The 144,179-nt window shown below is 41.5% G+C and overlaps 2 protein-coding genes and 2 long non-coding RNA genes across 7 annotated transcripts; all 4 read left to right on the top strand.

Annotated features, from left to right (window-relative positions):
• The first annotated feature begins 55,556 nt into the window (after positions 1-55,556).
• On the top strand, positions 55,557-108,036 carry ajap1 (adherens junctions associated protein 1). Of its 3 annotated transcripts, XM_086214315.1 has the most exons (7): positions 55,557-55,880; positions 56,315-56,423; positions 80,396-81,153; positions 98,340-98,427; positions 98,568-98,810; positions 99,968-100,100; positions 101,918-103,824. In XM_086214315.1, exons 2-6 carry the CDS (start codon positions 56,395-56,397, stop codon positions 100,038-100,040), a joined length of 1,191 nt encoding a protein of 396 aa, XP_086070441.1. In that variant the 5' UTR covers positions 55,557-55,880; positions 56,315-56,394; the 3' UTR covers positions 100,041-100,100; positions 101,918-103,824. The 3 variants fall into 3 exon arrangements, with proteins under 3 accessions (XP_086070441.1, XP_086070442.1, XP_086070440.1); XM_086214316.1 differs by lacking the exon at positions 101,918-103,824 and adding an exon at positions 107,073-108,036 and having other exon boundaries at positions 55,557-56,423; XM_086214314.1 differs by having other exon boundaries at positions 55,557-56,423.
• A 2,760-nt stretch (positions 108,037-110,796) lies between these two features.
• On the top strand, positions 110,797-114,789 carry LOC147256381 (uncharacterized). Of its 2 annotated transcripts, none has more exons than XR_015117758.1 (4): positions 110,797-111,696; positions 112,316-113,350; positions 113,581-113,641; positions 113,949-114,789. It is a non-coding gene; the product is annotated as an uncharacterized LOC147256381 (long non-coding RNA). The 2 variants fall into 2 exon arrangements; XR_015117759.1 differs by lacking the exon at positions 110,797-111,696 and adding an exon at positions 111,837-112,112.
• Positions 114,790-120,450: 5,661 nt separating this feature from the next.
• LOC147256380 (general transcription factor II-I repeat domain-containing protein 2) lies at positions 120,451-121,986 on the top strand. Its single transcript, XM_086215009.1, has one exon. The coding sequence runs from the start codon at positions 120,451-120,453 to the stop codon at positions 121,885-121,887; it is 1,437 nt and encodes a 478-aa protein (XP_086071135.1). The 3' UTR covers positions 121,888-121,986.
• A 4,706-nt stretch (positions 121,987-126,692) lies between these two features.
• On the top strand, positions 126,693-133,261 carry LOC147256379 (uncharacterized). Its single transcript, XR_015117757.1, has 4 exons — positions 126,693-126,930; positions 130,586-130,821; positions 131,578-131,694; positions 133,053-133,261. It is a non-coding gene; the product is annotated as an uncharacterized LOC147256379 (long non-coding RNA).
• The last annotated feature ends 10,918 nt before the right edge of the window (positions 133,262-144,179 follow it).

The raw sequence follows: 144,179 nt of genomic DNA, 5'->3' as shown, positions 1-144,179 counted from the left end.
AATCAAATCTTGATGGATTTTTTTTATATTTTCTTCCATATGTAAGCTTCGCAGACCATAAAATCAGAGACTTCATTGCTAGGCAACTAGTCTCTGCACAGAGATGGGGAGGGCGTTCAGTGTTTACTGACAGAGATGTGCTGCTAGTGGGAGTGCAGCTTCTCCAAAATAGAATAGAAATTATTTTCCCTCTGATCAATAAAACAGATACCAGACTTTTTTTTTCTTTTTTAAAACCCTAAATTCTAAAATAATTGTTGCATCCCTCAGGAACGTGTTCATGACTGCTTCACGTTGGAGGTCCATTCTCACCACCACCAAAGGCAGCATCTTTAGTCTCATACCCTGCTGTAAATGTACTGTGCAGAGTACAGAGGGAGAGGAAGCTCTCAGGAGAATGGGAATGATGAGGTAATCATTCACACTGATCTGAATTAATCAGGCCTCATTAGGCAGTCAGAGACACACTGCAGTGCTAAAAAGAACCACAGTACGGACTCATCCCATCATCTCCTCCGGTCAGATTCTGGCTTCAGCAGCCCGCCGGCGCCCACCGTCTTCGTTAGAGAGTTGGTAATTGCACATTAGCCTGGAAGTGCTATGCATGCTGTACATTCATGTTCCATGTTTTGTAACAGCAGCGTGATATTTGAGGTACGCAGAAGATGTGAGACAATGCAGGGCTCGATTAACTCCATATGCATCACAGTTACGAATATATCTGAGCGATTTACCTTGAACCTCTGTATGCATGTGGTGGCGTTCTGGGTCAGTCTGCAACCCCTGAGAAATGCCCGTAAGGCAAATCGTGACTTCTCCCATTCTCTTCAACTGTCAGCAGCCTTTCTGGGTTTGCACCCTTGTGAAATGAACCAAGATGTGCAGACAGACCCTCGCAAAATCAGTGAGAGGACTGATTAAAAATGGCCAAAGAGCAACCTACAATCTAGATTTTATTAGACAGAATAAACGCGTTGCATGAAGGCAGGAGCTCCTGTCTTGCTGCTAGTCTGTTTTGAAATTCAATAGATTGTAGTGGCAGATCTCTGAGGAGTGGCAGAGAGAATTGTTTCATGGAGTGGAAATCTGTGGTTTTGGTTTTATTCCCAGGGAGAGCTTGCCTGAACAGACTGAAGGGCACTTTGGTTCAGAAAGCAGCCCACCTTGCCTCAGCCAAAGTGGATGTGACAGGTAGTCATGGAAAAATAAAAGGAAAAAAAAAAGAAAAGCAACAAAGACACAACAGTGAAATTACTGACATGAAATCCTCTCCCCGTCCCTCTCAGCTGTACACGGAATTGCATTTAGAGCACAACCAACCAGAAAGAGAAGTAATTGAGCAATTTCGGTTTGGTGCATCTGGGTAAAGTGGTGAAATGAAATACTGCCATTCCATCAAACACTCGGGTTGGAAAAAAGTTCCATTTCTCATTAGTATCATCATTTCAAAGAGGTGTGATGAACAAGCAGAGAGAGAAACTTTGGGGTAAATTATTGACGACTTAGTCATTAACCTACTTCTGCTGTTTAGACCAAATTAGCCTCAACTAAGAATAAAGTAAGAAATTAAGGCCAGACACTTGGAGACATGAACGGAAATAAGTGCATTGTGGTAAGACTCACAAGTTTGGTGAGGTGGAGGCCAGGTGGAGGTGGAGGCCAGCGAGCGTCCGCTCAAACAACATCTAAGTTAGGCCACGTCCACACAAAACACCGGCATCTGGATCTCTACGTTCCCACCGGAACAGATCGACTGCTGTGACAAGAAGACAGAATTCCCAGAGGAAAGGTCATTTATAGGACAGAGCCACACTGTCTGTCAGAGCACGGTTCGTGTTGGCCAACACAGATGGAGCGGTTGAAAGGAGAGTCACACACACACACACACACACACACACACACACACACACACACACACACACACACACACACAAGGAGGACAAAAATGAATCACTGTTAGAGCTGCAGAGACGCTAATGGAGCAAAAAAAAAAGTTAAAACCTGTCACAGAAACTGGTGAGCAAACTATGTAGCCACTAGCATCAGTTAATACAGTAAATGAATGCTTCAATGTAAATAATCACATTCTGTATTGATCTATAATATTGGAAGCATTACAAACTCTTTAGCCACTTAACCTTTCGCTTAAATCCATCAATAGCTATTGATAATCTCCCAGAGTCCAGCTCATGTGCAGCACTGAAAATGTAGCAACTGAGGAAAGAAATATGATCGCTCTCTTTTTAGAGCAACTCCAACCAAATGTCTGCCATGATTTACTGCTCCATTCATGGACTCAAGACACACTGTTGATAAAGGAATGGACTGCGGTCATCACCAGGTCGGTTCTCCACTGGCGGGCTTCCCGAGGCGGCTTTCACACTTGGAGCTCGGCAGACTTGGTTTCGCTTTTCCGAGGTCGCCAAATATTGTAAAAAAAAAAAAAAAGGTCACGTGGTGAGAATAGAGAGGCTGAGGCGATTCCACGAGCGCGTCTCTTTGACGACATTGTGAGTGCGACACACAGCTTCAAATCACAGGGGACATTTCAGTCTGTGCTTTTTTTTCCCACTTTTTTGACGAATTTACATGTAAATGATATTATCAGTATCCTGTATCCACTCCTTCAATATCCACTGCCCTTAAAAAAAAAAAAAATATATATATATATATATATATATATATATATATAACAAATTATAATGACCAATGATGTCATATGAAACTTCCTTATTACAATAAAGTGTTTACTCATCTTTTTATTTTATGAGTTTAGAGATATACCTCAGGAAACCAAGCAAACCACCTCCTCCCCCTCCTCTCTCTCCTTGCCAGGCCACTGAAATCTAAATAGCTTAATTTAGCCGAAGAGGAGAGTGGATGCATCGAGTCTCTGGCTTTATTTTAGGTGGAGGGGGGCCTAAAGGTTTGGAAACTCTTGTTGAGAACGTGAATGTTGCCATCCATCAGTCCTGGGTCTGGACCAAAGAGTTGGGCCAGCCGGCTGACGTTGCCATCACGTATAAAAATGACTTTTATCAGTGATGATGCAACAATTACTCAACCTTTAGCCTACTGATAAAAAAAAGCTTCCCTATGATTTGTGTGATTTTGTCTCTCAACCCGGCACCTTGACAAATTATACTTTGCAGCAAAGGTTAAGTCTGGTTTAACTTTTTTTTTTTGCCAGACTATTTCTCACCTTGCCAAATCCCTGTGCATTGGCAGCGCGACTGCATTAACAGATTGGCTTCATTCTGTGAACGAGTGGGCTGCATTTTGTCATGCAGGGATAATGTCAGTCTGAATGCAGCTCTGTACAGGTAAACAAAGCATCGCAGCTGTCAGGTGGTGATATGATATAATCGGGGATGATTCCCTTTTTTTCTCCTAGCTGATCCACTGGATGAAACATGCGATGCAGAGGGATGATATTAAAAACGCCTTTTGCAGGAGATACACATACGACACGGCTCCTCTGAACTCGCGCTGGACGTGCAAGACACCTGTCACGTGTTTATCTCCAGCAGACAGTCTGTCCCTGGTCAAGAGAATGTGTCTGTGAGGGAGCGTTTGATTCGTCCACATAAACCGCTGACTCAGATGGCTGCGTCTATCTGAACGGGGTATAGAAGACTCCCAAACATAAACAAACTGCAAAAGTGAGCCGCACCCAGTCAGGTTCAGCTGGAGGCGATGGGTATGATGAATATTTCCTCCTCAGGGGGAGAGTCCTCCTTAAATAACAGCAGTTAAGTATGCATGGTGCGCCAGCAGCCACGGCACACAGCATTAACACTGAAAGGGCACAGAGACACAAGGCATGTGGATGTGCATCGATATGGAGACATTAGTCCGGCTTCTCTTGAGGATTCTCACTTAAATATAAAGCCGCCTATGAGACAGGCGACCTCAACAGCGTGAACTCCCTCCTTCGCCGCTGATGTGTCTCTTGTGATACACAATGCCCACGTCTCCACAGAGGAATGTGAGGAAGCAGGAGCCCTGTTGGTTCCTGCAATTTGCCCCTAATGGTTTTACATACCTCATTCAGTGAAACAGTCACTTTGATTTACCTGAGTGGTTCAGGCAGCTGGGAGGACATCGAGATTTCAGTGGATGGGTGCCGTGAACAACAGCGATAAATTATCCAGAGGGTGTGTTTAACAGATAAATGGCTTTTTGCTTGAGTGCCGTCCCTCCCGTGTAGTCTGTGTAGGGCCTGGAGGGGCTGCCATCTTACTCTGCACTGTTGATTCTCACCACCCGCAGCCTTAATGCTCAGCTGCTTTGCCTTCCCGTTCCTCTCAAGAGACTGCTCGGGTACATATAGGAAAGTTGAACTTAACATCACAAAATACACACACACACACACACACACACGCTGTTATTACAAGAGGAGTTTATTCGCAAGGACGGATTAAACCATTCTTAACCTGGATAAACAATGGACAAGATTATAATGAGAAATGAAATAAAATACAAAAAAATGCTATAGAATGAATACATGTATTCAGTGTTGTAGTATTTAATCTGTTTGCCCTTTGAAGAGTTTTTTTAATCTGTTTTTGGGCAAATAAACTCTTAATAAAGTTCTGAAGTCTATAATAGTTGCTTCACAGTGTTTTGACACAACTTCCCAAGTGAAAAACTAAACACACAAACATTTCCTGTATTTTTGGGCTACTTATTTAACCCAATAATCAGTTTCTACAATTTTCCAGCACCTCCTGCCCTGGCACTTTGTGCAAAGCTGTATTTTTTATATCCCCTCTTCCTCTTGTACTATTTTTCATTTATGAAGAGCTAATTTCCAACATATCAAAACCCTCAGGAGACTCAAATCTACAGATAACCCCGGTGTTGTGGTATTAAAGGATTTGTTTTATATTCTCAGTTCAATCCAAAAAATAATTTTCCGGATCATTATCTTGCAAAGTTATTAAAGCTGAATGAGTCTGTTCTGAGTTGAGCCTGGTTTTTCAAGGATTTTACAGTTACAACGATGTTTCAACAATACCGGTTGATATCCATTTTTAACATAATGATATAACTCACACAATATGATGATATGATGACATCTAAACTCCTCGGCAAACTCTGTAGTGGAGTTTAATCACTTGTTACCTGTGTTTTCGGGAATTCACGAGTGTGCTGTGGGCTGGTGTAATTTATGCTGTAGAACTAAATGTTTAAGTATCTCAAGCAAGCGTGAACCGCAGAAATCATTTCAGGCTCCGAAATCCCACCGACTTAGAGATGATGGAACCAGACGTTCAACAATACTGAACTTATTTCCAGCTTTCAGGTCTCATTCCTGCTCCTCCCTATGGGGAGAGGAGGAGAGGTGGGGGTGGGTTGATTATCAAAGTGATTACAGTGCACCATCGTGACAACCAATCAGCTGTCAAGACATCTCACTTGTTTTTCTAGACAAGCGCTTTTGTGACGTCTGACTAAAAACAAAAACGTTAGAAAACTTGTACACCTTGTGCCCTCGCGGTTGCGTAACAATAAAAGTCAGGGATCGGCTCATTCAGAGGGATTCATCCTTTGAACTGCAAACTGAAATATCTCGGCAGCCACTGGATAATTGTTGAGATATTTCAGTCTGGACACAAAGTGGTCAAGTGACAGACCGAACCGAGGGCCACGCTGACAGTGCGGCTAAAAATAAAGTGTCTGTATTATTTATGGGGATTTGGGGTTTTGCTAAGCCGGGAAGCAGTTCATCATTTACTGTAAAAATTTCCTTCTGCTTTACTTTTTGTTGTTTCACATAAAAGCCTGACAGTATTTAAACTGCTGCATGTTTGATTTTTGTTCACCTGCACACCACTGTTTCTTTTTATACTGTAACTGACGAACGAGTGTAGGTACAGTACGCCCGTAGTTATTTTGAGAAGAGGCTCGGATCCAAAATTTGGCTTCCCCGAACAAGAGTGGAGAGGAGGCCGAACTGTGTTGCTGCTCTGCTCATAACCAAGCTGGAACATGTGATTCAGCTCCACTGGACAGCTGCTGGAGCTTAGACCTCTGCCTCCAGAGTCCAGCATCGCGAAATGTCTGTCATCTCACGACGGCACTGAGGTGACACACACTGTGTGCGTGTGTGTGTCTTACCCTAGTTTGTTTTACTGAAACAATCTAAGGATTTTGAAGCTGGACTCTTGAACGTGAACTTGTTTGGCATATTTTTTTTTATGTGCTTGAACACAATATCCCAAATATACAAAATAAATGTTGGATGACTCAGTTAACGCCTGCCCTTCTTGCCGTGTGGGACTTCAACTTCACCGGCTCTGATACTTGTTTACAAACTATAAACTGCAAAAATTCTGACATGAAATGATGAGGCTAACACTGTCTTATATTATCCATCCATCCATCCATCGTTGTCTTCCGCTTATTCCTTACTAGTAAGGGTCGCGGGGGGGCTGGAGCCTATCCCAGCATCAACGGGCGAGAGGCGGGGTTCACCCTGGACAGGTCGCAGTCCATCGCAGGGCCAACATACAGAGACGAGCAACCATTCACACTCACAGTCACACCTACGGTCAATTTAGAGTATTCAATCAGCCTCGTCCCCTCTTGATGTCTTTGGACTGTGGGAGGAAGCTGGAGTACCAGAGAGAACCCACACAGGAACAGGGAGAACATGCAGACTCACCCAGAAAGATCCCGCGCCCGAGCTGGGACTCGAACCCGGAACCTTCTTGCTGTGAGGCCACAGTGCTGACCACTGCACCATTGTGCAGCCCTATATTATATTATATTAGTACTAAATCATTCATAAACTTATTTTAGCCAACTTTATTCAAATAATAGTGCAAGATGCTGTGAAGGATTGACTTACAATATTGGCATCAAACACTCTGAATGCCTTCAATAGGCGGTTGATCAGAATCCATTGAGGCGACGTAATCCTGATCGTGTTCTGGATCAGAGTGAACTGTTTTTGATGATCGGGAGGAGAATTTATGAATAGATTTTGATAATAATATGCTCATATTCTGTAGCCTCCTTGTCAGACACGCACACTCTCTGAGTTCTTTCAAGTGAGGAGCATCGATTTCACTCCTCCTCCAGTCAGTAGGCTATTTATTTACGTTCATGTGACAGCTGCATTCTGACCGTCTTAGTAATTACGACCAAAACAAAGGGGGTCATCAGATGACGTCAATATATCGGAGGGAAGTCTTCAATGGGCGTGTGGTGTAGGCTGCGGATGATGAACAGGAGTTTATTACAGGAGATCAGCTTCATTTCCAGCTGTCAGTAACATATAAGAATGAAAGGACTTTCTCCTTTTCATTTTACACGCCAACCAGGCTGAAGACACAAAAAAAAAAATCCAGTGGATGTTCATTCTTAGCTATGAGATTACCAGGCCTCATTTTTTATAATGGAACTGTGTTCAGTGAGTCTGCATATTAAAAGCCTCCCTATCGTTTATTACCACGCACAGAGGATCAACCCCAGCTAGGAACACGAGTATTTTGGCCTCATCCGCCACTTCTTTAGGAGCGCTCTGTGTTTCGTCACAGAGTGTTTGTCATTTTTAAGTGTTCCAGCAGATTGTGAGGATCACGCATTCGTCCGTGCATCATCACGCGCTCATCCACCTGTTTACATCAAAGCTGGACTGTACAACAGCAGCATGGTGTCCCCTGAGCTTTACACACTCTGAACAAAAAATATTGACTCTGTGGATCCGAGAGCTGCATTTAGACAATCACTGAGATGGAATGGAAGCTACCAAATGGATCCTGTTGGCCTGTGACATCCCTTGGCACAACAGAGGCCAGTGGTGCAAGAGTCAATGAATCAATGCAGACGGAAGGCTCATTTATTTACAGCACATTGTTCCTGCATGAGCCCAAAATGCTTTCCAGATCACTAAGATGGAAGAATAAAAGAAGAAGCAGGAACATGCTGATTATCAACGTTTTGTTTTTTTAAAGTACACAGAAGAATACGAAGATAAACCAGGCAAGTAATCAGCAAATAGTAAAAGTAGACATACGAGGTCTTAAGATTGGAATTAAAGGTACTCAGTTCTAGTTCTAGTCTCAAATCTTCTAGACGTCTGCCACAAATGCGGCTGCATGACTCTTTCAAATGTACACAGATATCCTCATCCTGTCATCTGCATACACGTTACGAAACTTCTATTAGCCGCTTGCATGAATTTAATAACAGAATTCGAGGAATTAACTCTTATCAGACTTCACTTCCATCGCAAGGGAATCCATGGATCCTGCAAAATTCCAGGATTTTCAAGAAGGGTTCTGGTGACCGTTTCGTTTGTTCTTTTATTGAATCAATGATTTTCTTGTAAAACAAATGAAGAAATTCGGTTGGAGCAAAAACATCTGACAGTTATTTTTAGTCCGTCTGCTCCCGCCTAACTTAAAATGGCCTCTTGTGATCGGTCCAGACTGAGCGCATGATAGTCGGATTTATTAATGGCTTCTACTTTTTCTGAAAACTATAGATTTTGAGTCTGTAGTTTGTATTCACATGGTCATTTAATGATTAAAAAAAAAAATCGGAATATACAGTATGTGTCCTCCACATCGATAAGAAGAAGCCAAATGCAAAAAAGTGGGACTCGGCCCTCTCGTAACACCACACCGCTTGTATCTTGTGTTCTATATGAACACAAAATAATTTCATAGCTAGTAAATATTCCGCATTCATATGCTGAATCTGTTTATTAGCAAGCAGGGGGATGTGTGATGAAAAACAAATTCTTCAAGAGATGTGAGATTTAAGACCAGATTAGTTCAAGTGGAACGCTGAGGTGTTTTAATTCAACTGAGAGAGCTTTGCTACTTTTCCTAATCTTTCATAAAAAAAAAAAAGACAGAGAAGAAGCCAAGTCATTATCAACTCTGGCCTTCACTTCCTGTGCAGGCACTTAACACGAGAAGTTCCTGCAGCAATGAACAGAAATAAAGAAACAGAGAAAAAGGTGACTTTAAGAACACCAGAGGACGATTTGGAGGAGGGATAATGGGTCTATTTTCTTAGTTGTGTCTATAAAATAAAGCTTATTTTGTATGAAAACAAACACACAATAAAAAAGCTCTATAAACCCCCCACCCTCACCCAAATCAGCCGGTGGAGGAGCTCTAGGTTGCACGCATCACAAGATAAAGCCTTTGTGTGACGCCTAGCTACGGGGTTGCTCGTGTTTGATTGCTGTTCCATTTCATTTTCGCAGCAGTTAACAGCTGATAAGATGAACACTATTTCTCAAGTTTCTCCACTAATCTTTCTGAGCAATAACTAGCTCGGAACAATCTCGGGGAAGGCAAAAAAAAAAAAGAAAAAGAGAGGAAACAATCACCCGATGAAGCCTCGCGACGATGCCAACCGGGTTGATGGAGAAGGCATGTTCCTCTCTCGAGCAGCTTTATTAATATGTAAAGCTCATGTAAATGCAGGATCCATCACTTGTCACTTGAGGGGGAGCAAGGGCATCAGCCGAGTGGCTTTCTGCATCTGCTGGAGCTCCTATCTTTCTGTTAGGGCTTTAGTTGGCAGAACTGAGGCAGATAGACTTTTTTTCTTCCTGTTATCAGCTGGCAGTGATATTATTTATTCCCCTCATTTAATACCCATCCACACACTCGCTGCGAGCAGCATTAGACCCACACGTACTGTATGAGGTACGAGTACACAGTGACTTTCACTGAAATTAAACATTGAGAGGTGATTTTTTTTTTTCACGGGGCCTTAATTCATCATTCAGCAAATTGTTTTCTAATGTGCACCGAGGTGTTTTTTTCCTCCGGCAGATGAGCGCAATCCTCCATCCGAAGCCTCCAGCTGCAGATTATGATTTAGGGAAGCACCATCGGAGCAACACAAGCACCCTTCATAGGGAACACTGACACCCACAACGGCAATTGTTTTGTTTTGGTGTTTTTTTTCCTGCTTTGTTACCCAAACAACACCTGTCATTACATAATTCCCAGCTGGAGAGATATTACCCAAGGTCCAAGGCTGCTCTCCAACTTGATTCAAGGTGGAACGTTAGAATGTAGTCGCCGGATTTGGATGATTATCAGGTGCGGCTGCAAAATCAAGGTCTGTTTAGGTTTTAAGAGAAATGAGGCTCCTACCATAAATGAATGCGCTGATCCAGACGCGGTTTGGATGCGGAGACGTTTGAGGTTCTTTCCGCCTTTAGATCACTTCTACAGTTTTGCTGTCTGCGTTGTTTGGCAGGTTAAAAGAGAAGTTATTTCATCATTGATTATTGACAACAGCTCCTTTAAAGGATAATTATTGTTGGAGCATATTTTTAAAAAAAAAAAGTTTCGGTTCAATAAACAGCAGCGCTTGATTCACGTTGGGAAAGTAGATTACAGTAAACATACATTGCAGGTTCTTCCTGCATTCTGGACTCAAAATGACACAGTGGTGAAAAAACACCTTCCCCAGCCTAAGACACTGAGTTGTTTATAATTGAAAGACAAAATACATTTTTCGGTGAAGTATCACTTTTAAGCTTTGATGTTTGTTTGTAAGACTCATCACTAGTGGTCATCCAGGGACCACGGGCGACTCTGAACCGCAGGTTGATCCCCCCTAATCCCAATCCTGAAGTATCACTGTTGACCAAGAACGGCTGTAGCAGTACTGCTGCTTGTACAGCAAGTATGAGTGAGTACATTTCCAACAGGTGACAGTGGATGAAGGAGCCAATACGCCCCCACATGAGCCGTGCAACAAGGTTAAACTCTTGCACTTATCCCCAGGAAGGCAGACGTACAGTGGGACGATTTATGGTTTGTTACCCTCCCAGTGTGGTGTGTGTCAGAGTCACGGGCGAGCAACAAGGCTGCTGCCTTCCCTGCACACACCTGCTGCTCCAGACACTTCACTACATCTTCACCCCAAGAGACTTGGAATTTGAATACACCCACACTTTAACAAGTCCATGATAATTAAAATAATAGTTCATCACTGCCACACTTAGGCTAAAGTGACTCCAGCACTAAATTAGAGTGATCAATGATGACAATCTAAGTTAAAAAATCTTGCTGTGGAATGTTTTCATTTTTTATTACATTGAGAAACTTTGATTACATCCCATGGTGCAATATTTGAGACTGGATTTAAAACCTGACTATGAATCACTTGATGATTTTTAAAGGTAAAATAAGTCTCAGCAGAAGTCTCGATGCCGTGGACTCACGGCTGGATGGCTTTGCTCTTTCTTAATGTCAAACTTTCATTCTTTCCAGGAACTTTGCGGAGTCATTCTCTGATCGTAACGCCATCGTGGCCAAGGTGAGAGACGGATTGTTAAATACAGATCACGGAGGTAAAAGGGTTGAATCTCGGGCCACAACTCAGGAGGGAAACTTTCACTTCCATGTAACCTGCGCCTAAGTGGGGCGCATTGATTTGCTATTAAAGGGATCACATGCACTCGGATTCTTTGTTCCCTGCTGACCGGATAGCAACATGTGTAAGAGATGCTATTTCCAGGTTCAGTGGACACGTGTGCAGATGTTTGACTGAGTGCTGCTCTCCTTGTGTACGATGCCTTTTATCTCCTTGAGGGACAGACTCAAAATTGATGCTGTCAGTCTGTTCCAGTCATCAGATCAGGCTGGTTTGAGTTGCACTGTACGTGAGGAAAAAACACATTTGGGCTGGTTTCCATCGTGGGGCAGATTTTACTTACTACATCGGCAATTTATATGTTCAGAAAATGTATTTTTTAAATGCTTTTTGTAATGCAACCACATACAATTTTTTAAACTTCTCTATTACGTCTGCAGAGGCGAATGCAATCGCCATCAATCGTATTTAGCAGCACAGAGGTTAGTGAAGCTCAAATGCCTCTCCTACACTAAATGCTGATGACATATTTTGGGAGCTTTTTACACGTTTTTTGGGGGGTTGGAAACTATCTGGCATTACTGGTCTCTCTATTCTCCTAATCAGAGCGAGACATCTGCTGGACAGACTCTCTTCGACTTCGGTGTCAACAGTAATGGCCACCACAGGGTAAATTTAACAAGCTTCTGACCTCCCCTGATGGTGGCCAGCAACAACATCTGGCTCAGATTTTCTCCCTTGCTATCTAAAATTTTTATCTTGGAAACATAAGGTCCTGCTGCGATAATGTTGCTCAGAGGGTGAATCCTGATGTGATGATGCTGTGACCCTCATTCCCCACCTGCAGGTCAAAGCATGTTGTCTAGAAAGAGAGAGAGAGAGAGAAAAAGACCAACGCCTAAGGGGAATATCTCAATTCATTCATTCATTATCCACCAGAGGATGAATCTTTTCCCTCCCTGAGCCCCCTCCTCTTCCGCTATCATGGAGATACGCTGGGTACATTCATGCCTCCCCGAGTACAAATCTCTTCGATTTTAATGGTGTTTCCTCTAGCACCCTTCAGGGGTCAAACCTTACAACAACAGCTTCACCATTATGACTTTATAGACTTGCAGGGAATTACAATTTCATCGCCTGCCAACATAGACGTACTTCATCCATACCTGTTTTTCTTTTCTGGTTAAGTCAATGGAGTGCACAGTAGCGCTGTGAACCCGGTGTGGACGCTGAGTGTTTGTGAAGTTGGTGCAGTAATGTCGGTCCTGCCCAGTGCACCAGAGCACCGGCCAGTGCACGCCTGGCTGCCGCGCTGTGAGCACCTCCAGCCCGCTTAGAATACATCATCATGCTTCAGTCAAGTCAGTAAAAAGGATTTGCTGAGTTGAATTCCATTTGCGAAGTACAAGCCAGAAGTAGTTTTGTTACTGCGACGTACACACGATTGAATTTGTCATTTTAAAAGTAGACAGATTTACATCAGCCTGAACAACCTGGCAGGTGTGCCGCATCTCAACCACGCATCTGTTGATGCTTCATTAGAGAGAGAGCAAAATAATTAGTCGTTATTGCAACAGGTTTGATATGCATGGGAGGTTTTCTTGAGTTATTTAGTCTGTTGCTGGTAGAGGAAAATGTGAGAATCTTGCAGACTGACTGCAGATGTAACACACTGTGTACCGGCTGATGTCCTCAAAGACGACGCTGGCTTGAATGAAAGGTCAGTAGAGCGGTATCAGTGGTAAAAGTACAGATGGTGGTAAGAAATACTCACTAAACTGATACCAGTGAGCACTCTGTGCATAAAAGTGTAGAGGGCGGAAAACTGTTGGTGGTTCTGATTTAAGTCTTTTATTCATCAGGCTCCCAGTCGGGGATGAAGCGACAAATATGCGGCTTTGTATTTTAGATGAGGGATGTATGCTAATATCGGCACGCCATCGGTATCGGTCAGGTGAGCAGCTCAACCTTCTTCCCCTTTAGCATCAGCATCTGATCAGAATCTGTTGTTGAAAGCTGATGATGAGGAGATATCGTGGTAAATATATTTATTGGCTTTTTCCAATTGTTTTTTTGTTTTTATCGAAATAATAATGACAAGAGGCAAATATCAGCTGTTCAGACAAAACAGCTGTAAAATATCGACGTATCAGATATTTTAGCAAACAAATCCAAATCCAGTCATATCCGTTTTTGATTTGGTCTCTGCGTCACATGACTTGGGAGCAATAAAACCAAAAAAAAAAAAGAAGTGAATTTTGGAGTTCTGTTCAGCTAGAAGAGGGGGAAAAAAAGAATGACGCTCCAGACTTTTGGTCTGTATTGAGCAAGCTGGGGGCGAATGACTGCATGCGTGAGAGAACTGTCAGCACAAGACGAACAAAAGGTGATGAAACTGAATTTTAGTAATTTCAGTTCTCAGAAGTCAGGGTTGAGGTTTGGGAATGTTGTTGTTGTTTTCAGAAAGTTGTTTTGATATTCGATAGATCAGAAGCGTCGTGGGTCGAAATATCTAGACAATGCAAGCCGGTGCGGGCGTCATGGTCATAAAAACATTATCCTCGAGATAAATGGTCGCGGCTCTGTTTGCTCTCGAGATGTCCTATAAATGGCGTGCAATCAAATGTAACTATTAATGCAGCTAAACTGGCGCCCACTCCTGTGCCAGCTAACACAAGCCTCCCCTCTGCAGATAAAATGATCTCTTCAATTCTTTATGAGTAATGGGAGAGAAAGCAGGGACTGCTGGAGACTATAGGCTTATGATAAATGAAATCAGCATTTCCATTCGGAGCAGACGGAGATTCAAGCAGACAATTCAATAACTGATCCGCAGAGGGTAGCCTCAGTGAAAATTGAGTCACCATTAATAGAAGAGGTTAACTTTCTTGAGGCAATTATGAGGGAGCACAATTGCAGCGGTCATTCCTAAGCATCATAATGCGATAAGGAGACGTGGAATACGCTGATATGAAAGAAAATACGTTCTCAAGGTTACCAGAGAACATTAGGAAAAATCCTGGGGAGGGAATCAAAGCAGAATGTAGCAGTGGACTTGAAAGGAATCAAATCTTATCAAGGTGAGTCCCTGCGCGGGGAGCGCGGTATAATTGCTTGTCATTAAAATATGCATCACAGTCGAGACAAAAGAAAACAGTGTTAATAACTCAACTCTACTTGTGTGGCCCTTTTTAAAAAAAAAAAAAAAAGGAAAAAAAAAAGAAGAAGAAGCTCTTTGGCACTGATAAAATGTTTGTTGTCCATGAAGGATTAATTACTACTCTCAGCTGAGTCAGCCATGTTTGGGGGGGGGGGGGGGGGGCAACTGAATAACTCTGGCTTTTGTTGTGTCTACAGGGCTTTAAAAGTCACACTCTCAAAAGTGGTTGCCCTTATCAGAGTTTGTCACTTCATTACCAAGCGCTGTCTCCAGATAGGAACAGAGAGGTTCCTCAAGGATGCTTTACTCACGGAAATCATCAACTTTCATTGAGCAGCAATAACGTAAGACATCCGACAATTTGGGTGAAGTACTCTTTTCCTTTTTTCTTTTTTTTTAAGTCCTAAAATTGAATCAAAAATGAAAATCAGTGTTCTGAATGTTAAGTGCTGCTATTTGCACCTGCTTTCACAAATTCGATCTCACTACAACTGAAGATGCCCACTCAGATGTTTTAAGATGTACATTTTGATGCAAAAGATTACGGCAATGCGCACACAAGTGGTGAGGAAATTTATGTTTGATTTGTATATCAACTGAATAATAACTGCTAACCAGACGATGCAACCCTGGCAATTTCACCCAGGGAAATATTTTGAAGTGACAGTACCCTTGACAAAACGCACAGGTTTGTTTTACTGAGAGGCAGCAATGCATGTTTTATTACAAATAATTGGTTAAAATGCAGCAAAAATACCCAGAAAGGAAAGGAAACCCAGTCACCACCACCACCCCTCAGCTCTCAGCAACTGAAGGGAAAGGGATTAAGTTGCGATGCACTCAAAGAAACAAAACAAATATGGAACAAAATATGTCCGAGCAAATGAACTGGGTTTACCTGAGAAAACAATGTTAAAAGAACAAAACCCTTTAACAACACACCTCAAACAATTATGTAAAAATGATATAAATGTAGCAGAAGAACATCAGCTGCAGAGATTAGGCGACAGTGCATGCGGCTGAACCAAAATCAAAGCACGCACATCGGATCAGTTGCAGCTGGTGGCACCTGGGGACGGCGTCCTGCTCATGCAGTGGTGGAGAATGGCGGACACCCTCTTGTGTCAAGTGCAGTGACACACGTCAAACTGAAAGCAAGGAGACAGACTCGTTTGCACGGAGCGGGGATGACCCCAGACATTGGCGGGTGGACATCCTTCATGTCTACTACGAATGCTGTGGAAGAGGTCTCAAGAACACATCATCGCCCAGGTCGCAGTCATCACTTCCTTCAGGTTACATACATTTCATTATCGCAGATGCAGAATTGGCAGTGGAACAAAGTCTGATACTCAAGCCATCTTAGCTCAAGAAGGAACACGACAGAAATGCGGTGTGCTGCTCCACAGTCTGGTGTTGTTCCATAATGGCGGAGGATCCTTAACGGCCTCCTTCGCCCTCGCTCTCCTGCTGACCGGCTCATCAGGAGCGACTGATGGTTTATTGTGACCCGACACGTCTTCAGCGAGCCATACCAGTAACCTTGTGATTACCAGCCAGACACTCTACATCTTGACCCCCTACCGCCCTTCCACCTCTTTCTTGCTGTACATAGACACTATTTCAGTCTTAAACCAGCTTGGCTGCCTGAGCAGAAATACAGCCACTGACCAAGCGTCATAATTGACAAGTTGGGATACAGTTTGCTATAAATAATTCAGACTAACTGTAAGCTATAAAGTTGATTTTTTTACAATGTTGTAATCGAACACTGACGCGAACCATGCTAATGAATGCATAACTTTTATAACCGTGCATGCAGAGGACAACTTTATTAATTTCTAATTATACAGGAGATGGTCTAATGAGGATGAGCCACCTGCTTCCATCTAGCGTTGTTTTTCAGTCCACTGGTGAGCTAATATATTTACATGTGAAAATATACTGAATTTGTCTTTCACTACCAGAGGCAAATTGTAGCTTTAGTCTTAAAAAAACTCATTGGTTTCTTTTGGTCGAGGGAGCTCATGGTGATGCCGCGATGGCCTAACCCCCCCCCCCCCCCCCCCCACGACCCACCCACCCAAAAAACCCCAAACAAACACTATCCCTTTGATATTGCCGGTACACACCTGTCAAACCAGTGAGCTGCTTCTGGTAAAAACAGCAGTGGTGTGAGCTGAATCAGCAAGTCAAACATTATTTCTCGTAGTCATTTTTTTTTTCATCCAACGAAAGCGTCAGATTAGTAATAAATCTGGATTGAATTGTGAAACTCATGCTTTATTAGTGATTGTGCTCTGTATTCAATTCCTGTGGAAATACAAACCTCATCTATTTCACCGTCAGCAAAGCCTGGAACCGTGCTGTGAGAATCTGTTTTTGTTCTTTTGTTGTTGCAATGCCAAAGGTTGTTTTTTTTTCATTTAATTTTTTTTATGTTGCTGCAGTTTACATGCAGTTGAATAGAATGATGATGTATAGAACATTCTGTACACTGTAAATGAATGGAGCAGGAAAAACAGAGGAACTGAAAAACAAGGACACCAGAGCACAGAGGGCGCATTCCTCCACAGTTGGCTGTTCCATGGCTCAGGGCTCAGGCATACATCTGTTGAATGTATTAAGATCTAAAACGGCGCCAATTACCAGAGAGAAACACAGCCCCTGGTCAGTCTGTCCTCGGCCCATTTCTGGTCAGCTGTTGATGACTGCGGCTTGCCTCCATCTTCTTCCCTCCTGCAGGCGTGATTGGCTGAGTCTGGTCCAAGGACGGGGATGTGGAGAGCTACAGCAGTAATAAAAAGCCGACCTGACTGACTCATGTTGTTTATAAATGAATCCATGCTGGAGTGGGTGTGAGGAGGTGGACCTCTTTGTTTGTGTGTGTGTGTGTGTGTGTGTGTGTGTGTGAGTGTTTGAGCATTGGCAGCTATTTATCATCAATACATTCATATTCATATAGCTGTGCGCTTCCAATCGCTGGGGTGTTTTAAGGATCTTTTCTCTGTATAGGTGGCTTGATCTGGAAGGAGGAGGCAATTATTTTTGATTGGACACAGATAAAAGGCTTAGCTAAATGGGTATGTGCTGCTAGGTCTCCTCTGCACCGTAGCTGCTGGTTCAGTGGCGTCAACACTGGATTCAAATGACAGGAGGACTTTATGTAACAGACCGGTTATATACATATGTAGGTATCATATGTGTGAGGGGTTTCAGTCAGGCGACAAACACTGTGGCTGCTCAACAACCACACACACTGCATTAAAGTGAAAGAAGTTTCATTAGTAGTTTTGAGCAACCATATTTCAAAGGGGACAAGAGGTTGTTTCACTTATGGCAATTAAAGCAATATCATTTAAAAAAAATATTTTGTCTTTAAAGTACTCACAAGGTATTGTGAGCTCACAAAAATGTTTTTCTATTCAATACTGCATTACTTCCTTGAAACTCCAGAATGCAGAGAGGGCCAGCCAGATATATTTCGTTTGAAGCTAGCGGCTAATGGCTAACAACAGCAAACTCCCTGAAACAACTGTTTCCAAAAATTCTCAAACCCATCGTCCCGTATTATCTGCATCTTCTTGATCTCGCCATATGCTCAGTAAACCGCAGAACACTTAGATTTGAGCTAAAAATAAACAACTAGTTATATTTAGCTTTTTTGGGGCAGTTTTGCTATTGTTAGCCGTAAGTTACTATTAGCTTCAAGCAAAATATGCATTTCTGGCTCTTTCTGCAGTCTGACGTCAGGAAAGAGTGATGCGGGAGGGACAAAAAATGTGTTTGTGTTCTTGAGTGGCAAAATACATTTTTTTTCGGTTCAGTATCTTTAAGCAGCAATAATTTTAAAACAAAATCCATGAAGTACTCCTTAATAATCTATATATCAATATAGAAATCAATTATTTGAAAATTAAGTACTTTAAAAGTTGGTGTCACAGATGTAAGGTCAGACATACTTGATGTGGTTATGACCCGAACATGACTTTTTGTCATAAAGTGAATCAATTATGAAAACCACATATAAACATACTCCAGTAAAAGCACACCATGTGCTGTTTACACTCTCTCTCACCACAACAAATGCTATTTAAAAGTGTCAAAAATAAGATTGACAATGAAGCCTACATTGGCCACCTGGACAGGGTGTTTGATAAGTGACACATTGTCTTCTGCTCTGAGTGTTGTGATACTGCAACAAGAGTCTTTCTCTTCATACTAGCCCAGCAGACCCCCAGTGGCTTCCCTCGATGCCTCGCTCTATTTCAGTCTCCGCAGGCTGCTCCATTATTCTGACAGCAGAGATCTATGCTAACGCCATTACAGGGACGTATCGCCTCACTTTCACTTTCTGATATGGCAACACGTTCTCAGTCTTGTACTCTCAAGAATTAATTCCGACATGAGCTTTGCTTGCTCACCTTTGTGATCATGAAACAGGCGGATGGAGTCATGACCCGGCACGCGGGGCTCACCGCGCTTTTTCATTTCTTTACGAGCTCTTTTCAAGGCTGCAATATACATCAAGCTCATCTCATGGTGGACTGAAGCTGACCTTCAGAAATCAAGTAGCATTACATGTTAGTAGTTGCAGACCAGGCTTAGTCCAGAGTTGACCTTTGACCTGCAGGTGAGCAGGTTCGTATAACCCTCTACTCTTTCATAAACTAAGAGCACTTTCTCATTAACACATTTTATCCCTCATTTTTATGTTGGAATACAAAACACCCAGCAGGAGTGACTCTGAGATGATGTCTGAGCCTTGAGCATACAATCCCCGGTCAACTGAATACTTATTCAGTACTGTAGGTCAAGCACCTCCGATAATCCAAGGTACAAGCACTCCAGCAGCAAGTCAAACCTGACTAGCGCTCAGCTCAGCGCACGTCCAGCAAAGGTCAATACGTATCCTTTCACTGGTGTTTACTGTACCACCAGGTTTGCCAGCGATTCCTGAAACAGCATCCATGAGTGTTTCTGATTAAACCTGCAGTGTATCCTGACGGCTCTCACTTCGCTGCACATCCTCTTTGTGGAAAATATGTGTTAAACACAGTGCAGTAAGGACAGGAAGTAAAAACAAATGTTCAAATTTACAATGTTTACATGTGTTTTATCCAGAGAAATTTGAATGTCATTTGAACTTGTTTTACACAGCTAACATTTAAATTGGTACATACTGGCCAAATCAGTTGTGCATTATCAGCTTATTGGCTAAATCTACATTCTTTGGTTTCAATAACTATCAGAAATGAATAAGTCTCCATCTTTTCTTAAAAATGTAAGACTTGTGCAAGTGTCAATCATCACAAACATATCAGTTGAATCTTTAATCAAAATTTGTTGACTTCTAATGTGTAACCGTGTCACATCGCAAACAAAATGCAGTCTTCTTTCCCTAAGATCCTAAAACTGTGCTAACTAGAACGCTTAATACATTTGGTACCATATTGGCATGGTAATATCTCTGATATTATTTCCGTTTCATTTCAGGGTGTAGTTCTCTTCCTCCTGGGTGAGGAAGACGCAGGAGGAGAGGAGCCACAGAAGCCTCCTGGCTGCTGAGTTGTTGAACCATTCTTGTGAACCACTGTTTGTAATCCATTTACAGAGCCTGAGCTGTGTATGAACACCATTCTCTTGTTTTTATTCAATACACACACACACACACACACACACACACACACTCTCTTAACAACCATCAGACCATTAGAACACGGGAACTGTTTATGCAGAATTTAATTTAAAAAAAATGGACCCCCCCCCCCACTTTCAATCCAATACATTTTCTTTTTATTGACTCATCTCATGTGGACATGTGACGACAGCTGGACATGCTGTAATCCATAAAAGGTCAACATTTAATTAAATATTTATCCAAATAACACACGATCGGTCACATGAAGCTGTGACCAGGAGCAAAATCCTCATTGCGCCACACACTGGAATCCAGTGACATTTCTTTGTTTACATGCAGCGATAAAACTACACACAACTTTCACGGGGCATCTGTCAACCATGTTAAACTCAATAATTCCCAGTGAAAACAGATACTGTACTTAGGCCTACACCAAAAAAGTAATTTCACACCAATTAAAAGCTGCAACAACAAAATCTGCAATCCGGTATTGGCGGACCCCTTCCATCCCGCCTGCAGCCCTGACAATGTGATACAATGAGGTCAGCTGCAAGCTGAGTACGATGATCATAATTTTCAAAAGTAACATAATGGGAAGGAACAATACCATGACAACTTGCATGTCAGTGGGATGTCTAGGGGGATGCAAACAGAGAGAGGAGTTCAGGAAGAAAGAGAATTCCTTAAAAGTGTGAGGAGAAATAAACCCACGGCATCTGCTGGAGGCTATCGGTGAGATAATTAAAACCTGCACAATACCTGTGTCTACCCCATTGGATTTTATAGCCGATGTTAAACTGCCAGATTATATTTAATGGAAATTGGGTTGTCATTGCAGCCCTGAAGAGGTGAGGAGAAAATTAGCACAGGTTAGCAAATCATTAGCATTCACATTTACGAGGCTGCGTTGAGGTTAAAACCGTCATTATAAAAACAAACATGCATGTGGAGGGAAAAGAGGGCCCAAGATCGGCTCCCGTCGCAGACATGAGCACCTGACGCCGAACCCTCCAGTCTCCACAAATCCTTTTGTCACGTCGAGCCAGAGGGACGTGGCCTCTTATCAAATCTCTCATCCCATTGGTCCTGTTAAGGGGGATTTTCTCTGTGGGAATCTTATTATTGATGGTTTTCTCATTTGAATAATTTTGCAATAACAAGAAAATGAATTTCCTGTGTCCCGAGCCCGATAGCATTCGAGGAGCTAAAAATTGTATCAGCGTTTTAAATAGCTTGCCTGTGGTTGTTGTTGCACCACTTTGAGCCCAGGCGGGAAGCTATTTTGTGTCCTCTTAATCTCCAGCTAATAAGGGTATTTATATTTGTCTGTCACAACGATTTTAGTGTATTTGCTCATTATCAAGTGTGTATTAGCCGTGAACCATCGGTGTTACATGTTTTCATGCAGAAAAAAAAATGCATGCATGCAGGAAAACACACAGCATTGTTTTTATTTACCTCCCGAGCTCTGCTTCCTTTCATTTACATGGTTAGCTTGTCACTTTTTTGTATCTTGATGGCAAAAATAAAACAGATTTTCTGGGGACCATCGTGCCAAGCGAGACTTTCCTTGCTGCACGAAGGCACTATAAGTGTTGACTTCCTTTTCCAATCCATCCATTTTCTACCACTTAGTCCCCTCTTGATGTCTTTGGACTGTGGGTTTAAGCCAGAGAACCCAGAGAGAACCCACGCAGGCACAGGGAGAACACGCAGACTCCACACAGAAAGATCCATGCCGGAGCTTGAACCCGGAACCTTCTTGTTGTGAGGCGACAGTGCTGACCACTGCACCACCGTGGCGCCCGACTTCCTTTTCCCCTCAAAGAAATTGATAAAGTTTTTAACTTTTGCAAACTGACAAACAACATGAAATACAGCCACGTTACAACTGCCAATTATTTGTTACAACAAAATCCCTGTCTGAAGCCTTTCTCTTTTTTCTGGATTACCGTGTCAAGCGATCTTTGTAGTTGAGAATATTTGAACAGAATACACATTTCCTTAATTAACCAGACAAGAAATGTGGGCTTCAGAGCGTGCGGCTGTCTTTGTTTGATCACTCTTGCTCTCCTAGAAGTAGGTAGCACTACAGCGACGCAGAGTTTGAATTGGCTGATTAGATTTTATCTCCCAAAACACTTGGAAGCTGTTGGCACATGTACCTGGGTGTCCCCTCGCCAAAAATTCTTAAACTGATTCTTGCATTTTTTGGGTTGGGTTTCTATTTATGTTACAAAAAAAAAAAAGGAAAATTAACTTAAACTTATCAACCACTAACTTGACAAATGCCATGTCAGGTCCTACCCGAGATGTTGTTGCAAACAACCCACTGGATCAAGTCAGCAGAAAATGAGGGATAAGACTTGAGGTATATTATCATGACCTTCTGTTTCGCCAGTTTTCAGCACTAAGCTGGCAGGGAAACTGAGTGTACACAGAGATTTGTTGTCCCAGTGTTTACATGAACTATTGACAAAACCGCAGATGAAGAAGGTGTCCATTAAAACACCTCAGGCTTTGCTAATGCCATTGTTGAGAAAGTCAAATAATTTATCCGCCTGATGTGAAAAGAGGACAAAAATCAATGCGGACAGAACGACCGACATCGATAAACCGGGGGAAATTACTATTGTGCAAGTCATGTGATATGTGACAAGGGCAGAGTAGAAATTGAACAGAAAAATGTTGTTGCGGGTTCAAGGTGAACTTGAATGTAGTACAAGTACCAGGAAAACTATTTATATACTGCATTAGAAGGCAACAAACTGTATAAAAAGTGGATGAATGTTTTGGGCCTAAAAAGTGAAGCCAAAGTTCAAGTGTCTTAAACCTACATTATTTCAAATGGCCAGCAGGAGGCAGCAGCTGTAGATTCTCTCAGTGTGCTATGGAAGTCTTTGAGAACCTCTCCTCCTTAATTTAATACATTTTCCTAATGGGGTGATGGTCTAAACGGCTAGTGTTAAGTCTTCTTCAATGCAGTTTGATGTTTATCTTGTAAATTATGGTCTCATTTAGAGAAAATGAGACCATAATTCGGGGTATCTTTAGGGCACGTATCAAACTACAAGCCTGATCCATTCCCTGTTAATGTCTCCAAAGAGTTTTAATCCCAGTTGTAGAATACAAGGTATCTTGAGAGGAAACATTACATTTTGGAATGGTGGTGGTACTATTTGCGCAGCCTGTGGTGGACAAAAATCTTTAGGCAGCATTTAAACAAACAGCTAAATGCACAAGCACAAGAAATTTCCTTTCTGCTCATGTGGGCTATTTACTGAGGGGGTTGGTTTAGCTTCCACTGCATTTCAGCACATTAAATAAGTGTTAATATGACATGCCTACACTCAAGAAGGAATTACCTCCGCACTCATGAATATTCCAGCTGGGTTTAAGTTGAGGTTTTGGTGCTGCTACCTTCCCCCAGATTGGCCAATAAAACCTCATGCACAAAATGTTTTTTTTCTCTGAAACAAAGGAGAAAAAGACCGACATATGAAACTCCAGTGTTCTGCCACTGTTAAATGAATGGATCACTTTTCATTGTGGCAACAAGCTGATGACCCTTCAGACAGACTTGGAGAACGGCAGGACTGCGGGGCTTCTTCTGATGTAAATCAGACAAAATTGTGTTGCAGCGCAGTTCTGCTTGACAAGCACTTCGCTCCTACTTCGGAGCAAAAAAAAAAAAAAGTTTTTGAATGTGGAAAATCCGTACACAACAAAAATCTGTTTACAAGCGGTGAGGAAGCCTCGCTGCATATAGGGAGAAACTAATGCCTATAACTAGCTTTGCAACTGCCTCAAGTCAGGAGCTGTCAGTCAGGCTGTGGAGTTAAGCAAGGCGACTAAACCTGACCCGAGATGTCTGGATAAAGTGGACCAAAGTGTCGCATCCGGTTCTGCTTCATCATCCTTTTTTTTTTTTTTTAACCTGATGAGTAGCCATCGTATTAATACGAATAAAAGTCTCCATCCATCGTGTAAACTTCAATTCATCCACAATCTGACCTTACAAATGTAGCCTGAAATAGAAGAAAGATGTTCAATCTCCTCCACACACTGTCTATAATCTCCTTTGAGTGACTGGCCACTAAAAAGTTACATTTAATCATTTGAGATTCTTGCTGGGTCAGCAGGATTACCTGGCCAATGTTCATTACACTTTGTGAAGGGGTGGAGCATAGGCCAAGGAAGAATCCATTATAGTTTGCAAGCAGATCCAGCAAAGTTTAATAGATAAGACTTTTTTTTTTTTAACTTTTCACTTTCACATTTTCAATTCATAAGAAAATATTACACCCTATGATGGATTCTATAATTTCATGATTTTAATGGGATAAAAAAACCAAAATAATATTTAGATTGGTAGGAATTCTATACAGGATTTAGTGCAGATCTTGATAAAACTTCAGAGATGAAGTATAATTGATTCATTTCTATAAAGGACAGATAATTTGTAGTAATGGGATGAATGCAGGGCAGCACGGTGGTGCAGTGGTCAGCAGTGTCACCTCACAGCAAGAAGGTTCTGAGTTCGAGCCCCAGCTGGAGCATGAGGTCTTCCTGTGTGGAGTCTACATGTTCTCCCTGTGCCTGCGTGGGTTCTCTCTGGTACTCCAGCTTAAATCTACATTATTTCAAGTGAATGGTTGTCTATCTCTGTGTGTTGGCCCTGTGATGGACTGGCGGCCTGTCCAGAGTGAACCCCAACTCACGCCTAAAGGCTGCTGGGATAGGCTCCAGCCCCCCCGTGACCCTTAACAGGATAAGCCGAAGAAGATGGATGGATGGATACTGTACAGTAACTATCTCCACCTTCATTAATTCAATTAATAATGTCACAAAAATATGTGTTTGTGCTGCAGCATGATAATTTCAGAGCTGACAAAGTGTGTCTGTAGTAGCTGAGTTCATGCTGGTGACAAATCTCACAGTGGACTTTTTAAGAGGAAGTGAAGCCATCCCAGCCACCGTGTCTGAGACAAGAAATTCAGCATCCGGGAAAGCTTTAGGAGAGTGTGTAATTTAGGATGAAACTCCACTTTTCCCCACAACAAAGTGTCAATAGACGTTTTATAACTGGAGAGGGGATTTCACATTTAGACTTCTGTGTAAAGTAACAGAGAAATACCCCAGATGAGCAACAGGATGTTCCCATGTGGGAATACGGGGCTGCCCTCACCACAAACCTGCTATTCCACGGAGGCTGAACGTTTTCTCCCAAGCCACTGAGCCCTACGCCACAATAGCTGATACTCCCAGAACATAGAGACACGCCAAGTAATTCCACCTTGGACCAACACTTCTCTCACTCTGTTGACATGGAAGATTGATTATTGAACCCAACTCGTGCCACATGCCTCGCTCCTCGATAGGGCATACATTTCCTGCTGATGGCTTTAACCTCAGTGTCAATGGAGAAGTGAGAGAACGAGATAGAGTTTAATAGAGACATGGACTGAGGCGGGATGAGGCAAGTGCTTCTGTATATGGATGAGACTTGAATTAAATGTGCTATGGCATTGGCAGTGAAGGAGAGATCCCTCTGTCTCTTAGTACAGGTCTGATGCGTGTCATACCTGATAAATTTACTGACCTCTTGTTACAGTGAAATATCTATAATGTCATCACCAATCATTTGGTGCACCCCAAGGTCATGACAGTGATTTATCAGATAGCCAGTTTAGCTCTTTTCCACCAGCAAGTCACTGCTTTGCTTGTATACATGCAACAGGTGGGTGGTGTTGGTTGCACTGAGCTGATAATTCGGTTTTGGTTGTGCACCAACAAATGACAAAATAATGACTGCTGCACTGATTTGCAATGGAAACATTATGCAGCTCTTCCTAAAGGAAAATTCACATGTGTAATTGTATCATAAAGCAATTCTCAAAGGCTCATTATTGCTGTTGCCGTCAACCCGCCGGCTCATATGGGTCATTTAAAAGTCCTACTCCAATCTCAGCTGATTTAAAGAAAAAAAAATGCAGGGAATCACTGACATATGATTTTAACTATTCTTTAATATTTAATCATAAGAATGCAACCACCAGAGAAATCAATAAACACAGGGCAATCATCCCAAGCGATTTGAGCGTGGCAAGTCCAGGATTGTATGCTCACATGCGACGACAGAACAAAAAAAAGTATAATTGCACTGATTGCGCTTACGTACACTTTTTTTTTTTTGCAGAAAAACTGAAAAATGTGGATTAAGTGATGGCTAAAAGGCTGGAAATGCAGCATGAGCTGGATGAGAGATGGAAATAAAGTTTTCATTGTTGGTCTCAAGTGCTACTGGCCTAGCCAATGCTGCAGGCTAACATTACATACACAGTATGCAGTATGCAACATCTGGTCATGCTCTCAATGGCTGTTGAGGTCTTCTGTTAAATAATAGTCTCTCTTCCCTTTACACAGATCCATTTGAATCAGGAACAGTCTGCAATTGTCAGGAGGAGCAAAATCAACCCAGTAATCATGTAGTGTGCACCCAGTTGGACATTTTTCCAAGGTAAGGGGCAAATCAACAGCCCTTTTCTCTTGGTTAATCATCGATACTTATTTTCTTCTCCTTTTCACAAATGAAGCAGCTATTAGCTGATTTGCTTCAGAACATGGGCACCTGATTCTTGTTGAGCACAATGGCTGTCCTCCTTAGAAATCCTGGCCATTACTTAAACGTTTGGCACAGAGAGACTGTTCTTTTAATATGCTTTTGATCCTGCACCCCTCAAGAAAGTCTTTACAGTTCTAAAAGTGAGCAAATGATGATGTCTGTCCTATTCTTAATGAGCGCTCCACAGCCATGATCCTCCTCAGAATATTGCTCTCAGGCTACCTGACCTGTGCAGAATAACGCAGTGGGACTCTGTGCTAGAGTGATGGTAATGAGAAAATTTAATCACAGCTTCTGGCTTTATACAAAACACGAGATGCAAATTTTAAAACGAGCTGTTGCCGTCGCCTTGGAGGAGGCATGAGGACTTTAAGTGGAATTCCACAAAATTTAATTGAGCAGAAATCATATTCTGATAGGCTTTGAGTGCGCGATCAGTATTTGTGAGCGTGACACCAACTACTCCCACAGCCAGAAAATATTACTGCTAATTTCTGAGATGTGTAATGCTAATGATCAGTCTGGTGCCTGTTTATGGCTGCCATTTTATGCTAATGTACCACCAAGGTTACCGCCTTCCACTCAGTCTGGACTTCAGGCAGTAAACAGTCTTTAGTTTACTTAATCTCAGATTGACCCCTATACAAAACAGCGTAACACTCCAGATTAAGATCTGTTTAGGTTCACACCATGCTTGTGTTACACCTTCATCTAGCTGAGGTCAGTCTTTGTTCTTTTTGAAGTGCCATGGAAATATTAAAGGTACCATGTGTAAAATTTTAGCTAAAAGGCAAATGCATATTCAACACTTCAAACTAGTAGGAGGTAGCCTATTTGAAAGCTGGGGTGTTGCTCATGTGGGAAGAAACAAGCAAAGATAAATTAACATTATCAGTAATGGTGTAGAGTTTGCAACATTTATAAACTATAACGTGTAGAGGAGGGGTGTCAAACTGGTCCAGTAAAGGGTCGTGTGACTGCAGGTTTTCATTCCAACCAAGCAAAAGCAACACCTGATCCAACAAATGAGCTGTGTGGGCACAACTTAGTTAATTTAAGTAGAATCAGGTGTTGCTTTTGCTGGGTTGGATTGAAAACCTGCAGCCACACGACCCTTTACTGGATCAGTTTGACACCCCTGCTGTAGAGTATCTCAGTGTCTTGTTCACGAGGGTTGATTAATTATCATCAACTTTGGAAATAGTGAAAAAGATTGAGATTGGCCACAATAAGTTTAATTTGTAGGATGGGCTTAGTCTTCTGCTTGTCGTACTCAGAGGCTATGCATGAGAAGTTGCCTCTATGGGGAGGCAGGAGCAGGGAATTTCAGCGTGTCTCATGTGATTCAGTTGACCAGCGTAGCTGCTCCAATTAATCTCAATAGTTATGGACCTCAGTGACTGTTTCGACATCCTAGTTACAGGTTGCCGGTGGTAAAGAACTCAGCGTAGTTTTAGCCTTGAAGAGAGGAGCTCAAACATCTCAAGGGAGCTCAACTAGAGCCACTAAACACTGAGATGGGAACGACTGATGCTAGCAGGTTGAAAAACCTACATATAACGTCTTTAAAGAGTAATTAGTTAGTAAAACTAAAACTGTGTTCACCTTAAATCATTGTTAAGGTTGTAATTAAAACTTAAGGCTACATTTATATCTTGTAGATGTACTCAATTATGTTGTATGACTAAAGAAATGATTCCACATTTGGCTAAATACATGTTTCTTTCTCTCTGAGAATAATATGACAAGAACAACATGCTAAAAGGATGCGACAAATGTATAATGAGGTTTTAGCAGGTACGCATGCAAGTTGAAGAGAGCAAAACAAACAAAAACTGTTCATTGCATATTTTTAGAACAGCATTAAGCAAATAAAACTGAAAGATCAGTATTTCATAATTACCATATCTCTATAAGAGATAAAGTTTCAGAACTTCAAATCAGCCGCCTGTCTTATCAATGTAATAACATAATGCCATGATAAGAATCTCATAATGACGAGATACATTCTCATAACTATAAGATACAGATCTCACATTTTTTTCATCTTCTTAATTTATTCATAGTTTTTGAATTTCATAATATTGTATGTAAGCCATAATTACAGGTATAAGATAGGATCTCTATTTAATGGATTCAACCATAGTGTCTTATGAGAAGACTGTATATTGTCAATTAATCACTGACGTCACAAAGTTGTAAATGAGCAACTGTTGTGTTTTTTTTTCTTCTTTTGTTTAATGACGTGGACTATAAATCAAAGGTTTTAAAGTGACTAAAGCTACATATCTAGAGGATGGATAAATAAACTGGATCCATATCCAACATAAAAAGAGACCATAAAAGTGGCAGAAAACCACAAAGCTCGAGCCATTTCTGAATGATGGCAGTAACATGAGAAGAGGGACCGCTGGAGCGAGCGCCGACAGATCACACTTATTTTGATTAAGTGTGTTGTATTTCAAGATCATTTCCACCTCACCACATTCATCTCATCAGCACATTTGCATTCACTGCCGAAAAAGTTTTTGCAGCCACTGACAGTCTTCTACTTCTGGTGTGAGACATCTTTGTGAGAATCAAATGATTTCTCCTGCAAGTTTAGACTTTCATTACCAAAAAATATTGCCACTGACTCGCATGTAGGATGATCAATGTCAGCTCAGAATTCTGAGGATTTAAACCAAATGACAATGTATTGAATACGGCTTCTTGTAAGATCAAGTGGTGTGCAGGTGATCAATAGATGAGCTTGTTCTCATTTAGAGAGCAGATTTGAATTAAGGGGCTGGATTTTCATTCCTGACATCCAAAAAGACCCAATCCAATACAAATCCTAACAGATCATTTTTCAGCCTGTGCTCTATTTCCTATGTGTTTGGGTCCAAATGATCCATAGGCACCAAAATCATTGGAATTGTTTCCGTCAGTGAAAATGCTAGTAGCAGGGCAGCTACATGCAAGGCTGCTGTTAGTGGGGCAACAATCGGCTAGGCTATTATCAGCAGAGCAACCATCAGCAGGGCAACCATCAGCAGAGCAACCATCAGCAGGGCAACTATTAGCAGGGCAACCATCAGCAGAGCAACTATCAGCAGGGCAACCATCAGCAGAGCAACTATCAGCAGGGCAACCACCAGCAGGGCAACCATCAGCAGAGCAACTATCAGCAGGGCAACCACCAGCAGGGCAACCATCAGCAGAGCAACTATCAGCAGGGCAACCACCAGCAGGGCAACTATCAGCGGGGCAGCCATCAGCAAGACTACCATCAGCAGGACTTCCATCAGCAGATCAACCATCAACAGGGCAACCATCAGCCGGGCAACTATCTGTGAGGCTACTATTAGTGGGGCAACAATCTGCAAGGCATTCATCAGCATGGCAGCCATCAGCAAGACTACTATCAGCAGGGCAATCATCAGCAGGGCTACAATAAGTGGAGCAACCATCACTGGGGCTACTCTAAACAGGGCAACTATCACTAGGGTAACGATTCGGCTGGGCAACTATCAGAGGGGCACTATCTGCAAGGTTATTATCAGTGGGGCAACTATCTGCAGGGCTTTTATGTGTGGGGCAACTATAGAATCAAACTTGAACGAAGGATCCTTTCAATTATGGTGTCTTATCTTTGAAGGTGACATACTGTACTTGTTGAAGCACACACCTCATCCAGCGGTTCTGTCCCATCTAAAGCAGCAGTGATAACAATTGATGATGGCCAAACAATAGGATAACAATGTCATCTAAAAACAATCCTCTGAACTCTCATTCTTGTGCTTTGTATCTGTTTAACGCTTTTCAAAAATGTAGTGAACATTTTTGTAACCTTTGGAAGATGAAGGACCCTGAAGACTGCTGTGTGTATTACAGTGTACCTGCACAGGCAACCAAACATTGATATTATTTAAAAAATAAAACACACAAAAAACTCGTCAGCTAAAGTTGGCAGTCGACAAAGCAAAAACAGTTTGCTAGACAGGCTTCCACTGCTCGTCGTGTTTTGTCTTTTGACTCTAGTTATGCTCATACAGGATTTGAATACAAATCTAAAAATATACTTGGATTCCAAGTTCAGCTTTTACTCCTCACTCAAACAGTGTTGCACTACCTGCATCACTTTGTGGAAATGTGGATCCTTGCCAGAGAATAAGGTGAACTTGGAACAAGTAACAAACAGGTGACAAATCAAAAGAACAAAATGTGTATATAAATGGAAATAAAATAAAGCTTTGTGATTTTGAGGTGCACAGGGTCACTGAATGATTTGAGAAGTGTAATAACAGTGTGAACCACCTTATTCTGGCCTAGAAAGCTAAACGCCCTGCAGCTTGGGTCGTCCCAGCCGTGCCACCACCAAAGGTTATTAACGTCTTTAGTATGAAGTGATGGATGGTTTGCACTGGATCACATGACTCAGTTCATTCCTCAAATAAACACAGTCTGCTGTGTGTGCATACTTAAACATGAAGACAGAACGATTTTATTGTGGTGCAAATTAAAATATGTTTGAGTCTGAACTCTACGAACTTGCACCGGATGTGGCTGCCTGCCATGCTGTCTAATTATGCAAATCGAAGTTTTACTTCATTACAAGTAATGGGAGAGTTGTCAGTTGAAAAAAAATCATTTTATCAGCCATTGCATTGCATTAAAGGTCTCCAACATGACCCATTCACTTCCTGTCACTGGTAATAATCATGATTCATTCATAATTGCAGTATGAATTAATCTGTCCTCAGATCACATTTCATTACGTCCTTACATTTGTTAGATTTTGTGTGTATTCTGAGCTCCACATCCACTGAATCTTACAGCACATTTCTCTATGATTTGTGTATGACATTGGCAATTTTGCGCATTAAATAAATGTACACCTGAATTTTAAAACAAAATCTTACATCAAGACTTTCTTTTTTAATTCAAATTGGCAACACGACAACCATGTGAAATACAGACGTGCCGCACATGCAGCAATCATAATCTAGAGCTATTCCTCCTTAGCCCTAACAGTGATTGAGTGTCCCAAAGACGAACTGTATCACTCACAGCCGCTGACATTTTTACTGTTGCTTTGTTTAGCAGTGACGCGACACGCTCACAATTCCCCCATAAAGCACATATTTGTGACATGTCGGGCGACTCTTAAATTTCAGCTCCATGCTGTGATGTAATTTAAACAAATGGAGCAAGGCGGCAGCAATTGAGCATCACGGGGCTTTGAAAAGTTGTGTATTGACTCAAATATTTCACTTCTCTTCTGCACTCAATCAACCATCTTCCAAACACTGTGAGAGAAATTGAGAGCGAGGAAATTGAAGGCAAAGGCTGTTGTATGGAAGAATCCCCACACCACACTTTCTGATTTATTTTGTTTGCTCTCCCTTGACTCTTTTCCCTTGGTTACCTCTTCTTTCCTGCACACTTGTTCTTGTTCTCTCAATGTCTTTCTCTCTCTCCCTTCACAATTATCTCTTATAGCCTTTGAGGTGATTAATGGCTTTCATTTGACGTCCTCTCCTACCCTTCGCAGAGCACCAACAAATAAAACCATGGCCCAACACACAAATTGTCCCTCAGAAGAGCCGTAAAACGAGGGGAAATACGGGGGCTGCAAAGACAATGAAGCAGAGAGATCTGGCCTTTGGAAAGAAAAACATTTGCCGAGGAACGGCCTGGAACGATTTCCTCTGTAGCCCCTCTCCCCAGAGAAATCCCCTACTGCTAATCTACAGTTATTGCTACTGCCGACGGCGGTCTCCAAATTAAAGAAGGGAGGGGGGATGAAAAACACTTAGACCTTATCGTCTCGCCACTATTTGTTGTTGTACTTTTCCCTGTTTCAGTGAGACGTTGCAGGTGGCGTTGTTTGGCTGGGCCCAAGATTTCTGAATGAGAAAAAGTAGATCTCATTGATTCAGAATTAGGAGTTTGTTTCTTACACTGACATACTCATTACCGTGCCACGTCTGGGAGAACACTGGGACTTATGGGACACCAGAGCCCAGTTACTCTCAGTAGTATGACCCATGGAGGGATCTTGAAACTGCGATGCATCTTATTTTGCAGAATTCTGAATGAGAGAGGGCACACTGGCAGTTGGAGTGCAGCAGGCCTCATTACATAGATAAACAGTGATAATAAAGAGCATAGCATCTGAGTGAAAGCCTGACAAAAAAGAAAATAGAAAAAAGAAAAAAAAGCATTAAATGAGCCATAAGGGGGCACAAATTATTTCTTTTCCTCCAGATGAATAAACTTGCACATTAAAATTTCTGGTAATTTCTTATTGGGTTTAATTGATATTCAGGAGCTTTTGTTGCATTCCCATATCTATATTGCCAAAAATTGCGGGTAATTTTCTTAATTAAATTTCGCTGAAATGTGGAGGTGGGCATGAATAAATACATTTGGTCATTAAGTCCACGAGTTTGGAAGTTGGAGACGATTAACATTTGAGAGGACATTTGGCTTCAGTCCTGGAAGTGTCTTATTTTTTGGGGGGGGAGGGGCGGGGGGTAGCAACAACCTCCGTGGCTGCTATGATTGGCTGTGCTGATGGTTGTGAAATGAACAGATGTGCTTGAAATCGTATTTCTGCAAAGGATTGAGGGGAATATTACTTCTCGTGCATAAAAGACAGCAGAGAGCCCTGAACTGTACTTCAGAGTTTCATTTAAATAGACACACTGAATTGATCTTTTTCTTCAAGTACGAAGAAGAAGAAGAAGAAGAAGAAGAAGAAGAGGAGAGAGCTGTTATAGCCTTGTAGACTTCACACCACATCTCAAAAATACTCAGCATAGTTCATTTTTTGAGGAACTGGCGTAATGGGGTTAATACGATTTTAAGCGCTTTCTGTAGGAAAACCTGATCAGAGCCCCGTCATTTCTTTCTGTGTATCGTTAGGGTGAGATGGGCTTTTCCTTCCTGCTCAAGGCCATTTTCAGCAGTCTTATCCATGAGGCATGGTGGGAAATGCCAGCCAATGACATTCAACTCAGTAAAGGGTACATCAGTCCATCTGCTTTGCAGTTCACAGCTGTCTGACCACTTACCAAACCCTGTCTGGGCATCATTACCGTATGTTCGCTGCCCTTCTGACAAGTGGACCCTATGTGAGACAAATACAAAGGAAGCCCCGAGGTCATTGGGAAGTGGATATACCAGAGACGAAAAGGACAAAACTAATGTTACTGCATGCAACGCTTGCTGCTCCTGTACCACTGCGGTGATGTAAGTGTCTTGGCGTGCCACAACAGCATCAGAGCATACATACAGCATGGCATTTAAGCGCCCCCCCCTGTCCCCAGAGTTATCAAATGCCATTGTCATGCGAATAAGAGCCACACAGTTTCTGTTACGCTCGCACATACGCAGCTGCCAATTAACAAATGGTAAAATTTAACTCCAAACCCGGCTGCAGCAAATGTATTCAGCACAAGTGGATCTCCAATCAGCAAAGTGGCAGAGTGTTTCACGTTAACAAGGAACCTAAAGCAATGTGTAAGTAAGGGGACATATAAATCATTCAAATCACCTGTCTGGAAACCTTGAAGGAATTTATCAAGCATGGAATGGGAAGGTGGCAGCGGCAGCAGCGGCAGCAGCAGCAGCAGCGTGGGGTTTCTGCTTTACAAGCCTCTCAATAAACATATGAATAATTTTAAGAGAGTGGTTGAGAAGGAGCCCACACTCCGATCTTTAATCAATACATTCAGGGTAAATTAAAAGCCACAGAGAGGAGAAGGAGAAGGGAGAAGGGGAAGAAAGAAAGAGAGAGGGAAGGAAGGAAGTAGTCTGAGGCGATATTACAAGGTGATTAAATCAGTGCTGGTCTTCACTGGGAGGCTGGCGCGCAATGATGAACACAAGAGTAAAAGTGAAAAGTCCTTTAACCCTGATATGTTGAGGAAGCGAACTCGCCCTTTTCCCGAAGGGAATGTTCAAGCATTTAACTTTTTTTTAAGCTCCTGAGTGGAAAAAGTGTCAACAAACCTGTTCCTTTGAATATAAAACTGTTAAGATGTTCTTCAAAAAGTTTCCAGCCCCTTGATGAGAGATAAGAGAGGAGTGAAATCAATATCAGTGTAGCTCAGTCCCACTGTATAATACGTGAAATGACCTCAAAAAGGATCCCAAATGATCTATTGAGTAATTTTAACAGATGTGCAACAGCATGGAAATAATGTCATTAGAGAGTCATTTTGGATCCCCTTGAGGTGGAGACATAGAGTCCCTGATTCAACCACATAATTGTGTTGTTCGCTAACAACTTCTTGAAAAGAAATCCAACATTGGAAAATAATATTTTATCATCAGTCAGAACAGTTAAGCACAGAAAAAAAGAGAGGATTTTATTTTACGTGTCAAGAAAGTTGAAATGTTGAGAATTAAAAGAGAAAGAATAAAACCTCAAAATGTTGAGCGTAGAGTCGAAATACTTGGAGTTGAAATACTATTTCAAGAATAAATGCAACCACATTCTCAAACTTTGTTTAGACAGACACTGAGGTGAGCTAAGAGTCTAACAAAAAGTGAAAACTAAAATACAAACTGAACTAATCGCAAAACGAGACACAGGCGGGACCTCAAGGTCAGAGAAGGATCTGATTGGACGAGAAACGCCAGGAACAGGGCTGTGGCTGACGAAGACCGATGAGCACACAAGACACAGGAAAGCAGAGACAAAAAGGCGGGAGAAGGAACGAAGACATCAGGCAGAGAAGACAATAAAAGACAATAAAACACAAAGTGACTAAGACTGAGAGCAAAAACCGGAGCCAAAAGAAAACGAGAAACACCAGAAAACTAAAGTCCATGAATAAAAAACCTGAAAGCATCCAAAACTTAATATCCATCCATCCATCCAGCCATCCACCCCTTGTCTATTCTGCTTATCAGGTAAGGGTCTTGAGTGAGGGCTGGATCTAAAAACAGTTCATCTAACATCTAGCAACATGCAACAGTTCAAAACGCCTTTCACGGCTTTATTAAATCGTCAGACTACAGCCATTGTTACGGCTTTGCGCTTCAGCCAACGCCTTCCGTCTCTTTTGAGCTCCACATTGACTGTTTACATGGACACCACAGAGACCCAGTCGTGTAATGGTAATGTTCTGAACACGAACTGGAATCGAACGCTTGTCTCTCGCTGTGCAATCGAGTATTTGTTGATACCAACCACAACTTAGGCGACCCAACCATCAGCTGCCGCATGACAATCAGGGAATTTTTGTGTGTCCGTCATGAAAAAAGTATGCTACAATTCTACAATTCTACAATTTCATTTAGCAGACGCTTTTGTCCAAAGCGACGTACAACACAAGCAAGAATTCAGACTTAATCATCGGCATTAACACATCACGTGCCACCACAGTAAATTACGACGTTGTGGTAATGGTCACCTGCCTCAACTGTACACGCCACGTACCCCAGTACCACAAAGTTGAGGGTAACAAGCTGTAATTAAGTGCTGTTATTGTTTCGATAGAGTTCTCCACATCAAGAAGGACTGGGATGGCTCCGGCCTTGCACTGGATTAAACGAGTATCATTTTATTGGATGTGTGACCCTGATGTCACCAGCAGGCGTGCACACAGTCACACACACACACACACACACACACACACACAGGGGAGTACTTAAGAGCAACATAAGTGCGGAGATGACTGGAAAGACACGATTGAATAAGTAACACAACCTTAAACGGCCCCTTGAAATCCAGAATAACTGAATGTGCAATAAATCTGCATTTACCCACGAGACAGAACAAGGGGCATTAGGACAGAAAAAGCAAATATATTATGTTCAGCAAAATCCTTTGAATTGCAGATGAAAGAAAGTAAAACCTATTAACTGCCTCATAATATGCCGGTAGCACGCGAGTGCTAATCAAAAGCACACTACAATTCAGCCTCTAGCAGACAAAGGGAGTTGTATAGTATGGTATGGATATGTTAGACGGAGGAGCACTGCTTCAAGCACCCTGTTATGACAAATGTCAAGTTTACGTTGCTTGAGAAGTGAAAAGAAAAGTTCATAGCTAGAGTGTCTTTAATCCACTGGCTGACATTTTTTTATTGCTCAGCAGCAAAGTGATTTACACCATCCCAGTAGTGCAGCCTGAGGAGTAATACCATCAATTTGCCCCAATTCAGTTTCAGTGACAAACCTCTCACACTGGGTAAACCCATTCCCTCTGATCACTTCACCGCTTAAGTGGTCAGCACTTGAGAGAGAGAGAGAGAGAGAGAGAGAGAGAAAGAGAGGTTGTAGCACAAAGACCTTAAACTTGCATCAGGATGTGTTCTAAGAATAATAAAGAACTTTGAATCCTGTAAAACTATAACGTGAATCTCCCACGTTTAAAAATTAAGATTTAAGTTGTATTAAATGGCCGATTGAACAACCTGAAGGTCAGTTTGTCTGCTAAAATCATAGTGCCTTTCCTCATCTGCTAAAAAAAAAAAAAGGAGAGGAGCAGCACAAAAAGTCTGTTGTACATTTTATCAACGCCATGAGTATCTGCAAATGTAGATCATGGAAAAGATAGTATTGAACGCTCCAAAATAGCTCTTAATTGAACCTTGTGGTTAGCCTGACAAGTCATTTGTTCAAATTTAATCTGGTTATAAAGCAGATGTAAAGGTGAGCCATGCGATGCGAGAAAATTAAGCAAAGGTGCACTGTTGAGGAATGAGGACAAAAAATGGGAAGGTGCCATGACGTCACAGTTAAATGCTACGCACGCTAAGGCTATTTTCTGCGTCCTTTGTCTGTACTTTGCATTTAATCGTTTCCTGAAAACTTGTCAGCGCCACCAGAAATCATGGGTTGTGAAATTTTCAATGTTTTCTTTGTAAGAAAAAGTGGTGGAAGTCTTTGAGGTGAGGTATGAGCCAGAATGTAACAATAAACACATTTATGATCTTAAATTAATCCACCACGGAAAGTTACATGCTGGAAGGAGGTTTAATGTGAGTTGGACACTGGCGAAGGAAAAGTCAAGGTCCATGTGGGACTCAGCGCTGCCCTCTAGGGACTTACCATGTGATATCCATGCTAACGTAACAAATGCATAGAAGTATTAGGCCCAGTTTATTACTTATTCACAAGGATATCTGTGTTTGCTATCCGCTTACAGATACACTTCTAAGATATGCAGCTATTACTTAAAGCCTAAGTCACAACGAATCTCTCCACACAGGCAACATCCCGTCATAATCTCTGCCATTTTTCTGTAAATTTAAGCCAGTTCTTTATCGTCCACTTCTGCTGCCTCCCTCTCTCCCCATAGATATCTCATCCTACTTAATACCAAAGCCAACCATGTGTGATATTGGCTGTGCTGGCTTTCTAATGGCCAAGATCCACCCACTGTGCTCCAGCTGTATTTTGTGACATCAATTGTCAGGAAACCGTGGGTATACTGGCTCAGATTTTCTAACAAGGGGGGCAGTGTTTTTTTTTTTTTTTTTGTATTCTTCCAGGTGGCATTAACTTGACATAAATTAAATCCTTGTAGTCGTACTGTTCATTATGTTTTGTTTCTCAAGATGGAGGTGAATAGCTTAACTCGCCGACCTGTTTTCTGTCTCATTGAATTCTCACACCTAGAAAAAAAAAACCCTAACCGACACTCTTGATGAAAAGAGGTGCGCTGTACACCTCTCTTCAGTATTGTGTTTCATTTTTCCTTTCAGTCAAATAACAGGAGCTGAATTTAGTTGTGGACATCCAGGCTGCAGCTATAAGCTACAGAACAGACGGACAACATCTCCCTCCAGGCTTTTATCCATTTTCTCTTTGCAGCAATGTTGCCATTTTTTTTTTTGTTTTTTTTTTGTCTAGACAAGGGGGGAAAAAATGCACTGCACATGTCTGACCTGAGAAAATGGAACAAGGTGTATCTTTGCACATCCATCCGGCGCTATCGACCAATCAATTAGAGAATTCTATCCTGTGCGGTGCAGTTTCTCCTTTAAGTTATGCCCTGTGTTTGCCTCTTCTCTGTCAGCGTTATGCTTGTTTCCATAGCGATGACTCCTGTGACTCTCTCTACTTCCAGGTAGGCACTGCCAGGGTGACAATACTTCACTGAAGAATTTCTCATCATTACAGCTCCTCTGGTCGACTAAAGTGAGACATTCTAGCAGTAAGTCAATTGTCCTTGAGTGTGCGCCAATAAATATCCATTGATATCTCATTGAAAGGCTCAGGCGTCAACATTCGACACACCGGAGTGGATTTGTACTTATGTCTCTGTGTGCTAAAGCGAACAATAAAAGGCTGAAAGTAGAGGAAAACGGAACAGAATATTTTACTCAACATGATAAAAGTCAAGGGGAAATGACAAAGATCTGATTGAGCAGCATTAGGGCTGCTATATATAGTCATGTTTTTTTTGTTTCGTGATCGTGTCACTTCAAATTATTTCATGCCAATGTCACAATATTTAACATTGTATTTTCCATCCTCTGGGCTGGGAGAATACAATGCTTCAGTAGAGTGGAGCCCCCACCACCACCATCAACAACACAAATGGAACATTTCTTCAAGGTCAGCTCCCCACATTTCACATCACTGCTCCCCTCCCATCCACCGGCTCTGCTGACGCTGCTCAATTCTAACTGATTCATCTGGCTCCCCGTGATTCAACAAAATGACAAACATAAGAAGCAGCATAGAGTTGGAGTGACGGGCTGCAACATGTGACTTTGAAGCCACGCATTATTACAGGAAGCTCTAAATAGGGTCTACGTGATGAAGGGCATTTTTGTTTTTGCAGCGGGCCTCATTTTTTTAGAGTTAAATTTTTAATCTGTAAAGAAAACGCCTGCATCTAAAATGCACATGAGGAACTTGCGGCTGGTCAATTAGCAAATCGAGCTTGATTTAATGTTCCCCGCACCATCTAATCATGCAAAACACTCAAGCACCATGGTCATTTATCACATGCCAATCTCTTCCACCACCAGTCAGTGAAATGCATATTTTTTCCATTTTTTTTCCCTTTAGCTCGGTCCAAGTGTGAGTTTGTTCATAGATGCCAAATGAAAGAATGTCTGCATTTATGCATGCTCAATATCATTATTCTCAGTTTTCTCCTTGGCTATATTTATTTTTCACACCTTATAAATGAAGCTTAATTCCATCTGAGGTTTGGAATACTTACAATCTTATGTGAAGCATCAACGTCGACCCTCGAGGGTGTCAGTCATATTTAGATTGATGTGACAAATGGGCAACTTCTCAAAAACTGTGTGAAAGCAGACGAGAGACTTAGACAGTAGTTTATCAAGTAGATAGCAGTTGTTACAGACAAATGGAGCACGTTAATAGGTACATTTTGTAAGCGCGCACTTCCTCCTCACCTCCTTCAACATTAATCTTCAGCCTATCTGTCAAGGCATAAACTGCCAGACGGGCTCCTTCTGCGCTCGTGTGCAGAACAATAAAAACAGATTCTGTATTCTTTCCACAAACTCGTAAACTAATATGCATGTGTTTTAAAAGTTCATTGAAAATTGTTGCATGCTTTGGAAGTGAGGAGACATGACATTTCCCTGGGCGGCACTGGGCATCAGTCCAGAGTGCTGACAGGGTAAGTTTTTCTGTTTCTCTGCGTGTGTGTGTGTGTGTGTGTGTGTGTGTGTGTGTGTGTGTGTGTGTCTGTGTGTGTGTCTGTGTGTGTGTGTTGGCCTCTATTTAAAAAGTGACAGAGTAATTAGATGCAGTAGATGTCCAAGCAAGAGTCTTGCAGAGGAGTGTTGAGTATCAGCCCTGGATGGCAGTCGATCAATGACGGGGGCCCATCTATGCTGTTAAGGGACGCCCTTCTCACATTTACTCAAACCTGCTTCTCGTCACTCACAGAAGCAGCAAGAACTTAACAGCATAAACAAACAAAAAGTGCATTGAAACCAAACCATTTCATAACTACATGTGAAAAATGGACTTTACTGCAAAAATTTAGTCACACTGCAAAAAAGTTGGAGGAATTACAAAAGAGAATGAATGAAAGATCAAAATCAATAACCTCCTTAATCCATCCATCTTTAGCCGCTTATCCAAAGTCGTATCCTGACCCAAAATCAATACCTTACAGATAACGAGATTTTGATTTATAGTACTTAGTTTAAAGGTATATTAGGTAATTTTTTTGTGCGATACCACTATAACAATGTTATCTCAACGCTACATAAGTTTAATGAAGAGGCATTCTAACATGTCATTGTCTGACATAGATAATACAAAGGTGGCTAAAGTCCACTAGCTTTGGTTGCGATTCCTGGTCTTCTGCATGCTAACACTTTTAATGGGAGTGCGAGAAGCTTCAATAGAACACAGCCATACAATGTATCTGTACAATATATATTGTATCAGTTGTAGAAACTCTGGAGCTCAGAGTGAGCTGTAGGGTGCTAGAGGGGTCAGCACCAGTGCTGTGGTCCATCACTGATGATAAACAAGTGAAGTGAGGTAGCGAAGCTGTGTGTGTGTCTGAAGGCTATTGCATGCATGCTACTTTATTCTTCACGTAACAGAACCTTTCTGTTGGTGGTGTTGGATTTTGGCACGTTTGCTAAAGACCCTGATACACGGCAAATCTTTTCAGAACAAATTAGGAAAAAGAGGAATAGCTTGTAAAGTCATGAATGTTTTGGCTGAACAGGGTGTGCTGTGTGAGAAATTTGAGATGTCCAATGAGCAGAGTGATGCATGCTCTCGGGCAGGGGAGCGAGTAGAACGGGCTGAATTGTTAAGAGGGCTGGAATCTATTGAGGGGACAGGTTCAGTATTGAGAGCGCTGGAATTACAGCTGCAACTGAAGAAACTATAATTGGAGATTGAGGCAAAGCAAAGGGAGCAGATAAGGCGGTATGAACTAGAGCGCGACAAGCTAAGGCTAAGGCTAGTGCATGAGAAGGAATTGAAGGCGATAGAGTGTAAAGCTCAAGTCACAAGGTAGTTACTGATAAATCTGTTGCTTCGTGCAGTGCCAGGTTTGATGTTGGTAAAAGCATCAATCTGATCCCTCCCTTCAATAGGACTGCTAGACCTTAATGCTCTACTTGTTAAAGCTCAGGGGGCAGACTCATCACTGGCTTTTGTTTTCGGTACTTTATTGAAGCTCATAATCACTGCTTTTGTGGTGAGTCTAAAAAAAAAGAGAAGCAGATGTGTGCAATTTGCTTTAGCAAAATATTTGATTTGACCATTGGTGCGAATCTTAGATTGTGGAACCCCAAAGAGCAGCACTGAGTCCTGCGGTTCATCAGGAAGAAATGAATTGTGTTCCAGAGGGTAGTTACAAAGCACTGAAGAGGCAGCTATCATGTGCTACTTTTTGTGCCAAGGTCTATCCTGATGCTGAATATGATGCCATTCCTCAGTGCTCTCACTTTCAAAGCCATCTGCTACGTCTTGCTCATCAAGACAACAAAAGTAAATCTGAATGGAATCATTTCAGCTGGTTGAACGGTGGTCTATCATTGTTGTGTTGGAGCTGGACCCTTACATGCCTTTTTGGAATTTCTGATTTCTAGGAATGTTTTGTCTTGGAAACTGTCATATTTGAAGGGTGGGTTGGTCTCAGGACTTATAAAATTACTAGTGGAACAGCGTAATGCTCAGGTCATGTCTAGGGTCATATAACAAACATTCTGAGTAAAACACCTGGCAAGAGTTCCTCAGAAAATGCACATACATTTTGATATTTGCATTGCGATCCCCTGGATGCAACCAAGTCGCTGAGCATTTTGTCTTTCTTTCATCTGCTCCAGAAGAGTTTGACAAACTTCCACAACCGCTCTCAAGCAAAATTGATGTGAACTGCCAGTCTTGATGGTTCTGGCAGGGACTTGTTGCTCCCTCTGCAAACTGCTCACAGATTCTGGCTTGATGCAAAGTTTGATGTTGGTATCTATCTATCTATCGATCAATCTATCTATCTGGTACACCCTCGCAGGTGACTCCTCCGGCACCATTGCAGCGTATCTCTGTGATTGGGCAACCAGAGACACTCAATGTTGAATTTGTAGACCCCCTAAGCCAAGGGAAATATAGTCTTCAATACATTCTGACTTTCCTGATTGCTGCCACTCATTACCCAAAGACAGAGAATTGATTGCCAGGAGTTATCCAGATTGTTAAAGGGACTATTTTTTCCCCGCTTTCTTTCTGTGATGCATCAAGTTTCTTGTTATTATCACCCTAAGAGCCAAGGTGACCTTTGAGAGATTCTACCAAACCTTGAAATTTGCTACACACTTATCACCTCTGTTGGATGGTTCACTGTGGGAGGGACTACCTCTTCTGTTGTTTGCCAGCCATGAAATTGTTCAGGAGTCATTGGTGTTCAGCACTGCTGAATTGGTGTTTGGCCACACAATCAATGAAACTCATGGAAGCAAACCCACTGAAACTGGTTGAGAATCTGCTGTTGATGGCAAACCTTAAGTGTAATATGAAGTGGCAATTTGAGAAAAACACAGTATAATGATGCAGCCTGCAGACTCAAAACCAGCCTCTTCTGCCATCACTGGGATCAGTGTTGCACAGTATACCCTATGTCATGGGCACTCCAGACTGTAAATGTAAATCTAATATTTTTGCCAGTTTGATTTGCTCAAATCATACATTACTCAATCCAATGAGGGAATAATTCCTTCCCGTAAATTGACACTGACAGCAAGAGCCTTGGACACTGCCTCCTTTGTAGCTTCCTTCAGTACATTGTAATAGCATAGCATGGCCCTGAAACATTTTAGGGTTGGATGTAGAAAGTCCTGTCCACTTTAGCCAACTGTATTGTTGTTACCCTTTATACACCATACTGGGAGAGTCACATTGATAGTCTCTTGGATGAGTTTCAGCTCTTTGAAAAGGTGTCTCTGAACTTGAACCAAAGCAAATGTGAGTTTGCAAAAGCCACCTTCATCTATCTTGGCAAGGTGGTAGACCAGGGACAGGTCCGCCTCAGTTCAGCTGCGCTCAGTTCTATTCTATTCTGCTCCCACGACCAAACATCAGCTTCTGTCTTTTTTGTTTTTTGTTTTTAACCACAGGGCATTCTTCCCTTTCTTTGCAACCATTGTGTCTCTCTTGTATAGAACAGAGGCATTTATAATTTATGCAACAGCTGCGCTTTTCCTGCAATGACAAGTCAAAAGTCCTCTGTGAAGTAGATTCAAATTGGCCCAGTTGATGTTCTTTTCTCTCTGACTTTAAGATAACAATAAGCTCTTCCAATTCACCGTGGCTGAAAGGTGTGGGACAAGCTCTAGCTACTAAATCACAAAATATAGTGGGGGACTGAAATTGTGTATGATTTGCTTAACAAGCATACCAAAACAAGTGAAACCAGAATGAATTCCAGAAAAAATCCACTGCAACATAAAGAGGAAGAAAAACATTGTAATGCAACTGTATGTAATTAAGTGTTTTTTCCAAGTTCAGTACTGCATGTACATCTGGGAGAATTTGACCATTGTGGAATTGCAGTGTTTTGCATCTGTTGCTGTGTATGTAAAACACTGCAACAGATGCAAAACCCACTTCTTAAAGTCTTTAAAAAGATACTGAGATACACTGGCCTCTGGAAAAGAAGATATGTTGTCTGGGCACAAGTCCTGGTTCTCTTCAGCCTGCTGCAGCATTTTTGAGTGTTTTAAATGTGATTTTAATTACTTTATCAAGTTTATAATAAATACTCGAAGGTTAAATGCCGGCTAACACAAGCTAACGATTTGCTAGTACACGCTAAATGCTGGCTAGCACAAGCAAAACTCTGGTGTCTAGCAAACCGCCCGTGCCTGAAATACAGGCAGAGGGCAGCGTCTCTGTGAACAGAGTCACCACCACACGTCTAGAGGCACACAAGTGATGATTGAGATTGAGATCAATTTTGTGTAAATCCATATTTACTTTAAACTTTAAATTCTACCTGGTTGATGTGTTCACTTTTCTGTATTTGGGTGTTATTAGATGAACTCCATCGGTAGCCCGACTATGCTTTCATGTTGGCAGTGTCAAGTGTGTCTTACTGGGTTAACAGAAAGGACATTACTTCGTAAAACTATGGCTTTAGTGCTGAGAAGACAGGAGCAGTAGTTGTTCTTGGTGCATTTGATTTGATGATTTAAGCGAAGAGGGAACTGCCTCTTGGACTGCACAGAAAAATAAGAATATATTAATGGAAAGGAGCCAAGAGACACAGCTTAGAGGGAGTATTAGAGGAAAAAATATTTGATATGAAAGAATTTCTCACAAACCGAATCTCTTACAGACCAATGTGTAGGCAGTAGATGATGCAGGTAACGCATCTTGCTATTTGAAGGAAAGGTAGAATCAGTGTAATCAAAGCCTGTTTCATTTTAAATGACCTTACCTTTATTTGGCTTAAAGACGGAATGAAAAGGATGAAAAGTGGAGTGGACAGATTTCTTGAAGCCAGTCTCTTCATCTCAGTCACTAGGTGAGAGCTTTCCCAAATGAGCTCAAGATTTCCTCTCTCCAGGGCTCAGCCTCCCACTACTCAAAAGCCAAAAGGACAACATCTGCCACCTATCGTAACAGAGCGCTTGCACCTCTCCTGGTCACCTGCAATAGCTTCCACCAGCACCTAATTCAATGACTTCGAGCTTACCTCTTCTATCTCTTTCTCAACTGTGCATTTCTTTGGTTTGTGTCCCCTCAATGCCTAACATGTCATGTTTTCTAGTAACTCTCCCTCTTGCCGTTGAATGCAGAGGATTCCTATTAGGCTTTGTTGTCTCCCTCCCCTGCCAGCATTTTATGCAGCCTCAGCTTTGTTCTTCTTGAGATGTTGTTGGAGCTCTGAGCCCTCTTTAGTTTGATGAATGCACCCCTGGGTCTTGGGAGTGGGTTCTGCAGATCCTCCATCCCCACCGGTGAACTCTTCTATGTTTTCAATGTGTTGTCCATTGATCTTAATCCCTTCCTGGTTTCTTGCATTAATCCTCATCACATTCATTTTTTTCCTAGTTGGGATAATAGGATTGCTGCTATAAAAAGCTCAAGCCTCTACCTGGACATCCAGACAGACACGGTCTGGTGCTGAAAATGTGGTATACGTACAGACATTTCAGGTGCAATTTTATTCAGAAATATAAATTCAGAATGGTCCGTTCATTCCCAGGAGAGCATTAAGATCGCAGATGAAAGGGCATTTGTTGCCTCATGGAAATCTTCCTTTTCTGTACACATTTCATGTGGTGAAAAGAAAAACCCACATAATCCCTTGAAAGTTACTGTAGAATGTTCATCCCAGCTGCCACTGAAATGCTCATCCAAAATGATGTTGTTGCTATGGAAACACATCCACTTTTTTCAGTCTCATGCACACACATTTCTGGCCTTTGATATGTTTTTGATTGTTAGGTTTAATGATATATAGTATAGTTGTCACAGAGAATAACTATATCAAGAGTGGGTGTGTATGTCTAGTCATCAGTTTAACTTAAGGGTCCTTCTTGTCTGAACTGGCCTCCTGTAAACTGTGGCTGTAAACCCTGTTTGTCCTTCCCCCTTAAACACTGAAAGTCTGGAAATCCACACAAATCAAGTGGCCCTGTGACACCCCCTGCAATATAGTACAGGGGGAAAAAAATCAGTGGAAACAACAACGAAAAAAACAGTTTTATTTTTGCAGAACTAGAAAATGCAGCGCTATAATAACATGTAGATAATTTATAACCGTTAAAGTTCAGTTAATTTTTCCTACTTCACTGACATGATATCAACTAACGTTTGCTAAATCTAGTAACAGCATTATTCCTGAGCAATGCGATGTCAAGTCAGCCAGATGCCATATTACAGCCTTTTCAATACACAGTGTGCATAAGATGAATAAGATATTTCATGTATTTTAAACCCAAAAGAATTTGATATATGCCCACCACCATGAGGAACGTTTGTATTATTCTATGAATTATGGGCGGCTCCTGCAGCATTTGTTGTCCAGAAGTCTGTAGTACTGTATGAAAACCTTCTCCTTCATAGTTCACTGAATCATTGCTTCCTTGAGAACTGCCACGTCAGAAGTCAATGCTGTGAGTCGTTCACCAGGCTGCTACACAACACACACGCATACACACACATACACACTCACACACATAGGACTCGTCCGCGATAGCTCGGATGTCTGTTCATGTGGGAGACGTCGGATTATAGGGGTTTATTAATCCTATGCATCAAAGCCTCCTTTCCAACTTTTTAAAGCTAAACTGCTGTCTCATGCTTGACTATGATTTGCGCAGCTGTTTCAGAGTTATGAGGCTGACAGAGAGCGTGTCTATTGTATTTATGACAGTGTATTAAACCACACCCACGGATCTATAGTCACCTTCACCCAGTCGTCCTGCACTTTTGTGATGCAGATACATGAACCAAAATAGCCTGTGCGCTTGTACTCGCCCACATTATCCGTGGGCCAAGACCTTCCACTCTGTTGTTGCCCTTGCATGATTAAAATAGGGCCCAATAGTTTGATGCATTTATCAAACCTTATGCTTTATTTAACTTTACAGGAGTCAAACAGTGTGAAAGATGCATTTCTAATGTAAGATTTTGCATGTGTGAATCGTAATGACATGTTTGCTATTCCTGAGCAAACAGAATGACTTTGAGCAGATTATTGCTCTTTGCCTGAAGGACTTCAGATGCTCAGTGTTGTCATACTTGCTCTGCTTGTCACTCTTCACTTTATTCTTCATGAACACAGCGGTGCAACGCAGATAGCAGTCAAGTGTCCACGAGATCATCAGCATGCCCCAGCAGGCTGTTCACGGCCAGGCACAAGCGTTGTTGACATTATGCCAGAGTTTCCTTGGTCATTGTTTGTGATGTTCTTTTCATTATTACATAGTTGATTCATCCGTTCATCCGTCTGCCTTCAACCGCTTATCGGAAGTCACATAGGTACCAGTTCTTAGAGTTAACCCCAAACTTCTCTTTAACCCTTTCCATCAACTGGTTCAGAGTTTTGATGCAGAAAGTGGATTGTGTTGATCTGCAGCTTAAAATGACGAACCACCACTGACAAGAAGCCCCATTTTCTCCATCAACAAAGAATCCAACAAGACTACCAGAAGATCTTATTTACCTTACTTGAGATCATTTCTTAGTTGGCACGGTGGTGCAGTGGTCAGCACTGTTGCCTCATAGCAAGAAGGTTCTGGGTTCAAGTCCCGGCTCGGGCACGGGGTCTCTCTGTGTGGAGTCTGCATGTTCTCCCTGTTCCTGTGTGGGTTCTCTCTGGTACTCCAGCTTCCTCCCACAGTTCAAAGACACCTAGAGGGGACGAGGCTGATTGATACTCTAAATTGACCGTAGGTGTGACTGTGAGTGTGAATGGTTGTCTGTCTCTATGTGTTGGTCCTGTGATGGACTGGTGACCCGTTCAGCTGGGATAGGCTCCAACCCCCCGCGACCCTTAGCAGGAATAAGCGGAAGAAAATGGATTGATGGATGGATGGAGATCACTTCTGACCTGCTATTGCTCTGACTGTCTATTGGGCTCCAATCCATTGCAGGGGTGACGTCACTTGATCGTGCCCCTTCTTACGTATACTTTACTCTAATCATCACTTAGTCATACCAACATAATTTGGTCAGTACCCATAATTCCTGGGGTGCTGTGGTTCAGAAAGCCTAGCGTTTGATTTGTATTGTGGATCACTGTTTCGGAGTTTCAAGGAGAAGAAAATCATCCCCAGTGAAGATGGCAAAATGCTGAGAACTCACCGGGAGCTGAAATAATAAATAACATTGTCGTTCTCTGTTTTACTGTCATTTATGGTCATCATTGCAGCGAACGTCTATGCTTTCTCCAGGTGGTGCTAATGAGCCATTCGTGTGTGTGTGTGTGTCGGTGCATGCGCTGCACACTCAGCAAACACACACAACCTAATGTAACTTTTGTTCTCCTGTGGAACCAAAGTCTTGTGGCTCACATTGAGCCTTGGGATGTACATCCACTGTAACAGTATGACATCACTATTTAAAAGCATTCAAGTTCAGTTCCCAACTCTCTGGGTGATGCTGGTAAAAATCATTCATTTAAATTTTTTTTTAGTTTCAAGTCATTAATTCAAAAGCAAAACAATTTATTTCAAGTCGAAAGAAGGGCCAATAATGAATAAATGGGTTTAGAAAGGTTTATATAAATTTGTTTTACTGAAAAAAAATCACTGAAGATTAGACTGGAAATATTGAACACACACAGCAAAAGACACACACGCTCCTGGCAATCAGAGCACAGGGCACTTGGACAGGCATTGCCATATTCTGTTGTAGTTGAGGAAATAACATGATTGTGCTCCGGGAAAATTGCAGTTTGACGGTGCGGTCACTTCAGAGGGCCCATATGCCTAAATAACCCCTCTTATTCTCTCACGTGCAGGAAAGTAGTGCTTCATTTTGTTCATGGATTGAAAGGCACGTTATACAATTACTCTCAGTATCTCGTCGTCACAAAATTAATGTGAATTAAAATCAGGTAATGTCTTGTCTTGTGCGATAGTGGTGACTGTTAATCACTCTAACATTTTTTTTTAATAATTAAAAGAAAAAAGAGATAATTATGACAGTCTTAAGTATGAGTGATACGCAATCCTCAACAATGTGAGAAGGTGTCAGCTTGAAGCCAAAAACTGTGAACGAAAATATTTTTACTTATCTTGTACATGAATGGGACGTACAATGAAAGCCCATTATCACTCATTGACTTGAGTGACACTGAGATGTCTTGTACTGAGGTCTGACTAATCAGACATCCATCCATATGTGCTGTGTACAGCATCTTTACTGGACACAACAGACTGAAGCCTCAGTCAGTGAGACTCATGTCAAGTCTCCACATTCACTGTCTGGTTCTCCTTGCGCACTTAGAAACTGCTGTTGAGAGTGACTCAATCCAGCTTAGCAGATACACAGCAATACTCAAATCCCTTTTCCTTTTAATTCACACTCTCTTGGTGGGGTGTTAATGGCTTACACAACAGATGTTTAGTGCTGTATGCTGCATTTAAGTCCATGTATGCCGAAGCCAGCCACACTCATAGACACGCATGACAACCTGTGACTCTGTCTCTGAGGCAAAATACGGCTGCTGACACTGTGACACGCATACGTTTCTCGCATGAACCAACAGCAGCAAAAACCAGTACATGCACACCGAGCAAACATGCAACACGAGAAGACAACATGCAGAACACTGAGCGTGGGTGAGAGAGTGTGAATAAGAAGACAGAGAGAAAGAGAAGAATGACAGCTTCCATCTGCTGGAGAGCTTCTGACGGCTACAGAAGTATGCACTTGCATCAGGATGCCTACATGCACACTAATGCAGTAATGATGGTGTTTATGTTCTCTACGGTAAAATTAGTGGAAGAGGAAAACAGCCTCATCATGTATAGTGTTTCATAAACAGCTGCAATTCATCTAATTGAGATAGAAAGTATATTCATTACTATATGCTGATTAAGGCAATCTTAAAGAGAGTGAGCAAAACCCCACCAAGCAAAAATCACTCCAGAGGCAAAGTAAACTTTTTTGCATGTTCAATTTGTGACCCCCCCCCTCCCCCCCCATGCATTTTGTTCGTCTAAATACAGCAAACACAACTCTGCCATGTAATATTTTTTCCAGGAAAGGCCAGACCAGTCGCAAAGGCTAAAATAGGTGTGATGGGTTCATCGGTTTGACACTTTGACCTGGAGGTGTACAAGAAAGGCCGCCACATTTTCTCTTTTTCTCACGCAAGAGTTGATCTTGTCATAGGTAATATTTTCTCCCATCCTGCTGTGCGGTCATCGGCACATTGATTTTAATGTAATGGGATTTTGCCTACCGCTGACATCCTTGTAGTACAGGTGTGTAAGAAGCCCCCAGGATGACAATTTAATGCCGCGTTCATGTCACGTGGGAAAGATGGTAGATACAAGGCTCCCCTCCCCCTAGAATCTACCTCTCTCTTCAGCATTCAAGTGGGGAATAGTATAAGAAAACACAGTTAACGTCAGATCGAGCAGTCAGTTCTTTTCTGGGTGATGTGATGGATCCTGACGTCTCTTCATGAATTCTGACATGCCCATATTTATTTTTTTTGGTCTGTTTTATGTGTAGTAGTTGGATGTTACGTAATAAATCATAATTTTGGTAACTTCCTGTGGCAACTGGATAGGATTATTGTTTTTTTAATCATATATTTTTATTATATCTCTTACTGTGTTTAACTTTATGGATTCACTTCATATCAGGATGTTTTATTATGAGAAGCACATGACCTGAAAATTGCCACTTCCTGTAGAATCCATATTGGGGTACTGTTTTTACCAGATTAAGACTTTTTAAAAATTCATATTTAGTCCTTAGTACAAATAAAGTAACTACAGTAATTATTCTACTGGATAATGATAACCTTAGCCCGTTATTTACTTCATTGTTAGACTCAGTCAGCTTCTCTCAGATGGTACACAAACTGACTCATCGCTTTAACCACACAGTCGACCTTGTTCCGACAAATGGCACTGAAATTGAACATTTTCTTCTCAAATTTCTGTTTATCAGGTTTTATTTAACCCCATTACATGAGTCAGTTTTCTTTTCTTTTCCTTTTTTTTTTTTTGCTGAAAACACCTTAAAAAAAAAAAAAACGTACAAAAATAAACTGAAAGCCACTCTTGAACCATTTGGAATAAATGCAGGATTTTGCTTTCATTTGAAAGGTAACACTGACGTTTTTTAAATTTTTTTTAAATTATTATTATGATAAAGAATCGGTGTAAGTGAACACAGAATACTTGAAGGCTTTTATCCTCACCAAATTTTGTTCTTGAATATATCATAGAAAATTTGTATTTCATTCATGTTGTCCACAAGGTGCATTCAGACATATCCAAGGGTGCCAAGTGTGTGCCAAGTATGCCAAACACGGCTTTATTTTTGACACTTATTTTATATTGGTTTTTTTTTTAGTGTCTGTTTATCAGACTATTCTGTATAAATTTTGAATTTATCTTAATGGCCCATTAACCATGAAAACAAATGTTCTTGTGCATTTACATTTATGAATTAAAGGAACTCATCAATCATCATTTGACTCAGTTTGTGTGACAACAGCAGATGACTAATCATACTGATCTTGTTGATAGCGCTGCAGACTCATTGTTGCTGTGATAAAGGCAAAGTTAATAGAAAGGAGGACACCTCCAAGGTACAACTCCCCAAACCACAAATTAAAGCCAACATCATGAAAACTCAAAAGTAAATGGTGCTCCATCAATGTGGAGGAAACTTGCTTCGCCTGAGAAGATGGCAAAAGAGCAACCGGCAGGAAGGCCCTCTGAAAACACCAGAGCAGCCCACAACTCCTCATTAATGAATCGAACTTAACTCTAGATTTCTTGTCAGCTCTGTGGCCATGCTGTCAGAATCATAGCTCTGTTGATGCACGCATTTCTGCTGCTCTCAATAGTTACGTCACCGGTTTCCGTAATAACAGAATTCAAAGTATTAGAGTTAAAATTAATCACTTCCTGCCCTGAACCATTTCATCCTCAAACACAGGAACCCTTGTCGTAGCTGTAAAACATGACATATAATTAGACTGTTTCTCTGCCGTCAACTTTTCAGAACTTCATCGATTTGATTTGTCCCCTGGATAGATATCTATTTAGGAAATTATCGGTCCGTCTTTATGCACAGTCTGTGTGGCTTGGTCCTATAAAGTGGCATTAAAAAACAACTACTCTTGATCCTCTTTATTACCAACTACAGACTGATATCTAACCCTCTCTTTGAGTGAAGGTCACTGAGGAAGTATTTGCTAAACAGCTGATATTCCATATAACCAGAGTTTATTCTATTCCGAGGATCAGGAGTATCCATAAAAGCATAGAGGCAGAATTGGTGAAAATTACAAAAATATTGCTTCAAAGGACCAAACTTTCACCTTTCCCGTTAGAAATTAGAGCTGCAGTTGGCACTTTTGACCCAGGTACTAAGCTTGTTTCAATTCTATTTATAAAAATTATTCCGGATTGTAAATTAAAGGAATAAAAGCTTCATTTGCAGAAAGGTTAGTCACGGGGTTCCACAGGGTTATCTGCTTGGACCATTATTATTCACATCAAATGTGCTTCTATTTGGCAATATTACTGGAAGACAAACCGTAACCTTTAATGATTATGCAGGTGATATCCAGTAATATTCATCAACAAAGCCATAAGGCAGAACACATAAATAAATCAATCAGCTAACTGAACCTCATGCATAACAGGACCTGTATAAGCTGCAATTTTTGAAAATAAAACAAACTTCTTTGTCTACGTAGCATTGCCAAAATCAGACACTGTCTCAAAAGAATCAGAAAAAAAATGTATGCGTTTGTGACCTCCAGGTTAGGTTTTTGTAGTTTTGTATTGTCCAGTGTCTTCTCATCAAAAAACCAAACCAAAAAACTAAAACAAACAAGCTGTATGATATCTCACAAAAAGTTATGCACTATTTTTCCTGTGTAACATTTTGAATGACCAGCAAGACAAGCAACCTCCGCATAAATCCCTGCTGTGGGTATTTCAAGCAAAATGGTATTAATATTCCTTTCATTCTCAGCCGAAAATAGAATATGCACGTTAACTTTTTGCAGGCATTAGTACGAACAAAGAATGAGAACATTCTGTAAACTCCAGCACATCTCTCCGCAAGAATGCCCCTGTATGAGCACTTTACAGGAACTAGTAACAGAGAAAATATTAGTGGCTCCGCACTTTCTGAGCAAAACCCTTAACGGTCAGGCACATCATATCTAAAATATCCCAGGATACCTTATTACCCTTCTAGAACATTGTGCTCTCAGAGTTCAGGCTTACTTGTAGTTCCTGCAATTTCCAAAAGTAGAATGGGAGGTGGGGTTTTCGGCTACGAGGCCTCTTCTGTGGAACCATCTTCTAGATTGTGTGCGGGAGGCAGCATTTCTCTCTGTGTTTAAAAAAAGAAGAAGAAAAATTTTAGCTTTGAAAGGTCCTAGCTCAATCTGCCTGAGGCTGGTCTGTGACCCTCCCCTTGTTATGCTGCTATGGACCGAGACTGCTGCTCCCATGATGCACCGGGCTCATGCATGTACATTCATATCCCATTAATGCATGTTACCAACTCTGCATTTTCTTTCTCTTGTGTTTTAAGCTTTCACCCCCATCCTCACCCACCCTGAGACTGGTTCTGCTCAGGGTGTCTTGGTCTAGACTCAAAGGCTGTTCTCATGATAAATGCAGTTATTCCAAAAAAAAATTCATGCAGTCTGATAATTCACAATCTGTTATTGAGAAGCAGGAGTGAGACCATGGAAATATCGCATATCCCAATGAAAAGAAAAGCAACTTCAGTGTTCCTGTCCTTGTTCCAGAGGATTACTAATTTGAATCCTCCAGACTCTACTGTGCTCTGGCTTCAAACTTTCAACTTCCAACTGAGAGGCGGGCGAGCTTCTATGAAGCCAAAAACCCCTGCTTGTGCCTGTCACCAGCACGCCTCTTATAGGATACACAGAGCAAATACAGAGCAACATGGCTGCCGGGGTCAAGAACAGTCAAATGAGCCACTGCTGCTCAAATATGAATGAAGAAGCGAAAAGGAAACATAGTTGACTCGGTGACAACTTGTTTTTTTTTTTTTTTTTTAAATGATTCAGTGGTCTTTAGGTTACAATCGACTGACGCACAAACACAGAGAGCATCACCAAAGGACTCTACACATCTTCTGATATATTTTCATCAACACAAAATAACCAAACATAAGCTGAGACCTGAGAACTGCTCTGATATAGCTTCTCTTATAAATTGATGAATAATTATGTGAAGATGAACCTGCTACATTATAATCCTCAAAAAAAAAAGAGAAATAAATGGACCTAATCCTGTGGAGTTATTAAAATTATTATTTTATCACTAGGCATTTTTTTTCATGTACAGATTTGATGTTTAAGACAACTCCTTGCTTACAAACGGTTCAATGAAGTATTTTTAAGGCTTCAAGAACAGATCATTTATTTATTTAATAAAATAAAATAATAATATTTTTTTTATTTATTTCATTTTTATTTGGTGTATAGCAGATCTGCATTGGAACCTACAGCTTCAGAATATAGCTTCAGCATCGCACTGTGATACTAACACAGACTGACAACTCCGGCCCTCTGATGCAGGTGGAGGATGTATACAGTCTCCACGATGTAAACACTGTGAGCTGTTTACGCTGTGATTTTTGGAGCACACAAATGTTGCTTTTTATAAGTAATCAAAGATGATAACAAATATCAAAGCAATTTAAAAAAAAACAAAAAAACAAAACATTAATTATTGGGAAAATCAAGTATCGTTAAGACATTGTAAAAAATCTCGGACGCTTTAAAGGTCACACCATTTAAAACATATTTACCAGCCAGTTCTAGCTGGTGTGTATTTCACATGAAACTCTGTTGCCAAGTGTGTTTCCAGCAAATTTTCACACAGTCATCACTCATCGGGTCATTACGCCTCAGTTGTTCACTGTGCAGCTCAGTACAGCTCTGGTCTGGGCAGTGCCGCTCCTCGTCTTACTCAGGCTGACACTCACTTGAGTGTGCACCCATATGACGTGAGACAATCCAGCACATGACATATTGGCTTTAAAATGACGTCACGACAGCGTAAGGCTCGGCAGGCAGGTCGTTTGTCAGTCTGAGAGAAGAGGAGCAAGCAGGAGGAGACGGTCTGTCCTCCTCTCCTCCTCCTCTCGACTGACAAGCTCTCACCCCTCCTCCCTCTCCCTCCTCGCTCCAACTCCTCTGTAACAACTCCAGGATCCTCCTTCGTCGCCTCCCATCTTCCCTTTTTTTTCAGTTGCACCTATTTTTCTTTTACTTCGTGTAACCCCTCCGCACCCTGCAACACCTCCAGAGATGTGAGTAGATAATGAGGACCCCCCGCCAGCAGTGACTTGTCTCCGTGCATCAGCGAGGCGAACATCTTCCACCCCAGATTCTCGGGACGTTCGTCTGCCTTTCAACGATGTAGGAGAAGGTGTGCTGTCATTCTAGAGACGAGGATGCCAACTACATGCCTTTTTTTTTTCGTTCCCCGCAACGAATCTCTCCCTCTTTCCAACCGTTGGAGCCCCCCAAAAAATGAAAGCATTGCGTGAAGGCAAAGTTTGAGGCTACCTCTTTTTTTTTTGTCCCCCCCCCCCTTTCCCGCTCACCTGTCCACCTGCACGCGCTTCTACCCCTCTACCCATTTTTTTAACTGATAAGGAGAGAAATTACCCCCTTAAGTAGAACAATTGACGGGCAACTTCCCCGAGACTTGACCGCTGCTCGGTATCTTTAGAGGGATTTGTCAGCGGCGTTGGAGGAATTGTATGTGCGCAACGCTGACGGATATGGCTTAAATGATGTTTGCGTTACTGACAGCTGGAGTAAGGTCCGTCACTTGAGTGTTTTTTTTTCTTTTATCAGCCTTTGACGACTTTGGTGGAAACCCATCTAAATGGGAGGATACCAGGAGGACTGAGTCGGATTCGGCAGTCGGAAAAAAAATGTGGATAAAACGGAGCGCTGCCCGCAGGTAAGACTCAATTTAATACGATAGAAATTTTAACCTTATTAACCAAACATTCAAGGAGATACGAAAGATACCCTAGTCTCGTGTTGTCGCCGCTGTTCGACAACATTGTTTGCTGTTTTTTTTTTTTTTTTTGTAATTTAATCTACGCCACTGCAAGTTATGAGAGTCTGCAGGAATTGGTGATTAGTACATGTAGCAATTAGGTTTGTAAAGCCCTCAAACACATGTATGTAGCTTGTATTTTACCACAGTTCTCCACACGTACGCCTACGCCGGACTATTTTCCGCCGTGGTGTTGACACAGGAATGTTAAGGCGGAGGCTTATATGAACGTTTTGTGATGTTTAAAAAAGAAGTAATATGATGGGGGGGAAATTTCACATCCTGTGCGCTGGGGGTCGCCAACAGTACGGCTCAAGCAATACACACACACACACACACACACACACACACACACACACACACACACACACACACACACAAGCTCAAGAGACACGAGCGCGCTCTCCTTACGCGCGCGCGCACACACAGCCCCAAGGTTAGATCTGACATCTCCCCACCTGTGAGAGCACGCGCGGCTCCCACAGACACGCAATTAATACGCTAATTAGCCGGTGAAATGTACACGTGTAAAGTCATGTCTGTATTGGATGCTGATTTGATAAAAAAAACAAAAACAAAAACAATGGCAGTTATTTTTTTACACTTTGAAATTAAACATTTTTTTCTTGATTTATTAAGTAAATATTCAAGTATCTTTATCTCTACCAAGGTGGTTTGTAGTAAAAGCATCTATCTTGGATGTAACCATAACAACTAGTATTTTATCCCCCAATCCCTGTTGTTTTTGTAATAACATCAGTACATTTAAAAGTTACAGAACAACGTGACACACTGATATTTTCTGGCGTCCTGATAATTAGACCAGCAGCCCCGATAGCAGACGCACAGGGAGACTAGACTACCTACTTAGTGGGGGGGGGGGGGAAAAGTCTGCCAACAAAAGCTAAAACTGAGCTCATTCATTGAGCGTAAATAGGTTTACAGGGGATCATGACACGCCGTGAAATGAGACCAAACCTGCCAGTGGTGAGATGGCTGGATCTCCTCCTCGCTGCATGATCTAATGCCCTGCCATTTACATCCATACATTAATTATGCATGACACACAGTGTACATCTAAAGGGTGACCTCGCAGGGAAACGGCGGCCACGCTCGCTTGCTGTTCAGATCCCTTGTACAAGATGATGAAATGAAATAAATTTAAGTGCTTTATCGTGAGTCGGATTGGTCAGAGGCACAGAGAGCGTCCTCATGGTCAGGAATGATTCTCTTACTTGCTGACATGATCTTGGATGTTAGAATGGGATGTGAGGTAATTGTGTTCACAACCCCTGGAATCTTGTTTCTTACTGTCATTCTTCAGGGCAGTATATGGCGGGGAGCCTTTGCTGGGATTCGTTTTAGCAATTCATTTTCGGTCGAAACGTGCAGTGAAGAGTTGCATAGAGAGAGAAAAGAACTGTACCTGTTGGAACCCGCAAAGAACAGCCCCCCTACAAAAAAATAGATTCATGCACATTAATACAGTGCTGAATGAGGAGAGGTATTGATTGATAAATAGTCAGGAGATTGAAGTTGAACACTGTAGTTACTCTTAGTGTAATGTGGGCAAACTGCCTGTAATTCAGAATCATTGTTCAATGTCTGGCAAGAAGGAAGTTTTTCTTTTTTTTAGGTCTTTGTATGAAAAGATCACATTTAGTCCAATAAACTCACGTTCCAAAGCTCCACAATATTCACTTTGCGATTAAAGAGAATGACAGGAAAGAGCTTGTGTACAGAATGTATCGCCCTTTTTTCTTGATAAGATGAATAATCTAAATCGCATTTGATGAATGATCTGTCTGGTTTTACATCTGTTGCATTATTTCTATGTCAAAAACCATTTGGCGCATTTTGGGCTAAAATCTTCTGTGGAGGTTCTTCATCCTAATGAACACTCACCACGCTAAAATCTTGGCAGTGGCAAGAAGTTTGTTTATTGGATTGAATTGTTAAAAGCTTCTTGCCAAACACAAATTACTGCACAGGACACAAATGAGAAAAACACAAACAAAACCAAAAAAAAAGGAAAATAACGTGGTGTTGTTGAATGAAACAGAACATGCTGATTGAAAAAGGTCCACAAATTTTTCCAAGCTTGAAACAGAAAGTGTTTTTGTTTTCTTTTTTTCTGAGGTTTCACCAGCGGGGATGTGTGTCTCCCAGTGTCTCCATCTTTCAAACGTCACTCGGTTTAGTTTCCCCACATTGAGTTCTCATATAAAACCAAGGCTCTTGAGATACTGTGAAGCAGCAGAAAATCACCAGTAAGAACACAAGTTGTCTGTTTCACCTGAAACACAAACACGGTTGTTGAGAACGTTGAAGTGCAAAGTGGGGGGGAAAACAACAACTAACCTCTTCTGTCACAGATGACGTCACGAACAGCGAGAAAGTCTGAGTGGGGGGGCAGGTTGGAGATGGTCAGCAGGGATTGCACAGTCCCCACCCATGCCTGTCACAGATCTGAAAACATCCCTGAACAGTTCTTGCTTGTACTCAAACCATGACTTAATCTTTCGTATATCTAACCAATTGTTTTTTTTTTTGGTGTGTGTGTGTGTGTGTGTGTGTGTGTGTGTGTGTGTGTGTGTGTGTGTGTGTGTGTGTGTGTGTGTGTGTGTGTGTGTGTGTGTGTGAATGTTAATGTGCAATTGAAGCTGTGTCATATCAGAGGGTCATTTGTGTTGGGATTGTTAGTTATCCATCTCTGTTCTATCTTGCTACCATAAATGGGTTACTAATGTCCTATTTCTTTGACTATACTGTAAGAAACACAGAGGAAGGTGGCCTATAAGAAATAGGGAGCAAAAAAACTTGTGCTGTTCACGTGCGTAGAAGGAAACTGTTGAATCTAATCTTCCAATCCTGATGAATAGCTTAATGAAGCAGGGCTCCTAATACATTATACTCCACGCTGAGATGTTTACAGAATGGAGGAACAATCACTCCTGCAAGACATTACTAGTCTAGAGCTGCTTGGGGTGTATGTAATCAGTTTGTAGTCCTCACAGCTAGGGCCACTGACAACTTCGGGGCTAAACATGGCCTTATTGTGTAAAATGGCCATCAGATATTCGGATATTCCTGTGATTTAGGTGCCATCTTAATAGCCTCTATGAGGGTTATTAACTGGGCCTCTCTGGAGCATGATTAACCTAATTTGCAGTGAAATAGGCTGTGTTGCCTCTCTGAGATTCTATCCTCTGGAGGGATGTGTGTGCGTGTGCGTGCATGTGCGTGGAAGGGGACGGCGTCGTAAACACCCTGTGCTCAGCAGTCTGTTAAATCCAGAAGGACCGGAACAGGTTGTCCCTGTGAAATAGCGTTAAAAGACAAAATGTGAATGCTGGTTTGTGTGATCATACTGGAAACACCACCCAGAGAGAGAGAGAGCGACGAGAGAGACAAGCGATGACGAGGAAACTCGCTGTTGCTAAGCACAAGAGTGAACCATAAATGACTTGTCATTTACTGGTACAGCGATGAAGACACTCAGGCAGTTGGATCCAGTTGTAAAGTTCATATTCCCACGTTAACAAATAACTGCACAGTGAATAGTGGGAACAAGAGGGCTGCAGCTCAGCTCATCCTGGTTTTAGTAATCCGAGGATCTGGTGATATTTGAATGTAAGCTGTGATGGATAAACATTTGTCTTTAGTAATACTGATATAATCCTCACTATCATTATTTTTTGGGGGGGTGTGAAAACCCTGTGAAAATGGATTTAAACCATCATGTGACAATAACACTCACAAGAAATGGTTGTAAAGCTTTAAAGAGTTTCTGCCAAAGGCTTTGCTGGTTGGATTAACCAGGATGATGACAATGTCAGAATAGTAAACTGTGGTTGTTTAAATCATGCCTGTGTAGTTTTACTCAGTTTATTGAAACGTAATATGTATGAGCTTGATCAAATTGTGCAGGGCCAAATATTGATTACCATGTATTGATCTTCTATTTTTCTACTATTTAAAATGGGTGAAATCTTAATGTAGAGCTGAATGCAAACCATTGATTCACTCAGCCCCTCACTGCACTGCTCTCTCTTTCTCTCTCTCGCTCTCTCACACACACACACACTGACCTGTCTGTGAATAATATGCTGTTTAATTAGTCTCAAACCCACGCAGTTAAACCCAGGTTTGTTCTCATGACACAATCTGCCGGGGAGCATTTCTGCTGCTACAGACTCACAGAGCAGTGATGAAAATTCATCTTCCAAAACATATAAACCCCAACATTCAGATCTCAGAGTCCAGGTTTGCAGCCCTTGTGCCAGCAGCAGCATGACTGAGTCTAATGAGCTGCTATTCAGTGTGTTTGAGAGAAGGAACTAACAGTACAGAGCTCATACTCGATTCATGTCGTGAGCTTTTGTCGGATCAATACTGCTTCTCAAAAGGATCACATTTATCCGTCATGGACCTGCCAACTAACTGGCCTTGTCTTGGCATGTGGGGTGTCTCTCAGTGGGCCACTTTCCACGAAAATACTTGGAGACAGACTGTCCCTGCACCCTGTTTATTTTGATCCCAGGTACACATTAATGAGGATTAAGGTATAGATTGAAACAAAAAGTGTGCCAGTGAAAGGCTGAGTAGATTGGAGCATCGTCGTGTCTGCTAGATGCTTTCTTTCCTCCTACCGTGTTCCCATGCTCTTTACAGCCCTGCTTATCTTTCTGAGCATGTGGGTCATGTACACTGTAGTGGAGGACAGTGTGCAGAGGGAGTAATTAATGGGACGATGCAACACCCTTGGCTGTTGCATCGTCCACACGCAAGCTCCGCCCTTTTCTTTTGTTTGTTTCTCGCCAGGGATTTTGTTCCAGCTTCACAAAACAACAACTTTCCTACTGTAGAGCTATCGTAGCTGCAGCTGCTGCTCCACCTCACAGGCATCCATGGACTGTGCATGTTTGTGGGTGTGTGAGTGTGTGTGTGTGTTGCACACTACCAAAACATTTGGATTTTTTTGATTTCATAGAATTTTTGCCTCCCAGAGGCCTTCTGCACAGAGGCAATCCATAAATCTCTGGAACCCTTTGGAGAGCCAACAGTGGTATTTATCTCCCTAATACTGGATATCTACTGACGAGAGCATAACTCCTACACCTCTGAGCCTGTATTTTTCAAAGCTACACTGGAACTCACCAAAAACAAAAAAAACCCCTCTAAAAACACAACCATTTTGCAGAGATAATTCCAAACAGTACATTTTGATGTATAATGAAAAGATTTTTCGGGATATGAACTGTTTTGGCAGTCTAGTGGAGCAGTGTACCTTGCAGCACTCTCCAAAGGAAAAGGTCAGAACTGAAGATTATGTAGCCACGAAGACAACTGCGGTTCTCAGCATCACTAATGTTTTCACCTTAACAGTCACATTTTAGTCTCTTGTATTGAGAAGTTGTCTAGCTGTTTGTTCTTGCCCTATTAAAGGTTGTAAATGGGGCCACACATTGTATTGCCTATGTTTAACTTACTAAGCCCGTCAGTTCAATGTGTTTATTATTCTCTGTCTGAAGAACAGAAGTAAATCCTCAAAGTTTAATTTAGAGGTTGCAGTTTTAATGGGTTAAGAATCCTTTTTGTTGCCTCTGTTGATCAGAGTTGGGAGAGGCCATGTCACTAAATTGGAGCAGGATCCAGGAGGATTTAGTTACCATAATCAAAAAATTAGAAGTACAACATTGTAGGAATAAGTGATTTGGTTCTTGTGTATGTTGGCAGTAGAGCTTGCAACCACAGAGCCGTGTGTGTGTGTGTGTGTGTGTGTGTGTGTGTGTGTGTGTTTATACATGCTGAGCTTTATTTGCCCTGTCGCTTAATCTGAGAGATTGAGCACACAGCCCTCTTCAGCTCCAACAAAGGCATGATTGCATATTCAACAGGCTGCAAATAGAGACTCAGAGGTATCACAGCTCCTCACATTAGTGGACGCTGGATGAACCCCTCAGCTATACGGCATAAAATGCAAATACTTCCACAGCTGAAGGGCAAACACAAGCAATTACTTGTGGAAAAGTCTCATTTGGTTGTGTATCTGGTGCATGAACTTCAGTGGTTACAGCCAGAAATGATGTTATCTATAAACATTGGACACAATCAGAGGATAATGATGAATGGTATATCTGAAAATGTAATGACTTTGTTACGCTGTTGAGGTATTTATTATTCTTGCAGACCATCTCGATCATAAATTCCCATGAGTTTAGGAAATTTACAAAAAGGACAAGTGGCCTCTATTGGCCTGTAGTGGTTTTCTAAGATGGATGTAATCTTATAATTGGACAATTAAAATGGAACCAAATGAAAAATGTGAATCCTGGTGAAATTTGCTAAATGTATGCACTTCCTATAAATCAGGGTAACCTCGCTTCGCCTAAGTGTTTTTGCACATCTCCTCTGTTGAATCAACATAAAAGTCTCATACTGTGCTGTCATGCCAATGCTTCGGTGTGTCAAGGAGTGCTGGCTGGGTTCATGCAGCTCCTTCACTCACATTCAATAGTGGATGTGTGGCCAAGTCTTAACTGAATCCCAATTTGATTATGTGCCCAAATTATCCTGTAGTGTCAGAACACATAATCCTAAAATCACCAGTCATACAAAACAGTGCGTTGTGAAAGCAACAGCGATGGAATATTGAGCAGGACTCTGCAACAGTTAAAGAGAGTGAGTCGCTGTGGAGTTACACCGTCCAAATGGTGTGTTAACTTGTAGCGCAAGTATCATTTGAGATGAGAGAAGTGTTTTGCAACTTACTTTCATACTGCATGGCAAAACTTATAACTCATGTCTCGTTCTGTTTGACTTCATCCACAGCGTTTCCATATTCGGTTATGTTGTTTTGTTTGTGATCGCCCATTATCTTTTAAATCCAATCCATGAAGTTCTCCTGACTAGGCAAATGTACCTGTTTAAACCGAAACATGCCCCATGGGTTTAGATATTGTAAAACATTTTTTTTGGGGGGGGGGGGCGGTGACAGTTCAGGATGCACTTCTAAAATATTGATGACAGGCTATCAGGCATACTTGTACTGTGGATGAAAAGTTATGTGATGTCTGTAAGTATAGACCTTTTATGTCTTCCGGAGAACCCAGTGGCATAGTTGACGTAGAGTGTTTTCACAATGAGGGTGGTTGGATTAAGAGAACCTTTTCATGGACGTTAACCCATGTCAAGTATCACTGAGTTTACATCTGTTTCTGAAAACTGGAGGCTCAAACATTCAGTTCTAGTCGAGGGGGGGGTTGTGGTTGGAGGCTAGGGGGGTAATTCCTTCCCATCCTTGGAAAAGAGCTTGCTCTGCACAATGAGAGAGGATGGAGAGAAATAATTGCCAAGCAAAAGTAATAAAAAAAAATGTGCAGAACTGGATATAAATAACAACAGAGCCTTTTGCTAATGTCCAATTTCGAGCCTTTGCCACAGCGTGAGACTGGCTGTGAAAATTAATGGTGAATAAAAAAGGTGCTGATGTCTCTGGTCCTTACGCATTGTAATGATATGATAGCAGAGGTAAGCTGTCATGCTTTTTCTCAAACACTTTACCTCATTAACACACATCATAGCCTGTAAACTATTATGATACCTTTGACTTTGCTTTCCTTCGGTGAGGAATTTAATTTCACTTTTGACAAAATGTGAGGCTTCATTTCAACAATGCTCAAGTTTGCCTTCAGTGTTATAACAGACTCTATTGTGTTGAGGACTTTGAGCCAGGTGCCAGTTCAAATGAGATTTAAATAGGAGCTCCATAGTTCATAAATATCCAATATGCAACACCATTCATCAAGGTTGCTCAGAAGTCTTCTCAGCATTTTGTATACCTTCTGGCATTTTCAATTTGCTTTATCATTAACGGTTTATTGAGTTTATTGGACTGGAAAGGCAGCTTTGACATATTTTTCATGTGAATTGCACATTCCTCTGAGAAGTTCAGGCTTTTGTAATGGCTCTCTATTTTCCTAAATGACAGTTGAGTGTTTCTTTCACTTTCTTTCAACTGAATGCATGAATACACTCGATTGTGTGGATCGTATTCTCTTTGTGGATATGATTCCAGTCATTTTCAGGCATTACAGCCTTGAAACAAAAGACTGTACCTCTGATCAGGCTTCAGTGATTAACGGCATTTCAGTGCGGAAGGGTGATCAGGTAAGATCGGGACATCCTCACACGATGACGAGCTTTGGATCGTGATGAAAACGCAGATGGATATTGACCATGATCCTTTCATCTTCTTAGGTTGGAAGCAATCAATGTGGATGCCCCCATGATGCCACTTTATAAATGACTATATAACTTATCAAATATCAAGCACCCTAAGATGCCCTTCGCCCTGTTGCAGTGAAACTATTTTTTTTTCACACGCTGAACCCATCATGTTTGATTTAGTATGTACTGGCTTTTACCCACAGCTGTTAAAAAGAAGAGTCAAATAAGAATTATGCAGGATTTGGCAGTTCATTCTATTGTCGTCTAAAGCAAGTTTCATCATCAAAGGGTTGCTGGTTCAACCTCAGCTTCTGGTGAGGTTCTTGTTGAAGTGTCCTTGAGCAAGATGCTGAACCCCCCTTTGTTCCTGATGAACATGTTGGTACCTTGTAGGTCAGCCTCCACCATCTGTGTGTGTGTGTGTGTGTGTGTGTGTGTGTGTGTGTGTGTGTGTATTATGTTTTGAGAGAGTGAGAGAAATGAGCCAACCTTGTGACACCGTTTGATAGCCATAAAGGTGTGGGTTCTCTCCGGTACTCCAGCTTCCTCCCACAGTCCAAAGACATGCAAATGGGGACGAGGCTGATTGATACTCTAAATTGACCGTAGGTATGGCTGTGAGTGTGAATGGTTGTTTCTCTCTATGTGTTGGCCCTGTGATGGACTGGTGACCCGTTCAGCTGTTGGGATAGGCTCCAGCCTCCCCGTGATCCTTAACAGGATAAGCGGAAGAAAATGGATGGATGGATGGATGGATGGATGGAACTATCATGACAGTCATTTGTCAACCAGACGGTTGGATCACTTGCTATGTGAAATATAAGATGCAAATTCATATGCAGCAACCTTCATAAAAGCAAAAAGGTGTCTTTGTTCTTAAACTGTAAACTTTGCATCTTACGTAAGTAAAATCTGCAGGTAAACAATGACAAACTCAACAAGGAGGAAGTACAAAATGGTATCTATAATTATGTATGCTATAAATAATCATGTATAGCAAAATATGGTTTACAGTTCGATGTTTGTGTATGTTGAAGACAAAAAAGAGGAGGAGGAACACTTAAGAGACAGGTTTATTAAAGAGAGCAGAAAGGTTAGGTAGGGCAGTGTGTTTGACTTATCGTGTTTATAGAGCATCTTGAATTGGAGCTTGCACATATTTCCTCATTCCGCTGGAGAGTTTTGATTGTGCAAACAGCACAGAACCTTGCCTTTACTCTGTTATGTGAACATTCCTCTAGTCCCCAGCTCAGTTGTCTGCTCCTCACTGTACATAGCCACACAACAAAGCAGCTGTGGAAAATTAAAATGTGATATATGAATAAGTTCAGTCAGTGATAAGACAGGCGGGAATTTATTCAAATATGCAATAAAAGGCAACAATTGCATCTGTGCGATGAAACAGAGCCATGAGGATTCTCAAGCCAATCACGCACAGTGATTTACACACTGTATAAATGTGTGTGTGAGAGAGAGGGATAATACCACACATGAATAAAAAAACAAAACCAAGAAGTATTGTTGCGAGTTAATAGAGCTGAAAGGTTAAACGCGACTGGACCCTGCAGTTTTATACTATAAGATGTTTGTTACTTTTATTTTAAGACTGCAATTTTTACTCGAAACGTGCCAAATTTATAGAATTATAAAGGGGGCACTAACTACTCTCACTGGGACTGGTGAGCTTTCTTCTTGATTTCAACGTCTTCCTCTTTCAGTGTGGTTTAGTTTTGGCCTTCAAGTACATTTTGTAGTTTTTCTGTGTTTTTCTTTCACTCTCTCTTACCCTATTTCAGAAGATTGAATTAGAAGTGCGCTGATTGTAATATCCCTTCATGATTTTGTTGACAGTGTCACAAGTGACATGTTTGCAATAGTAATTAAGGGGGACGGGACTTAATTTGACATTAATTTTGATATCAAATACATAAAAAGAATGTGAGTAGTCCACTGTTAAAGCTGTTTAAACGAACATAGGACTTTGACCTGGATGTTGGATTTTGCTCAGGATGTTCAAGGTTACACGTACCTCATACTGAGGTTTGGCTGATGTTTGGGTTACTGCTAAGGATTGTTGCGTGATACATTGTCCGTTAGTTGACTTCCATTCTCTGAACTGCACCTTGCAGGCAGTTTCTGAAATTTATGCTCTGAGTTTGTTAGTTGTTCTCTCAAATCTAAATGAACATAGAATCTTGGAAAAATACAATGTCTTTCTAATATAAAATCTAGTATATGAATATATTTGTCAGAGGGGCAGTCATGAATGTGAATTCCTAGGTGTCAAAAGTGTATCTGTAATTTTCTATAATGTTTCCAGTAATTGTTACAAAGTACTGTAATCTCATGAATCACTGCACTGCACATAACTGCTGTACCATCTTATCCACTGGACTACATAACCTGTACAACCTCAACATGCTGCTGCTGCTGCTGAAAACAGCCCCCCCCCCCCCCCACACACACACACACACACACAGACATACGCAGACATAAACCCACACACAGGTGTTTTGGTGAGTTCCACCTGCCTGTTGAGAACTGCAGCACCTCAAGCTACAAAGCTTTGTTGTAATGATTAAAGAGAATTCTCCACTGAGAATAAAAGACATGTTTGGCATTTTGCTTGAGCCTCTCCCTGCAGCAGTTTGTGCAGGCGTATTGACAACTGATGCTGCTGGTCATGTGAATCATACATAAAAGTTGTGTATAACTTTTTGAAAATGAATGGATATTTTCACGAGAATATGTTTCACTCTGGAGGCACGGTGGTGCAGTGGTTAGCAATGTCGCCGCACAGCAAGAAGGTTCTGGGTTCGAGCCCAGGCTTAGGCACGGGATCTTTCTGTGTGGAGTCTGCATGTTCTCCCTGTACCTGTGTGGGTTCTCTCTGGTACTGCGGCTTCCTCCCACAGTCCAAAGACATCAAGAGGGGACGAGGCTGATTGATACTCTAAATTGACCGTAGGCGTGACTGTGAGTGTGAATGGTTGTCTGTCTCTATGTGTTGGCCCTGTGATGGACTGGCGACCTGTCCAGGGTGTCGCCCGAAGGCTGCAGGGATAGGCTCCACCCTCTCCATGACCCTTACCAGGCTAAGAGGTAGAAAATGGATGGATGGATGTTTCACTCTTATAAAAATGGATGTTTCATAGTCTACCTCTGCACACAGATTATGGATGCCAGCCATTTTTAATCTATACTGACATCCTTAATAAATTTATGCAAATTTACTTACTAATCCCCAGAAATGTGTGTCCCTTGAAGGAAAAAAAAAATCAATGGAAATTTTTCAGCTCTAGAATCTTGATAACTTGAAGTACCTTTGCTTGAAGTGTTTCTCTTACAAAGACAGTAGTAGTTAGACTCCATAGACTACTCGAGGCAGTCGCAGCTTGCAGTGCATTCTCTATTGACCTCCTCTTGAAAACTGTGATTATTCTGGGTCAGACTCCCTTAAAGCTACATGCTGGAATTAATGGCTTTGGGAAGGGCAAATTGTGCCCTCATTTTCTCAATGTGTTGCATTTGATGAAAAAAAAAATTGTTTTCCCTCACAAATCCCTGAGGGGTCAGTCATTTCCATAGAACGTGAATGTATGTTTTCTTTAAGGAAGCAAGGCAATTACCAGAATTAAGAGCATTGCCAGTAATTGAGAGTGATAGAATTTTTATATTGTGTGTCAACAGCGTCGTGGTTTATTTTTTTCCTAGAGGTCAGTGTGGTCTTTGGGGAGATTAAGCAGCATTTTCAGCTCCCTACGGCTTCATGCACTTGTGATTTTACTGTGATGCTATTATAGCATGAACCCCTCTCTACTATTGAAAGCTTAGGTCTGTTATCGTAGTGTGACAGCGTGTGATGTATATTCATCGTTTCAGCTGACCAAGCAGTGATCTGTGGAGCAGAGGATGCATGTATTTCTTGGACAGACAAGACATGCAGTTACTGTAAAGAGAGTTCACTTAGACATGGATATTATTTTCTGGGCTCAGCAACAAAATGTCAGGTTGTCAACATGTCTGAACTGCTGATGCATGGGAACAATAGCACCATCATAACCACAGGTGAGCTTAAACTGAGCAAACAAACAAACAAATGTAAACTGTGATTTAATAAATAAGATTCAAATAATTCAGTTTTGCTTCTGGTGGATGAAAATATTTGCTGCCATGATATATCAGGTACATCTAGATAAAACAAATGCTGTGTAATACAACAGCCCTCAAATAAGTCCTCCAGTCATCAGGATTCTAATGTTAATTTTATCTTGGATATGATAGTCAAATTTGATTATGAGATGTTGAGGCACAGAATAACAGGGAGTGCATGCTGGATCTTGAGAACCTTTTAGTAACATGCAGGCTGGAAAAAGAGAATGGAAACAGAGGCCAAAAGTGCATCAAGGATGCAAGAAAGAACAAAGGGAATTGAACTGGGATATAAACAGAGCTAATCAGCAGAGTGAGGATGTGAGGGTTAGAGAAGGAACTGCAGGGTCAACCAGGGGTTTTTATTTCTATCCTATGACTTTTTATTATATAGACTCGCGCTGAAGAGATCAGAGGTCGAAATATACAAACGCAATGCTCACTGACCGCTAAAGGTCAATGTTGTCACCACTCCTTGAGGATGGGTGTTGGACCTGTTGCAACATTATAGTAGCAAATGTAAGCAGTGGATCAGGTGTTGCACACAGACGCAGCTGATGCTAATGTTGATTCACATGCCACCCAGTCATTTAATGGCATGCAGAGATGATTATCCTCAGATTCACTTGTGCTGTAAGCATGGAACAATGAGAAGTCTGTTAACTTGCACATTCATACAGTAAGTCTGCTGACCCTTTTATCTGAGCGCACTCAGAAACAGGTCAGAATACACGAAGTTCACCATTGTGTTTCCTCTTTACCCTGATGATGGTTGGCGGGCTTTAACGACAAGATACCCACTGTATGTTGAATCTGCTCAGATGTTCAGGAACGACAAAGAGAGCAGACAGGTCTAACAAGGCTCACGGCGAACACGCAGGCCAACGTGATCGTACAAGGAGCAAGTGATTTATGTTTTGAGGTGATCTGGATCAAAATGTAGATCGTGGATTCTGATGACTGATATATCGCTATTGAGAGGATATCATTATTATCAGTATGTTATATTTCTGAAGATAACTGATGCATTTTGATCAATTTTTTTAATATATGTTGTTATACATACACATAGACATGAAATGTTTTGAAAGGAGACGAATCCTGTAACTTATAAAATGCCTCTGTTGACAAGTAGATTACCAGAACACAGAAGCAGAGAGCATTGGGCAATAACATAGCATGTGAAGTTGTTCAAAATCTAATGTTTCAGCCTCAATTATCTGTGGTTGAAAGTATGAGTTGTGTTATTTTGATGAAATTCGCTGAGATCATTATCAGAGAGCTAAGTATTATGAGACGAGATGTTTTCCCCTTGAAAGGAGGCTTTATTCTGGGATGTTGTATCAGCTGTGTACCTTCTAAATTGAGTAGATGTGTACAGTATGCTGCATGTACACTCTCACTCGAGGGGCCATTGTTGTAAGTTGATGAAGCAGTGTGATGCCGCTTGCTTTGCCAGTAGGGTCCAATCTGGCCTCACAGTGAGTCATGTGAAAGGAGAAGTGTCCTTGTTCTATGGCCTGGATGTTATCAGAGAGTTTTAACCCCCAGAGGGAAAGAGTGCAACACAGCTCCTCTCCTTTCTTTCTTTCACTCTTAGGGTAGTGTAAATGCATAGTACATACCACCACCACCCCCCCCCCCCCCCCACACACACACACACTCTTCTATTTTAAGAGTCTTCTCCCCAGTGTGAATGGGCCGTCCTCGAGGCTGGCAGAATCAGGGAAGGTGGAATGAATGGAAACACACTGGATGACTGCTCACCAGCATCCCACTGTCTCAGGCTGTTATCTTTTTAACGTTGTTCTAACAACATAACTAGTAGAGAAACTTAGTAGTATACATCAGAGTGTATGACTTTAGACGTAACCATCCGACACATCCCACGAGGCTTTTATCTAAAACCTTGACAGCGTTGCATATTTGCTGGGGAAAAAAACCCCGCAAATCTTCACACGGTTTGGCTATAAATAATGTATGTTGCCATGTTGCACATAGACATGGAATGATGGAATAAATGTTTCCAGCTGGAAGCGTATCTGACTGAGACATTGTCAAAGAAACAATGAACATCACATTCTTATAGATCCTCTCCTACTATATATACTGTCTGTGGTACTGCGGTGATATGAAATCTCTGTTCACTGACTGATTCTAACCAGATGTTAAGTTGGAACAAGTCAAATATCTTAACAGAGAACCAGAACAATATAAACATACCTGGAGTCTAGACAGTGATACTGACAAGGTAATCCTAATGGTGCTGCACCCAGCAGTAGATGTCAGTTAGCCCACTAGCTCAGTTTATAAGTGTTTCCTTTTGCCCAGAGGCTTCACCTCCTGAAAGCGATGTTGATCCAACAGCTCAACACAAAAGCATGAATCATAAAGCAGGTACAGAAGTGTCTTTATATTTGTGTCTACAACTGTTGACAGGAAACCCTCTCATATCTCAAAGAAGATAGTCCACCTGACCACACTGGCTACTGAGCAACATGTCTGCAAAATGAGTGTGTTGTCCTATGATGTGCTGCCACCAAATACTACAGTAAAACTACAGTCAGATCTCCAAGCATGGTGGCTCATTGGCCAAATTATCACTCTGTTTCCAGTGGATTAAATTGAGCCTTCAGTTTTTACACAAGATGGATTATTAGACAAAAATGTAAACATTTCTCCATCAGTAAGGAACCTTTCCCACCTGTTCATAAACACATGACGACACTGGTGGAACTGATGCAAGAAGAGCAAAGCTCATTTAATATGTACAGAATGCGCCAATTATTTGGAGCTTTAACCTTTGGCTCCACCACAGATTGGCTGTCATGTAAAGGGAATAGATGCTAATTCCACTTTGACCTCCCAATAACTGTGTAAACACACCTGTCGCCCACTCAGCGTGGTACTGTTCAGCCAGAAACACTCATGGCAGTTATGCCTTTTATTAATACAGTCTGCATGCTACACTTAGCAGGGGCGTAAAGGAAGGCAAACTGAACTGAAGAAAAGAACCCAACAAAGACTGAAACAGAAAAATGAACTTAAATACAAACTCCACCAATGGTGGTAAGAAACAGATATGAGAAGAGAGGAATGCCAGGAAATGAGGACTTATTACTAGAACACGTACAGGTGACTCCATTTTTTTTTTTTTAAAGGTGGAAAACAGAATGACAAAAAGAATGACTGATGAATAATTCAAAATAAAATAGGCGGTCTAGAAACAAACAAAATATGTGTGTCTCTCTACAAGCTCATTAGCTAGCTCCATCATAAATCCTCTTTCACCACAATCAGAATGCTTGTATTCTATCTCAATTTAATGATAATGACAAATGAAATAGAAAAAGACAGTCTTTTCAGGTCAAGTTAGTGGAAGTTTCTTGTTGTGATATTGTCCTCCCATACATGCTCACAAAGTTTTATTGTAACCTCTTGCTGTGTCTGTTTGGACCCACCAGAGAGAAAACCACCCACTGCAGTTTGAAATTTCATGAACTGTAGCAGTGAACCTTTTCCCCAGTGGATCATTTTTTTCTTTTTTTCCTCCAAGTGCCATTTTTAGGGGTGTGTGGGAGAGACGTGGAAACTGAAGTTCAGTGTCTAAATGCTCCATCAAATACAAGTGCTATTCTGAATAAAAACACTGGTTATTATTATTATTATTTTTTTTTGTACTCTTAAATTGTTAACATGAAGCTCAATAGGAGCCCCTTCTCCACAGCAGGAAAAAAAATAAACCCCACCGAGAGGTTAAAGAAAAAAGCCAGCCACTGATTCAGTCTAAATCCTGTCTGGCAGCGAGTGTCTACCGTCATACTTCCAGTAAAGGTAGAGTCACCTTCAACAAGGCACCATTCAATAGCCGTGTTGGTTAGAAAATTATGTGTACTCAGTGGCAGTGCTGTCAAGACCATGCTGATAAAATTTCTATCGATGGCACCCTGGAGACAGAGGGCAAGGGGATTGAAGAAGGCATGCCTTTCTCACCTCCCTAAGGTGGGAAGCCCATCTGCTGAGGCCTCACTTCTGCCAACTCCTGAGAAGTTCTAATTAAGACCTGCATTACTTCGCACAAGTGATCACAGTGTGAAGATGACACCAGAAGTGGGCCAGAGACACAGTGCAGAGGACAATAATTAGGTGCAATATCTGATTAGCCTGAGAGATAATAGTTTAGTTTTACTGGGTCTAACATGATGCAAAGGATGAGTTCAAAGAGTGAGATTATCCTTCATTAGCTCTGTGTACTCTCATGACAATAATTTATATACAGTGTTAGGAAGGCGTATGGCTCTAAATTTAGACTCTTTTTGTTTTTTTTTAAATAGTCCCAATGTGTAGTGCTGCTTTAATGTATTCTTAACTGTTTTGCCACTTTTTGTTAAGCTTGACTTCTTATGATTATTAAAACATCCAGGCCCTGTGAAGCATTTTAAATAGGCTTCTGAAAAGACTTTAAAGTTGGCCTCATTCACAGAGACTATATCCTGCCCTTTGTTTCTTTACTTATCTGTGCCCCCACTGGCACATGGTTTGTAGAACTGCTACGCATAATGGCCCAGACATCGCTGAACTACTTTGATCTTTTCTGGAGGAAAGGCAGAATCATTAGGCACTGCTCGTCTTTTTCAAGATGCTTGACACGTTGCAAGCCCAAAGTATGTGCTGAGGGTCCTTTTCTCTCTACTTAAAATGTTACTGTTATTGTCCAACAGCTTCTCACTTGCTGATTACAGTGAAAAGAGATTTATTTTGCTGATACTGCAAATCTCTCATCTCCACTCTTTCTGTTACTACAAATGTTTCCTCTAAGATAAATTGAAAATCGTGTTCATGAAAATACGTCTGGCAAAAATAATAAACCGATATTAATACAGCTGATAAGTGATATTAAGAAATTAGTGTGGACACAGCGTGAGGATGGGTCGTCATGGGATTTCCACATCAGTGACCAGAGGCAGGGTTTTCTGAACAGAATGATAATTTAATTATAAGAATAATGATTGCAATTCAAGTTATAGGTGTTTCCACAACAGGACTATAGGTGAGAGGATAGTGAAGACAAAGCAGTAAAACTAATTTTGTCAATGATGACTTTGAACTTTTGGATAATTATGAGTGGTGTCACCAAGGCGAACCCAGTTCCCAGGTCGACTGAGTAGAATTTCATGATAAACTCCACTGAAAGTTGTGCTCAAGCCGAACAAAGTGAGGATATTGAGATTCCAATATTCCACTCCAAGATGTTTGTCCGAGTTGAGCCGAACCGTTTTTTTGTTTCTAAAGTCACACTGAGATCAGTAAGATATAATGATACATTCTGGCTGGGCTACTGGGCTCTGGGACTTCACCCTAGCACTGTTTGATGCTAGCCAGAGTAGAGTAGTAGCATCCATGACTGCAGCCTGTAATAGCTGGGAACCGATTCACAGTCTCTTGCCGTTTGCAGTATTCATGATGTAAAATATCTATGTTGTGTGCCCCCTGACAAATTGAACAATGTCATAAATTAAGTTAGCGCTCACTCTGTCATCCTCCAGCTGCACAGTATAGACATCATTTTACTCTCACTGGGTTACATTCAAATCAGTTTCAACATCTCCATATGAAACCCTTGAGCTAATGCTACAAATGAAGCAGGGGGAGGGAAATGTAATTACTTTTTCTAGAGTGTCTTAGTCATTGTGTGGCTGAGAACGAGAGCCCTCCAATGCTGCTCCGGCTCAATTCATAGATCATGAAAGAGAAAAAGACTTGAAACCTAAGACTCGCACGACAGTACAAACCACAATAGTTTACTTTACATGTCAAGGATCTGACATTTGGGATGTAAGCATCATCCTCCAATGCAAAGCCATCTTTATCTTCAAGGCAGAACAATATGCATGAAGGGTCTTTTTTTTTTTATTAACTTACCCTTTGCACATTTCATTCAGTATTGTGCTGCAAATCTTTTTTACAGACTTCAAAGGCTGCTCTTCATTCATTTGGTCTTTTGATGGCATTATGTTGGTTGTGTGAGGTTTCCAGTTCCAAGGCCAGGTAAATGGTATTAAGAAGTGTATACAATGGATTAGGCTTACTCTGTCCGTGCAGGGTGGGTTTTGAAGAGAAAATGGACAGGAAATTGGAATTATGTCTACTTCTATGTTTGCTGTTGGCACTGTTGGCAGTCTTCAGTCCTACACTGTAAAGCTTAGACCCTGTTCTGACAAGTAGACAGCTGTAAGTACAGGTGTAAATGCAGCTCAGACCAGATTGAGAGCTGATCTGGGCTGCGTATCCCATACAATAACATGACCTGGGCCAAAATGTATGACCGCCAAATTGGCTTACGTCATATAAGTGAAAATACATGCTCGTTTGTGCGCCAATGGCATCATCGTATTATTATTAAAAGCCAATCTAGATGTTTTTCAGGTGTGTCTGATTGCTCTGGTGATTTGTTTGGTGCTCAACATGCCAAAGAGAAGTGCCACACCGTATTGATTTGTTCGTTATTACTTCGTTTTAAATTTCTGACAGAATAGGCACATGAAAAGCATTGCTGCTTCTCACTTGTTCAAAACAACACCAGATTTGCTCTCTACCAACAAAAATGATGTGTTTATTTGCATACAGAGCTAGGAAGTGACATCAGATCCTAGAGCTTTAGTTTCAAAATTTCTCTATGGCCAATTATGCTTTTTTTCTTTTTTCCTTTCTTTTTTTTGGGGGGGGGGGGTTCGTGTCAGAGCACGGCACACGCTGTTCTAGAATATTATTTATGTATGACAAACTCTACAATGTAATTTAGCTGTATAAAGCAGAGATTGACTTTTATGCCAAATGGTATTTCTTTAAACGGGGAACCCTAATTATGTGCTGCAGAGCGGTTCTCAAGCATGAAAATCATTTGTTTCATTTGGAGTGTCTCTCAGGGCCTAATCCTAACCCCCTGACAGTGGCGTTTGTATGAAGCTGAAGAATAAGACAGAAGTAGATTTACTGAATATAGTACAGCTTAAACTGCAGAGGAGAGGGAGAAGTCAAGCTTGGTGAACCCTCCTCCAGTGATTTTTTTTTTTTTTTTTAATATTTAGGCCCAAGAGACATAATCCCAATATATTGCACAGAAATCTGACATATACAGTTACATCATCCTGCTCTTTGTTGTAATTCTACTTTGCTTGAGTTTGATGAAGGACAGTCAAGGTTGTGATGACACACATATACACTCCAACTGTTCATCTCAGGGTTTGCTGTCCAAGGATATCAGCTTACTGTATAGTAACACTTAGTACAAAAACAAAATAAAACAATGAGGAGCATTACACAAATACTTGGTGTGTGTGTGTGTGTGTGTGTGTGTGTGTGTGTGTGTGTGTGTGTGTGTGTGTGTGTAATAGGGGTGTGCCTATCGTGACATCATGTGTCTTGTGAGCAGAAATACATGCTGCCTCTTTCATCTGCTGTCTGTCATGTCCTGGTTGATATCATCATTCCAGCGTGTCTTCAACTGACCTTCAAACCTTCATACTCCAGGCCAGCAGACACGCTAATTAACGGTTCGCTCCATAACTTCACCAAGTAATTTTATTCCCTGCTATGTCTGGCTCTGAAATGGGCTCGGCATACTGAAATCCAGGACTCGAAACTAGCCCGTTGGGTCACTGAATAGTGCTCAAATAATGCATTTAAAGTAGCTTATAGTCAACTTAAACCTTCCTCAGTCTTCCTATAAACACGTGAAGAGAAATTGCCCTCCTCCACCAAATGTTCAAGTTTTCCAATTTTTCAGCTAAATGTGGTTTTTACATGAAAATCCATCTGCCTGTGTGCCCCACAGGGATTTCATTTATAATCACCATGCTTTGTGGTGCTGAGCTCTGAATCAGGAAACGTCACAATCTGCACTAAAGGGATTTCCTGCCATATTGTTAGGGCTTAACTTTATACTGAAGTTGGTAATGACGGTATGATGGAGCATGTGCTCATAAAATAGGACACCAGACACGCATTCCCACCAGAAAGCAATCTGGTATGTTCACGCTGTGAATACTGCACTTTATCTGCCATCTGTGCTGTATACTTCCAAATTATATTTTCATTATGAGGAATGTCAAAGAATATTAGAGAGTCATTTTTAAATAATGAAACCACAGGGCTATAGACTACAGACTATAGAATTCTTTGCAGGTGCTGGAATTATATAGGTGGAATTATACTCAATGCTGAAACAACAACCACCTGAGTAAACTGGCAAATAAATTTCATAAAATGTTGAGAAATGTTTTTGTTAATGTACATACAAATCCATTCGTCCATCCATTTTCTACCACTTATCCTGTTAAGGGTCGCGTGGGGGGGGGGGGGGGGGGTGGGTGGGACTGGAGCCTATCCCAGCAGCCTTCAGGTGAGAGGCGAGTTCACCCTGGACAGGTCACCAGTCCATCACAGGGCCAACACATAGAGACAGACAACCATTCGCACTCACAGTCACACCTACGGTCAATTTAGAGTATCAATCAGCCTCGTCCCCTCTTGATGTCTTTGGACTGTGGGAGGAAGCTGGAGTACCAGAGAGAACCCACGCAGGAACAGGGAGAACATGCAGACTCCACACAGCCAGGGCTCAAAATCAGAACCTTCTTACTGTAAGGCGACCTTGCTAACCACTGTGCCACCGTGACGTAAAAATCCATTCAAGGAAAATATTAAAAATGTTAATAAAACAGTTCTAGCTAATTAAGAATAACATTTATTATGTAATTTGAATGTTGTGTTAGTCACCTTAACTGTTGTTACGCTCATTAATCAATTAAGTATCAACCACGAGGAAGTCTGTAATGATTATTGGGCACATTAGCTATCTAAATATCACCATAGACAGAGAAAAAAGGGCCAGTATCAGACAGATTAACTGGTTTCCATATTCAGTAACTGTAATCCTAACAGTGCACAAATGCCGGTGGGCAAACGCATTCTCAACCAGACATGTCCAAATATCTATTGAACACGTCAGAGAGGGAGAATTCTATTCTAATTGTGAAGTGAAGGCAACTGGACTGCGGATTCTTGAAAAGGTTTAATCTGAAATGCTGCATTGGTGGAGTTTCAGGCATTTAACCTATGGGACCTCTGTTGGATAAGAGGTGAAACGTCTTCAGGAAACTCAAACTGGTCTAATACAGCAGTAAGAATAGCATGACCTGAATGAGAAATTTTGCGGACCATTCATCCGTCTTCAACACAGAATAACTGGGTCATGTTTTAGAAATCTTATAACAGGCTCAACCATCTGAGATCACATAAGTTATGTTTGCCTTTTGTTGCTATTGGCCCTCAGGCTGTTCTTCTTAGCTCCACTGATATAGTTGTGGGCATGTTCAAGCCCTGCAGTGTTAAAAGCAGGATGCATTGTTGTTAAAATAAATAAATTAAAAAAAAAGAAAATCCTCAGGTTGTGTCTATGTTTGTTTTTCCCTGGACCTGAGTGACCTCTCATGTGATCTTAGTCCGAGGTTACTGCCACAGCACTCAACAGACAAATCATTAGCAATATTTCTAACTGTCAATGGCACGCTGACCTTGTCACCGCTTTTTTATGACCACATCAATCACTATTAATGGCTCAATTAAAATGCCATTCTTAATTATTTATCAGTTCATATTTTCTGTGTTTCCCTATCAACTCAAATGAAAAGTTGTGACAAGACTGACTGCATATCACTTGAATTTTATGATATTCTGAAAATAACCTTAGGATTAAGGTGACACATGTCAGTGATGCAGTCCGTCAGTGTCACACTTGACGGGTGCATTCCCGGTGTCTCGAGGATGTGTGGTGGCGAGTTTTGAAGTTCTTTGAATGAAGGTTTCTCAAATCTTTCCATGAAAGTGGGATTTTTTTTTTTTGTCTTTTTTTGTAAGGTCACATTGTGATTGGATGGCTTTGTGATAGGGTCAGAATGAGATAGATGCCAGAATGACTAAAGTGACAGTCAGAATTCTGGAAAGCTTGAATGCTCGGTGACATCATCACTCACTCAGGCCATGGACCCGTCCCTCACCAGGCACCAAGCACTGCTCTATCTCTCTGATAAAGCAAGGACTATGTCGCTCTATCTCTATTAATGTGTTTGTATGCATATTTAGACTTTCAGCTATGTTTAGATAAGGGTGCAGGACATGTTGTGGTAATTACATCACATTCTGAGGGGATATTTTGTTTCTATATGAGTGTAACTTTCTTTATTCTGTCAAAGACACGTGACATCTCATAACATAGCTCCACCCCTTAAAGACTGGACTACTTTTTATATCCAATATATTTACACATATACATGGACAGTTTTAAAGATAGATGGAGTTGCTACAATTGACCCACCCATCAAGTAGAAAATGAAAATTATGAACTGTTAAAATACACCGGATTGCTGTGTGACCTCCCTCTATGTGTCCAATCTGTACTCCATGTCCCTTTCGCTGAACTTCAACAAAGTAAACTCAAGACACGCGATAATGTACGTGTTAGTGCAAGTAGAATCACTGCAAATCAGGGCAGTTGTAAAAATACCCACATTGGACTTAAGAAATCATGAGTGATTACATGTTTGATGTACGTGTTGTGTTATTGCCTCTCGGATCTGATGAGCTTATTCGCACGTTTCCGTCCATCATCACCTTTGTTATTTTACCAAAACGAGCCCGTTGTGTGAGCTTAAATTCACCAAGGACAGCACAGATGAAAGATAGCCCATAATGAGGTTCAATCAATGTGTAGCTTTGTCCCAGAGGCCACTGAAGGTTGTCTGTAAATCAGTCTACTGTAGGTTCCCGGCCTGAGCCTCCAGTCTATCCATCACCTTGCCACCTTGTTGATGAGCACAGCTGAGGATTACGCCATGACAAAAGGACATTTTGGGACATACTTTTGGTGTTGAATAAATTATTGCACTAGCAGTGTGGGTGAGGACTTGTCATGCTGTGTCTCCTGCCAGCATTGCGTGTTACCTCCCCAATCATTGCACTGCATAATCAAATTGCCCTTTGCGAATCTGATGACTTTGTGTCTGCGGGAGATAATGCAGAATATGATGATTAGCTAAACCAGGCCTAACCTTGTGTGTCGGTGTAATCATCTCTGGATTGATATGAATCTGTAACATCAAGGATAAGACTCAACTGTTTAAGACAGCTAAGAGCAAAGAGTACAAATCCATAATCTTTCACATTTTACAACGTTTACTTTGTGTCTGACCTTTACACTCTAATTCTAACTGATTGAAGCTAATTATTATCTAAGCTAAATTCAGCACGACTTCAAGAAGTTCTGGAGCTGAACTTTGCCAAACGAGCAAATGAAGGGTGAATACAGATGTGGATCTTTACAATAGACCATGAAGTCGATGGCGGGAGCCTGATTTGTATGGTTTGGATATGTAGTGCACTTTGTCTGAATCTAAAACGACTTCTCTCAATTACTCTCCTCTCTGCAGTCCATCGGCTGTGAGGCCTGGCAGCTGTGTGGGGCACCGGATGTGGATCTTGCTGGCCATGACCCACATGACCCTGGATTTCTCCGTGTGCAGCCCCCTCAGTCAAGGTCTGGGAATCAAACTCATGCCAAAACCAGTGCCTCGCTCGCGGCCTCGCTGGCAGCCCATTTGGGACACGCCCAACAAGCTTCACTGGAGAACAGTGAGCCCTCTGGCCCGCAGGCTCCTGAACCCTATCCCTCCACCCCAAGACTATAGGGCGGGGACAGGGCCAAAAGTCAAGGGTCAGAAGCATCGGAAAACACCACATAAAGGACAAGCAGCATGTAGGGAGTGCCGGTTGAGATACTCTCAAATGGAGACAGGTGATCCTGCAAAAGCTGAAGCTCCAGCAGCTTTACCTAGCGGGAACAGAGGAGACACAGTGAGGTTGTTACTCCGAGCCAGGAGGCAGCTCAAATGGGACAGCTATGACAAGTCTCAGGAGGGCCGGACTACTACGGTGGCCGGATTTATTGACTGGGGACCAACTGGAGCAGATAGCATAGATGATGACGGCAAACCAGAGCCCAATGTTACGCTGTCCACTAGGGCCTCAACTACTACAGTGGCTACCACCACTAGCACTACAACCAGGCTCTCCCAAAGGACGTTCACTGTGGTGACCACACCAGAGCCCAAGAGGCTAAGCACCACCAAGGCCACGAACAGCTTCGGGGAGACTGACAAACCACTAAAGCCATATGTGGAAACAACAGGTAAGAGAAAGCTATGATGTGATTTTCCTATGGAACATTAGATTTTTGGATTGATTGACTTTGTTTTAGTATTGGTTTCCCTTGACAGATACAAAGGTCACACCCTATCTTCAGTACAAACAGTCCTGCAAAGATGCTCCCTCTAAATAATTGGTGTGCAATTATTTACCTTAGGTTTTTATGGTTATTTTTATACCATAGCACAGTTTACCTTTAAATACAGGTAATGACGGACTTGATTACAATGGAATGAGTATCACTTTTAGAGAGGCATCTAAGGTGTATCTGGATCTGGTTATGGGGAGAATATGACAGTTACCTAAACCAGATCTATCTGTGTAGTACCAGAAAATCTGTATAAATCATCATGAATGTAGCATCTTTACAATGTAGAGCTAGTGCTTAATTTGTAAATCATAAGGTACCGGAACGCAAAGTACATATGACACCCCAGCGGTGACGAGATGGACACAGGTCCCGGAACGCACAGAAAAACAAACATGTAAAACCATTGCTTAATTTGTAAATCATAAGGTGCCAGAACGCTTAGTACATAGGACAGCTCAGGGGTGAGAGAGGGGCACAGGTCCCGGAACGTATACAGAAAACAACATACAAATGCCCACTTGCCATGATGTGGGACTTACAAGCCTCCATTTCAAATAATATCCATAGTATCAATGTTATGACGATAATTCACAGTTATTTAGCCTCCTCTGCGCAGCACAGGTGAACGCCCACATCACCACAGGTGGGACTTAGAGTCTACAGTCAGCAACTCGTTTCTCAAAAGGTCCAACTTGTAAAACAAACAAAAAAGAGCTCACAATAAATCACACAAATCTTCCATTATTATTATTATTACGGTATTAAAGATTGGCATGGCGGCCTATTATTAGACGGTATGCTCACCATGTAGTTGTCCAAGACACCCCATATCACGTTAGACCTGGCTTGGCTAGCTGGAGGTAAACCTGGCTAGCTGTGGTGGCGCTAGCCTCCTGCGGCAGCCAATTTTGATCGTCCACATGACCGCTGCAGCTGCCCTCGTCGCCGCTTGTGGAGGTTTTTCTGACTCCTTTTTAAGCGTCATGCGACTCTTCCTTCTTTTTGAAAAAACAGCAAATTTTTCTCTTTTTGACATGTTGGCGTTGAAATAGTAACTGTTTATTTCCTCTCTGCTTGCTCCTCAGAGGCGGCGAATTTCGAAAGGTTATTTGTTTGTGTCAGGGGCGTGGTTTGTTGGCATCAGTGCATCAACAGATCTCCGACTCTTTCAAATGACGTTGAATCTTAAGAAACAACATGAAATTCTAAGGATTTGGTCTGTAAATGTATCTATGCACATTATTGTTGTATTTTAAACATTTGTACAGCGTTTTCATATTTTCTTTTAATACAAGAGGTACCGGATCTGCCCAAATAAGTACCGGAACACAGGGAGGCCAAAATTCAGAGGTGCCGGATCTTGTTCCTGCAGGATCCGGCTCAAATTAAGCCCTGTGTAGAGCTAATAAATTCAGAAATTATAATCTACATGTGAAAAATGATCAACCTGACAGATGTCCCCGCGATGGGTGTATAAATTAAAAGACTAGAATAGAAATGGTTGATTTTGTTGTTTAAAACTAAAGAAACATCCACATACTGCTGTATGTGCCTGTCATCCTCTTCATCTTCAGAAGTCTGGAATGTAACGCGGAACAAAACATCGCTTTCAATGGAACATACATCACTCAGGGGCAAAGGATCACTCAATACCACCAGGGTTGCCAGTGATGGTCCCTGCAGTTGTTCGAGTGTCTCACCAAACGTGATCATTCATGCATGTTGAAAGCTGGTGTTGGATCACATTGTTCAACCTCCTGCATGATACACATATAGGGGATCGTGGGGGTATGTTCATGGCAGTAGGATCTTGAAGGATAATGGGAAAATTCACTTGCATTCCACATGTCGGATCAGCTCCTTGCTGGCAGTTGAAAAGATGTATCTGGCAACGTGATGCATCGATGCCTTGCACAGGGAATAGGGTGTTCCAAATTGGAAAGAAAACTGGATTTAAAAAAAGCTAAAAACAGACAAAATAAAAATGACTCATTTCAAGTTGTTGCATAACTATTTTCTTGCATGCCTCACGAGCCTTTTCTTTCCACTCTCATTGCCCATGAGTAATGGTCTGCAGTAATGATCTACTTTTCAATTATGATATTACAGCTTTAGGAATGCTTGATTCCCAGAGAATGTCCTTGATCATATTGTTGCCCCCATGCCTGAAATACTGTACATGTGAATATGGGGCTTTTATGGACAGTCCCTCTATGCTGTGGACACAATCCTCCCAGCCAGGCATATTAGATTTGCCATTTCATTAAGTCCTGAGGAATACTGCTTTTTAAATGGACCATACACCTAGTCATTAAACATAAGTCATGTTTAACAACTTATGAACAAGCACTATGCTAATTGAAGCTTTCCCATTTGGTGCATTAATATAAATGTCATAAAATTAGGCAGCGAACAGTTAGGGCGATCAAAAGTCCTTGGCCTCCGCCCACTCAATTACAATGAAAAATGGCTCAGGGCACAGATGTATGCGCTTAGAAATCCTACAGATTGTAGTTGCTGACTCAGATATATTAGATCAGGTTTCCCAAAGTGAAGGGCAGTTACAAGAAACATAATTTGGGGGGGGGGGTCAAGGAATCAAATGCAATTTAGTTCAATCATTAATTGATAATTAAAGAGTCTTAATCTTAACTTTACTAGAATGTCTTAATTCGGGGGGCCTCTATGTCTTAAATACATATATATATATATATATATATATATATATATATATATATATATATATATATATATGTAGATGTGAAGGACACTTAGATAAACATAAGCAAAAAGCTTAAATTCCATAACTACATGTGTTATAATATTCATATGCCAGATGTAATACGGTCAAGCAGTATTCTCCAAAACAATCATTACCTGTGCAAATTATATTGTGGAAAAATAAAAAGGCATATACAAGAATTAAAACAGGAGCTGAGGAGGAGGATGGTGTTTTAGCTTGAGCTCAGTGAGCATAATGAACAGAAGATAGACTTGCGGTTAAAAAAAAAAAAAAACCTCCTGGATTCATTTGCAGCTGTGGATGACAAAGTGCTGCACTAAAGCTGAGAGGAGATGATTGGCTGTTAGTGGTTTTATGCAGGCTGCCTGAACTTCCCGGTACACTTGATAGATAGCTTATTTTAGCCCTTTTTACAGCAAAAGATAGTCTTTATTTGTGTGCAAACAAGATTTGTATGCTTCAGCTTGCCCCGGGCACTGTATAGCTGAATAATCTATCATGATAAAATGTTTAATTTCATGCGTCACATGTCACCGTTTGTGTCAGTTCGTGTGAGCTCCATTTACAACAGTCATGAGAGGGAGTACAGTGTTTGTTGTTCTTTGTGCATCCAAAGAATATTTGTTTGCATTTGCATTCCTTTGCAATTACAAGACACAATCGATGTTATACCTTTTCACACTGAAAAATGTGTGTCAACACAGGTTTTTGGATCCGCGGTTGCTCAGCATTAGGGCGCATTCAAGCTTCCAGAAAACCCGGGTCTGAACCCCCGCTGTGAGGGCTGTGTGCCTTTTGTTTTTGTCTCTTGTACGTCATCACGCGGATGTCATCATTACACATAAACGTGCGCGGAACACTGAGAGGTAAACAAATGACAACATGGACGTCGTTGAGTCGAATGTTAGCGTTTTTGTTGCGTGCATTGCAATGTTGTCACTTTTACAAAGCATACAAACTCAGTGCAGGAAAATGTCCGGGCGCTAATGCAGCCAAGGAGGATGGAGTTTTTGGATGGTTTTTATCGGAGCCGAAGAAGCTACAGGCGAAGCCTGACAGGCGGCGCAGTGACAAAATCAGGATGCGACAAGCAGGTCGCGTAAAACCTGAGACGACGCAGGTTGCCTTTTTCACACTGCAGGCGCGCAGAGCTGAGCCCCTAAAGACCCAGGTCGCTTGGCGAGTCGGTCAATGCGCGTCAAAATGCCAAGTCGACCCTTTCAGAATGCCTAAAAACTGGTGTTGACCCACGTTTTTGGTGCAATGTGAAAGGTTCTTTATTGAACAAGTTCACTTGTGCGATTGTGGAAGTACCCATTGGGGATACAGTCATCGCTGTTTTATTCCTTAGCTTCCAATGCTTACAGGGTTAGTGGGGTTCACAAGTCAATGGTACCTTTATTTTTTGGGGTTTGTGGCTGAAAAATTTGGGAACGTGTGCACAAGCCAATTCAATTCTGAGTCCATAAGTGTTTACGGCCATTTATCTCCAAATGCCAAATTCATGCTTTTTCAGCCATAAAACATTTAGGGAATTTAATTTGCATTTAGATGGTCTGTCAGATGTTGTGCTGTGTGCTCGCTGATCTAGGACCAGGAGCAAATGTAGATCTCATAGCTGAGATCACCTGAGCCTGTCAGCAAAAAAAAAAAAAAAAAAGAGAGAGAGAAAACAGAAGGTCTGATGCATCAATTAAAATGACTGTGGATTTTAATGTTAGCATCATAAATACAGTATGTTTACACTATTATGTTGATAGTGGCTATTAAATGAACTGGCAGTATTTTGATAGGGAGAGAGACCACCTGCGATTCAAAACCATGGCTTGATATTGGATTCTGGAGGGAATCCGTCACCACCACTAACCCGAAAGCTGAAGGAAATAAGAGGTCTGATTTTTTCCAAGCGATTGCACATTATTGTATCAATAGACAGACTGTGTCTCATCAGAACAGATGAATTGAAACGCTTTTCACTGCAAAGCCTGGCTGCTTAACTGTTGTAGAAAACTTTCCTTTGCCTTCACAACACATTAACCCATGTCTGCCTCAAACTGGCCCCGAGCCAGGATATAATTACCACACAGACAGCAACGGCTCGGGATTGCTGATGAAATGAAACTATTACGGGAGAGGTGCTCCTCTTTGTCTCCGTCGCTTCCTCTTATCTTGCTTGTCTTTGAGGATGTTTGTGCATACATTAATTCAATCTTAGCCTGATTAATACAAACATATGTAAACACCTTGAACTGACTGTCAGAAAATGGCGATTACCTCAGTTTACCTAACAACGTAGCTCCTGGAATTCTGCTTGTGATTTATGACAACATATATTCAATTCAGCAACAGTTTTTCACCCAAGGGGAAGGGATTTTACAAATAACCGGGGAAAGAGGACACGTAAAGAGAAAAAAAAAGCATATATGATGTTACATAACACAGCATTATTCTTTCTATAATTCTGTTTTGCTACAGCTTTAATCTAATTCATCTCCTATGCAGATATATCCATCGTTTTTAGCAGCTTAAAAAAAAACCTAAAATAATTAATGAGATCTGGGAGCAGGATGACAAACATCCTTTCAAGAAGCCTGATTTTGATTTAAGTAGGTGTGGAGTAAATCCATAAAACAATAGCTGCTGTTCAAAGATTTTTTTTCCCTTTGTGCTACACTAACTTAAACAATTCTGTGTCATTTCCAGATTTAAACAGACGGGCTCATTGTGAGAGTGGGAGCAAGGAAGGTTTATATGAACACAGTGCCATGATAATTTAGATGTATCACAATGAAAAATGTATGACTTGTACAAAGACTGCGCATGCATTATGAATGTTTGCATGCGAAGACTTAGTCTTGATTCTACAATACTTTTAAAGTGTGTGTTGTGCATTTAGCGCCCAGCTGTTTCTTCACTATATGTAGCTCCCTTTCCATTGTTGTGTCTCCAGGCTTACATTTGTTGCGCCAAATTAATCGTGATAACCATCTCAGGTGAATGATGTAAGATCTTTTCATGGCAATGCTCACACACTCCACTTTTATCCTCACAGTGCAAGTGGGGGCAGGGTGAGAACATGCAAAGCTGTGAACCAGGTGATCTGTTCCCTCTGAGAGGGAAAAGAAATGTAACTTAGATTGCAATGTAATGTAGCTTCACACAAGTTTATCATGTTAACCATCAGACAGCCATATCATGCGACACTGAACTTTATTGCATCTCCTCACCACGTTATTAATCCCAAAAAGCTGTGTGTATTTAAACTGCTCTCCCGTCCCATATTTCTCTCTCTATCTCATCGTGCATCTGCAAGCCTCAGGGAGAAATCAAGGCCTCCACCCTGACATCCACACTCACAGCTCATTCTAAAAGTGTGGATGTAGAATTGACACATCTGCAATACGTGTAGAACTGTTAAGATTCATTATTGTTAAATTAGAGAGTTAAGACTTTTCATTTAATCTGTAAAAGAGCTTTTATAGATGTTCCAATCAAGTTTCACTGGCTCTGATCCTGTTCTGATTACTTTAATCAGCAAATACCGAGTCTATTCATATAATTACTTAAATGCTGATTAAATATTTAATGTCACATTGATATAACAGCTGTAGCTACTCAATCGTCTGATCAAATATACCCTCTTGGTTCAAAAATATGTGTTTTATGAAATTAATAAAAGTTTGATTAGGGATTTGCTGCACACAGATGTGTAACATAGCTGTAAACACTATTTGATACTTCTACATCTTTTTTAGTAAACAAGATATAAGCACAAAGTTGAGTGAAAAAACATCTTTATCATTATTAGTCAGGCTCCCAGTAACTGTGAGATTACTGTATGTGCATACGCCCCTGCATTGAACGGGCAACTCGCTATGACTCACGAATACTGTAGGCAGCCAGCATCAATGTAAGCCATTAGTGTGTTTTCTCTCAGCACGTGACGTGTGTATCATGAACGTAATTATCTCATGCTGTGTGTGGGTGTGTACAAATCACTGTCAAACATAAATGCAAGTGGTTGTGTATATAAGGATCGTGAGAGTAGGAGAGGCAGCGAGTCCAGAATGTCCCTCTGACATCAAAGTAGAGTGAACAGTCTTTAAATCCAGACTACTTCTGACAGTAGCGTGTAGCAGTTGTTTCCACCATGAAAATAGAGTCAAGTTTGAAATTCAAGCTTCAGAGCACACTGGATTTTATTTTTTATTTTTGTTTTTTTTTGCCTCCTAACTTTTAATGTCTCTGAGCATTACATCACATGTACTTGCTGCTCAGTAAACACACGCAATACACACGGACCAACAAGCACAAACTGATCATCCACAGCCTCTTCATTCAACCTGCAGAACTTTTGTCTCCTCCTGATTGCTGGCAGAGGAATTAATACACTGTTGACTCGTGGACACGTGCATATATTGGTATTATTCACTAATACTGGCTTGTCCAAGAGCAGTAATGCAGCAACGGCTGGTGTCCTCCCACAAGGAATACTTTAACCCAATATTTTTTCATCAAAAGCTTCCACTCCATAAACTGTCTTATCTGCAGTCTGCTCCATCACAACGCTATATTCTGGCAAACCAATCATTAGTTCTGTTTCCATCCATATGTTCTGATGTGCACAAGTGTTACATTAAAAGTGGTTAGTGGAAATGGCAAAATCCGACAAAACAGCATGTACTTGAAATGTAACCATGTAAATTTGGAGTTGGAAACCCCCTCTGATCTAACTCGTCTGAAACTCACGTGACTGACAAGTTGTTTCCATCGCTGTCGTCTTTCCTGACACAAACCGGCACATAAGTCCGAGTACAACTCCCGATTTAAAGTATTTCCACACAAAAAAAACGGGCGGGTAGAGAGTTGTAGATTTCCAACTCAAGCACTTCTTCCCTGTTTGTTGCAACCATGTGCTAGGTTGCCTGGACTGCCATCATTTGACAAAAATCTGCTTTATTTGCATGCTGGTTTACATTTCCTTGAACTCCTTTGGCTTGAGAAATGGATATTCACTCTCTATCTTATACCTGTTTTCCACCGTGCAGACAAATTTCACAGGGCTCTCTATCATTGAATTCACAGTATCACTATCTGTGTGATACCTGGTAGGGATGATAGCAATACGTAGGGGCTTAGAGAAAGCACATTAGCCCTGCTAGGTTATTACCATAGTCAGTTAAAAGGTGTTTTGCTAATACAGATTTCTTGCATTCTGCTGAATTTAAGCTCAGTTTTCATGCACAAGTTTATCACTCTCATCTGTCAGCACATGGAAGTTTAATGAGTTGTAACCTTAGATGGCTCAGATTGCTGTAATTCTGGAGTCAGGTACTGTCCTATTTTTAAAAAAGGCCGTTGGCTAATTCAGTCTTTGTAGTTATTATACAAAATTTAAAGTGCAATTTCCGAACAATACACCAGTGAGAATGTGCAGATTGGAGAGGACTTAGTGGAGGGCTCCCTTTGGTGCTGCTCTCACAGCTGGAGGTGGGAGAAGGAGGAGTTGGGTGGAGGGTTATAGCTGTGGTGCCTGCAGATGCTCACTGATTGTTCCCAGTGATTGTGCCCTTCATAACTGTGACCCCCCTCTACTGCATGCAGATGGAGTTGTCAGCTCCATTATGGATATGAGATGATTAAACCTGCAGTCAGTAAAGCTACTACTGATAACTTGGGGCTTATTAGACGGGCGCAGCGTCACAAGGTTTCTTATTACAAGTTTGTGTTGAGTAACTGATAGATCCTGTGGCCTCCTGAAATAGTTTATTCAAAATAGGTGACACAATGCAGTGTAGGAGAAGAAAAGAATGGATTGATTTGACTCACATTACCATATCTGTGAAGAGAGTGGGGTTAAACGAATGTAGTGAATAAAGGAAGTCGAATGGAGCGCAAAGTGAACACATTTAAAATGTATGTTAAGTGTCTCAGAATCTATTTTTAAAGAAGTGCGCTCAGTGAACATTGTATTGCAGCATTTTGACCCATGATAGACCTGTAGAGGCGTATAATACAGCCTCCTCAACAGCGAGAGACACGCAGAGACAGAGAAAAACCTCTTTCCAACCGTTACCATGGCAATGCAATTAATTTGCCATTACTCTCGGTATTGACTCTCAATAAAGTGGGCAAAAATGAAACTCCTTTTCTCGAGCATTAAATCTGGACTTAAATGCTGATGCCTGGTGACAGGCGTGTAGAGTCACACCCCCTTTCCCCTGATTTACAGAAAACTCAGCCAAGAGGAGATGAAGAGGCCAGATGCTGTTTTACTTTCTGTTTTTCTGCTGCTCAACAATTTCTTCATGGCTTGACATATATGCCTAAAGGAAGAGAAGTGCAGATGTTGACAGACACACTGTTTTGGATACAGCGCACAGTTATGTCAATAAGGAAGGACAGCCGAATTTTAATATGACCTCTTTTTAATGGGTTTCTGAGAGATTTCACTGTTGTTGAACAGCATGACTTGACAGGACAAACAGAGGTGTTCTAAGCATAAGAATCCAAATTATGCAAAGTGCATGCATAATTCCCAAACTATTCAAGTGTTAACCAGTTGAGCTGAGCTCTGACAGCTAAAAAAAACAAACAGAAAATCACCTGCCACCAAGTGATGGTTTGATTGAAGCAGTTTTATACTGACCTTGAAATTAGAGCCGTTTCCATTTGACTGTTGTTTATAGGATGAGCCATTTCCTTACTCTTCCTAATACAGGCAGGCGCACTGCACAGGGGAAGCCATCATAAAAGCAATATACTTTAGCTGCCTCTTTTTTGGTCATTTTAGCATTTGCTGTGTGCAGCCTGACTGAATTATTCAGTGATGCCTTTGACAATAAGTGAGAAAGCATATAGAGTAATTGTTTGTGATCCCTCTTTCTTCAACCTTTCCCTCCCGTCGCTCTCCTCTCTCTCTCTCTCTCTCTCTCCCACTCTTCTCTCTCAGCATTCACCTCCTCAATAAGTGTTCTAGATTGCTCAGCGACTCAGTGCAAATCAGCATAGATTGACACTTTGACACCAGCGTTAATTGGCAATTCCTAACTTCCAGCAGCCCGCCTTTGACAGAATCTTCCCCCAACCTGTCCCGTTTAGGTGCTTGGCTCTGGGAGACAGCGTCTTTAAGTGTATTAAGGTGTATTAAATACATATCTACTGTACAAATGTATATGTACAAATCTGGTGCGTAGGAGGGAGGTGGCTCAATCTTTGCAAGCTGCAACGACATTTTACAAATGAGGGGTCTTTCCCACATTTTTCAAGAGCTTTTAAGCCAACACTGTGTGGGTGTCGGCACCATTAGCTCTAAATGGCCCTCAGCGCTGGATGCCTGTGGCTTACCACTCATATTGGTGTGGCATACAAACACTAAACTTTAGCCACTGATACTAACTAATTCATATTGTTCTTTTGTTATTACATTCTCTTCATATGTGTCTACTATTGCTCCTCATACATTCTTATGTGGGGCATTTTTAGATGACAAACTATGCCTATAGTTCAGATTTTCTCACATCATTTCCTCGTCAAGGAAGTCAGGCCTCCTTGCATGTCAGCAGGATGCCAAAATTATACCGTTTTCTCAAACCTGGTGGAAGGCTGTAGCCTGGAGTGCGGAAGAACCCATGAAATCAGGGGCATATAAAAAAAAGCATCATTTTACATGGAGAGGTGTCTGTGAAACCACATTATTTCCTCATGAGTGCTATGAATTCTTTTACTTCATTGTTTTGTCATTTCAGACCGTGCTACCTAACAGTCCCTGCAGAATAACCTCAGCCTGCCCTGATTTCCCAGTAATCTAATACTTCCTCACCTGGCTGCTCACCTGATTCACACTCTGATCAACTCATGTGATCCAGACCTGACTGATCTTCTTACCACAATTCTTGTTTGAGCTCTGAATTTACGCTGGATCCATTTTTGGGGGGTTCGTTGTTGTTGTTCTTGTGGCAATAGCTGACTTGATTATCCTGGTCATGAGAGGGGAAACACAAAGAAATATGATTATTTCCTAATATATGCAAATATTCAAGTGTTTGATACCAAAAATTCTTTTTTTTACTTGGGGGATGCTGTCAAGTATTACAGTATAGTCAAATATTATTAGAATGAACCAATAAATTAAGAGGCTTATTCAGTCTGTATGTGTACAGACAGGTAAGCAAACACATTGCTACATTTATGTGTCTTGCACAGGGAGAGGTGCAGTCACATGAAGGTGTACATAATAAAAAATGATGTCTGAAATCCATTTGAGTGCTTCAGTTTAACGTGCAAATTGAATTAATCGGATATTAAATACTCTACGAAATTCAACTCAGAATCAAACACTTATCTCTGGTTCAGTCAGCAATTTTCTTAATTTTAGCAGCTTTTAATTACGCCGGCCTCTGGTCAGCGGGTGACATTTGTGAGACAGGCGTGTGCCGTTTCAGGATCCCCTACAATTAGCTGAATTACTACAGTTTTCACATTTAATCTGCTGTTTTGCTGTTGATTAATGCAACTGTAAATTAGAGACAGTAAATTATACCAGCCTTTTCTATTTATTTTTCATGGGAAGGAAATTAAAAAAGACAGTGTGGGGTAACAGCACACATGAGTGTGTGTATAAGAATTTGTGTGTGTGTGTATGTGTGGGGGTGTTGAAGAGAAAAAAGACCAAATGTAATGTATGAGGAGAGACACTCTTAGAGAACTGGGATGAAGGCTTTTATGGTGGTTCGGAGCATCAGAACTAGGTGAGATCTCAGTGAACCTCCAAAGGAAAACCAAATCCCCCGACACACAGATTACTGGGCCCATGGTCACAATGACCACACACATCTGGTATCAAAAATCATTTAAAGGTTTTATTTACAGAAGCATGGCATAAAAAAGTCAAAAGAATATTGGCTTGGTGAGATTGAATGTATAAAAGTCCTCAGTTGCAGGAATTAACACACAGAAAATATAGACTTTTAAAATCAATTGAAGTTATGGGACCAGATGATCAAATTTACCCCAACTTGATGGTTCTAGTCAGTCATTGAACAAATTATTGTGATTGTTTTCCAGCGGATGACATTGGTGTACATTTGAAAGATGACCAATAACACCATAGCCTGTAAGGATCAGAATTAAGGACAATTATTCTACATCAGATGCTAAAGACACAAACATTTAACATTTTCCCAAGTAATTGTGATCTCAAGTTGCAATATGGACTGTAAAAACACCCGAGGCCATGAAACGGTAATGCCTTGATCACCAGGGGTAGACTGGAGATACAGTTACACCCAGTACCAGTGTTGCATGAAAAACGTTATGCTTTGATATCTCTGCTAAGGACATGGGCAGTTAGGACCACAGCAAACATATTTATGACCCCGCACTGAGTTTCTGCATCAACTTTCATTAAGAGTTGGTAGCAAGGGGAGACTCCGTTTCTCCACCATGCTTCTTTTTCACCCATTCATCACACTGTCATGGTCGGAAAGATGCCGGAAAATGTCATTTATCTCTTGCCTGATGCTTTGCTGGGAACTCAAATCTTGCTGCCCTAGAGGTCATAATCTCTATCCCATGTTCTCTGCCTTCCTTCCCTTCTTCCTTCCCTTCCTCTCTTTCAATCTACTATATCTGTCTCTTCTCACCAAACAAAACCTACCCGGGAATCTGTAAAGCAAGGTGACTGTCAAGGGTGATTTTTCACCCTGACTGCCAGGACACAATGAGTTTTACATTGCCAGGCCAAATGTCCCTCTCTCCAACTGGCAGCTCAGGATGAAAATAGAACCACCCTGTGCACTTAGATTTGTCACCCATGTCATTATCTGCTCTATTATTCCTGCACCCTTAAACGCAGCACCCTGAAAATGAGGTTATAATGGAGTTAATGTTGGCGTTTTGGGTCTTGGACCTCACGTTCTCTGTGTCATTTTATCATAAATGAGCTGTATTAGGAAAATATGGTGAGGGTTGAGGTTAAAAATCCCATTTTAATTTGGTAATCGGGAAAAGAAAATCAATGATTATTGGAAATAATTCATCATATTAACTAATACAGTGTAATTTACTTTCAATCAAATTCTTCAATTTAGGCAACTGGACTCACCTTACAAGAGGTGAGTCCAGTTGCCTAAATTGATTATTTTGGAGAATTGCGATGACCTGGATGGCTGAGAATACACACAAATACTGGACTTTCAATCAAACTCATGTGCCACCCTGGAAAACAGACCTCCCAGATCAACAGTTTCAGTAGCGTGAAAATGGACTTAAGCTTTTGTTTGGAAGTCTAGTTAATCATGTATTATAATAACAAACTACCAAAATTATCACATCAGTACAAAGGTTGTAGGATTTGGGAGGTCCTTAGTGGGAGAGTTTGGCATCCCTTTCATTGTTGTACAATATCCAACCAGCATGTGCACTTGTGCATTTTTTTCCCTTAGTTTGCTTTTGTTGGTCCTCCATCAGGACGTGCTCAAATAAATTTTGTAACATAGAACTTATTGTCTATCATTGTCTTAGTTTGTTTATGTCAAAGCACTGCATCTTTTGTATGATGTATTCAAGTTAAAGTTATAAAGGTAACATTTTATAAAAATGTAGCTATAAAAAAACATAATGGGAAAGTGCATTTCAACATAATTTGTCTCATTTTCATTGAAAAGCCCATTAAATCAGATTACAAATTTTCTTGTCTGCAGAATTGGGTTGACCGACTTCTATTCAGCGCCAGGATATTTAATTTTTAGTGGTATTTTACACATAATCAACAGATATTTTCCCTACCTGTGATTTGAAAAATAGTTGGCTATGTTTAAATTAATTGTTCAGTGGTAATAAGGAAGCAAGAAGGTTTTGAGATCTTGAGGTCGTCTAGTTGATTGTGAGGCCATTCGTGTGTTCCACCGACCCCAGTGTGATCCATTTGTTACTGCAAATACAACTGTTAGTTTGCATGCAGCAGCAGAGTGTCTGTGAGCTGTAGCTAACAATAGAGCTAAGAAAGACGACAGCAACACAAATACATACACATGACGTTAAGTGAAATAGTCCCTTGTTTGGCTGTGTCCACGTTTAGGTTTTGCTATGGTCTGTTGGTTTGGTCAGTATCAGTTCCCTGGTGGTGCCACTGGTCTGCTGCTGAGCCCAGCTAACGTCCTGATGTTGGTTGCAGTGGTTCTTCTGCTCTGTGTCCCATCAGTGGCTTAACACTAACTTCAAGCAACTGTGAGTTTGATCAGCTGCAGACAGTGAATTGACCTTTTCCACTAAGTTGGAGAACTAACAAGGATTTGATCCTTTGTCACTGCCATGAAAAAAGTGCAGATCTTTTGGACCAGCAGAGCTGCTGGAACAGAAGAGGTGTGACTGGAGGATGATGGGAAACAGGGTGCCTGTGGCCCTAATGTGTAATTTACATTTAATATCCTGAAAAGATGTCATCTACACACAGCATCCTGACATCAGCCAGTCAAAGGGAAAGAACAGCTAAGTAGTGTGTGTTGTGTTGGCTGACATCACATTCAGCCATATTGTAGATTACTGCATGCACTTTTTCACCATTTTTGATTAAACCCAGAACTTTCCCTGGCTGCCTTTGGATGGACAGAGAAGTGTCAAGGAGGGAGGGCTAGGACACAGACTAATGCCGCTTCTAAATGTGATTTAATCAGTGGTGGTTTTAAAGGACAAAAAGCAGCTTTTGATTTGAAATCTCCTGTCTGGGAAGTGCCCCTTTCACTCTGACATCAATGTAAAATGAAACAGTTCTCAGTAGGGACCTCAGCTATTGATCAAGGTCGGGGGCGAGCTCTATTATGCCTGAACTTGGACAGATGTTAATTTATAACTGGGCACAGCCTTGACGTCAGTCAGAGACGGGCAAGAGAGCGAGAGATGTGAGGGAAATGCAAATGACTAACCAGATAAGTTAATGTGCCTTTGCTGAAGCAAGGGACTCTGATTGCGCTGGGAAGGTAAGGCTTCCCTGAGCCAGGTGGAGATATCATTAATCCAGGGTTGACCTGGCCTGCCTTTTGCACGGCCTGGCCCACAGAAGTTTATTATCCAAGAGGAGGCTGTGCAGGCAGGCAGACGAGAGGACGTGTGCTGCTCCAAAAAGACTGAGCCTCACTTCCTTTTGAGCTTGCTGAAGACAAATTGGCTTGGATCAGCAGCACGGCAGCTGGCTGATGGAGAGCTGAGATGTATAAAGCACACACGGGCATTTTCATCATGACTGCTTTCTATCCTTTTTTTGTCCTCCTCCAGTAGCATGCCACCTGCTGTAGCATGTCATTGTGTCTTAGGGGCTCTCATGTGCTATCTTTCACCCAAACATATGCTAACCAGACACCACAGTGCGACAGGTACAGTATGCACTAATCCTGGTTTCAGACATGCACCTCACGATTGTGTTCATGGATTAGGTTACTGTGGCTAAAATGAGAGATCAGCACACACCAGAGTCTTATGAGTGTTAATAAAAACAATGCTCTTGTTCTTGAATCTTACCGAACAAAGGGAGCACAGAACATTGGGTTAACATGTATAACCGTGAGGTGGTTAAATGGAATCAGCTTCGTGGCTGGTATGCAAATGTTGCTTGTACCCCGAGCTCCCTGCTCATTTGCCGACGCTAGCGCTGTTGTTTGAACTACAGATTGTTCTTGAACATTCAAAACAAAACCCTGTGTCTGCGGCGGCGGTGGCGGTCTTGCCTGTGCACAACAGTGCTTTGTGCCAGGGGGTTTGGGCAGAAGAAGACTGTGGTTCCATTTCTTCATCCAAATCAATAGACCGAGAAGAGGCCTTAGAAGGCTGTGACGCCCAAGGGATTCTTGGTGTTGTATTTTTCTACCTCTAATACTACAGCCTCTTTCCTCTGTTTGCTAGAAACATGTTGCTCCTATTTGAAAAAAAATAATTGTACCTCTGTACTATATCAACAGTCAGAATGTTTGAGTTTAAGTTATTATTGGATGTTGAATTAAAAACACCCTGGAATTTACAGAACTTAGCAGATGATTTCAAGATCCTGATGATCACATTCAAGTCTCCTGACAATGTTTTAGATCTTTTAATCTGTCATCAACAGCCATGTAGCTATAGATCCTCGGATCCAAAACTTCTGTATGTTCCAGAAACTAGGTTGAAAACTAAAGGGGGCAGAGTTTTTGCAATCAGTCAGTCCCCCAGTCTCTGATCGACCTGCCTGTGGAACTAAGGTTATTGGAGTCATTACTTTTTCTTTTTCTTGTTTTTTAAATCCCACCTTAAAAATGGTGTCTTATTTTTATGGTGAAATCCTTCAATTTAAATTTCTAAAATGCATTTATGATTTTTAGTCAGTCTCTTATAATGATTATTCTTTAATTTGAATCAAATCAAATTCATATTTAAAGAGCAAGATGTGAGTGGTCCCAGCACTGCTGCTCCATTATTGGTCCCATTAACTTTGATTCATATAGAAACATCCAATTTATATTGTTGTGATTGTCTAACTGTTCAATCATAAAAAGCCATTCGGCAGTTTTATTTATTCATTTATTTTATTTAAACTGTTAAAATTTTTAGATGTGTGATGAGCGCTAACAGCATCTTGAAATTGTCTCTCCGAATAGAGAATAGCATCTAATTTCCTGCTCTATCGAACCAGTTTTTATGCTTGTGTGTTTTTCATCTCTCCTGCAACTCCATGCCTCCCTTTTCAAAGCTCTCAGACTACCTATCGGGATCCCATTTTGATGACATGTTTTATTTGACACGCCACATCAAGTAATTTGCTCTCACTTTGAGTTTAAAGAAAAAGAGGTAAAGAAAAAAGGAAATCTATTGAGGTACTGTGAGGTGAGAAAAAAGGGTTTGAGAAAGCATAAAAAGTACTTTCTTTGAAAAGTATTACATTTCCAAGCCGACAGGGATGATCTCACTTTGAGGCAGAATACATTCAAACAATAACTTTGGGTTTTCTTCTTCCAATCACATATAATAATCAGTTGTATGACTCCTCAGAGAAAAGTTTGACTTGAACTTAGTTATCCATTACAGTCAGCTATAATGTAATAGAATAATTAATGTCATTCCTAAATTATGAATAGCAGTGGCTGACAGTGTCATCAATACTTACTGGGGAGTTAAATTGTTCTGGCTTGTCACCTTCTACATTTTTGTGAACTGCCCTTGGTACTTTGTAGGGTACATGAGGGAGGTGCAGACAGAAAACATTAGAAGTGAAGTGCACCGCTCGCCTCTGTGAACAACAGGAGCGAGACCATTTCTCCCTCAAATGATTGTAATTTTTGCTCTTGTGTTTGCTCCTGTCTCCTCGCAGGTTTGGCAGTTCACCAGATAATCACAATCACTGTGTCTCTCATTATGGTTATAGCAGCCTTGATCACAACACTCGTCCTTAAAAACTGGTAGGAAAGATTCCTTTACTTTTTACTCATGAAAACAGCACAAATAGAAGCTCACTCTTTGTTCGACATCATTATGGCTGACCAAAGGCACAAGGTATGATTTTATGTTTGTTTCTTGTCTTTGGTGCGTGTTTTTGTAGCTGTGCACAGTCTGGAAATGGTCGCCACAATAGCCATCAGCGAAAGATCCACCAGCAGGAAGAAAGCTGCCAGAACCTGACAGATTTCACCCCGGCCAGGGTGCCCAGCAAGGTGGACATCTTCACTGCCTACAATGACAGCCTGCAGTGCTCTCACGAGTGTGTTCGGACTGCCGTGCCCATCTACACCGATGAGATGATCCAGCAGACACCCGTCTACAAGACTGCTTACAATGGAAACAGGTATGCTGAAAACTGCTGAATGCCTCCATGATTCTCTTTGTTTGATTGGACTGTAGATACATTTGAGTGGAGCCATCATTTATGTAGGTGACAGACGCACATCGTGCAAGTGTGAAAAGTGGCAAAATAGTGATGTCAGTGATGACCTTTGTGAGGGAAATCCACATGTAAACTGGTTGCTCCTGTCTATGAGATCCATCCATGTCCATCTGCCTGATATCTGGAGTGCTGGACAAGTGCGTTTTTACCTCTGTGTATTGAAACTGCACCCCCCCCCCCAAAAAAAATCTACAAGGTATTTCTGTTTTCTTGTAATGAGTCAGTTCGTAGACGTAGTGCAACAGGGTGCAAAGTCTCTACAGTGCCATTTTCTGTCTGATGGATATTTCTGACAGCATTTGAAACTGCAGACAGGTAAAATACTTTGAAATTGAACTTCAGTACCCAGAAGTCTTGTAATGTGATATCAGCCAACTGCACAAAAGCCCACTGGTGTTCACCAGCCCATCCAATCTGTGCTGTTTTACCAAAGGAGAGAGAGAGAGAGGCGAGAGATGTAACATTGGTGAGTCACTCGTGTTTCACTCTGAGTTTAAATCGTTTCTCTTTGTGGGTGAAGACGTGTCCCTCTTTGTGATTTAAACTGACAAGGCAGACATGTCTTACATTAAAATCTTGCCTATTGTGGTATTATACCTTAATCATGTTATGTGTGGTCTGAAAACAAGCTTTGTGGAGTTTTGACAGTGTTTACTGTCTGAGTGGATAACAGTACCAGTCTTGCAAGCTGCTGGCCAAGAGAAGATGGTCACACTTACTTATTGTATCCAAACCAGGCAACAGATTCATTACGCTGGCAGTGGGGAGAAGGACCATTCATCTGCTGCAAATAGTCTCAAGTGTCTTGAATTATTCATTAAGAGTCACGAAGACTGTTGACTGGTGGCGTTTCTCATGTTTAATATGACTTACACTGACAGATGAAGGATTCTTACCTCCTCTTCTGTTTGTGACTGATATTAGTGACACCATCGGCTAACTGAGGTGATTATTAGGTCATGTAGGAGGTTGACAGTTGACTTATCTGTGCAGCACCGCAACATACGCCAATCAAACTGCATCATATTCACATATTTCTATTTTCTTTAACCTCACAGGCCCTCCCCCACCGAAAGACAACTGATTCCTGTGGCCTTTGTGTCGGAGAAATGGTTTGAGATCTCTTGTTGACGAGCTGAAGGCCTTGTTCACTTCCTGTGGGTGGAAGAGACTTCCTGAATTCCTGCTCTGGTAGGCACTGTTTCGTTATGTTGCCTTGCATATCATTGCCTGAGCCTTAGCCACCTCCATCCCAGTGGTGATGCTGCCCCACTTTGGGAATAGAAGTCAACTTGGCATATGTTTATTTGCCACACAATTACACACTTATCCCTCCTCTGCTGTGCGAGGATTGAGGAATCAAATTCGGCAATTCAGTGTAAACAAGCTACACTCTTATGTTAGTTTGTCCTTCACAAATCACATTGTTTGCAACATTTCTTGGAGTTAAAGGGCATTGTCATTTGATTCGTGACATATTTTTATGCATGGTTAATATATGCCAGAATGGCCCGCATTTTAAATGCAAAGCGTGAAAGTTAAACACATGCTCTGGCCCCAAAGTGTAGCTGGAGGCCTGGGGGGAGGTGTAACGTCAGCTATTGACCCAGATTTTAAAAGGAATAGATTGCCTGCAGGTAGTGTAGTGAGAGGACAGCGTCAGGCCGATGTCTGGACACACATTAGTCTCAGTCAGTTCAGCTCTGCACACATAGCCCAGCTCTCAGTGCTGCATTCTAAAGACACAAGATCCCTTGTTATATCTACAAAGCTTATGTGTATATGTTTGGTGCAGAAAGTCTTTAAATTACAGCGTTTTAACACCTTAAAAGGAAAACTCCAGTACTTTTCAGCCTTGGCCTCATTTTCCAGTGTTTTGGGGTCAAATGGTTTTAAGGAACCAACATTTTTTTAATTGTTTCAATGTTGAGAAATTTTTTTTTAAAATGCTTGCTATTACTGTTGACGGGCTTAGATTGTTATGAACAGTGTGTGAAAGGATGCTACTGAGAGAGATGTGTGTCTGACATGTAACTGAAGACTGGATGGATAGTTTCCCATGATCCCTCTGGTCCTGGCTGTCTCCTCCAGTTTATTTTGGTCACATGAAAGAACGTCTCAAGCACAGCAATGACGATCAGAGGGTGAAACCACTGACGCCCTGACAGTGTTGTGAGCTCTCATCACTGCTGCACTCATGCAGATCACCAGTATCATGGTTCTCCACTGCTGCTGCTGATTCAAACTCCTCCTTCTGTCTTGTCATTTTATTCTGTCACAAATGACTGTAGATGGTCTTCACATTCAAATACCTCATTCTCAATACATATTCATCCATGACCGGTATATAAATTATTAGCGGCAGTTTTCAGCTTGATTACCTGTTACAGTCAATGAATGTGAAATGAAATTCTTTTTGTATTTTCCTTTTATTTATATTTGATATTCATATAGACACCATTATTTACCGGCTGCACCATTGGATATTTCCACAGCGTGATGTGTTCCTTTCATTGGTGACAGTCCTTCTGCTCAGTGTCACAAATAAGAGAGGAGAAATTGCCTTCTGTTTGTATTTTGTTCACCAGATGATCAAACTAGTCATTAAACGTGGTTCTTTTTTTTTTTAAACATTGTTTTCACGGAATTCAAAGAAAACATACTACATCAGGACCTATCGCTTTATAAGGATATAAAATGACCTATTTTGGGATATAGGATTTAGTCCATATCGTACAACCCTGCTGGACGGATTGCTGTATAACATTATTGCAGCTGTTGGAAGCATTTATTGTCCCCATCAATCATTTTGACCCGAAAATGTAGAAAAATAGGGTCCAGGTTAGAAAATATTGGACATTTTTTTTAATCTTGTTTAAGGCATTTTTTTTCCAAGCCAACGATGGATGCCACTTCCCACGTGTTATTAGTAGTGTTCTTGTTAGTCCTGCTTGTTTTATATTTGATAATAAGAGGTAATTGTAATTTTTTTCTCTACATCTCCACAGGATCCAATTGGAAACAAGAAACAGACACACAAACACACACACTCACACACACACACACACACACACTCACACACACACACATACACACACATGCACACAAAAAAAAAACAGCTTCTTTTGTAAAATAGCGTGATATCTCTTTGGACACTGGTGAAGATATTTATTTTTCTAGAGATGACAAGCAGAGCAGCCACAACGCTGCCAACTCTCCATATTTCCAGGAACGTACAGTCATTTAGATATACAGTAGAACATATATACTGTAGGTACATTTACAGGACGGGTGGAACAAGACTGTGAACACATGGACGTCTCAAGGAAAAAATATTTGACAAAAGGCACCCAAGGAGCTGCTGTGGGTGGAAAATGAACTGTATTTCTGAACAATGTGCCAATAATGCCACTATGTGCCACAACCTGGATAGAAGGAAGTTTCAACAACGACTGATGGACAAAACAAAGAGCGCTATATTAACCCTGTATCGACACCAACTACATTGTTTTTGTGTTGTTTTTTTTTTTAAGAAATGTGAAAGTTACACAATGCTACAAATGTATTTGAATATGTTTTGAAATAGTTTTAAGAAATGTATTGCAAAAGAGTCTAAAAAAAGATATTTATATGAAGCACTGTTCTATTAGTTGGAGAAGATAGAAAATGAAGAAAAAAAGAAATGGTGTATGCTTTACTGAACAGTTGATTTTAAAACATCATTTCTATAGGTCCCATTTTAAAAAAAACAAACAAAACAAAAACAGAATAGTGATTTCTATTTTTTTACACTGAAAAGTCTGCCACAGCCCTGACAATGGAGGTTTGCAGCACTTGGGATTTAGCACTGTTAATTAAATAGTCCCATCTGAGCTGAGATAGAAAGAGAAACCATCTGAATACACCTGGCGCGGGCCAATACGATGCCTGTTCCAAATGCTAATTACGTGAGATTTGTACCTGATTTGGCTGACTGCAAAAATACATGAAAGATTTCTGTAGAGCGAGCTCGCTGCTGCAACGAATCCAACTGCAGCAGATTCATGTCCAGATTGAGCGAGGACAGTTCCATGCATGGAGCCGGACAGGACATTCATACTGCCTCAGGTCTGTCTAGCTCTTTTGCACATTTTAGTTTGGGTTCAACAAGCGTTTGGGATCAATTCTAATTACTAGTTATGATTCAGGTCTGAGCTGCAATGCTGAAAAGGTGGGATAGATGCAATATGAGTTTCACAATCAAATAATTTACATGGTAAATAGAGAAACATTGAAGAAAAAAACAGCCCCTATCGATAGTAAATGAAAATCACAACCCAACTGTTCTTTTAAACCTACAAGGCCGAATGAGGTGAAAAATATCAACAGTTTGCAGTAGATTGCCTTTTTAAACTCGATTTCAACAACAACAAAAAAAGCTGTGAAAGATGCAAAGGGTGTCCCTCAGGATGAAAATGACTTGCATCATATGTTTTAAATGTCAGCAGGTAGAAATTCCCTCACCATATATGGCCAGCTCTCTCCAGACCAACACCAGTTTATGGACACATTTTTCTAGTATATTAGATTTTCAGCTCACACAGTAAAGATTTTAAGGGGATTGTGCAGAAATAGAGTAGAAAGAATTGTTAAATGTCCAAAACCAACCCTGTCTGAGCGTATTATTGAACTAAGGGGATTGTGACAAGCCAATCAGCTCCCCTCAAATTGGTTTAAACGATCTTCTAAGGTGGGGGAACTTCTCCTGAGAACTTTCGAGCACCAATGATTTTATTACCAACCTCAAGCTTTGAAAGGAGAGATTACCATTGTGCTTTGAAGCTTTTGAGGAAGCCGCCGAGGAATCTACTTTTATTGTGCTGTGGGTTTGTACAAAGCACAAATACAATTCTGCAATTGTAAAACGTTTTTTTTTTGGGGGGGGGGGGGGGGGCTGTAGACAGCAATATGTACAGATCAAGGAAGTGGGTTTTATTGCGTGTCAACAGTTGATCTCCAGTAATTCGCCAAGGTGGTTTTTGGGCTTATACTCACTTCCTTAAAGGATTCAAGAAAGCAGGTTGTCCCAGTGAGATCTGTATCTGTAAATGCGAGCCTTTAAGAGGCGCCACGTTGGCTTGGCATAAACACTGTGGTGCAAAGCTGTTTTGCCCATTCACACCATGAAAAACTACTCATGAATGACCCACACCAGTTCAGCCTCACGTGTGTGTTAGGCTGTGGAGTTGCTTCTTTGACATAATATATATATTTTTGAATGAAGAGTGTTATCTTAATAGTCAGAGGGTTATGAAAACTTAATGTATATTATACCCGTGTAAATGTATTTTCTATATATTTGCTTCTATTTGTGTACAGGTGTGTTATATTTTTCAAGACCTCACCCATTTTTGGGAAGGTTTCGGCTAGGTCTGGGATAGTGTCTTTGTTTACATGTGTAAAAGTTAACGGTATTTCTTTTAAAAACACAAAACTAACCTTGTGCCAAGCTTCCAACCTGCACTTTCAAGCAGTACTTGTATTATATCTTTAGCTAACCAGTATAATACTTCAGTAGACGCTGCAATAGTTCAGTGATTTCCAGCTGGAATGTCTGAAAATAATAGTCTTGAGTGGTTCGAGGAGATCTTGGTCTGTATTCATGGGTGGCTGGTTAACCAATGACTTGCTGTTCTTAAACATCATTTCTACATGAAGTCTAATATACAGTGTTTCATCACATGAATAATAATAAAAGGTATAAAATCCAACTGTAGCTGCCAAGAAACCAACTTCATTTCATTTAAACTTGGTTGCATTTTCATTTTAATTTCATATTTGTTTAGCTACAGATACCCAGACAATTTAATATTTGACACCTCAGTTACTATAATAACTGTAAACATGAATAATAGCATTTATGAACAGTGATAACCGGGAAAATACATGTAATTCTGAAGAGAAAAGAGGGCTTGGATTTTTCTTTTTGGTGTAAAATTGGCCTCGTTACAAATGCCAAGATCATGGGGACAGATAATGATGTTGGAGGCTGTGTGACTTCTTTTTTGTTTATCAGAGATTTAAAAAGTATAATCCTGGTTTAATTCAACTTGGGCCTTATCTATCTCAAAATACATTGCTCAAGGAATAGCAATGAAGATCTTTTTTGGTCCACCACGTTGTCCAGTCTGCAAATCTCAAATCAGCTGTTAGATGGTCTGTGATAGTCACCATGGTAATAATTCCCCGCACTATTCCTTTGACTAGATTAATGTACTATAAAATTTGGTAGATATCCCTGGTGTTTAGAGGGTAAATCATAATGAGTCCTCTAGCATGCTATACACAAAATTCACATGTTGAACATGGTAAATATCACCTGTTCTGCATCAGCATGGTGTTGTCCTGTGGAGCCTGTTAGCATGCTAACTTTTTGCATTTAACTCGAAGCACTGCTACCTTAAGACTCCCTAAAAACTTGGTCTTTCACCAGGAAGTGGTGCCTTAAATTCTGCATCCTGGAGTCCTTGACCCTGTAACACACTCAAGTTTGCTCCTCTGCCGTACACACTAGTCATCAGTAAGGGCTAGCATAGGCAAATGTTACTGAATTCTGAATGGGCTCTCTAGTCCTCGGCTCTGTTATCTGATGGAACATCGCCAAATTTGGACTCCTAAAACTGGATTGGCCGCTTGCCTTCGGGCAGATTATTTCATCTACAGTGTTAAACTTCTTGAATTTATCCTTTTTGTCCATGAGCATCAGAATACATCCTAAATACATCACGTCCACTTCAATGCTTCTGCACATGCAACTGTGTTAGGCCCAAGAAAATAACGTGCCAGGGCGCTGATGGGCTAGACTTTGGTGGACAAACACACTTGGGCACTGTATAAGTTGGTCATGAGCGTTGTGTGCCTGCATCCTCTCATCGCACCACATCAGGTCATCTCATCACGTACAGTACATAGACTTGCCTTTTTTTCAAAATTAAACATACAGGGGACGTGATGCCGCATTGTAACCTGAACAAGATTCTTCCTTGAAGAAATTCTGATGACTTGATTCTTGATAGCTTTTTTTTAAACTGACCTCCATACATTGAGCTTACAGAGCATTGTGAAGCAAACAATGCTACATCCTGCAAAACCAAGCCCATCCAGGTGAAAGACCAAGTTTCAGGTAATCCCTGGCTCTGAGAGCAGCTAATATGTCTGTAGACTCTTGCTGCCAACCATTCTATCTGTGATATCAAATTATACACTTGAAGTAAACAGGTGATATCCAGCAAGCACATATCATAAGTCATCAAGGGGGTAACATGAGAATACTGTGAATACAAACGACTACAGCAAGTGCTGAAGGCCAAAATTCATTCTTGAATTTGACCCGATACAAGTTTACTCCAAATAAGTTGCAGGGTTTGGCAACCCTTAAACAGATGCTTACCTCATCAAAGTTGCATTTTGGGATTTATCCACCACTTCTGATAAAAATTTACTCTGAAAGAACAGTGTGATAGCTGGAAAGTATAAAAATTAGACCCAAGTTTTACTAATCCTTAATGGTTCATAAGCGTTTCCTGACATTCCACTTTTCTAAGTAAGTCATGCTGAGGTGTCACGAAGGCAATCAACGATCGCTACTGAGAAGCGGCGCGTAAGCTTCTGAATAACTGTGAACTAGGAGGTACTTGTGATGAGCCAACTGAAAATGGTTGAAACCAGGCTAATTTATTCTGATACTTTGAAACCAACATTTTTCTTTTTTTGTTTTGTTTTCTACTTTCATAAAAAAGGTTTCGAGGGTTTTCTTTCTAAAAAGATGTGCCGCGTTGATTGAAACTGTGGGGAGCTGTTCGTTTTGCATATTAGACAAAGCAAAAAATGTAACTAGCAGCTGTGATATTAATGGGTACATTTAACATTTGATCTCTGTCTGAAACCAAACTGATATGTAAGGAAATGCCTTGCTGCTTCATTGCCTCTTCGGTGTGTATCTCTGGATAGCTGATGAGACTGCTGTGTTACAGCTACTTTAACTAAACGCAGCGCAGGCAGGGTGAACCAGGGGAGCTTGTTGAAAAGTCTTAAATAGACACCAAAGACTTGACATGCCTTTTTTTTCCCTTTTCTTTTTGACAACGAATGAATATTTTGCGGCTCCTGTTTTTGTCTCCTCAGCAACCCACTAAAACCTCGGCTCCCTTCAGCACAAACACGCTATCAATCAGCAAGGCTTTTCCTGTCAAGATGAAGGATACCCCGCACTCTCATCTGCAACGACTGTGATTCCTGTTTGCATGCCAGACATACAGAGTGTCACTTATTGACATGTATTGTTTGAATTCGATGTTGGCTGAACGTCTCCGAGCTCTAAGCTTTGATGTTTTGGGTGTTTTTTTTGTCTTTTTTCTTCCCTCCCATATCATCAGGAGCAGTCACATGAGAGGAATCCAATCTATCAGGATCGTTCAATTCTTTGTGGTCTGACGTGACATGTTTCACAGCCACCAGCGATGGTGAGACGGTGGGGATTTTAATAAAGGCTTTTCGGTAGCAGGTTGCTCAAACATCCAGCTATGACTCAGCAGAACACCAGAGATATAGTTTATTTAGCAATTAAAAAGTTCAACTGCGAGGAACGGATGAGGCTGATCTTTATAGACTGATGTATTTCACTGAATCCATTTGTATCCCAGAAAACTGTAGCGCCTCACAGCTTCTCCTCCTCCTCATTTCAGAAATTCACATGCGGTGTGCTCGCTGAATTTAAAGCGGAGGGCTCTCACTCCTTTCCGTTCGTGTTTTTTCCTCCTCTCAAGAGCTAAGGCACTATCACTGTCAGGGCTTATCAATAAAGTCGGAGACACTTTGTTTGCGGTATCAGAATTCTCCCATAATCCCTCTGCTATGTGACCCAAATCTATGCGGCATTTCACTTGCAAAGTCCGACGCTGTAGAATTCCTGGAGTTGGGGACAAAGAATATTACCGGAAAATAATGTTTTTTGGGGGGGGGGGTTTTGGTTCTTATTCCCAGAGAGATGGTAACATTCAGAGTGGACGGAGGTGTTAAGAAACAAAAATAAGAACAATTAAAAAAAAAAACATTTTCAATTTCACAAGTTTAGAAAGTTGTATAGCATTGTTTTTATTTTGGGAGGGGAGGGGTTGGGGGAGGGGGGCTTCACACTGGGGGAGGGGAGGGTAACACAGTGGTTATGTCCATTAAAGCTGACCTACAATCACAATTCATATACCCACCATGAGGGACTCAAGTTGTGTTGTCGCCATACAAATGAAGAGTTTGTACTTTGTGACTCTGAAAACTTTTTATATTTGTGTTTAATATATCAATGAGTACCTCTGTTAACTTTTGTATAAGACCTATGACTATAATATCTACAAACACACATACATCACACAACACACCTCCACGAAGGAGCTCCGGTCTGTCTCTGTGACGGCTAAATGTTGTATAACTTTTATTTCGTGTCTTATGATCCACACCTCTTCCTTTTGTAGTTATTGGTACACGTTTCGATTTCCAGGTGACTTTGATTTGGTTACTCTTGTACTACTAAGCTCTGTATTTGCAAGCACTGTAAATGCGATTCTCATTGGATTCGTCCTCTGTACATTTAGTACTCTGATGTTGCTATTAATAAAATGTAAAACAACATGAGCCTGTGCTATTAGGGGGGTTTGTTGAAATGAGTCCAGGGTGGGACGTGGTCAGGGCTAACAGCACAAAAATAAAATATTTGAATATGAATTCAAGATGGGCTCTGTATGCATTTGTCAACTAACGGGGTGTTTATTCAGATTCATTTCTTGTCTTGTTCATGATACATTCATGCTGCGAATGCAAGGGTAGGGGGTTCATGGATTGGGTGATGTCACAAATATTTCCATGACATTCTCTGACTTTGATCTCAGTCATTCTGACTGTCGTCTCAGATCCAAGACTTCAAATTCAATGCAGTTCTTCTTCTTCTTCTTCTTCTTCTTCTTAACATCATCATCATTCAGTCAGACACATACACACTACACGCTGTCTGGCTGTTACAGGTAGCTGTGATTACTGCCAGCAAATGAGACTGAGGGGTCACCGTCATCCCGTGACGTTAAAACTCTGGGACGCTGAATTTAATGACATGCAATAAGACATTGCTGTTCCTTCACACCAACAAGGTTAGAGTTGATCAAAAACGGCTCATTGGTTTTAATTAACATAACCTATGAGACAAATAATGGTGTCTTAAGATATGAAATACTTCTTTTTCTGTCAAGGCTGAGGGTAAAGACTATCAAGAGATGTATTCATATGAAATAGTCAGTGAGCCGAATTCAACAGTTATTATAACGTTCCACAGAGGGTCCAATTTCAGCTTCTGATCTGAGAGAATACAGACAGAAATCGCAAATTATGGTAAGGCATGTTCACAAAAAAATAATAGTCTCAAAAAAAGAACACCCCGATTTGCAACTGATCTCAACTAACGTGACTTATTAAAGCTTGAGTTCAGCATCCAGAGTCACAGCCCTAATTCCTCTAGATCAGGAAAACATTCTGCATTTCTTAATGTCCAAGATGCTCGACTGAAGCGACGGCGCACGGGAAATGGAGTTTGCACCCCGTTAGCTGAGGCCCAGCACTGACAAATTTAACTTTGTTGAATACGATATCGTTGACATAAATGAAGTATGAGTAGACTCAAACTGTGTGTCTTCTACGTCAGCCCAAACAGTGTGTGTGTGTGTGTGTGTATATATATATATATATATATATATATATATATATACCTCCAAACCTTTAATTGGCGCAGAATTATATGTTACAGTGTCACAGAGGGCTTAAGTGATTCTCTTCACTCAACTTCCATTTCCTCTTAATTTCACAGATTTCATAATTGCGTGGGATTATCTCTTCATGGGTCTTAATCTGATCCACTGCGGGTCTGTTTGGGGGTCACTCACACATTAGGACAACTAATGATATTTTGAAGAAATTGTGCAAAACTAATGATATAACACTCTGCTGTTCGTGTCAGAGTGATTATAGTCGGGATCATCTAGTTACTGGCTTCATTGCTTTTGTCAATTTGCAAAAAAACAAAAACAAAAAGGACGTACAGTCTGACTCTTCAGGATAAAAAGCTTCAGAGGGAGCGGTGACATATTTGTAGGGAGAACCATCAGTGCTGCGATAGCTATTTTTCTACCTGATTAAGGTTTGAGATGTCCTCTCAGCTGGCTTTTCTTCCTATCTCGAGCAGTCAATCATTAATAATAGCACTGATTAAGCTTTGGTGAGCGCAGCCTCTATTTGTTTAGTATTCACTTCGCAGTGGTCCTGATGGCTGGTTGGGTGGGTGGATGGAGAACCCTGTTTAACATTCGCCCCAAACTTACAACATAAACGCAGCAGCTCATTTGAAGAAGCTTTGAAATCACCAGCTCCTCTGAACCGTCGTTTCTTTCATGTTTCATTTTTATTATCGTTTTATTTCTCATACCGCGGATCCAGAATGTTTACTGGGCTGTTTAACCGCGCAGGTTTAAATACAACTGTGAAGTTTTAAATATAATCATGAAGATTTTAGTATGAAATGCTACTACACTACACTATCATTTTTTTATGTTTATCTGCTGTAAAAAAACAAAACAATCTGCAACATCTGTAAACTGCTGTTAACATTAACAACGGTTGAGCTGTTTAGCTAACTTGTGTGTTTGCTTCCAACTTGTTTGATCATCTGATTTCTTGTGTGTCATGCTGTATTACTGTTGTAGCTGGAAAACACCGGGCATGTCTACAACATGACACGTCTTCCGTTATAATCACTTGGTGCCGCTGCACTGACCGCAGACCAGTGTGACAGATGTCTGATTTTTATGGCTGGTTATTGTTGTTTTCTTCCTCTACCTGAGACAGCGCAGTCCTCCAGATATATAAAAGGACAAAAACCACCCGGAACCATGTAGAAAATAAACGCAGATTGTTAAAAATGACTGAAATCTACAGTATCACAGCCGACTTGAGGCAGCATGCAGGGTGATGTTGTGGGATGTTTGTCCTCATTAAACAAGATCTAGAGGTTGTTAAAATGTTCGCTGTGGTTGATGCAGAGCAGCTGAGCATGTCTGTGAACAGCGAGAAAACTCAGTGTGTCCTGCTCACCATCTCCTTACAAACCCTCCTCAGAACACACAGCTGCTACACCGGTGCACAGACGGAACCAGTGGTGACCAGTAAAAGGCCTTCTCCCTGCTGTGCCCGTTGTATTTTCTGTGTTATCTTTTGCAATACTGCCTTAAATCAAGACTGGCAGCACGGTGGTGCAGTGGTCAGCACTGTCGCCTCACAGCAAGAGAGTTTTGGGTTCAAGTCCTGACTCAGACATGGGATCTTTCTGTGTGGAGTTCGCATGTTCTCCCTGTGCCTGCATGGTCTCTCGGGGTACTCCAGCTTCTCCCCACAGAAGAAGGACTTGTTATGTGTATGACTGTGATTTTCAGTTTGTTGTAGTTTCCACTGGAAACCCACCAGGGGTCACTGTCGAGTTTGTCTTTTGCCTTGACGAGCGAAGAAGAAAAAATGGCTATTGTTCTCCAGAGAGCCCGAGTGGGAGTGATTAGTACGACTCTTGTCAAACGAGACTTACCCATTACCGCTGCAGGAGAATAGAGCCTTCCAGCAGGTTGTGGGCCCAGGCTACGACAGATAAGAGAGTTTGCAAGGAGTACATGTGGAATGTTAGTGGGAAGTTACCACAACAAGCAAAAGTAGCAAGCTAACAGCGGTGAGTCGAGGAAACGGCCTGCTACACAGAGCTACTAAGATGGAGAACGTAAGGAGGAGCAAGGGGCCCACATTCAATGGATAGGCAGATGAATAATAAATACATGTATATTAGCGGTTATTGAAATTATTGTAACTTATTATCTATGAATAGACGTATATTAACGGCTATTTAAATGTCTACGTTGAGGTCAGGGGCGGAGCTACGCGTTGTCCATGGCCACCCCTGGCAGCGCTCCGGCCACTCCACTGGCCATCCCCGCGGCTGGGGAGTAATTTGTTAAAAAAGCGGCTCTCACGCGGAACATTGGTTCCGCCTAACTGCCGTTTCCGCACGGACTCATTTAGCTGTAGGACACTATTCGGCGTGAGCAGAGAGCAGGCGGGAGCGCCGTGGGAGGAGTTCCTACGCGAGCGGTGGGTAAAAATCATCGTAATGAAAAAAAGTCACTTTAGATATCTACTTACTGCCACAGATGGTCTCACCCTGACCACCCCAATGAAAAATTTCTGGCTCCGCCCCTGCCCACAGTCCAAAGACTTCAAGAGGGAATGAGACCGATTGATATTCTAAATTGAGAGTGAATGGTTGTCTGTCTGTATGTGTTGGCCCTTTGAAGGACTGGTGACCTGTCCAGGGTGAGCCCCGCATTTCACCCAAAGGCTGCTGGGATAGGCTCCAGCCTATAAGTGCAAGAAAATGGATGGATGGATGGCTCAAGACCTCAGCAGCAAATACATTGTACGAAGAGTACAGGATTACGATGTTCCTACTAACGGTCATTAATTCATAGTCTTTCATGGGACCTGACGATGTGACACACAAAAAATAAATAAATAAATACAAGAGTGCCACTGAAATGGCAGTTGAAAATATTCCAGTTTCTCGGGATCTTTTAATATCAGATCGGTCAACTTGAGTGCTCCTGTAATTGTTTACTGCATTTTTTTTTATCTGCGGGAAAATGCCCAGTAGTGTATGAGATATTTTTTCATTGTGATAAACAAACAAACTGACAATTCTTCAGTCCTTACAGACAAACGTGATCCCATCGATGAGACAGTAAATGTTCACTTTCTCTCTCTCTCTCTCTCTCTCTCTCTCCACCTTCCCTGTCTACGAGTCTTTGGGGTGTGATCGGGAACACCTTCCCATCTCTGGCTTGTCGTATTCTCTCTGTCTCTACCTTGCTTCTCTCCCTCACACTGACTAGGTAGGGATTTTTTGGGGGGGGGATCACCTGGAGATACAGTTCTCCTTTCGTGTTTGACGAATCGGCATGGGCAGAATGAGTCCTCCTCTGTGCTCCCTGAGCCGGGTTCTGTCCTCAGGGAGGCCTGCCAGGCTGCATTAGCATGAGGCCAGTTGGATCACTCTGCACTTACTTTGACAGGCCTGGAGCCCCCCTTGCTCCTCATACATTAAATGGAATTATGCAGCCCTGCCCGCACAGACGGGCCCGATCAATGGGGTGGAAGGCACTTGCCAACAGCTGCCAGGGAGATACTTTAGTATGGTGAGATCAATCCTCACTGCAAACCTGAACCTGTCACAGTCTCTGCCACCACCGAGCTCTGACGGCACAGTCAACGTTGATTTATCTCCTTGGTTGTCCAGTTTGATGTGGAGGGTCTCGGCTACTTCTACCTGACAGGTAAGGGAGGGAGAGGATAGGGCAGAACTGACTACCGTCCTACTCGAAAGTATAAATTCTTCTTATGTCCGATCAGGTGTCGTGTTAGCGCTTCTCCAAGTTAAATCTCCATTAATTGTACTGCTTCCTGAATCAAAGATGGCACATCCACTTGTATCAGTTATATGCGTGCCGTTAAATAGTGACAAGGCATCACTATGCTGCTAATAGGTTTCTAACCACTATTTCAGGAACAGACAAGTCAACCTGATCATCCCGGACGTTGGAACATTTCACAGTTTCCGTGTTCCGGTAAGCTTGTAGCATCATGTCTGCAGTAAGCCCACAAGCTTTCTCACCGCTTGTGGTTAGTCTTAGGTTAGGTTAGGCTATACTTTTTTGTTAGGAGCAAGGCTGAAAAATAACTCTGCTCACTAGAGAGATTGGTCTTGCTTCTCTCTGTACTATCTGGTGTCTCATCTATTGCTAGAAAATAAGCCAACCTGGCGACATCCATACAAATCCAGTCTGAAAAATTGGGTTAGAAACAGGGAAAGTGGGGAGTGCATCAACCAGAGTGCAAGAAGCAATAGTGTCTCACAGCTGTGTGTTGTTGCAGGGGTGGAACATTCCCAGTATTTCTGGTTTACAACTGTAAACCAGCATCGCTAGATGGCGGAACGCAACAACAACGCCAAGCTGCCAGTCCACTCCGGTTAGTAAATCTGGGATGAGCTGTGGATGCAGCTAAGCATCACATTACAATCAACCATGTGTCCCAAAGTAAAGCTTCACCACTGCATGTTGTTGGAAAAGAAACACTGGCACTGTGTGTAGAGTCGTACTCTCACTGGAAATGATCGTTTCAAACCAGAAATTTGAAGTTGTACACCTAAAATCTCAGCATGCTCCATGTTTGATATTTAATAGTTTTCAACCAAGATAATTAAGACATTGTTTAGTATTTCAAGTCAATGATGAATTGAATAAAACATGTAATTTGAGAAGTGTCCTTATGGGAAATCAAAAACTGTGAAATTTATGAATACAACTCTGCAAGGCAATCATATGATCCTTTGTACGCTGATTGAATTCAATTTGAAACATTTCATACGTTTCAATTGTTTCATTTCTATTTGCGTAAACATCACATCCAAGCAGGTTGCAACACTTTTTCTACAACAACTATAAAAATCAAGGTAAATTATTGACTCACTTCCACGGCAGCCTCCAAGCAGCCAAAGCCTGCTCGCAAAAGAGTCAATTAACCCTGGTTGGGAGCATCAAATAGGCTTCGTGGCTGATTGAATGGCTGATATTAGCAAGAAGCTACATTTAGCTGCCTGGAGCACAATCACAATTCCTAATATCTTGAACCATCTTTTTTGCAATCGACACCAAGAATTCCATTTCAAAGTTCCTGCATTAGGGTTGAAAGTTTTACTGATGGTGGCGGCACAATGGAGCAGTGGTGAAACCCAGAACCTTCTTGCTGTGTGGCGGCAGTGCAAACCACTGCACCACCGTACCGCCTCACAGCAAGAAGGTTTCCGGGTTCGAGTCCCTACTCGGGCATGGGATCTTTCTCCCTGTGTCTGTGTGGGTTCTCTCTGGTACTCCAGCTTCCTCCCACAGTCCAAAGACGACAAGGGGACGAGGCTGATTGATACTCTAAATTGACCGTAGGCGTGGCTGTGAGTGTGAATGGTTGTCTGTCTCTATGTGTTGGTCCTGTGATGGACTGGTGACCTGTCCAGGGTGAACCCCGCCTCTCATTCGAAAGCCGCTGGGATAGGCTCATGCCCCCCCCCCCCCCACACACACACACACACACACACACACACAACCTTTAACAGGAATAAGCAGAAGAAGATGAATGGAGTTTTATTGATGGACTTGAGTGTAGCTGTGTAGCTGTAACTGACAAGAAATGATTTTAGATTTATTTCTCCTACAATTTCGAGAAGGAAAAAAACCACAGACTCAGTTTAGTAGCAACCAGTTCATCTAGAGGATTTTACAAACTGTCACTTCTTAGCTCCACCCAGTTCAGTGTTTCCTGGCTTTAGGACTTGCCAAGTTAGTGGCAGATGGTAAACCAAAATTCCAGCTTCTTCAAGGTGTCCCTTGGAAAAGAAAGGGAGGGGGTTCACACAACCCAACGTCCATCTTTTGTCTAAAATCCTCCATCTGAGAGCAAATATAAATTCATAGCCCTGATAATGAGTTACAAAGGACATGAAGCACCAGAATATTACACAGCGCTTATGGTCAAATGCCATGCTATATAAACACACTCATCCTTAGCGCTTGCGGTAATGCATTGTTAAGTCTGCAAATGGCAAAACATTTTCGGGTGACAGACTGACTTAATATCTGTCACTTCGAGGAGCTGTCTAGCACACACTCAGAGTTAGGACTTTTAATGCTCCTTCCACAAACTTGAAAGCAAAGGTGGCCGCAGGAAAGCAGAAAAGAAGGGGAAAAAAAAAACATGACAAAATAATTATTCCTGCAATGGAGAGAAATCCTCCAAAACAGGTTAAAACCTGGAGCCTGTTGTAGCCAGAAGTGATTTGTAATGATGTCATCCAGCTAAAATAGCTCCTCATTAGCACCTCTGAAGCAGGCCGTATGATTAATCATCAACAAAGATTTACAATCCAATTAGAGAGTGTCTGGGTGTGGAACAAATGACTCACCTTTGAGGGAAACACATCAGTGAAAAGGCCTAAATTGGCTTTTTTGGGACAACTTTTGTGCCGGAGGCTGATTGATGCTGCAGTAGATGGGTGATGTCCCCAGGATGGCGGATGTTTGTCACATCCAGAGGCCATCACTCACCACGCAGGGTAGCTTGTCATGGAAACATGGCAGTCAGTAGATTCAGTTTATTCTCGACATCAAACATTTTGATGAAGTAATTTTACATTACACTCTGTCGGGGGGGGGGGGGGGCTCATTTTGAACAGATTTGTGGGAGTGTGCACGCGCATTTGCCTGTGAATGCATTTCTCTGGGAATGACTAATTTAGCAGCGAGTTCCTCTCCGCTCTCCAGCCTAGCCTGAAGTTTTAATCCCCACATTTGCATGGCTAAACATAGATCAGCCTCCACACATCCGCGCTGGATATTGACTCGAGGAATATAAATGCTTGTTTTGACTGCACATTGAAAACGTTGATTAAAGATTCATGAGCTTGCTCCTTTTCTGTCTCTGCGGCGGCCTCTCAGACACTACCTGTTCATGATACAGCTCCACGCTATATGCTTAAGTTCCCCAACTGAAGTGAAACAACTTCACATCTTCTTTTTTTTTTGTGTGTGTGTGTGTGTGTGTGTGTATGCCGGGCCACTATGTGTTCCAAAGAGTGATTCAATTCCTTGCAAATGGGCTTCTCCAAGAGCTTCTTTAAGGAGAGAATTCACAGATGCGGAACGGATGCAATAACCGCCGACTCGCTGGCTGATAGAATAGCTTTATCACACACTACTTGCACTGTTGAGCTGCGGTATTCTATCATGCTGGTATTCTCTCTCTCTCTCACACACACACACACACACACACACACACAAATGTACGAACACAGTAAAGCGCTAAATAAGAGACGTGATGTATGTGACAATGAAAACGGTGTTGGCTTTTTAGCAACCGTCTTACACACAATCAAAATAAATTGATTTGCATGAATACAGAAAAAAATGTGTGTGCCTGCATGTATGTGTGTGTGTGTGTGTGTGTGTGTATATATTGTGACTGGTAATAGTAGCGACACTGAACACATCCCAGCAGCTGCTCAGTCCTCCTGGCTGGCAGCGAGTCTTATCTGAAGGTTCCTGGGCTCTTGGCGGAGAACAGGGTCGCACTGGGAACAAATTTTGGCTCTGGCAGTTGTCGTCTGGACAACCGGCAGGGCAGCCACACTGACGGGCAGCCAACAGTGTAATAGCTAAATCCACCTGCACCACAACATAGACTAGCTGACCAAATGCACAGGTGAAATAAAGTCATCAGGATTTACAGAGAAGTTGTTGTAGTAGTAGTAGTAGTAGAAGTAGTAGTAGTAGTAGTAGTAACGGTAGGTACTCATTAAAAGCCAACAGCATAATAAAGCACCAAAACCTAAAAAAAAATGTCATAAAACTATGGTTTTACAAAAAAAAAAAACTTTTTATGTCTATACTTATTAGAAAATAGTCGTACCTTGTGCTTATGTTTTATTCAGTTTTGTGTAAAATCCTCCAGGATATCATCCATTCAGTTTTGGATCAGCTAAATTAGTTTTGTCTGGGCCTTTAATTACTAAAGTTAATCCTGTTTGCGTTGATTTGATGGTTGTGGTCGTCTGGCTAAGCTACCATAGCGTGTCTGGCTGATTATGACACTTTTTCTTTTTCTCAGCCTGAAACATTTCCAATACAAAATACTGTCGATTATTATTTACATTGCATTTATTAGCCCACTTGGAGAACATTGAGGAATATTGCTCAAATTATGGACAAAACTGAACATAACTATTATATTTTGTTAAATTTTTTGTTTTTGTATTATGTCAAACAATGCATCTATTAAATCTGAAAGCAACAACGTTTAAGGAAATGCCATCTTGTTTGGATGATGTGTCTGATTATCAGTTATTAAAATTGATTGAAGGAAAAGACTGATTGCTTGTGAGTCACATTTGACTTTTAACAAACTGTTCTTGTTGCTTTCAAAGCTGTTTAAAGACAGTCAAGTCTCTATGTATGCTATGTAAGGAAGTGAGTACTTATAACTACTTTTTTCAACGCAAATATAGTAAAATCTTGTTAATTTCTGCATTATATTGCGTAAACTACACTCAGTTTCTCATGGTTATACATGAATTAATGTTTTTTCAATAGAAAAGGAAGTTTTTGGGGGATAACCAGCTTCTTGCTGGAAAAAAGCCTGTATAAAGAGAGAAAAAATACATACTAAATTACAGGTGACATATTTATTTGTAGTTTATGACACATTGATTTTTTTTTTATTCAATATTAATACAGTATCTCATAAATGAACTTGCTGAGAGTCAATTGCCTGGAGAGAGAGTGTTTAAATGTCCTCCAGAGTCACGTTAATCTCTCCTCCTCTTCATCTGATGCCAGAGGAGTCGGACTGTTAATGCTTTCACTATAATCCAGGCATATTTGCTGGAGCTCAGCAGCTACGGGTAGTTAGATTATTACAAGTCTTCTGGGAGCAGAAGGGAAGAATTTTGATGGGGAGGAGTGCGCCATTCATGTAAAAACAAGGGCGAGGGGGCGTGTCTAAGGCAGAGAGATTACCTTGGATTCGTGTGTGTGTGTGTGTGTGTGTGTTCGCATGATGAGCCATTTAGGGATGCAGAGAGGAAACCTGTTAAACATTTGTGAGCTACAACAGCAGAGGAGAATTTCATTTTGGATGGGTTATTGCCTTTGTCTCTTTATACAGACACTGGTGATAAAACCCCAGTCGTGGGCATTAGTTTAATGTTTTTGTTTATGCCATTGCACCATTCCCTGACCTAGTTAATGGTGAAGCGGTCACAGGGGTGACGTATTTGTTGCCGATGGATGTGGTGGGTGGTGGTAACGACTTGGCAGGGTGAGGAGTGTGGAAGTCTGTTCCGCTGCCACTGGCTTCGAATAACGGTGCTTTGGAAAAAAAAAAAGAGAAGAAAAAAAAATGCGTGCAAAACAACACCCAAATATTTTCACTCCTATTTGTGCATTGAGTCAGAAATTAGCAGAACAAGCTCAAAAAAAGAGTCTGCAATCAACACACTGTGTTCCCCAGCATGGCTTTTCTGAGGAAGTCCAGGATTAACTATGCCCCTGCCCTCTTCCATCTGTCAGTTCAGATGAGCTGATTGATTGACAAGCAGCACATCCAACGCTGATACCTGGTTTGAGCTGGTCGGTCCCGGGAGACAACGATTCCTACAGGTGAGCGGAGGAGATAAACACAGGGCGAACTTGTGTTGGCCTGCCTACCAGGTTCAATCAGGCTCATGGTAAGTCACTAAATTACCAAAATACTATAAGCAAGAACACACAATGTAGAAAAAAGTACTTGAAACTACTGTAACTCCTCATTTTACGAGACTCATGGGTCAGTCTCTTGCCGCTTTGCTCATAGAGACAATCGCCCAGGATTTGTGGCTAATCGTGAGTGGAATCAATTATCGATTATAAAATAAAACCCTTCATTGCAGAACAGACCCCTAATCTATGATTTTTAGCATCTTGATGCATTCAGTTCTGTATCACATCCTCAATATTCCACAAGACCGCACACGGCTGCTTTTTCATCAATTAATACAAGCAGATAAAAATGAAAATCCACCGGCTGCTTCTCGTCCGTTGAGTCTGATGTCCATGAATAACATGTAATGGCCGCTCGACTAGCTTCACTCACCGTCTCCATGACCTGACTCTACCAAAGCTGCCACGGAGTGGGCGAGTCTCTTCCCTCTCTGTCAGATTTGGACGGCAAAGTCCATAGCGCAGACATGTCCAAAGTCCGGCCCGGGGGCCAAATGCGGCCCATGGTCAATTTTCATCCGGCCCGCAGCCTCCGTCATAAAATCAATAACGTCTGGCCCGCCTGTAGAATTAATACATTGGGCAGCAGTGCTGTTACCTGCGTGTCCTAAGTGCTGCCATCTAGAGGCTCAATTAGGAACAGCAAATTAGTATATGAGTAATTGAGCCCCCAATTTTCTAAAATGACGACAATCAACAAAAAGAGGAAAGTTGACTGCGAGGGCCGACGGTTCAAGGATGGGTGGAAATTGGACTATTTCTTCACTGAAATACGTAACAACTGTGTCTGCCTCATTTGTAAAGAGACAGTGGCTGTTTTTAAAGAGTTCAATGTGAAGCGACATTACCAAACAAAACATGCTGACGTATATGGCAAGATCACAGGTAATGAACGCAGCGAGAAACTGAAACATCTTGAAGCTAGTTTAATCTCACAGCAGCAATATTTTACAAGAGCTCGAGAGTCAAATGAGAATGCTACAAAGGCTAGTTACGAGGTAGCAGCGCTGATCGCAAAGCATTGCAAACCTTTCACCGAGGGTGAATTTATCAAAGACTGTGTGATGACAATGGTAAAGAATATCTGTCCTGAGAAGCAGCAAGAGTTTGCCAAAGTCTGCCTGGCACGTAACACTGTGGCACGCAGGATTGAAGAAGTGTCATCAGACATCGAAAGACAATTGGGAGTCAGAGGAAAGGAGTTTGACTTTTTTTCACTAGCTTGCGACGAAAGCACAGACGCCTCTGACACTGCTCAGTTACTTATTTTTTGGAGAGGAGTGGACAACGAAATGAATATTACTGAAGAACTACTTGACCTCCAGAGCCTGAAAAACCAAACAAGAGGAACAGATTTATTCTCTTCTGTATGCGCTGCCGTGGATGACATGAAACTCCCGTGGAATAAAATTTCTGGGATAATTACGGATGGCGCGCCATCCATGACTGGCAAACGAAGCGGATTAGCAGCACTAATAAGTAACAAAGTAAGTGAAGAAGGAGGGAAAGCTGTAAAACTCCATTGCATCATTCATCAGCAAGTTCTGTGTGCTAAACATCTCCGATACGAACATGTTATGGGACCGGTGATAAAGGCAATTAACTATATCCGCTCCAGAGCTCTATGCCACCGTCAGTTCCAACAGTTTCTCAGCGAGATTCATGCGGAATATGGAGATGTTGTCGATCACATTGACGTGAGATGGCTCAGTCGGGGTTCTGCACTGTCACACTTCTACTCACTTAGGCAAGAAATCGGTGAGTTTTTGGCTGAAAAAGGACAACCTATGGGAGAACTAAGTGACCCTATGTGGCTGGCTGATTTGGGTTTTCTAGTTGACATTACAAAGCATCTTAATGTCCTCAACACCAGTCTCCAGGGACCAGATGCAGTCATAAGCCAACTATATTCACATGTCAAAGCCTTTGGAATCAAGCTGCAACTGTTTGAAAGACACGTGTCGTCGACCCAACCCAACACTGCACACTTTTCAGCGCTGCAAGAAATCATGGCCAGATTCCCACAGAGCAATGTCAGTGTGCAAACAAGGAGGTACGCGTCAGATATTTCATCTCTGGCTGAAGAGTTTAAACAACGCTTTCAGGATTTTGCAGCTATCGAGAAGGAGATCGCTCTTTTTTCCTCACCTTTCTCCGTGGACACAGATGATGTTCCAGACCATTTGCAGCTGGAGGTCATTGAGCTGCAGTGTGACGCAGAGAGCGGCGGTCAGCACCAGCAGCTTTCTCTCGCCAACTTTTACCGACAGCTGGATAAGGACAAGTTTCGAGAGATTCGAGCATTTGGTAAGAAAATGCTAAGCTTGTTTGGGTCGACGTATTTGTGTGAGAAGACATTCTCGGTTATGAACTTAAATAAGAGCCGTGTGAGGACACGGCTAACGGACTCTCACTTACAAGACATCCTGCGCATCAATACTACTGCCATAGAGCCAGACCTGGCCTTTGTCCTGCACTCCAGATCTCAGTTTCACCCATCACACTAATGCAGACAAGTCATTTTTCATTTACGATAAGTCTGAATACGTTTTTTTTTTAAGTTTTCACTCCAGAATAATAAATTTAAAAATCCAATCAACGTTTATAGTTACTAATGTCATATTTTAAATGAGCCCTTCACTTGTTGATATGACTATTACTTGTTAATTTCTCTGTTATTGTGTTTAAAAATTCTGTAAATATTAAACTGCCATGGTGAGGTATTTTTTTATGTTTCAAATGTAATTTGCACTCAAGAGTACAATTACTTCTGTTCAACTGTTACAAAAAAGTTAATTAAAGTGTTAAAAAAAAGTGAAGTTAAGTGAATATTGAATTTCAGTTTTCAATGTCAATTCAATTTTGATATGCATGTTTCAAATGAACCAAAACACATGCTTAAGATAGCTGAAATTAAAATAAAAAAGCAAATGTGAAACACAGAATGGCTCGCTGAAATGTATTTAAATTAATTGCTGTTCTATGTAAAGAACGTCCGCCAAGGTCGGCCCCCCTACATTTTTAACACACCAAATCTGGCCCCCTTTGCAAAAAGTTTGGACACCCCTGCCATAGCGTCTCCTCGATTCTTGGCTGAGCAGGTTCACACTGTTTGCCTCACATGGCGGCAGACTTTAGCTCAGGGTGAAAACGGCTAACTGTTATAGTTCACATACTGCCTGCAGTTTTGCTCAGCTCTGGCCGAGCTATCAAAGACGCCTGGCAAAATTATACCTACATCTTTTAATCCCTTGCTGCTGCCTTCCTCCATTTGTCCGGTAACATCAGTTTAGGATGAAGCTGTTAGCCCGCTTCCTACAGTCATTGCTATGAGAAGTAACAAACTTTTCAATTGTATTGTCAAACTGAAGCCAGGAATACACAAAAAAAAAAGGTTAGCAGGCATGTAAATGACTGAACTGATGCAGGATCTCCCACGACCGAATCACGAGGTACCTTAGAATCGAAAAATGTCTTATACGGTCGCAGTCACTGAAGAAAACTCCAAGTTTGACAATAGATGTTTTCAGCGGACCAAATAGTTAAAAACAAACCCAGTGTTTCACTAAAACAGGATACATGGCTTGTCCTGTTAGTCAAGATGTTAATTAGATGGAAGCATCAAGGATTCGACAGCAGCCGTTCAAGCAACTGCGCTCAGAAATCGCCAGGAGGAGAAGATGTCCGACGTGTCATGACGTCAGACTTCCATTTAGCAGGCACAGAACCCCATTATGTCTCATCCGACAGAAGTCGAGTCCATGCATCCAGGCAACATACTGGTGCTACAAATGATCAGATGGATGAGATAGTGCTGGAATGAAAGACTTAAACCACAGCTAATGACCAGTAGACGCTGCAGGGTTCATTACATAAAACAGGAAGTGCGACTGTGAAGAAACAATAGCGTGATGATAAGAAGGAGAACAGTGAAACTCGTCTTGATGACGGTGCCACACAAAGATTGTTTGGGTCATTAATGCTCATGAAGTCGTTAGAATTAAAAGCCTGTATCGTCTCGCTCATGCTCAAGCTTCCTTCCCGTCTTGTGGAACTTTCGGCCTGATAGTGGAACAAGAGGAAAGGTCAGAACTAAAAAACTGTAATTCAACTCTCTGGGGGCCCTAGACAGCACTTTCATGTGATCATGATGTTTTTTTTTCTCTTCTGGGTGTTCTGATCCTTCACATTTTCAAGAAAATAAAGTTACTGGAAAAGTTGTGGCTCTGCTGTGCCATCTGAGTGAAAATGCCATCATTGTATTGACTGGATAATGTTAAGGTGAATGTGTTGGCATGTCAAAATGACATGCGAGTCAATCATAAATATTCACCTTAGGTTGATCACCAGGAATCAGTCTTACACAAAACAGAATCACTTGAATTTTTACAGTAAATGTCAATTAAAATATGTGTCAGGCGCATTGTTAATTTGACATTCTGTTGGCCCCCATGGTACCTCATGCAAATCCTGGATTCTAAATGCTGGCTCTGATTCAACAATTGCAATCTCATTACATCCTTTAAAGTTTACTGGAAGAATGCGACTATATTGACATGACGCTATCAGCTGGAGATGCAAGTACCGCAGCTCGACAGCGCAAGTAGCGATAACCCTAACCAACGGACGGTTCACGGGTGTATTCAAGTAGACTTTGGACACCGCAGAGAACTTTAATACAACATGTTCAATCATAAAGACTTACTATTAATAATTAGTGGCAGTTGATGCCCTTTTAAAACTACAGTGACTCTCAGCTACTACCAGAATGCTCTTTTGCGCAGTTTGGCATTGTGAAGTGGATAGAAAGCTTCAACTTTCCACATCCCGACAGAAAACAGCTGAGCAGACCGATACGGTTCAGTTTCACGTGGATCTGATGCTCTAACGTGAGTGGCGGTGAAGTTTTCGAGTCACCGTGGCGATAAGTGTTCATTCATGGCAGAAGTGAAGCTGCCGGTAGTTGCTTCCTCGGGGCCGACCAATCAGAGCAGACCGCACATTCACATCATCCTCACTAACATTTTATGGCCTTTAGTCATTGGGGGCACAGACCGGACCGATGTGTAGTTCATCACGGTGAGTGCTTTAAGAATGGCAGTTGATCAATGCGATCAGCCAAGCGAGAGCTGTTGTTGACGTCCGAGACACCAGCGGGTCGGTGGCGTTATTTGCATATGCAGAGCCCGCTCTTTTTTTTGATCATCTGTATTGTAAATATTCAATACAGGTCAGCATTCTTTTCAGATTAGTGTGAATACGCCTGAATAGACCTGCACAATGTGTAATTTTAGAAACTCAACCAAACTGTCAAGCATGTCCTTAGCAGTTGGGGAGGCTATAGGGAAGTCAACGCCTGTGAGTATTGATTTCCATCCCTGTAAAAACTGAATGTTTATTAATAGAGTTCAGCAGAGGCAGGGTGCCCTGAGGTGATACTCTCTTCTCGCTCTCCTTTGGAAGCAACGCAGATTGACTTCAGGACGGCACAGATCTTCCTCTTTTTTTTCTCAGCCATCCATCTCTAGGACACAGCCCGCTATCCTCAGCAACCCCGCATCCTTTTTCTCTCTCTCTCTCTCTCTCTCTCTCTCACACACACACACACGCAACTTTGATTACTTTCTGCCGGCCCAGTGGCTCTGAATGGCCAGGCAGCAGGTCAAGAGTCCAGCTAACAATACAGGAAACAAGGAGGAATGATGCTGGCAGGGAGACAGACAGACAGACAGACAGAATGAGAGAGAGCTCTCCCACTAGATTCACTGACTGCCATCTGCGACTTGTTTTCTTTCTGGTGATAGAAGATGACTTCTTTCTCTCTGGCTGAGTTCTCTTTCATCCTGGCAGGAGAAGATCAAAGAGGCAGAAGTGACAGCGAGATGGAAACTTTTTTGGATTTGACTTAAGATCTAAACAGTGCCTACTTCATGTTCTTATTTTGTTTTTCTGGTGACACATAACGGAATAAACACATAATATTCATGAACTGCTAAACAAACAAAGGGGAAAAAAAAAACAAGTAAAGAAAAATGAATAAAAATTGTATGACGCTTCCTTGGCACATGAAGAGTTGAAGGGCAGCCTAAAGATGCTTTACCTTTGGGAAAAAAAAGACAAATGATTGGAAACGCATTCTCCCGTGATGGATTGTTTGCACTTGAGATTATATAAAGATGCAAAAAGCCAGGTGTTGAATCTTGAGTCATCTGGATGTGATCGATTAGCTGAGGGCACATAATGACTTTTTAAATGATTCAGTAACATTTACACCTCATTTGTAAGAGACGAGGAAGGAGCCTCATTCATTAAATATTAACAAATCATTAGTTAAACTCTTGTTCATGAATGTTTCATGCTTATCTAAACATTTGCAGATGACTAACAACACATCAATGATGTTAACATGATATTAATCTTTCACCAAGGAATGTTAATGTCTGGTTAATGTTATCTTTAAAATGAAAGATCGTTATCTTCACCAACTTTCCTTTCATGGGATGAATGAACTGTGTAGAGATATATTGATTTATTCTGGCATTCAAATTTAAAGTTCTGAAGGAAAAAAGGCGTTAGTTTGAGATGTAAATCAACTTTTTTTTTTTTTTTTTTTTTTTTGGTGGAGATGATAGATGTTGTCCCTGTCAATAGTCGGTGATGTCAGACACTGATAACAGTAATAATAATCTGAGCCTGTCACTGGCAAAACAAGCGCTCAGGGTGGACAGACATTGACGTGGATAATCACCTTGTGTGATTACACATGGTTTGCTAGCTCAATAGTTGAATGTTTCAGATAATGTTGGTCCCCAGCAGTCGTTTCCATCCTCCTTCGTGTTGGGAAATATGTCCCAGATCGTGCACCACCACCATTTTCCTTCAAGTTGGTATCGAAGCTGGTTGGTTTTTCACTGAACGGGGAAATTTAATTTCTCTGCTGTTATTTCTTTTCTCCCTTTTTTTTTCCCATTAATTAGAAACACAGCACCTGAGGATGTGAGAATTAGACAAACTGAACTTGTGCCTTTTGACGTGATGAATGTGTACCTGTGAGTTTGATTTAGCGAGAAGAACGTGAAGGGATGAAGGAAATGAGTGCAAAGAGGTGAGGGAGACGTACGTGGTGTGTCGTCAGGAGATCAAGTTTAAAGAAACATTACAGTTTTGATCACGGGTCTGTTTTTTTACACATTCTGCCATGGATTCGTATTATTCTCTGTCTTTCTGCTGTACGTCTGTGAGTTTATTAACCATGTATCATGTTCCATTATGAAATTAATTTTCTCCATCTGACATATTCTCATTCAGATGCTAATTGCCTGCAGGCAACAGATGAGGTGGTGCACTGTGATTATAATCACAGATAAGTTGGAGATTTTCATATTTTGCAGACAGCATCCCGCCGCTTTGACCTTTCAGCTGTTTCATGGGACCGCCCTGTTTATGATCAATACGCCGTCTGCCCTGCGGAGGATTGGACCCTGTGCTCAGAATCCTTTATTTCATTAACGGCTTTCAAGTTATTCCATCATCGTCGTCATCATCACTGTGTGAGTTGAACAACCGGGTTTGCCCTGTGCTTCACTGGAAATGAGAGTTCAAACATCCAATCTACTCCCTGGTATAATCGACATTTTTCATCTGAAGAGGAACAGAATATTTGTTGAGGACTCAAAGACAACGCGCTGCTAAAGAGGAGCTAGTTGCTGTAGCACAGAGGCAAGTTAGCTCGCGAGCTTGGTGAAGGCATTTGAATTATTTCAACATTGTAGCACTTCAGCTGTCGTGTGGAACATTTGTCTCCACCTTCTGGCAGGCACAAATACTTAAAACAAAGTGCTGTAAAAGGAGGGTAAAATGAGTATTACACATCTTTCAATGAATTTACTCCTCTTTCATGTTAGCATTGGGCTAACTGGGCGCAGCTATTTCTGCTGTAGCCTACGCTGCTGTAAACTGGGGTATGAAAGTACTTTAAGCATCGGACAACCCTGAAGTGACTCATTTCACACAATTTGATCAATTCGGTCTGATAACATTTGGAAAGTCTAGAAAAGTTACACAATACCCCATTCAGGTTAGCATTGGGCTAACAGGAAGTGGCCATCGCTACTTTTTTGCTTCATCCTGCCCTCAGAGTGGTAACGGCATCAAACACACACACAACCTCAGAGCTTTCCCTTCTGGCAGTGAGCTTAATGAAAAGTGTGAGGACTTGTTGGGTGAGGGCTTGAATGTAGGGGGCTCTAATTTACATGAAAATAGGATACGCTGTAACTTTAAATACAACAAAGACGCTTGTGACTCTTCCCCTTAATGCGTCCATAAATCACACGTTCACATATGGATATTAATGTACAATATCTGTACAAAGTGCTTTGCTCAGCAACCCACCTCAAGCATGAGTAGTAAGAAAAAGCAACAAGTCTAAACAACCAGGGGCATTTGTGCACAAACTCTAGAGAGGCTGCTCTGTACTACACATAGATACATGGATTATTTATCCTGAACAAACACACACATTGTGGATTATCTCGATTGATCAGGCGCCGCTTGTGACCGGCGGATCATTACAAAAGACATGACCATGGCAAATTAGCAAAGCGACATTGACTCAAGCTGTGTTTTTATTGTCCAAATCATCAGAGCTGATTGATCTCAACTGTACGCTGGTTTCTGGTCTGAGCCGGATTCTGCTGCTGTCTGGTCCCACCAACCCCTGTGCCAGCATCGTATTTGCATGGTCCAATTAGTGCGGTTAAAAAAATTTTAAAACCTCAGTAAATTTTGTTTTCACATTCATCCTGTTCCTTTCATATTAATGCTGAAATTTAAGAAATTTATGATGCAATATTTTGCCCTTTATCTACCTGCAATAAAACATGATGGTTCACTTGTTAAATCATAAAACTCAGCGACCAAAGAAATACACTTTCAAAACAATTATTGTTGGGGCGGCACGGTGGTGCAGTGGTCAGCGCTGTCGCCTCACAGCAAGAAGGTTCTGGGTTCGAACCCCGGCTCGGGCACAGGATCTTTCTGGGTGAGTCTGCATGTTCTCCCTGTTCCTGTGTGGGTTCTCTCTGGTACTCCAGCTTCCTCCCACAGTCCAAAGACATCAAGAGGGGACGAGGCTGATTGATACTCTAAATTGACCGTAGGTGTGACTGTGAGTGTGAATGGTTGTCTGTCTCTATGTGTTGACCCTGTGATGGACTGGTGACCTGTCCTCTTGCCCAAAGGCTGCTGGGATAGGCTCCAGCCCCCCTGCATTCCTAAACAGGGTAAGCGGGATGGAATGATTAGCCTATAGGCGATTTGATTAGAAATGACTCTGAATGCGGCAGGTCATTTTAAACTTTTATTTAAATTATATGCTATAAATCTTCTAATATGACTGCAATTACATAAAGTATAGGCTGGATTTTGCAAACCCAATAAACAGCAAAAGGTACATTAAACTGCTTAAAAAGATACGTAAAAATCTGTTACTATTGCAGCAGAAATCTCTGTTTGCGTACGTCAAACTTTCTTATTATGTCCTGGACCTCTGCATTAATATTTACTCTCCAGGTAAATGTGTGGTGTTACTTTATACACCAGATGGGAAGGCTGTGTGGATCGTTGCTGTGCTAACTGTAATTGGAGACTTGATTTCTTCCAAATAGGTGAAATGAACACAAGCTTTTAACACCAACGCCTCACGTGGTGGAGGCACAACTCGCCGTTTGGCACCTCCATGTGAACGCCACGGAGAGTCGATTAGGATGCTTTTGTCCTGGTGGAACATATCGCTGTTGGCGGTTATTGATGTCATGACGCCGTCTGTTGCCGCTTGTTTCCGAACACGTCGTGTCTATTATCACCTCCAGCTGTGTCTTGTCAGTGGATCCGTCTTCGCTGCCTCAGCCTTGTTCCTGTCGTCTGCTCCCGCCCTCACCTGAGCTGCCCTCATGTTCTGCACCTGTCCCTTGTTGTGCAATTGGTTCAGGTGCTCTGGAAAACATTTCAGTTTGGTAAAAGGCACCAAACAATCTTCCCTCACTGCAAAAATGTAGGCTCAAGACATCACCTGAGTCAGACCCCCCTCCCGACCCCCAGAGACATGACCTTTCTTGTGCTTTAACAACAGTAACCACCAGCCATTGAGGGAAATTTTTGAATCAGGAAACTTGTGCTCAACACAAAATGGAGTTAATTGATTTCCTCTGACCTTGTTTCCACAGGTCTGCTGTGCTAAGAAGTCATTTCACTTAGTTTCTGTGAGAAAGTGAGAGGCAGGGTTCACCCAGGACAGGTCACCAGTCCATCACAGGGCCAACACATAGAGACAGACAACCATTCACATTCACAGTCACACCTACGGTCAATTTAGAGTATCAATCAGCCTCGTCCCCTCTTGAACAGGGAGAACATGCAGACTCCACACAGAAAGATCCTGTGCTGGAGCTGGGACTTGAACCCGGAACCTTCTTGCCGGGAGGCGACAGTGCTGACCACTGCACCACCGTGCTGCCCTACTCGCATTTTCATTATCTGTAAAGTGTCTGTGTCAGTATCGCTGGAAAGTTTACGCTCTCAAAGTCGTTTTCATCAGAGGCAGCTGGTGAGAACATTAATTGCCAATCAGTTGATCGTGCAGTTTTCAGGGGTTAAGACCATCTCATCTGCTTAATGTCATCCATTCCTCCCCTCCTCACATTGATCGACTGTTGTTTAATTACCAGCCAACTGTAGAGACTCAATGAACTATTAAATAACTTAATGATTTGGCACTTTCCCCCCCTAGTAGTTTGGATCCAGTCAAGCGACTCCCTGCACATATTATTCAAATGACTACCAGCGGAGGTGTATCAGCCCCCTGCTTCTGCACTCACACCAGACATTTGCTGTGAACCATGTAAGGCCAAGTAAGCACCTCCGAGAACATAAACCCCGCACGCAAGTTGTTATTCTAGATTTGCCTTTGAAAGGGCTTTAAAAAAACAACAACTATTTATTTCCATGCTGACTCCATTCCCGCAGCTTGTTTCGCTGAGCCCTATAAATTCACCTGCATTACACCGCTATCCCCCCAGAGGTGCTGTATCACCAAATTGAACAGGAATACTGAAGGCTTTATGGATTGGAAATGAAATGACTGCCGCCAATCCTGGCTTTGACCCGCTGTGTCAACACTTAAAGCTCACCTCTTTCCCCTCACAGGTTAAGTGGGAAACTGTGGATTATTACCAGTCAGTTGCGGTGAGACGGTGCCGCTGGAGAGATGTCGACACAATCCGATCGGTGGCCAAAAAAATGGGGGCTTTCATCTTAGCCGAAGATGAGTACAGCAGCTATCCTGCCTGCCTGCATCACATCCAGGAACCCAAAGCAGCAGCATGAACATCTTATCATAAATCATTCAAACATCTCTCTGATCTGAGCCGCCGCTGAGAGGAGTAAGAATGTACACGCTCACCAAAGGACCGTGCTGCTACTTTTAACCCATTATACTACAAATTGTGCATAATAACGTCACTGCTGACCACTTTCCAAGTACGCTGCTCAGTCAGCACACATGTATATTTTATACACACAACATTGGGACAAGTTGATGGTGAAAGTGGGATTCACCTTTGACATTTCCCATCTCAAATCATCGTTTCAATTACAAAAACACTTCTTCAAGGTTATATTTTCAGTGTCGTCTGATTTTCTGTTGGTAGGATGAAACGGAAACTACTGCATCAATTTTCGTGACACTTTACAAGGATACATCAACGAAGTTTAAATAATGGTTAAGTAACAATTAATGTAGTCGGTGGTGTCCATGTTAACCTGACAGGTTACGACAAATATGGATGGAAACCCGAGGGAGGTTTGGGTGGGGTATAGGAATACATGGTCCCAACTTTACAATAAGGGTCAAAAAGCACGTTAATAAACGATTAATTATGCTTAAGTCATGCTTATTCAGCACTCACATTATTAATGTACCCTTAAGTCCCCCTTAAGTGTTGAGGCAGAGAAACTGTGTGAACCAGAACAGTGCTCAAGTTTCTCATCCATTTATCGGAAACTACTGGAAAATTGCAGGTGTGTGTATAATGAAAAATGTGCAGTGTGTTGTGGAGCTGGATAATTTGTGCATCAAAATGAATTGCTTTGAAGAAAGATATTTCAAAAACTAATGACAGGTTTTGATGGCACCATAGGTGGAAGGATGGATAATAATACAAGAAACAAGTGAAAATGTAGATCTTGGATTCGGAAGACTCCTCTGGGTCTTTGGCTGGATGTAGCTAAGAGCTGTGCTCTTCTCCCTGGCAGAGGTATGTGCGCTCTGAATGCTCTGTAGTAAAACATAAAGAAGCTTGAGTTTCTTGATCCCGCTAACAAGATGAAGTTTGGGATAACAGAAAAATATATCAAATGAAGCTGACGTGGTCGTCCATGTACAGAGATCAGCGCTCACGTGGACTCCAGAAACAAAGAAAGATGTCATTGGTCTTGCTCAGGAGCACTTCCTGTTCCATCCTCGACTGTATTTCTCTCCTGCAATGTCTTTTTACAACAAATTTATTAGGGTTTTCTTTGGCTTGCAGCGTGGACGTAATTGAATTTACACAGACACCACTTGCTGAACATTTATGAACATTCCCACCAATTTATGAGAACAGCCGACACTTTGTACAAGAGCAGCAAATACAGCCCAGCAATGAGTCGACGCTCAACAGAGTGTGAAGGATGTACATGGCTACCGGATACAAAGCTCGGTTTAAAATAGCTGTCGTCACTTGCCTTTGTGACCAAAGGCAATCGGTGCCAGTCTTTTGGAAACAATCCAAATATGTTTGTCCTGTCTGTTCCTTAAGTCCACAAAGACAGAGAAGGTGAGTCATCCATCCTCAGCCTGTTCCTCTGCGCTGTGACACAGCCTGACCATCCATCCCTTTTCTCCGCTCTGCAGAAAAGCTATCCATTCATCCTCGCTATGCTTCAGCATGACCATCCATCCATCTTCAGCAGCCTGCAACAAAACATTAGCATCATTGTGCTATATATCTTTTATAGGCTGAGAATAGAAAGAAGAATGTCGAGTTTAATAGTCGAAGAATGTTGTCCCAGCTATTCGATGCTTTTATTTGTTCCGTGTGAAAATACAACATCAAAGATTTTCTAGTTGGCAAAGTGCTGGTTTCTCTTTATTTGTCTTTCAACCCAATAGTTTTTCCTCACCACCGTCAGGAAGTGTTTTCTCACAGGGAGCTTGTTGTAAAAGCTTCTGGAGTGTATTGATATATTATAAGTGCACTGAGATACCATTTGAGATGATCGATTGTTTGTATTAGAAGGGAATCATATCACTCTTAACTTAGAGGCTCTTGTGGCAGAGACGGATGACATTTCTGGCCTATATTCTAAACACTTGTGGAGAATCTCCAGTGTTATAGTTGAGGGCGGATGGGAGGTAGAAAGCTCAGCTGTGAATGAATATTTAATTTCCGTGTGAGGTAATAACCCATCCCACATGGAGGACAGCTGAATTAGAAACACTGCAAACATTCCTCAGTGTTGTCTAATAGCACGAATTTATCTTCAGCCAAACTAACACACACTGTAACATTACACCAGTGACCCGCCCTCTGTACTGTCCATGTAATTGACAGTCTCCTGCTACATTTGTCAGGTTTGGTGGTGATGGAAGAATGTGGACCCACGGAATCGAAGACTTCAGTGAATAATTCCCCAAAACGAAACTTTGAAATGCTAAAGGTTGAGGGAACCACGTGAATGAAAAACAAGGAGCACAAAAGAAGAAAGAAGAAAACATAAACTCCACTAATGACACAACAGGAAACAGGCGGGAGAACATGACCATGACGAAGGATCGGATAGAGCGGTGGCTGATGGTGATTGATGAAGAAATGCTATCACAGAAAAGGGGGAGGGGAAACAGACGAATGCAGGAACAACGGGAGTGGGAGAGGATTTCAAAATAAAACAGAAATAGGAAATATAAGACCAGAGGAATGAGCACATTTATGAAAAATGACCGTATAAGGAAGGCAAAGTATGCAAAAATCAAAACTCAGCTTCACTGAAAAGTCCATAACAATAACAACTATTTAAAAAATAACTTGCTCAGAAAAAGTTCACAAGTCAGAGGGTGTAATGACGAACTGATGAATTGGGATGTAACCCCCATCTCATAGTCCCTGAAAATCCTGTCATTGGACACTCATAAAAAAAATATTAAAGGAAATAATTCATCTATATTTTTAGTAGTACGTTGCTGCATCTTCTGCCCAATAGAGGCAGCACTGAGCAGGCTGCAGCTGAGCAGTTACAGCGGCTGTCACAGGGACTCAAGGCTTTCCAACAGTTGTTTGGATAGAATGGATTTGGATATTGCCACTTGTGGAAGTTCCATTCATGTCCCAAAAGTGTGAGTCTTAATATATCAGGATATGACTGTCTGTTGCTCTGGATTGTAATTACTGTAGCTTAAGTGCTCACCACAAAGGCACTTAATTTGTGGAAAGAAATCAGACCGAAGCAGAGCTCATGCTCAGGTCACCGGAAACCATTAATGCAATGCATTCCACAGGAACCTAAAATCAGCTACTTCCTCAACATTTGCATCAGGTTTTAGCTTGACGGTTATGGCTTGAAGTGAAAATCCGGCCCTGTTCAACACCACCGTTGAATGATTAGCCTTAGCCTTTGCTCTGAAAAGAGACACTTCAACTAGGTCACTCCTAGCGTGCAGAGTGGGCACAAAACGACCAGCCAGCTTGATGAAGAACACTTGAAATCTTCCCAGAGGGCAGGAGATGGTTTCATTGAAAGCAAAATAACCATCAGGTGCATCTATTGCAGATTCATCCTATGGTTTTGTTTACTAGCCTGCAGATCAATGGGCGCAAAGCCAGTAACATGCAGTTTTTCTACATCAACCAAGTGAGCAAATTGCTTGAAGGAAGAAAAGCAACTTTATCTTTGTCCTAGATTACTGAGATGTGTCTCATTTGAATAGCCTCATTCTCGGTTTTTATGTCACCTTCACTTTGAGTGCTAGTTTTGGAGTCGGAGCTGCCAATTTGCTCGACAAGACAACACAGAGACCCTTTGCCTGTGAGTGACACAAGTGCAGGTGCAAGTAATTTGAAACTTGCATCAGGGACCTCACTGCATTAAGGTTTGGGCTTACCAAAGCAGCATTTTTCTCCCTGACATCATTCCCTAAAGATGCCCTGGTAGTTTCTGCATACCCTACCTCCCCTCACTGACTCACAGCAGCTTTTTGCTATTGTAACGCAGCAAGGAAAAGTAGAAAGTATTGAATGTCTTGTTTTCAGCAGCTGCTCTGTGTGTGTCTGTTGAGTTTTTCCTAATTACCTCCCAAAGGAGCCCTACTGCTGTCAGACAGAGAGAGGAGGAGGAGGCTGAGGGGGAGCAAGATAGAAGACGGGAGACGATGTAGGGGAAAGATGGGAAGAAAGACAAAATGTCGGTTGGGACAGGAAGAAGCAATACACAGTGAAAACAGAGCAAGAGAAAGGAAACAAAGTATAGGCAGAGAGGAGAAGCTCGCGTGTAATCTTCCATTTAGCCTCTCTCTGCCATGTTGCCTGTCACTTCAGCTCTGGAAAACAGGTAGAATGCTTCCATCTGCAGAACAGGTCTCTAAAAAATGCATGGAGCCACTGTCTCACCCAAAACACTCCATCTGATGGGTTATAAGTGTAATCGTTCCTTCACATGTTGTAGAGTTCATGAAGTGATGGTCTGGTGTGATGTTGAGCACAAGAATAGTATTGCATTTGACACATACACAGACAAAATGCTAAAAACATGTAGAAGGAGTTCTATGCATTTATCTGCACTCCACTGTTGTGCACTCACTCCTGATTTACTGTTCACACATTTAAAGAGACTAGATGTGAATTTTCCTAGGCCGTACAGTATTTACTCGTACCGCCAGGAAGTAAGTTAGCACATAGTTGGTAAAAAAAACCCAAACGAACACGTATTTGTGAATTTGGAAGCATTTATGTGTTTTAAAAGAGTGGTAAAATGAGACTTCGGTTTTTGTTTTGATGCCAAAACCAGAGGACACACGAGGGGGTAACTGTGGTCACACTGAAGTCATGGTTGTTGTAGTTCTGTAGTTGCAGTTCATGTAGCCGTAGCTTTACTTCATTCATGGAGCAACATTTATCCCCTTTTCATGACAGCTATTTTGACAGTTTGTAACGAGAAAAACACAGGTGTAAATGGTCAAATTAGAATGGTCCAGTGCCACTGGCTAAACAGAATGGAGCTAGAATTCATTTTAAAGGTTTCCTTGCAGTGTCATGTCAAAATGGCTGCTGTGGAAAGGACCTGTAACAGACTGCTCAGATCACAATGGATTTTGATACTGAAATACTGCTAACACCGGCCACAATTAGCTATAGCTGTGTGCTGATTTAGCTAAGCATTTGTTTATGCTTTAAGATTTCAGTTTTCTACCTCACCCTGTTTTCAGAGAACCGGGGTTAGTAACCAAATGTCAATGGTCTCGCTGCAAGTTTGACGCGTTTCCATTGCAATCAAACTAAAAGCCCTATTTCAGTAATAGCCTGGCATCCCAGGGCTGTTGGACAAACCTGGGTAGAACCAGATATTGACGGCTGGCATCTTAGCTTAGACAACATGGTGACATGAGGCGTCTCTGATCCCATAAACATCAACAGAAACTTCTAGTGGGTCAGACAAGGAGGTCTTGCGGAGACTTCCATTTGGAACAAATGCTCCCAAAATTTGGTTTCAAAGTGAGACTGAAGATGCAATGCAAAACCCAATGCTCTCGTTTCTGTGCCACAGTCGCAAAGCTAATATAAGAGTACCCATGTTACTTGTGATAAGAGAGTTTATTCTAACCCACTTATTCTTACATGTGCTCACTCAAAACCAGGTTACTGGAGTAACCAGGTCAAGAATGTAGCTCTCCGTGAATGAAATTTAGGCCAACAAAGTAAAGACACCACGGAGCAGACAAAGAGCTGTATTTGGGGAGGTTTTATAGTAATGCAGATCCATCTTACATTCCTCTTCCATTAATTATCAGTGGAACAGATCCAGGTTGCAACTTTGTGTTCAGCCTCCCTGGTGTGCAAGAAGAAAACTATAATTGGTTTGAATTCTGTCACGTTCGAGCCAATTCTAGTTCTTTAAACATGACAGGTCTAATTCAGTACCTGCTCTGTGTGTGTGTGTGTGTGTGTGTGTGTGTGTGTGTGTGTGTGTGTGTGTGTGTGTGTGTGTGTGTGTGTGTGGTTCAATTGAAGGGACACACCAGAGGTGAATCAAATTAATTGGGGACAGAATGTGCAACTGGGGAGAAAAGATGAGAAAAAGCTGAATTTTGGGTCATTGCAGGTCAGGGTTCAAGTTCAGGTTAGGAAAAGTGTGGCTAAAAGTCTCCAGGAAATAAATAAACGGGTGTATTTTGAACTGTCCTTGACAGTGACACACATTGTTTATCAGAATGAATTAAATAGTGTGGGATGATCCAATCTGGTGAAATGAAACTGAATTAAAGATACAAAATGGGTTACAAATATAGCTTTGTCATTCCCTGTTTTACCGTAAAAGTATGCTTCCCCGTGGACTAAATATGACAGGAGGCTAAAATTTGAATGATAAATTATGTGTCAAATTTTCTAAAATGTCCCAGTTTAGTCTATCATTAGCACCTTTTGCTTTAAAAAAAAAACAAAAAAAAAAACAAAGCAGCACAGGATTTGCTCCCGGACTTTGTCACACACACTGCAGACTCACACAAAGCCTCTCTGTCACAGTCCCGTCTGGACCGCTGAGATATTCAGTTTTGGACTCTTCTGTTTGGACATGAAATCATTTGTACTTAAAATATCAATGTTACACTCAGAGAGTGTCCTGTTTTTGGACTCGAGTGCCATTATTTCCTGGTATTTATTTGATGTGGGTCAAACATTTCCATTGTGTGCAGCTCAATCAGACTTACTTATTCCCTCCGTGTCTCTCAGCCAATCATGCTGACTGATTAGTTTAATTTAGTCCAGATTAATTTAATTAGTCCTTCTTTTTTTTTGTTGTTTCTTTAGAACATTCTGCTCACTTTTATCCTGTTTCTTAGCCATTTAGTATTTTTTTTAACTTGAGAAATAAAGATCAGCTCTCCTTCTTTCTCTACCGCTGTGACGCCCCTCAGTCATCGTCGAACCGAAGCAACATCAGTCGTGTGTCAATAGGACTTTGGAGGCCAATATCCAAACACCTTCACATTGTAATAAGCTTAATGGTGTCAGTGAGAGAGAAGTGCCATTACAACAGGGAACGACGCGTGAATTATATTACAGCGAGAGGCCATTTCTGTGCTCAAAATTAGAAACGATATTTGTCGCTGACCTGACAAGTAACCTGTCATCACTCAAAAGCGCTAATCTGCTAATCTTTCTCCTTTATAGACATAATACGACTGACTGTCAGTCATGGAATATGAAAACAAAGAGTGGTGTGGGAGCATCTGATAAACAACCATAGGGTTGCACAACGGAAACAGAGCCATAATGATGCATAGTGGTATTCAGTCCTGTTAAAACCTCCATGTTGGAATGCAGGTTGAAATAAAACACAAACTACAACAAAGACTGGGAAGGTGTTTGAATAAGAATTTTAAAAAATAAAATAAAACTGTATATTCAAATGTGTTTAATGGGAAGAAAATGAATCGTGTTTGTAGGAGTCAAGAGAGTATTGGCTTTTATAAAGTAAAAGAGGAAAGTGTCAGGTGCTACGATGTTAGCAAATGGACAAATTGACACACTGAAAGAAGCTTGTATCCATGAAAAACATCATTCAGTTAATGCAATAAACTGAGAGGCACATTTAGTACAATTTAATTTACGCTTGAAGCCTTACACTACCAAATACGGTCGTCTAGCGACGGCAACACATGTGCCAACTCAGAATGTGGGCTAAAGTACACTGTCAAAATAAATACATCGCAATTGGAAAATATCACATCATTTTCCTCAAAATCATTTACATACTAATGCAGGGACAGCAATACGTTCCTGAAATTACAGTGAACTCAAATTTTTGGGGGGAGCTGATTAGATTTTGCTGTGCAATGTTTTCTTGTGACAAATAACACAAGTCAGTTTTAATTAGTAATTATTAGAGTTCCTCCCTGACTTGTTGACATTCATTCAGCTTCATTCTCCAACTTCATTATACAAACTCTAGCTCGCATAAACATCTCCCGTTGTCAAGGAAATGGATTCATAACACCGGGGTCACGGGAGGTGAAACATCGGCGCCTCTGCCTTCTGTTGCTACACTCACTCCTTGTCCTTATGCTTGTGGATTGATTAGAAAAACAGATGTCAATAATGCCAGTCGGCCTCATCGGAAATAAATTAAATATCCCGATAGACCGTATAAAGACTCACAGATGGCTTCTTCTAAACGGTGTAAAGAGCAAATACTGTTTAGAAGGCAATAAAAAGGCATCAGTGTAATTGATCCATTTATCCTGGCTTACATCCCGCTTTCTTGTGTATTCTTTTTTAACAGCGTTGGAGTGGTAATATTTGCAGGACAACGCACATTATTTAGACACTTGTGCCGAGTGTGGATTGCAATAAAATTAACCGCTAATGCAAAAGCAAACACGCGGCCTGATGTAGATTTGTAGAAGCCTTCAGGACGGCAGCTGCTCGTCGAGGTTCCCTCTGCAATTATTGTGCGGACGGCTCTGGAGGTGCATTTCTCTTTTGTGAAGTTACTCATGGAAATGAAATGGGATCAGGCAGAGGTATTTATTTATTAATATACCACGCATGGGGCATTACCTTGGTGGCATATTATTTTCTCCTCTCCCCGTGCCCCCTCCCCTCGACAGGCGGCGTTAGTAAATGTGTGCTGACAGCAGAGGTTACCTTGAGCAGGCCGCTGGACCTGGGGGCTGTATGTCTTCATTTACCCCAGTATCTGCAGATGCCAGGGAAAAGGGAAAGTTATTTTCTGTGTCTGGCCCGTAGGGAAAACTGAGGCTAACGATCTCGGCCATGTTGATTGTTACCTTGCTCCAAGAATAGCACTTTACTTTTAGGAGTGTGCGCCAGGGAATGCTTGCAAGAGGGATGAGTAAGCCTGGGTATCGTGTGGGAGTAAAGTGGCGGGCTGGACTGAGGTTTAGGGTGTTTGGGTCACACATACTGGACATCAACACATAAATAGGAAGAGAGCTTTGAACCCAGGTGCCCAGAGAGGTGGTGGCTGATTATACCCAACCTGTCCTTCCACCTATTAATCATCAGGCTACTTATGGTGGATTATTTAGGTCATCTTGGCTACAAACTCCTTTCATGGAGTTAGTACCCATAACACACGTTTTTGAAGTAGTTAGGCTCTGTCGTGTCATTTTATCCATCCATTCATTTTCAATACCACTTTTCCATTAAGGGTTGCAGGGGCTGGAGCCTATCCTAGCTAACTTTGGGTGGGAGGCGGGGTTCACCCTGGAGAGGTCGCCAGTCCGTCGCAGGGCCATCAGGAGCAATTAGGGGTTCAGTATTTTATTTTGCTTAATTTTCCTGAAATGTCTTTTCAGCTGTAAGTTTAAAATTAATTCCTTTACACCGCTTAGCACTCAAAAAAAAAAAAATACTGCAAGAAAACCTGGCTAAATCATCCTAAAGGAGAAGTCCAACATTTCAGATGTCATCCTTACAATCTGCAGCTGAGAGGATTGATGCCAGTCTTAGATATTTGCTGCCTCACATTCACGTGTTTCTGGTTGGAATGACATCAGGTCAAAGTTCATGATGTTGTGCTTAGATTGGTTTGCCTCCTTGGACGACTGCTCCTGGGTCTGCTGGTGCATATTGGCTTACAGCTATTACTGGTGCAATGTATGTATTGTGCATTGTCGAATAAAACAAAACAAAACAGCACTGGGTGTGCAGAATGCCCACCCCAGCCACCCCCCGGCTGCTTCTGGTTAGCCATTTGCTAAAATGAATGCTGATAAATAATTGAATCTTGCAGCCCTTACAGACTTTCCAAAAGGTCTAAAAACCAAATTGATCAACTTCTGGCGGTGACACGAGTCATTTTGCAGGGGAATGTTCAACCCTCAACACAATCCATCCGATGCTTTTAATCCTGAAGCAGTAATGAATGATAAGCTCACAGCAGAGCGTATGATGTAATGTTTCGAAACCATCCACATTGTAGAAGCTAACAAAGAGGCTTTATAGATAATTTGTGATAAACCCATTGAAAGCATCTCACCAAATCTTTGACATTGTGTTTGATGCTGACACATCGTCCTCGCCTGCCTTGAATGGAACGGTGCTCTCTCTAACACTCTCTTTTTCATTATAATGGAATAGATAAAGAGCATATGTGGACGGTGGGGAGCCGGAGTCTCAGCCACAGAGACGAAATGAAGGGTTATTACGGTTAAATACAGGCTGACACTCTGTCGGCTAATCCTCAGGGCAGCCATTACAGAGAAAACTAATAGGCACATCAGTAATCAGGGCCAAACTGCCTGTCTTATCTCAGCCCTAAAAGCACCTCTAAATAGAACTATAACAAGAACTGGAAGATGATCTCTCCAAAATACTGGTCAAACACAGACAGCCTAACTGTTTCACGAAATTCAATCAAGTTCATAAACTCAACTAATCACCAAGAGAAGAGGATGAAATGATGGATAAAGTCAAAATCATTATGTTCAGAAGTTGTTTTTAATAATATGGAGAAAATCCGCCTACAGAGAGCTCGATGTGGTCTAACTATCACTTATCGGCACCCACTGAGGGCCGCTGTCATTAAATCTCCATTTCCTCACATTTCAGTTCCATCAGACTGTTTTCTCTTTTTTCGCTGCTTGCAAATTCAATTCTCAGCTTTTAACTAGTTTGTGAAGGAACAGTATGACTGTCCAAGTGCCATAACACCAAAGGAGCTGTTTAGTTCTGTACAAAACTATTGGCATTGATATATAGTTAAGTAGTTCATTGGCCATGGACTGCTTCCAACAGCACCAGGACCTTCTGGTGTGGAACTGTTTGACTGGTACAGAGACCAAGACAAGACCAAGACTTTGAGAGGTCAAAACCTGGCTCAGACCAGAGCCAGGAGACCGTCTCTGTAAGGGTCTGGTTGCAAAATTCAAAACCAGCTTGTGTTTTTTTGTTTTTTGTTTTTGTTCTTCAAGTTTGTTTGCATATGGATTTTTTTAATGGTTTGTGTAGCTGAATTTAAGTACAGATTAATGAACTTACATATTCATCCCCGCAGAAGCTGATTTGATTGTTTAGTCTACAGAATTTGAAGGAGCTAAATTCAAATAAATGCTGCACTGCTGTTAGCTCACCGCTCTGACTCATCCTGCATCACGAGGCCTTCAAACACCGATAGTCTCACTCCTCCTGCTGCTGGGAGGTGGGAACATTTCAGATATTCATAAAATTCACACACAAGAAATGTGTGGATGCTGGAACTTGATTAACACTTTTATTTTTTAATTGTTAACCTGCTACAAAAACAGCTACAGATAAGACTGCAAGTTTCCCCTTGTTTCAGTCAAAGTTAAGATTTGAATGTGTGATAACCACAACTCTGGACTGTGGGATATCTTCATTGTGTGATTTTATCATAACTTACTTTTTGTGTTCTTCTTGCTAAACTTTTATCTTATACTGACCTACATTCCCCAGAATGTCTTTTGGCAAACCCTTGTGAGCACGCCTGAATGAATAATTTTCAGTGAAGGCGGGGGGGGGGGGGGGGGGGGGATGCAACAGTGCTGGTAGAGTTTTCCACTCAAGAACTGAAAATAGAATTTGATGCCAGATTACATTCTAGTCTATTGTGGCGAGTCTTTGGCGTAGAAACAGGTTTCGTGTGAAACATCATATTCATTTTTATGCTTCTGTACTGCCGACAGCTGAGGCCTCAGGCGTTTTGTGTTTGAGTCGTCTGTCCGTCCGTTTGAGGATATCAGGAATGCCTTGAGATCATTTCTTCAAATAAGGCACAAATGTCCACTGGGATTCAAGGATGAGCTGTAAAACGATTTGTGGTTAAAGGTCATGATAACGCTTGCTTCACATTCTGGCAGCAGCTGGGACCAGAGGCATCCATCTGTTGAATGTAATTTTTTTCAGGAACACTTCCAGAGAATTTCATCTAATTTGCCACAAACTTCCACTGGGACTCTTGAATGAACCATGAACTTTTGTGGTAAAGGTCAAAGGTGAAGGTTACTCTCACCTCACATGCTTCCGAGTCATCTGTCCCATCTGTTTCATGTGATATTTCTGAAATACTTCCAGGGAATTTCTCCTAATTTTGCCTCAAACGTCCACCAGGACTCTAGGATGAACCATGAACCTTTGAGGTCCAACGTCACTACAACAGCACCAAGCACAGATGTATTCAACCACAATGCAGATTTTTTTTTTTTCATTTTTGTTTTCAGAGAGTCCCTAAACTTGCCCTTCACTGTGCTCCTGTCTGGTTGGTGACACAGGCCTGTCCGTCCATCTGTCCTTTTGTCCAGAAACAAGCTCCAAACCAAATTATTGAATTTTTTAGAGCTCATCTGTGGATAATTATGTCACCAGAAAATGAACGAGGCTTCGTTTTATAATCTGAATTCATTCGAGCCATTACTTCTAATCTAAAGCCAAATAATCAACTCTGTGTATAAGATTACCACCAGCTGTGAAATTTGCATTTTGGGTGATTTTCTAAGGCTGAACAAAGTTTCCCTCCGAGATGCTGAAGACATTATACAACAGTTTTCACAGGCTGAGTAATAGCGAGCATGACACGTAAACTAAGTGAAATGTGTGAAGTCCTCCTTTAAGGGCTGCCAAGAGGAGATGTGTAAAGGGCCAGTACGCTCCATCAGAAGCAATTATCCGATGGGCTCTCCTCCTCTTTCCTCTTTATCTTTATCTTTCTTTCTTTTTCAAACTTCCAAAGCCAACAATCTGACACCGAGGGCTAGTTCCTGCAGCAGCTGGCCAAATGTGCGAACTGTTATGAAGTCATGTTTCCTCTGAAAGTCTTCCAGCAGAGACTGTCAGAAAAATTACCCCTATTATCCTCATATTTTTGTGAAATTCAGTCGTTCACTTTGTTTCAATTATCAAAAGGAATATAAGCTATTTCTTCTTTTTTTAATATTGGAAAGAATTTTTTTTGTATGGATTCTTCCTTTTATAGTCAGCTTAGCATGAATAAGATGAGCGTTATTGTGAGGCTGACTGCAGACGCCCCACAGCTGCACGTTTCCCTCCAGTAATATATGAGTATTTTTATCTTAACACAAATGTACTGGCATCCTCTCTGAACTTGTAAGGAAAAACTCCATCTGTTTTAAAACTTTTCAAAGGAATAAAACAAGTTGAGTAGTCGAGGTGAACTGGTCCGAGTGACTGTTGGCTCGGTACGTGTTTCCTGGAGGACGAGTCCTGTTTTAGGTCACGGTTCACTTCGACATAAATCCCGTTCAATGGTGTGCCAACTCACTCTACCTGAATTACTGTCCACTGGCTTTACTGGCCCACTGGAAAACCTGAAGGACAGTCCCTTTATCTGGCAGCACCAGCCGCAAGTGGAGCCCCCATCCATCTCTGCCGGCACGTTTTTTTTTCTTTTTGTAGCAATTTTGTTCTCTTTTCCTCTCCATGCCTCCTGCTCTGGTAGTCCACGGTCCTCTAGGCAGCAGCAGGTGCAGTAGGGGGGCTATGGAAGGTCT

Source organism: Aulostomus chinensis, chromosome 9, assembly GCF_037954235.1.
Source record: "Aulostomus chinensis isolate RoL2024-O1b breed Wild chromosome 9, RoL_Achi_v1.0, whole genome shotgun sequence".
Taxonomy (NCBI): Eukaryota; Metazoa; Chordata; class Actinopteri; order Syngnathiformes; family Aulostomidae; genus Aulostomus; species Aulostomus chinensis.
This window is presented reverse-complemented; position numbering and strand designations above follow the sequence as displayed.

Excerpts from the sequence above, each read along its gene's own strand:
- ajap1 (XM_086214316.1), top strand. The coding sequence starts at position 56,395 with ATGTGGATAAAACGGAGCGCTGCCCGCAG. Across the intron at positions 56,424-80,395 it reads AAACGGAGCGCTGCCCGCAG|TCCATCGGCTGTGAGGCCTG; the intron begins GTAAGACTCAAT and ends TCCTCTCTGCAG. Across the intron at positions 98,811-99,967 it reads ACTGCTTACAATGGAAACAG|GCCCTCCCCCACCGAAAGAC; the intron begins GTATGCTGAAAA and ends TTAACCTCACAG.
- LOC147256380 (XM_086215009.1), top strand. The coding sequence starts at position 120,451 with ATGGTAAAGAATATCTGTCCTGAGAAGCAGCAAGAGTTTGCCAAAGTC.